General features: G+C 39.1%; 1 protein-coding gene and 2 pseudogenes across 1 annotated transcript; all 3 read right to left on the reverse strand.

Moving 5' to 3' along the window:
* Window positions 1–3,697: 3,697 nt before the first annotated feature.
* LOC111167573 (palmitoyltransferase ZDHHC4 pseudogene) lies at window positions 3,698–5,726 on the reverse strand (annotated as a pseudogene).
* Window positions 5,727–15,684: 9,958 nt separating this feature from the next.
* On the reverse strand, window positions 15,685–67,091 carry MMP20 (matrix metallopeptidase 20). The gene is made up of 10 exons (XM_022560547.3): window positions 66,421–67,091; window positions 59,897–60,144; window positions 56,127–56,275; window positions 53,830–53,955; window positions 52,872–53,033; window positions 50,438–50,579; window positions 31,849–31,985; window positions 30,710–30,866; window positions 17,530–17,633; window positions 15,685–16,521 (listed from the first exon to the last, which is right to left on the reverse strand). The coding sequence occupies exons 1-10, from the start codon at window positions 66,544–66,546 to the stop codon at window positions 16,421–16,423; spliced, it is 1,452 nt and encodes a 483-aa protein (XP_022416255.2). The 5' UTR covers window positions 66,547–67,091; the 3' UTR covers window positions 15,685–16,420.
* Window positions 33,424–36,085, reverse strand: LOC111167572 (heterogeneous nuclear ribonucleoprotein K pseudogene; annotated as a pseudogene).
* Window positions 67,092–134,540: the final 67,449 nt, after the last annotated feature.

A 134,540-nucleotide genomic window follows, 5' to 3' on the forward strand; every position in this document is an offset into this window, starting at 1 on the left:
ATCCACCTGCTCAGTGGTGTTGTAAAATTGAAGATTACCGTAAAGGCAAATGAAGTGAGATAAGCTTGAGTACTTCCTTGGCTGAAAGACTTGCTGATTGGGTGACTTTTTCTCTAGATGGATTTTTATTGCACTTTAGTATAGTTTTTCTTATAATCTTTCCCAGTGACTCAGGTGCATTTGTACCCTATGTGGACCACAGAAAAATTATGGGAAAGATGGAAGATATGGGAATTTTTGAAGAGTAGTAGTTGATTTGGTTTCATTTTAGGTTCTGTCAGCATCAGAAGTAGGTAACTGGTGCTCTAGTCAGTACAATATAATGTCAGCTCAGAGTCACTCCCCATCTCCCACAACCCTTTGCATTACTGCACGGACCAGGACTTATAGTTTAACATGAAAAATGAGTGGTGATAGCAGGTGTCCTTGACTTGAATGTTTTTAATGTTTCACCTTAATTTTGATATTTGTATCAGGTTACGTTAATTCACTTCCTTTCCAAGTTTACTAAGACTTTTTGTCATGGATTTATGTTGAATTTTATCAGCACTTTTTTTCTTTTTTTTGGATATCTATTGAGATGAGCGTATAATTTTTCTTTTTCACAATGATAATTATATTAAATGATATTCTAATATTAGACTAATGTTACATTTTTGAAATTCGTAATATTAGTCAGTAGTAGAGTTTTCAACTCATATATCTATATATATTCAGTTTATATTCATAGCATGTTTGGCCTGTATTTCTGCAATTTGGGGTATAATTTCTAGACTAGACTTGCCTTATAAAATGAGCTGAGTTTTTAATCTCTGAAATAGGTTGTGTTATACTTAAACAATCTTTTACTTTCATCTTTCAAACTCAAAGGAAAACCAGTTGGTTTTGATACTTTGTTTTGTGGGAGATTTTAAAGTACTGATTCAATTTTTTTTATTGTTACAGGACTATTTATATTTTAAAAACTGCATCCTTATGTCAGTTTTAATAAATTTTTTAAAATGCATTTTTCCATTTCATCTAAGTTTTCAATTATTGGCATAGTTCTTCCTAGTATTTTCTTATTATCTTCTTGAATCTGTGCGACATCTATAGATATGACTTTTTTTCAACTCTTAATATTATTTATTTGTGCTTACCTTATATATTTTTCTTATTGACATTGACAGAGATATGTCAATTTTACCTGTATTTTCAAAGAATAAACCTTCAGCTTTGGCAATCATTTCTTGTATATATGTTTTATGTTTCATTAATTCTTTTCTTACTTAACATAATATCCTCTTTTACCTTCCTGGTGTCTATTTTGCTGTTCTTTGTAACATTTTCAGTTGAATACTTAATTTATTGATGTTCAAGCTTTCTTCTTTTCTAATATGAGTATTTGAAACCATAAATTTCCTTCTAAGAGCCACTTCAACTAGATCTCACGAGTTTGGAGAAGTGTTTTAGTTATCATTAATATCTTAATATTTTGTAAGTTCTATGTTTTCATCTTTGAGCCTTGGAGCTATTTAGGGGTATTTTTAAAATTCCAAATTTAAAAGTTATTCCACTATCGGTTTGATCTGATTTTCTAACTTAACTACATTGTGAGCAGATAATGTGGATTGTATGACACTAGTCATTTGGCAGTTGTTGAGGCTTCCTTTATAGCCTATTATGTGGTCAATTTTTATAAATGTTCTGTGTTTATTTGAAAAAATTGTATTCAGTTGTTGAGTTTAATGATCTTATATTTGTTCATTAGTTCAAGTTTGTTAATTGTTTGGCTAAAATCGCCTTTATCCTTGATGTAGTCTTATTTTGTCTGCAATCTTTATTAATTACTGGGAAAGGAATGTTAGATTATCTCACTATAGTGGTGGATTATTTTTATTTCCCTTTGGAATTCTGTCAGTTTCTTCTTCCTGTAGCTTGGAGCTCTCTTTTAGAGGTAGTGGTTTGGAACCTAAAAAAAAATTGATTCCTATTTAACAATGTCAGTGATACACTTAAAAGATTATATTATATTTGGTTCAAAGTGAATTTAACATTAATTTGCTCCCAAGTAATTATCTTAGCATTTTTATAAGTGACTAAGAATATTGTACGCTGTTATTTTTATTTGGGAATTAAAGTTTTCCTTCTAAATCAAAAGGTAGTGCTTATACATCTTTTAAGGGCCTCTAAGTTTATTCATCTCAAGAAATCCTCATAGCCTCTAGCACAGTGCTGGCTCTTTGATCTGTATCTTTAAAATACCAAAGGCTTCATAACCATCTACTGACAGAAAGAGATAGTACACATTTCCTTGTTTGGTTATAGTAATGAAACTTTACCTGATTTGCCTCTGATTATTATATTTTGTTTCTCTAGATTTTCAACACATCATTATTTGAACCACCTTCTCCAGGATATGAAAATGTTTCAGATGTTCCACCTTTTAGTGCCTTTTCTCCACAAGGTATGCCAGAGGTAAAAATGCATGCAATAAAATAAAACTAACAAAGAGAACTTCCTTATACATACAAGCAATAATTAAAGAGGTATTAAGAAGGTTTTTGATGTAATCCAAATTCATCTTTTTTTACATTTAAGAAATAGAATTTCTTAGTAATAAAAAGGAATACATACTATTTTGTGTTCATAGTGTTTTTTAAGATAATAAAATTTACTACACTGAGATGGAGAAATCCAAAATGTACATTTATGGACTTTTGACAAATGGCATACACCTGTGTAATTCAAACCCCATCAGCATATAGAATACTACTATCACTTCAGAAAGTACTTTTAAGCCCCTTGTCAATCAACTCCACTCACTATCAAGGCAATCATTCTTCTGATTTTTTTTTGCCACCTTTGATTAGTTTTGCCTATACTAGAAATTCATATAGATAGAATTGATAGCATGTAATCGTTTGTGTCTATTTTCTTTCACTAAGCATAGGGTCTGTGAAATTCACCTGTTTTGCATTTATCAGTAGATTGTTCCTTTTTATTGCCAAGTAATTTCCATGTTTAGAAAATACTACATATTTTAGTAACCACTGTATAACTTGGATTAATTTTCAGAGAACTTGAATGAGAATTTGAAATTGTTGCCATTTTCAAGTGAAGAGTACGAATGTCCTTTTTAGAAAATGTTATGTGGTTTACTCAATAAAGCAGTGTGGGGGCTTCCCTGGTGGCGCAGTGGTTGAGAGTCCGCCTGCCGATGCAGGGGACACGGGTTCGTGCCCCGGTCCGGGAAGATCCCACGTGCCGCGGAGCGGCTAGGCCCGTGAGCCATGGCCCCTGAGCCTGCGCGTCCGGAGCCTGTGCTCTGCAACAGGAGAGGCCACAACAGTGAGAGGCCCACGTACCGCAAAAAAAAAAAAAAAAAAATGATGAAAGAGTCTCATAGAAACAGTGAATAAACTGGTGGTTGCCAGAGAGGAGGGGGAGGGGCTTTGGACCAAATAGGTGCAGGGGATTAAGAGGTACAAAACTTCCAGATAGAAAATAAATGTCAAGGGGATACAATGTACAGCATATGAATTATAGCCAATAATATTTTAATAACTTTGTATGGTGAGAGATGGTTACTAGACTTATCATGGTGATCAATTCATAGTGTATATAAATGTCAAATCATTATGTTATACACCTGAAACTAATATAATATTATATGTCAACCATACTTCAATTTAAAAAAAAGGAATGCAATGGCATATTGTCTCATAGAGATAAAACTTTTAAATGTAAAATTTATATTTAATTGACCTATAAAATTTTAACCAGTTTTGCGTTTATTAGCAAAATCACTTCAATATTCCTATTTGCACATATATATTCTCCAAAATCTCTTACTAGTACACTCATTAATTAATTGAATAAACAAATTCTTTGACATATGTTTATTTTATGTTTGTTTGAGAGTCATAATTTTACCTTTTAGAAAATTATAGTTTGGCAGTTTGGGAGGTTACACTGAGAAGCCCAAGTGGGCTGTCTTGGCAAAGTATCAAGTAATCCGCATTTCTGGAGAAGCTCACTAATGTTTATATAACCTGGACACATACTTCCTTGGCCTCCACAGTGAATTCCAAGTAACGATAGAATTTTAGCTTTGCTTACTCTGTTTCTCTAGTTTTTCTTCTCTGTCTACTGATTTTTTTTTCTGACTTTCCCATAGTCAACAATATATTCCCAAGTGGTTGCAACAGTGACTGGAAATTTGGTTTTATAGCATAACCATTTGATGATGTTTCTAGATGATGCAGATGAATTCTCTGTTGTGTGAGAAACAACAGAGAAACTGATTGGTTAGTCTTTTTTGTTTGTTTTTCTGTTCATCTATATTTTCGTGAGCTCACATCAATTCAGAATTTTGTGCCCCCTGGGAAAGAGGATAACTCTTTAAGATCGAGACCGGTTTGTCTTTGTATTTCTGTGTTTATCCTCGACTGGGCTGAGGTGTGAGACCGAAGCCATAAGTTCACACTCTTCCCATCCTTATTTCTTCTTTCCTTCATAATGTGCAGCAGCAGGTAGAGAGATCTCTTGAAGGTTACTCCAAAGCCCATGGAAGTGAATGTTGTGGTAAACCTCGGGCTCTGCTGATGGGGGCCGGGCCATCTAGGAGCAATGTCGGCACCAGGCTCAGTCACCTCTCTACCACTTGTGGCGGCTAAGTACAGACAGAACACAGGTAGCTCCCCAGGGGGAAGCTCAGCACCACAACAAACCCCAACAAGAAGACAATCCTTGGGAAGGTCAGGAACAGGTGCTGAATAAGAAAGACAGTGTCAACAACCTGCAAGTGTCCAAGGTCATCAACTTAAGTCACCAGGTACAAGTCAGACACCACCAACTGGACCAGAAACAGTGCTCTCCACAGCCGTGGTGGCAGCTTAGGCTGTCACCATCAAGAGAAAGAAGAGGAAGTACCTGGTGTTCCAGGCCCCAATGCAGTTGTTCACCCACACACAGTGATGGTCAAACTGATGTACACACCAGTTATACATGCTGCAGTGCTTGGATCATGCTGGCTTCCTTAAATCACATGTGGAGCGCTTCACGTTCTTTGGGAACATCACTTCATCGAATTCATAAACTTGAAGAAACAGTAATTCGTTTGCTTTTGTTATGGTACCAGGGTTGGTTACACAACTTAGGGCAAAAACAAACAAACAAAACAGGTTTACAACCAGCAGCAGATAAGGCAGAAAAAGGTAATACAAGGAGAACTCCAGCTCTTGACAAAGGCAAAATATTTCCCAGGTGTATTTGGCATAAACTATCCCTTGCAAGATGAGATGCAGGATAACGAAGGTGTGGTTCCATGTATGAAAGTGGTAATGAAGCAATCTTACTATGGCTGTCCAAAGGCATTCTGGAATCATACAGGAAAAAGAATCTGTGCTCCTCCTCTGACCAGGCCTTTCAAGCAATGGGTTTTTGAGCAGATGCAGATTGTAACAACACCAATCAGCACCAAAGCCAGGTAGAACAAGAAGAGAACCAGAAAGTCCATCCTGGGGGAGGTGATTCAGGGTCCCCAGCCTACATATATCTTTTGTTTGGATAGTTTTCAGCTGGTAGCTCTGGCATTCCTCCTCCAAACATTCACAGAGAATTCAAATGGTGTCTCCTCTTGTGCAGTGGCATCCGCCTGGCACAACAGGTGGCACCCAAAGCTGCAGGACATGGTTCCTCTAAGACAGCGGTCCCTAACGTTTTGGCACCAGGGGCCAGTTTCGTGGAAGACAATTTTTCCACCGACAGTGGGGGAGTGGTTCAGGAGGTAATGCGAGTGATGGTTCAGGTGGTGATGTGAGCAATGGGGAGCGGCAGATGAAGCTCCACTCACTCGCCCACTGCTCACCTCCTGCTGTCCGGCCTGGTTCCTAACAGGCCACGGCCTGGTACTGGTCTGCGGCCAAGGGTTGGGGACCTCTGCTCTCGGATGCTGGATCTGGCACCGGGATCCTTACATAATCTTAATATGTCCCAAATTCACAGAAAATGAGAAAAGTAGTTTTAATATAGTAAATGTATTATTTTTTTAAATTCTTTTTTACAGATACTATTAACTCAGAAACATCTTAAGAATTTAAGTTCACATAATAACGGTAAGTCTCTGGCAAATCAGAATGGTTTAATAATCTTGGTTTTATGAAAAAAGCTAAGTCTTCTCTGATTTATTAGTGTTAAGTATAATACAAGTATACACTTTATTTTATTTTAAAATAAGAAGTGAGTTTGTTTTCTCATGAACATACTAGTTAATTTGTACTTCCTCAGTGAGCCCGTCCCTGACTTAGAACACTTCAAGTTAAGAACTACACCTTAACCCCTGATTCCCAATTGCCTGACACTGCCTTACAAGTATTTTTCCTATAGAACTTATCATCTTCTAACATACTATATAATTTAATCACTTATTATGTCTACTGTTTATTGCCTGTCTTTCTCAGGCACATGGGAAGCTCCATGAGGGCAAGGGCTTTTGTTTCATTTGCTGGCATAATCCAAGAGCCAAGTAGATGCTCAATAAATATTTTTGAATAAATTAATATGGAATTGAGGCTGAATGCCAGCAAAGATGGGAAGTCAGTAACAGGATATATAGTCAGCCTGACCAGTTCCTGAAAAATAACTTCTCTCACTCCTCCCCAGACTAGACACTAGAAAATTACAGAAATAGCATCAGCCCTCAGAAATTCTCAGAACCTGATGTTGAATTTCTGAGGTGTCCCTGAGGGGAGGATCCACTGATCAGGTTGAGATACGAGAGTGGCTGAGTCCAGACTTCCAACACCAAGCTTCCTGTCCTGAGGTGCTTCAATTTCTTCCTGGTCCCTAAACTAGGCAAGAAGGCACAAACTAAGATGAAGGCCCTCATCCCTCCCCCAGCTAGGGACACTGATAATCCATGAAAATATGAACTCACAGAGCAAATAAGTGAGGCATCTGAGGAGAGAAAAGATGTCCAAAAGAAAGTTCACATGCTGAAAACCTATGTCTGTGAGATAGGCTGGGACCTGGGAACTGGGACCTTTACTGGAGTGCTTGCACCTGGGAAAATGTCTCCTCCAGCAACAGAATACAAAGAAACCTATAAGGGACTAAAAATAATTGCTTGCATGTGCAGTTGGGGCAAATTATGAACAATAAGATACAAAAAGGCCAAAACCCAACTGCCACTTCTGAGGTGTCGGGAGCAAAAGCAGGGTACTGTGCATGATCCCTGCACACAGCACCACCAAGACCACATAGAGAAATATTGAAAGACCCCAGAATCAGATTGCTAGAGTTTTTCATGTGATATACTTTCCAGAACAGCCTTTACTTTCTGTAGTAGTTTGAAGCCTGCTTCAAATACAGTGAAATTTCCGTTCATATGCATGTAACCTATTTAGGTTTCAGGCTTTCAAACTAAATTTGATCTGGCTGAAACTTATTCACATATTTTTGTGACTAGCCTGTAATTAGCAAAGAGCGAGAGTAGGGGGAGAGAGGGAAGGAGAGAGAGATACAGAGAAGGAGATTGATTATGTAGTTGTGTTTATGGGACATGAAAGTCCTGGCAGTTAAACCTAACCACTTTAGAGTATTAATATTATGAAAATAACAGAATTGAACTTCAGGTTCACTTGTAGGAAGGAAAATCTGAGACTCCTTTCCTCCTTTTTTTTTTTTTTTCGGTACGCTGGTCTCTCACCACTGTGGCGCCTCCCGTTGCGGAGCACAGGCTCCGGACGCGCAGGCTCAGCGGCCGTGGCCCACGGGCCCAGCCGCTCCACAGCACGTGGGATCCTCCCGGACTGGGGCACGAACCCCGTGTCCCCTGCATCGGCAGGCGGACTCTCAACCACTGCGCCACCTGGGAAGCCCCTCCTCTTTCCTTCTTTCTTGCCACCTTTTCCTTATTTGGGTTTCTGTAGCATGTGTGGTTCGTGCTACTTGCTTGGCAATTAGTTAGCATTGATCTTACTCTCTGTACACATTCATGTACATTTCTAGTCTTACCCTTGTGACCGTGGAAGTAATAATACCTCTCAGGGTTACTGTAAGTCTCAAAGCAGATTAGATATGTAACGATGCTTGAAAAACTATGGTACTAAATATAATTCTAGGACACCAGCCAAGGGATCTGGGGGTTCAGCCAAAGTAGGGTTATGAATCTGTGTACTGGGAACAAACACTGAGACAAGGGTCCGTTTGCACACACTGGGTTAGGCAGAAGAAGGTGTACATCTCTGGGATTCATCCTAACCCTTGGTATACTGGCCCACTGGAGAGCAAGACTGGCCCTTCTGATATGAGCGCCACTGATGGCTGGACTGAGGTTCCAGGCATAATGGTTGTTTTGAAGATTGACTTGGGTACTGGGGAAGGCCTTGACTGAGGTAAAGACAAAGTGACTCTGGCTTTCAGGCAAAGACAGAAGAATGTGGTAGAGAACTTGCTAGTCACTTTCTCTGTAAGGCTTGGTAAGATTAAAAATAGAAGTGTTTTCACTATAAGAACAAAATGGAGTTTTTAGAAAAAATCTTGAAACTTCTTTTTTAACCTTTTAAAGAAAGTCCTAGGCTACCAACAACTTTCTTACAGAAGAGCAATCCTTAAGATTTTGTATTTTCTTTTGTGATTTATTCTTTGATTTTTGTACCAAGAAATGTAAATATCAAGGGAGAAAACCCCTCAAAACCTCGAAAATTCTTGTTGAAAATTAAACCACGTTCTTGGAGAGGAGAAGAAGAATGGATTAGTAGACTGAGCACTGGATGGTGATTAAAAAACTTGAGATCTTTTATCAGCTTCCATATTCTTTTATAATCCTTTTTCCCCGAGTTTCTTGGGGGAAGGGGGCTCAAAACATTGTAGATAACAATATAAGGGCTATCTATGACTCCCAAATTTCTAGCTCCAAATTCTTCCTTGAACTCCAGCTTTTATATCTACTACCTAATTGGACATCTTCTCTTGGATGTGTAATAGGCAACTCAAACCCAGCAAAGTCAAAATTTCCCTCTTGATTTCCAGCCCTCATAAACCCATTCTTCCTCTAATCTTCCTCATTTCACCACCTTTCTCCCACTTGCTTAGGCCGAAAACTTTGGAGTTATTCTTGACTCCCCCCACCACCTTTTTCCCCTAAAATCCCACAGGCACTTCAGGAACAAATCCTGTTGGCTTTACCTGGAAGAATTTCCTCGATCTGACCATTCTTAGCATCTTCATTGCTCCTTCCTTGGTCAGCACTGTCATCATCTCTCCCTTGGCAAATGCCACAGTCTGGTGTCCCTGCACCCGCTCATAAGCTTTTACAATCTCTTTGCCACCCGGCAGCCAGACTGACCCTTTGAAACCTAGCTGAGATCATGTTATGTACCTGCTCAAACCCTTCTCATGTCATCAGCATGAGGTCGATCTCCACAGGTGGCCTGCAGGCTCTGGGTAGTTTGGCTGGCTTTCTCTCGGACCTCACCTCCTTCTACTTTTCTTCTCCCTCGCTGCCTCCAGCCATACTGGCCTTTCTGCTGTGCCTCAAATGTGCCTGACCCCTTCCTAGCTCAAGGCCTTGCACTTACTGCTTCCTCTACCTGAAACCCAGAGACACCATGTCTCCTTCCTTCCCTCACTCACATCTTTGCATAAATTTCCCTGACTCAGCATATCCTTTCCCTACACATGCTTTTATAAAATAGCACTCCAACACCCTTTATCCCCTTCCCTGCTTTATTTATTTTTCACGTCATTTTTAATGTCTTTCATTGCATCTAGATTTATTCATTCATTTGAATATTGAATGTCTCTCCCATTAGAATGTAAGCTCCTTGAGGGCAGTTTACATTTGAAAGCAGCTGAGCCTAGACTGGTGTCCACATAAAGTAAACACTTAATAAATATTTTTTCATGCATTAAGAATGAGTACTGAGGGTGATGGTGGGATAGCTAGGGCCTTCAAAAAAGGCTGAATTATTTGTGGAGATAAAACTGTTTTAGGGAAGGGGTGAAGTCTTTCAAAATAAATGGTCAAAAATTTATTAACTTCCAGAAATTGTCAGTTCATACATGCAAATATGCCTAAAGTTTAGTAAAGTGACACACTACAATTGTTGGACAGCCGGCGATTCATGTGGAATGTGCTCGAATAGGACTTTTGACATCCCATCCTCTACCGAGGCAGCTGTGAACAACCAACCTCAAAAGCTCATATTATTTACATTGCATTACAGGCCTGGGCTTTTCCAAGAATAAACAAGTTGTTAACTATTTACACAGACTTGCTTTTTTTCCCCCACTGCAGATGAGCTAAAATGGATTTGAATGTTACATTTCTCAACTGGTCTTTTGCAACAGTTTTTTTTATCCTTCTCTCCTTATTTTTTCTGATCTCTCCCTCTACTCTTGTAGGAACAACATGCTGCATTGTGCAACAAAGGTTTAATATTATCCCCAACCATTTAAAATGATATATTGAATGAAAGGAAAGTGTGTTGGATTAAGATTAATGGAGAAGAGAGTAACATGAGGATATGTGCATTAGAAGCATCCTCTTTTGGACTCCAAAGTCACCCACTAATTTCCTACTGTAACTTATTTACCAGCAGGCTTCCCAATTCTGCTCTATTTCAATTCCAAGAGTCTAAGTGGTGAAACCAAGGCAGAGATTATGGCATTTTGAGTATAATAGGATGCCTTTTAGTCTTGCCATGTTGACAAGCCACTTGGGGATGGGCATGAGACCAGAGACAGGGTCAGCAGATGGAAGATAATCAGAAGATGCTGCTTAGGCCTACTCAGGCCTGTAGGAGAGAGACACAGTGAATCTTTTGACCTAGACGTTTCTATGATCCCTTATGGGAGTCTAAAACTCCAACCTGTTGACAAACATTATGCATTTCCTCTCAAATGGTACTTTGCTGGGTAATTTGGCTATCAACATTCACAAAAAACCTTCAATATCATTGTACATATAAATGAAAGCACGTGAAGACCCTGTGATATGTTTTAAACATATCACACAGAATTCCAAATAAAAAACGGTAGTTCATTTGTGATCTACCATGTGAAATGGAAGTCCAAGGTGTTTCCAAAGAAACATTTGAAAAAGAACAGAGGACCTAGAAAGGTGGGTCTGCCATTTCACACCAGGCTAACTGGAAGAGAGCTTGGTCCAGCCACAGAAAATTTAAGGCTGAGCTGTTAGGGAAGCTCCTCACCTAGGTGAATCCATTTGTCCTTCAGTAGCCTTTCTGGTACTTTCCAAATAGTTATCACTGAGGTTAGTAGGACAATACACAGAGGTCATCAGAAAGCAAACTCTGTTCTGCTTCCTCTTGATCTCAAAAGAAGCAGTCAAACCACACTTTGTTCAAAACTGTTATTTAACTGAATATTTTTGCACTGTTATTCTGAAAACAAGTGAGGAGCATATGTTATAAATTATTTCTGCACAAAATTCCTCTTTCAGATGAGCATATAAATGCTCTGACTGAGTTCTGACACAAACAAAATCACTATTTCTTGTGCTTTAGAGAGACTATATCTTTCCAAAATACATACAACTATATCTGGAAGCCAGTTCTCTTACTCAACAAAGGAATAAGGATTTGTAAGAATTACTTTCGGGGAATGGAGGTTAACCACAGTCAGTATATTATTTGATTGTTGATATAATTTGGAATTTGGAAAAGAAAAATTTCAGGTCACTGCTTATCAATCCTTGTGGTACTATAGCTCAGCTATCTCAAGGGATATACACAAATTCTCCAAAGCATCTCAAAACAAAATTAATTCTAATTGCTTCAAAAACAACAATTATAGAAACCTTATAAGGTACCAGGGACTATCTAGAGTTCTACATATTTTGACTCATTATATTTAAGCCTCTAAATATCCCTAGGAGGTAAGAACTATTCTTACTGTAATTTTACAAAGGAGGAAACTAAGACAGAAATTAGGGAACTTGACCAATCTCACAAGGCTAAAAATAGCAGATCTGGGGTTTGAATTCAGTCAGGTCTCAGAGCACATGCTTTTTGCATCCAGTAACATTCATTTATTTAGTGAAGTCTTTACAGTGGACATGCCCCTTGGCTAGCCCTGGACATAAGGAGGACATCTGGCTGGTTGTGCTCGGTACCAGATGCCTTCAGGCTGATGTTTCATTGCTATGGGGTCCCTGTCACAGCTGACCAGATTGCACGGCCTGCAGAGATAATTGCACCACCTTGATCTCCTTGCTTATTATTTAAAACAAATAATAGGTTTATTGAAATATAATTCACATAACATACAATTCCTCCATTTAAGGTGTACAATTTAATGGCTTTCAGTTATTCACAGATCACCTTTAGCATGTCATCCATCACCTTTAGCCACCATCACCTTTAGCGTGTCATGCCCATTAGTAGTCACAGCTGCCCCCTCCCTCCAGCTGCTGACAAGCAGTAATCAGCTTTCTGCGTCTATGGCTTTTCCTATTCTGAACATCTCATATAAATACAATCATACAATATGTGGCCTTTTGTGTTTGACTTCTTTCACTTAGTGTAATGTTTTCACATTTCATTCATGTTGTAGCATGTATTAGTCCTTTTCTAAATTGCCAAATAATGTTCCAATATGTGAATTTACCAGGTTTAAAAAAATCCATTCCTCGTTTAATGGCCATGTTTCTACTTGTTGGCTATTATGAATAATGCTGCTGTGAACCTTTGTGTGCACTTTTTTGTGTGGACATATGTTTTGATTTATCACAGGTATATACCTAGGAGTGCAATTGCTGGGTTATGTGGTAACTCTATGTTTAGTGTTTTGAGGAGATGCCAGACTGTTTTCCCTCCTTGCTTATTGATACTAAGAAGTTTTCCTCAGCTGACTGTTTTTGCAAAAGTGACTTTTCTTACTCTGTAGAATCAGTTGACATTGGAAAGCAGGGGTGCCAGATTTTGTCTTCAACAGTCAAAGATTCAACGTCTGGTTGGCTGTAAATAGCCGCTTTCAGTAACAGAAACCAAATGGAAAGTTTAGAGTAACCTTGAGTAACTGCTCCATCCTTTTTTTTTTCAACATTTTATTTAAAAAAAATAATTTTCTACTTCTTATACTTTATTTATTTTATTATTATTATTATTATTGGCTACGTTGGGTCTTCATTGCAGTGCGCGGGTTTTCTCTAGTTGCTGTGAGCTGGGGCTGCTCTTTGTTGTGGTGTGTGGCTTCTCATGGTGGTGGCTTCTCTTGTTGTGGAGCACAGGCTCTAGGCACGTGGGCTTCAGTAGCTGTGGCACGTGAGCTCAGTAGTTGTGGCTTGCTGGCTCTGGAGCGCAGGCTCAGTAGCTGTGGGGCACGGGCTTAGTTGCTCTGCGGCATGTGGGATCTTCCCTGACCAGGGCTCGAACCCGTGTCCCCTGTATTGGCAGGCGGACTCTTAACCACTGCGCCACTGGGGAAGTCCCCAGTCCCTTCCTAATATTGTCTTTTTAGTGAGTGTATGAAATAAATTTAATAAATGATGGTAATAATTATAGCTAATATCTGTTGAACACTGTAGATGTTCCAGTCTATGAAATATGTTAAATGTATTTTATCATCTAATTGTAGAAGTACTGAAAATTTATTTTAATTGAAATATAGTTGATTCCCAATGTTGTGTTAGTTTCTGGTGAACAGCAAAGTGGTTCAGTTATATGTATACATATATATATGTTCTTTTTCATATTCTTTTCTGTCATGGTTTATTATAGGATATTGAATTTAGTTCCCTGTGCTATACAGTAGGTTCTTGTTGTTTTCTATTTTATATATAGTTGTTTGTATATGCTAATCCCAAACTCCTAACTTATCCCTCCCCTCCCTTTCCCCTTTGGTAACTATAAGTTTGTTTTCTATGTCTGTGAGTCTGTTTCTGTTTTGTAAATAAGTTCATTAGTATCATTATTTTAGATTCCACATGTGACATCATATGGTATTTGTCTTTCTCTTTCTGACTTGCTTCACTTGGTATGATAATCTCTAGGTCATTCTATATTGCTGCAAATGATATGATTTCATTCTTTTTTATGGTTGAGTAGTATTCCATTGTATATATATACCACATCTTCTTTATCCATTTTTATGTTGATGGATATTTACGTTGCTTCCATGTCTTGGCTATTGCGAATAGTGCTGCTATGAACATTGGGGTGCATGTATCTTTTCAAATTAGAGTTTTCTCCGGATATATACCCAGGAGTGGGATTGCTGGATCATATGGCAACTCTATTTAGTTTTTTGAGGAACCTCCATACTGTTTTCCATAGTGGATGCACCAATTTACATTCCCACCAACAATGTAGGAGGGCTCCCTTTTCTCCACACCCGCTCCAGCATTTATTATTTGTAGACATTTTAATGATGGCCATTCTGACCGGTGTGAGTGATACCTCATTGTGATTTTGATTTGCATTTCTCTAATAATTAATGAAGTTGAGCATTTTTCATGTTCCTTTTGGCCATCTGTATGTCTTCTTTGGAGAAATGTCTATTTATGTCTTCTGCCCATTTTTTGGTTGGGTTGTTTGTTTTTTGTTATTGAGATGTATGAGCTGTTTGTATATTTTGGAAATTAAGCCCTTGTCAGTCTCATCGTTTGCAAATATTTTCTCCCAGTCTGTATGTTGTCTTTTTGTTTTGTTTATGGTTTCCTTTGGTGTGTAAAAGGTTATAAGTTTGATTAAATCCGATTTGTTTATTTTTGCTTTTACTTCTATTGCTTTGGGAGACTGACTTAAGAAAATGTTGCTATGATTTATGTCAGAGAATATTTTGCCTATGTTCTCTTCCACGAGTTTTATGGTGTCATGTCTTATATTTAAATCTTGAAGCCATTTTGAGTTTATTTTTGTGTACGGTGTGAGGGAGTGTTCTAACTTCATTGATTTACATGTGGCTGTCCAGCTTCCCCAACACCACTTGCTGAAGAGACTGTCTTTTTTCCATTGTATATTTTTGCCTCCTTTGTCAAAGATTAATTGACTGTAGGCATGTGGGTTTATTTCTGGGCTCTCTTTTCTGTTGCATTGAACCATACATCTATTTTATGCCAATACCATGATTCCTGTAGCTTTGTAGTATTTTCTGAAGTTTGGGAGGGTTATGTCTCCAGCTTTGTTCTTTTTCCTCAGGATTGCTTTGGCAATTCTGTGTCTTATGGTTTCATATAAATTTTAGGATTATTTGTTCTAGTTCTGTGAAAAATGTCATGGGCAATTTGATAGGGATAGTGTTATATCTGTAGATTGCTTTGGGTAGTATGGCCATTTTAACAATATTAATTTTTCCAATCTAAGAACATGAGATATCTTTCTATTTCTTTGAATCATCTTCAATTTCCTTTATCAATGTTTTATAGTAGAACTACTAAAATGTAAGAATAAAAAAAATAAGAATGACAGACAGCTGTATTTTATCTGTACTAATGAGTAGGTAGGAAAAAAATGGTTTAGCTTGAAGTGAGAAAAACTAAAACAAAAGATAAACTTCCCTAAATAGAAAGCTGTTCAGAAGAGACTCACTTAGATGGGTTAAAGATAGTTTCATTGAGGGCATTTTATTTTCGGGAAGAAGGAAAAAGAGTGAATTATGAGTATTTTTTCTGGGTCTGCATACTCATGATACTATACCAAGGTTTGAGTTTTCTATAGGTACACAGAATTTGTTGCCAAAGTGTGATAGAAGCTAGTAAACATTAACGAAAGAGAAATGAGGAACTATTCTTATACAACATTTTTATTGGCTTTTGTTAAAAGCCTTCCTGTTGCAAAGCGCCCACCTCTTACCTAGTATGAAAATCCATTTGAGTAGGTTTGCCCACTGTAACCTACTTCAAAGACCAGTGAGCACACATAGAGTCAAACAAACAAACAAACACAAAAACAATGAGAAACAAAACTTATACAGTATGTTGTCTGTGATATGTTTAAAGTAAAGGTGGATACATTTATATTCATCATAACAAATCTTAAGGCCAAAAAAGCCACTGCTTGTAAAGAATTATTATAATTTGTATAGTAATGCTATTTCCTATTAAAAGAATTATAATACATGTCAGGGAGTCCACAAGTAGGCTTCTTCCTGGAAATAAAAACCAAACTTATCAATTTGCCTCAGTGTATTAGGTAAGAAAAAAATGACCGGTGTCTAACTGAAGCGTGCATTGTGTTGATCCTGATTTTGTGTAAAACTGACCATATAGGAATTTTCCATTTGGATTAAAATTCTGAATCCAAAACTAAGAAACAGTTTAGAAGCATAATTATTTTCAACAAATTCTAAATTTCCCTTAGAATTGAAGGCCATGGGAAGAATATGTAACCTGAGTTCTGATTTAGTCCTTAAGATCCGGTTACCAGCTGCTCTCGGTCATCTTCATTCCTTAGGAAAGACTAGACTTTTCTATTTAGCAACCAATCCAGGAACTAGATTTCAGCACACTAACCACATCTTCCTTCTCTGTATCATACTTGTACGCTTTGGGTCCTGAAAAGAAGTAAATGTAGCCTAAAAGAGACAAAGTTGAAATTATGATTACTGAAAATGACTTGCAAATTTATAAATGGGATTGTCTTGTAGTTGTAACTTTCTTGAGGTAGCACCAAAGGGGGACTGAGAATGTGTCAGGTGGCAGTTAGCTAATCCTCTTCACAGCTCTCTCTGAGCCCTAGAACTTGACACCCCTAACATGTTGATCATCTCTCATCTCTCTTCTCATGCCAGAGGTGGTTTTTGCTTCTACTCAGGCTGTTCCCCTCCAGGAAATCCAGCCCCCGCTGCTTTCTTTCCCTAATCAAACCTCTAGCCATTCTTTAAAACCCAGCTGAAGTCCCACCATGAAATCTACAGCACCTGATGCCTGTTTTGATCTTTTCTTCCTCAGATCACCTCTTGCAATTATTGTGAAGACTACCACACAATTCAGTACTAAATTATAGATTGTCTTGTTTTCTAGTAATTTCATCTGTGTTGGATAGAGGGTCATTTCCCAAAGAGAATAACCATTCCACAAGTGCAGAGACCATATCAAACTGTATTTGCATTTCTGAACAGTGTCCAGCTCTGTGCTACGTACTCAAGAAGAATGTTTTGACCGATTCAAAAGATCCAATTAAACTTATTCAACCCAGTTCAATTCAATTCAACTTTCCCAGCTATGTGTTAAATTTCAGGAGTTGGGTGATGGTGTGGGGAAAGCCCCTGGGAAGGTTGAGAGTATGTGCATTTTAAAGATGAAAAAGGTAATTTTGACTGGATGGCCTTTATGATGTAGCTGACTAATGCACTGAAGCTATACTTTTAAAACTTTCCATTTTTAAAGCGAGAACCATAATGACAGACATTTTATACTCTTTCTGGTGGTTAATCTTTTTAGCTAAATTTATAAGGGACTCAGGGACAAAAAAATAAGAACCAAGGACTCCCATTTGGAAATCCATCTTCTTCTATGTTACAGCAGAGACCAGATTTCTTGTTACAATTTCTACAAAGAAACTTTACAGTGGAAACACTCACCATTTAACTCCATAGCATCATCTATGTGGCCATTAAGTCCCGAAAATTCTTCTTCAGTATTCTTTGGATAGTCTTTTTCCATTTTCCTTTTTTGTTCATCATAGCTGGAAGAAATATTATTTCATAAATAATATAAACAAGAAGTATTTATCGATTGTAGAAGACACTGCGCTAGTCAGGCATATTTAGTCAGGGCTGATTTATGATTTACTTTAGATCTCTCTCTGTCTCTCTGTCTCTCTGTCTTTCACACACACACACACACACACACACACACACATTCTGCCATTTCTCTCCCAGTTTCCAGAGATTCTGGGAACACTAGTTTGGGAGTCATTTGCTGTAAACATGCTGTTGTTAAAAAATTTGCCAGATATATTGTTTAGAAATAGTTATATTGTTTAGAATTATAGGATCATATTTCTATAATTAAAAAAATACTACCTTTCAATGGGAACTCTGCATATATTTTTAGTGCTTTATTTACTGTTGCAATTTCTGTCTCTCTTTTGTTCTCTATGTATGAATTTCTTGGCTTACCAAACAGTTAAAAGCCCTTCACAGAGGCTTTCATTAATGAGCTTCTTACTGTGTACCCATAGAGGAGGGATTGAACAAATAATGCACAGTGAATGAATAAATACATGTGTGAATGCTCAATAGATAAAGACAAGAAATGAGAAAATCTGGAATAATGGAGACTTTGCCTTTTAAATTGTTTTAATTGAATTAAATTTTTTTGTTTCCTAGAAAGATTATACAACTGACCAAAGAGTAGATTAGGTTTTTTTTTCTGAATCCACAACTACCGTGCAATGATAACTCTGAAGATTAGTTAATACCTCTCTTTGTGATCTAAATTACCCCTTGTAGAAAAGACTGTGACTTGTATGAATCAGTATGACTTGTATGAGTTCAGCATGTAGGCAGGGCAGACTCTTTTCCCTTCAAGAAGTTTTCATTTAAAGTGTGAGAAAGTCCCTTCTTCATTAGCATAGAGCTCCCAACGCGGACATTCCCAAGGTGGACACGCCACTGCTTTCCCACCCAAAGGTCAATTTCTCCTGTGTCTGGGCCACTGAGAGTTTCCTGCAGCAGCAGATCACATCCACCTTCTCCTGAAATGTGCCTTTCTTGTAACAATGACTGCACAGGCCAGGGGACAGATCTCTCATGATACTGAGCAGATCAAACGTTGGGAAAGAAGTATTCAGGCTGAAACTGACTAGTGGACTGAGGTGCTTTATGGGGTGTTGCGGATAGAAGTGGAAGCTAAATCCTAGAAGTATCAATAGGAGTCCAAACTCCCTTTCCAGGAGAGCTATTAGAATCTTCCAAGTAGGCCAAGGGGAAAACCAAGCTATATGAGTTACTGTAAGCACAGATAAACATGGAAGCCATTTACCATATTTTGTTGTCATCAGAAGTGCCAATAAAGAGTGGGGACAGGACACCTGTATGGTATTAGAAGCAGTGGTTGCAAGGTATCAGGACTGTAATGAGGGAAAGACTGGAGAGAAAGAACAGCCAGGCATATTGCCTCTCCCATGGCTTAGACTTCTTTTGTTCTGAAATCTAGAGTCAGACACTGAAAGTACAGGTTGTTTACATATTAATCTTTGTTCACTAGGTTTTCTTCTCTCAATTCCCTGAGGCAGCTGTACTGGGAAAATGGATGCTTTGAGTGAAGGGAGTGAGGAAGATAATTCCAAAGCTTAAAATATTTGGGGAGAGGGATGCAAAAGGAAGAACCAAGAAGTGACCAAGAGACATTTGGTGTCTGTAGATATAGAGGGAAATGTGGTGGGGGGATGCCAGAGAACATGACATTTTGAATTCTTTGCTTAATGTTGACCCCTAAGCTCAGGGAAAACAGTGAAAAGCCTTTCATGTCTTTATCCTCTTTTGTCTGCTCTGAATAGGGGATTAGAAGCTGAGCTATTATAATTAGAGCTATGCCTTACCTTTGTGTTCTTTAAACATTTATGAGTGATTTTGAGAACTTAATCACCATTTATATTGTTTTATGGTAAACGGTGTTCTCAGTTCCAAACAAGTGACTGACTAAAGAATATCTATAGGGAAACCTATTACAAGTTGGGATCTGCTTGTATTATATTTAAATTGGATTGAGAAATCGAGAAAGTATGAAAGGAGAGAGTAAAGATCTTTTCTGAGACTAGAAATACTGTTTAAATAATATAGGAATAAGTTTTAAAGAGAAAATGATGACTATTAATCCAATAGAAAAATCTGAAAAAGAAATCTTTCTCTTTTTATCTGTCTGTTTAGTTTGCTAAGGTGGGTGATGGTGACATCTAAAATCTTATATTATATATATATATATATATATATATATATATATGTTCAGAGGATAATGGAGGTAATAATATTATATGTAAATAAAATTTCAGAAGAAATTTTAGAGACACAATGTCTGGCTGAGAATTTTAATTTTCAATTGCATTTATAAAAACGTAGGCAAAAATTTTGGCAAAACTATGAAATCATTTTTTTTTCCTCCATCCCTTCTACCACTTATGTATTTAATAGTCCCTCTCCCTTTCTGCCAACCCCCTCTCTGCCCTCTTGCCTCTTATCCTATAACTGCTTTCCAAAGAGTATTACTCTCAATAAAATCTATCTCAAAGTATCAGTCTGACACATAAGTCACCATTTTAAGATTAGCTGATAACATGTATATTTCATTTGGACCTTTTACGTAGTCACTGTGTAGATGGGCCTACATAATTAACATAGGGTTACCTACTTTTCATTTTACCAAGTAAGAACATTACCATCAACCCTCAGAATAAAAATTACCACCTATTTTCATTATCATTTCACAAAGAAAAGAAACTTTAATACTAAAAAAGGCAGAAAGGACATAATCTCAGAATAAAAGATGGTTCTTGCCAATAATACTGACCCCGATCACACCCCCCTTTATTGTTATATGTTTATTATAGTGTGTTATATAGTATATATATATACAGTATATATTATATATAGTATTATATATATTGTATATATAGTGTATATATGTGTATATATAGTATATATATAATAGTATAGTGTATATATGTGTATATATATGTGTATATATGTGTATATATAGTATATATATAATAGTATAGTATATAGTATATATTATATATAGTATAATAAACTATGTTTATTATAGTGTGCTATTTTTATTTTTCTGTGGACTGCTGAAAACTTTGTGATGATCTAGCCCTTGGTTTTTGGACAGATATTTGAGGATTTCTGTTATAGAGCAAAGAGTGTATAGTCAGATGGTTCTGGGTTTGAGTTCTGACTCTGTTACCTGCTGGCTCTGTGATCAGGGGAAAGTGTTCTGAGCTCTGAGCCCTGGTTTCCTTATCTGCAATACAGTAGTCATGAGGATGAGAGAAATCACACACACACACACACACACCCACACACACACACACACACACACGTGCCTGGTACATGTCAACATCAAGGTCTGACCCAAGCTATAAGACTTTGTAGTTTATTTTGGCCCCAAGAACCAATAACTGACTGGCTAGTATGACATTTAGTGAATGTTGCGATTTGGTCTGGGATCCTAAGTCACCAAAGAGTTTAGTCTTTACCTAATTTTTTAAACACACTTCATTAGTATAACATGCAATAGTAGGCAAGGTTGAGAAGAGGAGAAAGGAAGGCTAGAGAATGTTGGAGGTAGTCCAGAGACCTCAGCAGAAAGGGGTTAGGAGGTCTACTAGTATGTTGAGGATTTGGCTGAGGGTAAAAGAAAATTAAATTATATGACAGGATGAGAATTATGGGCATGGGTATTTTAATTGACAGTAAATAAATAAATCAATGGTGAAGAGAATAAAAGGTGACTACGTATGGTAGATGGGACGGATCTCTGTATTTGGATTCAGAGGGCATAAAATATATCCTCAGATGGACTATTTTTAGCTGTGTGACCTTGATCTAATCACTTAATCTCTTAGATGCAATATTTTCACTATGAAATCGAGATAGCAATACCTACTTCTCAAGATTGTTGAGAAGGCAGATGGGAAAATGAGAGAATATGAGAAAATACTCAGTGTGATTCCTAACACATAATAAACCATCAATATTTGAATACTGAGAAAATATTTATTGTAAATATACTAGAAACCTGCTAAAATCGTTGCATACGTTTTCTCATTACTGAGGTCTTTTTTGTGAAATCTAAATATCAGCTAAAAATGATTGACCGGTAACTATGTTTATGTCCTTTAAGGGTATTTGTTTAATCATTTAATATTGATCAGTGGGTATAGATATTAACTAAATCATTACTGACAGTGACACTTTACTAGTGATATTGCCATAGATACCTGATGTGGTTTTTCATATATAGTATCTTACTCTCTACCTTTGTAATCTAAGAATTTGGGGACTATATTGGTAAAGTACTTGCATATTGTTTAACTGTATGCTCAGACCTTAGATTTGTTAGGAATTTCTGGTGTTTTCATTGTGATGATTTCTAACTTATGTCAGTGGCAAAACTTAACTCCATTCTGCCTTCTTTGAAGTACTGAATAGGGAGTTCAGTCTGCTAAAAGATGCTTAAAGAAAATGTGAGAAAGGATGGCAAAAAGAGGAATTTATTGATAAGTATTTATGGTATATGTTTCAGGAAGTTTCTTCAAGGAGACCTTTCTAGTGAAATCTAGTGGAATTTCTAGTGGAATCCCCTTTGAAGTTAATAATCCACTCCTAGCCAGGAATCACATGGCTTTCACGGAGGAAGGGACCTTTGTGATCTCACTAGAGAGGGCAGCCGGGAGAGTGGTCAGGAATGAAGAGAAGGGAGAAGAGTAAGAAGCTCAGGTCCCCATGAGGAAAGTGACTGTGAGAAAATTCTGAAACAAAGAATTAATAACAATGTTGAAATGTATTGATGGTCTCAATTACTATCTTACTGTATGATGAAATGCAAATTTATATCTCCAGCCTGAATTCTCTGAATTCAAGACCTGTATTTCCAACTGCCTTCCAGACATATCCATTCATCGGTCTCACTAGCATTTCAAACTACATATGTACAAACTGGAATTCCTGTTTACTCCTTTAATTTTGCTTCACTTCTTAATTTTATTCTTTCCCTATTGAATGGCCTTAGCTTCCTTGTAAAAAATCAACCGAGCATAGATACATGGGTTTATTTCTGGACTGTCAATTTTATTCCATTTACCTATATGTCTATTCTCATGTTAGTATCACATTGTCATGATTACTTTTGCTTTCTAGTAAATTTTGAGATTGAGAAGTCTGAGCTCTCCAACTTTGTTCTTCTTTTTCAAAATATTTTAGCTATTCTGGGTCTTATGAGTTTCCATATAGATTTTAAGATCAGCTTGTCAGTTTCCCTGAAGAAACCAGTGATATTCTGATAGGGATTGTGTTGAGTCTGCAGATCAATTTTGAGAGAAACTCCCATCTTAAAAACATGAAGCCTGACCCATGAACATAAGATATCTTTCCACTTAGACCTCGTTTAATTTCTCCCAACAATGTTTTGTAGTTTTCATATTACAAGTTTTCTACTTGTTCTGTTAAAATTTGTTTCTTAGTATGTTTTTCTTCTTGATGTTATTGTAAGTGGAATTGTTTTCTTAATTTTATTTTTGCATTGTTCATTGCAGTGTACAGAAATACAATAGATTTTTTTCACTTTGAACACGTACTCTGCAAACTTGATGAACTCATTTATTAATTATAACAGTTTTTTTTCTTTTGAGGATTCTTTAGGCTTTTCTATGTAAAAGATTATACGACATACAAATAAAGATAATTTTACTTTCTTTCCAATCTTTTCTATCATTAATTTTTTATATCATTCATTCTTGCTTAATTGCCCCACTAGAACCTCCAGTAAAATGTTGAATAGAAGTGGTGAGAATGGAAATTTTTTTCTTGTTCCTGATATTAGGGGGAAAGCATCCAATCATTCACCACTGAGTATGATATCAGCTGTGGGTTTTCATAGATGTCTTATATTAGACTGAACATTTTCCTTCTATTCCTAGTTTGTTGAATGTTTTTATCATGCAGTGGTGTTTGATTTTGTGAAATGCTTTTTCTACATCTATTGAGATGATCATATGGTTTTTAATTTTTTTATTCTATTGGTATGGTGTATTATATTAATTGATTTTCAGATGTTAAACCAACCTTGCATTCCTGGGAAAAAAAATTTCCCCTTGGTAATTCTTTTTATATGTTTCTGGATTTGGTTTGCTAGTACTTTTGGAGGGTTTTTGCATCCACATTCACAATATATTGGTCTGAAGTTTTATTTTCTTGTGGTGCCTTTGTTTGGTTTCCATAGAAGGGCAATGATGGCCTCATACAATAAGTTGGGAAGTATTCCTTCCTCTTCTATTTTTTGGAGGAGTTTGTGAAAAATTGGCAATAATTCTTTAAATGTTTTGGTAGAATTCACCAGTGAAACATGTAGGCCTAGGTTTTTCTTTGTGGATAATTTTTTAAATTATGAATTAAATCTCTTCACTGGTTATAGATGTATTCAAGCTGTCTATTTCTTCTTGACTCAGTTTCATCACTTTGTAGATTTCTAGGAATTTGTCTGTTTCATCCAAATTTTCTAATTGATTGGCACATAATTGTTCATTCCTTTATAACCCATTTTATTTCTGTAAGGTTTGTAGTAATGTTCCCTCTTTCATTTCTGATTTTAGTAATTTTGGTGTTTTTTTTACTAGGTCAATTTAGTGAGCAGTTTGTCAATTTTCTTGACCTTTTCAAAGAACCAAATTTAGTTTTGCTGATTTTCTCAAATTGTTTATATATTCTCTACTTCATTCATTTTCACTGTAATCTTTATTATTTCCTTTTTTCCTGCTTATTTTAGGATTAATTTGCTCTTTTTTCCAGTGTCTTAAGTGGAAAGTTAGGTCATTGATTTGAGTTTTTTCTTCTTTTTAAACATGGGTATTTACAGCTAGAAATTTCCCTTTGAGCACGGCTTTAACTTCATCAATAAGTTCTCATATGCTGTATTTTAATTTTCATTCACTTTTACGTATTTTCTAATTTCTCTTGTGATTTCTTCTTGTCCCATTTTTTGTTGAAGAGCATGAAGTATAATTTCCACTTATTTGTAAATTTTTCAGTTTTCCTTCCGGTATTGATTTCTAGCTTTATTCCAATGTGATCAGAGAAGATATTTTGTATGATTTTAATGGTTTTAAATTTACTGAGGCTTGTGTTTTGGTCTAACGTATCATCTGTACCGGACAATGTTCTACATGCACCTGAGAAGTATGTGTAGTCTTCTTTTGTTGAGTGAAGTGTTCCATAGATATCTGTTAGGTCTAGTTGGCTTATAATGCTGTTCATGTCTTCCTTTCCTAATTGCTCTTGTTGTCCAGTCGTTCTGTCCATTACTGAAAGTGAAGTATTGAAGTCTCCAACTATGATTATTTCAGTTGTGGTTTTCTCCCTGCATTTTTGTCAGTATTTTTGCTTCATCCATTTTGGGGCCCTGCTGTTAGGTTGTCTTATATTCCTGGTAGAGTAACCCTTCTATCACTATAAATTATCTCTCTCTATTCCTAGTAATATACTTTTTATTTTAAAAGTATTATTTTACTGTGTTTTGTTGCCTGGTATTAGCATAGCCACCCTGGCTATCTTATGGTCATTGTTTGCATGATGTATATTTTTTCCATCCTTTTACTTTCAGTCTATTTGTATCTTTGAGTACACAGTGACATCTTGTTTTTTTATCTTTGCAATTTGATTAGATTGTTTAATCTATTCACATTTAATATTATTGATATAATTAGATTTATATCTGCCATTTTGCTTTTATTTTCTACAGGTCTCATATCTTTTTTAGTTCCTTTTTTCCTCCTTAATGCTTTCTTTTGCTTTAGTGAAGAATTTCCAGTGTACCATTTAAATTTCTTTTATGAGGTTTTTACTTCATTTAATAAAGTTATTTCCTTAGTGGTTGCTACAGAGCATACCATATATATTTTTAACTTAACATAATCTGCTTCAAAGTTTATATATAAATGTATATTATATTTCTATATGTTATAAGCCCAGCCATACAATTATGTATATACATATATATATATATATACACACACACAGCTTTATACAGTTAATTTTAATTAATTTAAAAATCAGTTAAGAGAACAAATACACATTTATACTATCTTTTATAATTACATAATTACATTTACTGGTACTCTTTTTTTATGTGGATTCAAAATTTCAAATAACTGTCTGGGGTTACTTGCTGAAGCCTGAAGAATTTTCTTTAGTACTTCTTGTAAGGAAGATGCTAACGACAAATTCTCTGTTTTTGTTTATCTGGGAATGTTTTTATTTTGCCTTCATTTTTGAAAGATAGCTTTGTGCAATATAGGATTCTTGGTTGAGAGTTTTTTCTTTAAGCACTCTGAAGATGTTTCCCACTACTTTCTGGCCTAACTGGTTTGGCTGACTTCCAGTCTTGTCCCCCTCTAATCCAGCCACACTGCTGCCAGAGTGATATTTTAATAACACAAATCTTAATGGGTTGCTTCCTTGTTTAAGACATTTAGAGATATCCCTCTTTTCTATAAATTAACACTGATCTCCCTAGAAAGGCATAGGTCCTCCATGATCTCCATCCTTGGACCAAATCTCTCATTCTAGCCCACGTTCTAATCATACTGAACTGCTTGAGGTTTTCCTCCTATACACAGGCTTTTTTATGCATCAGTGCTTTTGCTTCAACTGCTCTCTCTGCCTGGAAGCGCCCTTCCCCTCCTGTTTGGGAAACTCCTACTCAACTCTCAAGATGAAGCTCAGTCACTGTTTCTTCTAAGAACTCTTTCTTGACAATTTTGCTAGAATTGGCCATTTCCTCTTTGTTTTGCCCCATTGATCCCTGTGCAGTCTTTTACGAGGCCACCTGGATTGCTCTTAATTACTTATCTATACATTTACCCTCAACTGTAAGACTTGTTGAGGGCATTAATAACACCCAATATGAACTGAGTACTTACTATAGGACAGGCGTTTCACATTTTCCTCATTCATTTCCACAACTCGATGAAGTAGTTACTATTTCTGCCTCCATTTTGAAAATTATTAAACTAAAACAGAAAGGTGATCCAGGTTGCCAGATGACTGCTGTTAGAGTTGACATTAACACTCTCTTACTCTTGTCTACACTCTTATAAACAGCAAACTTTGTGCCTTCTCATGTGTCAAGGTCCTAGTACAGATCCTGACATGTAATCATGCCCAATATATGTATGTTGAATGTGATAGTTTGGCAATACATTAAAAAAAAAAAAGATTAAAAAGCCAAGATTTTGAACTCCACCCATCTTTTAAATTTTTATTACTTATTATTTATTTCTCTATGGTGACTAACTATAAAATCCTTAAATAAACAGATTCAGCTCCAGTATTCTTGGGGTATCTAGGAAGGAAAGAATTTAGAAGACTGTATCCTATTTTGCATCAATCGTGCCTCCATATATATAGAAAGAGTGATTTAGGAGTGGAAAAGGGCTGGAACCTGTAGATTTGTAAGTCACTTTACACAAAATTTAGAAAACACTGACCATGTCAAAGAATGATGGAGTTGATAGCGCCTCCCTGTCCCCCCGCCCCCCCACCCCCACCCCACCCAGTTCTCAGGAACTACTTGGTGTAATCACTGCTCTGGTATTAGTAGGCAAGGGAGAACATCTATTGGGAGAAATTAACCATAGGTAGTAGAAGTAATGTAAAGAAAAAAACTGGCTGGATCATTTAGGCCTTCTAGGAAAAGAAAAGGAAGGAATGAAAGCAAACAAACGTATGGGGAAGTAGCCCTTGTTAGTAAAGTTTAACCAGTATGTCATTTGGTAATGTAGCATATGATGGCCTCAGCATGGCAGAACCCCCTTTTGGATTTCACTTTGTAGTTCTGTGAGCTGCTCCTCTGTAAGTTACTATCAATATTACACTGACATGTGGGTTCTTACTCTTACAACCTGAATCAACCTAGCCCCAAGCCAACACTCAAGCCTCAGTGGAGGAATTCTTCAGTAGTTTTCTCATGCCATTTCATTCACTAAAACGGGTCCCCAGCCCTAGGGGTTCATGGAGAATTTCCCTGACAACCTGCACATCCAGAGACTTTTCTTCCCTTGGCACATTATTTGTGTCACAGACTGAACTAGCATGAGGACCAAAGAAGAACCTGAGGAATGACTAAGGAAAATAAATCCTAACACAATGTCAATGGGTGTCAATAGTAAAAATATTCGTCTGTAACTTGAGGCTTCTGTATTTCTTGAGTGTGTCCATGTGCTTTACCTATAGAACTTCATTGCTTCCTTTGCTTTTTCCTTCCAGCCCTCTTTCTTCCTATTTAGAATAGGATGTAATGGCTGAGGCGCCATTGATCACCTTGAATCCTGTGGCAACTATGAGAGTGGAAGCTACCTGTTAATACTAGAGCAAAATGCCAGAAGGAACTTGGGTCCCTAATGGCCATGGACCCACCTTACCAGCTCTAAATCTGATAAACTTCAGACATTTTACATATATGAGAAAGAAAGACCCTTATGTGTTTAAGTCACAGTTATTACTAGGTCTCTCTTACTAGCAGCTGAACATAATTTCTAACCAATATAGGCTTTACAAGACAATAAGATGTCATACTCATGCGTGAAATGTGTGGAATTCAGGGGGATTTATTAATAAAGATGATATGTTAGCTTTTCCTGAACTTTTTTTTTTTTTTTTTGCGGTATGCGGGCCTCTCACTGTTGTGGCCTCTCCCGTTGTGGAGCACAGGCTCTGGATGCACAGGCTCAGCGGCTATGGCTCACGGGCCCAGCCGCTCCGCAGCATGTGGGATCTTCCCGGACCGGGGCACGAACTTGTGTCCCCTGCATCGGCAGGCGGGCTGTCAACCACTGCGCCACCAGGGAAGCCCTTTCCTGAACTTTTGAGGTTATTTGAAAATAACCTTTTCAAGGTTATTTGTCTTATTCCTTAGTATGTAAACCGGTGTCTGTGTTGGAGAGTATGAAGTAGAAGACTCCGATTGCTGAAATGACTGTCTCTGCCTTGCCAAAAGCGGAGATTTCAGTGCAATTTCAGGGCCCTTCAGTATTGAAAAAGGAAATCCCCTTTGACCAGCTCTTTGACTGGATTGCTATTTATAGGAATACTGAAGTTTAAGCAATCATTTGTTAATTATCACAACTTTTAAAGCAATTATTTGCTAATTACCATATAAGTTCCTACTGTTACTGAACAGTCACTCTTTTTGAGCACCTATTATATGCCAGGCACTGTGCTAGGTATGTACGTGTATTATATCACTTAATACTCTCAATAACCTGGGGAGGTTAATATCAAAAGTGCCTACTGCAGTTTCTTTTCCTTTCCAGCAAAAGGAGCTCTTCAATATTTGTATTAGTGTCCTAGGCCAACTTTTTAATGAATTTGTTTTATCTAGATTACTAAAGACTTTTCCTTAATAGACACTCACAGAGGTTCAGTTGGAAAGGTTCAAAATTATTTCCTCAGGGGGATAAGGCATCGTTAAAATCAGGGACCCTCCCCTCCCCATCCCTAAATTTATGGAGTATTATAAACCTCTCACCAGGCCCCTTGTGTTAGCCGTTAAGCCTCAGTCCTGCCTGGTTGGAGGTCCGTGCTTTACTGCGGGTGCTGGTGGGTGGTAGATTAGTCCAAAGACCAGGCGATGAATGGAGAATAGAAATAATAAGAGAGAGGATAATCCCTCCAAGGAGAATCGGGCCATGAACAGGCTTTGACAAATAACCAAATAATCATAACTCATACTCTCACACACCTGCTCATACACGCATCTCTGGATGCCATTCTCTGAAAACCTAAAATGGGAGTCGGATTTCTCAATATCTATCTTCCTGTATGTCAACACGGTGATTACAGCCACCTTACCTTAAAGAAAGACTTTGGAGAATATGCCCAGCAGATATTAGGGACTTAATAAAGGAATAACTATTGCTATTTCATAAAGGAAGTTCTGAAAGAAAATTAGCTGGCTTAGTGGTTTAAACATTGGACTGGAAGTGACAACTCATGACAGCAAGTAATACTTTGAGCAATGCTACCAGGGCTTTCAGTGGCCCAGAAAAGTCAGCAGGGTCCACATTTTGACATTCATTTTTATGAAATAAATTTTTCTTTTCATGAAGTATATCTGTGCTTCAGTTATATTACTTTCTCAGCTCTAAATTGAAGAAGATGACAGATATTTATTTATAAATTTATTTTATGCCACAGAAATGGTTATTAAAATAGATAATAGAAAATAGAATGAAAATCCTTGGACCAAAGCTGGGTCCTCTGCCAACCAGACCCTAACAGGGACCTAAAGTGTTTAGCACAGTCACCTGTTTAGAGTCTGTTTTGGTTTCTTTCTTATAGTTCAGAAAAACAAGCAATGCTAAAGTGAGAACTGTGAATAAAGAAGGAGCAGAGGCAGCGCTTGACAAAGAGCTGCACTCAGTTCTCTAACATGAGTCAATTAAAGTGGTAAGATGAGGCAGGAGAGATGAGGTGTGACCCTGTGTGCAGTGATTGGATCTGCTTACAATAACCTCCTGCAAGACGGGCATGGAAATGATATGTAATCCTCCTTGGATAAGAAGAATCTTTATGTTCTGGGTTAAAGGACTTAGCAATAAGGCCTTTGCCTTTCAGTAAAAATTTCCTTCAAGGAGCCCCATAGTCATGACCACATTCATTTTGCACAAAATCACAGACTATGCTGGAATGCATAGATACTCAAGAGGAAATCAGTTCTTCTTTCAGGCATTCCCAGTGGGTAATTATATACTGGGAGTGCTACATCCACTCTCTTAGGCCACTGGGGGTCCAGTTAATGAGTGATTTGAAAGCTTGGGATGATTCATGTGCTAAAGACCAAGCAATGGGATTATTGAATGAATGTTTCACTTATTTGGACGGTTCAGTACCTTGAAGACAGTATCAACCATCAGTAAATGACACCCCAGTGGCTGAGAAGAGTCAATGGGCCTATAGCAAACTTGCCTTGCATTCTTTTCTGCAAAAGGATTTTTCCTTCTCACTGAATACATCTGGACAATCAAAAGGAGAAAAGCCATACCTGTAGTATTCATCTCCCACAAAGAAAAGGGTCTTCTGTGCATCCTTGAGATAGACGGCAGCATCTATTCGCTGCACGTATCTTGGGAACCCAAAGTCATAAATAGTCCGAGGAGTACCTTGCATTTGGAATCCTCTTGTTATCCAGTAGTGGGGTCCTGGAAACAGAAATTAAAATTTACAAAAACTCTGTACCATTTAGTGATGCTCTTTACTCATGAGGATTTCTATGCAGGATCACAAATAGGGCTAGTTTATCAGATATTTACCATGGCTAAAACCTAGTAGGAGATAAAAGCCTCTATTCAATTCAGTAAAAGACTTAAAACTTGCTCTGGAGGCAAAATCCCTAGTGATGCCTTAAGAAAGCAAGAATATTGATACAATTATGCTTTAAATTTAACACATTCAATTTTTTCAAGATACCTTTCATCTGTATAATCTCATTTCAGTCTCATGTATGTATGAGAGACAAGGGGCAAGCAACTCACAAAAGCTGATTCTTGCTTAAATTGGCACTAACCCTCTACCCTTAGCCCTCAGCATCAAGAAAATACAAGCTAAAACTGATAGTTATCACTTATTGGACAACTTCCATTGGCTAGCCATTGTCATATCTTCAAGGTTGTTATTATTATAATTATTTTGCACAGAAAGAAATGGAGACTGAGAGCAGTTAGATAACTTACCGAAGTCACTCAAATAGTAAAGGTCTGGAGCCAGAGACATATTGTGTGCGTCCACCTCCTGAAGTTGCAGGCGTCTCTCCTCTCCCAGCTGCTTGTATTGTTCTCCTGAGGGTTCCATGCTGATTTTTGTGAATTAGAGGCTCTCAGAAGAGTATACCATGTCACTCAGAGCAGAGGTCCAGGGGACAGGGACTAGGTTTCTACCTCCCTGGACACTGTCACTTATCACAGTGCCTCACTAGATGACATCTTTGGCTCTGAGAAGAGTTTGATAGTCACTGTCACTCCTGTCATGGTCACAGTACAGAAGAGGGGTTTTTCATCCCCAATCTGAGGAGGAGTGACTGGAACATGCTCTGTGATAGCTAACAAATGCTGACAGTACTAGGTGTTCCAAACACACCAGGCACTGTACCCTGCCACTTCTTTCTTTGAGGGTTCTTTAGGGTACCTTTAAAGAAGTAAGCTGTGCCCCTCTCAGCCACTTCATAAGCTGCATCCACATTGGACATAAGCTGCGGAAAGGAGCTGGTGATGGTGTTGGGCCGGATCCCTGACATCAAGTGAACCTGCCGACGCCAGAAAATCCTATTGGGCGATGGAAAAGAAATCAAGATCAAGGGTTGACTTAGATCTTCAATTGAACCTGGGCTGAAATATACTGCAAACCACACTTCAGAGGCCATTTCTAAATGCCTCTTGCTCTTGCCTTGTTTTTAAGGAGAACATAATTTTTTTTTAACATATCTGGGACAGTCATAGTCTAACCAAGTTTGTTTTATTTATTTATTTTTGATTTTTTTTAACATCTTTATTGGAGCATAATTGCTTTACAATGATGTGTTAGTTTCTGCTTTATAACAAAGTGAATCAGTTATACATATACATATGTTCCCATATCTCTTCCCTCTTGCGTCTCCCTCCCTCCCACCCTCCCTATCCCACCCCTCTAGGTGGTCTCAAAGCACCGAGCTGATCTCCCTGTGCTATGCGGCTGCTTCCCACTAGCTATCTATTTTACGTTTGGTAGTGTATATATGTCCATGCCAGTCTCTCGCTTTGTCACAGCTTACCCTTCCCCCTCCCCATATCCTTTTTTGACTTTAGTAAACAATTTCTTCTCCCTTTTCATTCTTTTAGTATCTCTGTAATCCTCTTTCCTTCATTTATTTGAGGATGTTCAAAACATGAAAGGATAGCAAGTGTTGACATCAATGATTTATACACTTAAGCTGTGCACCTTCCTATTCCAAGTATCATTTGCTACAAATTTCCCTTTCCACTTCTGACCTTTTAAAAATTAAAATCTCATAAAGATAAATACCATCCAGGTGCACTTTATGGATATTATATAAATGAGCCAAACTTTTGTGGTTGGAAGAGGCTAATTATTTCCTGTAAAAACAGCAAAAACATTAACAATTATAAATGATGTTGCCTATGTATTTATCTACTGAAAACGTTTATATCTTTGGACCTAATGGCTACTTCAGAGAAACTCTGGTACACACACATTAACTTAAGATTTATCAACTCAACCACCTGCCTATCCAGTATTATTTACATAAAATTGTGGGAGTATACAAGAGGGTACTGGGCTGAAACCTTCAATGCAAATGAAGTCCACTTTGAATTTTGGAGATGAAAATCATTCTTATAAAATACAAATAGTTTACTTGACTCCACAGAAGCTAGAATCAACACATAAAATTATTTGCAGACAGGGAAATTGTAATAAAGTTCTGACATTTAATTTTCCATATAGCAAGTTTAGGCACTCCTCAAATCTTATGTTGAGTTTTAGTTAATTTAACAAATATTTATGGAGCACCTATCAGCAGGCACTGAGGTAGACGTCAAGGATGAAACACTGAACAAGACTCAGGCTCTGCCCTCAAGAAGCTATAATCTAGTAGTAGAGGCAGATAAGTGATTAGACAATTATAATTCAGAGCAATTCATGCAATGAAGAGTCAAGCTCATGATGCTCTGAGAACATAGAGTGTATTCCACAGGAGGGATGTGTCATTCCATCTAGGGGGCTGGCGAAGCCATCCAGGTGAGGCACTTTAAGCTGATGACAAAATCTAAAGGAGAGCTGTACTGAGAGAGAGAAATACTTCATGTTCCTAAGCAACATCAAGAGGCAAAAGGAAAAGCACATCATGTTTTAGAAGGCTGTAAGCTGGAGCTGCAATTCCGATGCTGACCAGTATCTCCAAGTCTGTTTCATAATCTCTCTCTTTTTTTTTTAGGTTCACTAAATTTATTTTAAAAATCATAAAACATTTCTTACAAAAGAGTATTACATTCTGCACACTGCTCTGAATAGATGCCAGGGACATATGGACTATTGTTACTTTTCCTCCCTGTCCCGCCCCCCCCCCCCAATGTTACAGTGACCACAAAGCAAAGTGTTCACAATAATTACATGGGGGGATTTTTTTTTTTTTTTTTTCGGTACACGGGCCTCTCACTGTTGTGGCCTCTCCCGTTGCGGAGCACAGGCTCCGGACGCGCAGGCTCAGCGGCCATGGTTCACGGGCCCAGCCGCTCCGCGGCATGTGGGATCTTCCAGGGCCGGGGCACGAACTCGCGTCCCCTGCATCGGCAGGCAGACTCTCAACCACTGCGCCACCAGGGAAGCCCAATGGGGGGATTTTTTTTTAAACCACCAACAATGAACAAAAATTAAAATTCACTCACTCTGCTGCTATTTCAAAATTTCAATGTTAGTTTCTGCACACCCTCCCCCACCCCCACCCCTGTTTGTAAGGAACTAAAACATTACATCTGGTGAACAGCAAAGATTTCACTGCATCTCAAATGCAGAACACCTATGAAGCAGAGGAATGTTGGCTTTTTAAACAGAAGCAGATAAAGAAAAATGATGCAGGACTCCTTCAGTTCTTCACTAGTCTTAGATAAACTTTCCAGAATACTGCTTCACACTATAAAAAAGAAAAAAATATCTTGCATTAGAATCCTTCATCATCTGCATACTGCTTCACACTGTCCTGCAGCAAATATTGTGCATTCTGTATCTGGTCCTGTGTTCCTATAATGGTAATGATCTGATCTTTGGACCCTTCTAAAGGCTCATCAATTTTGATCGAAGCTCCTGACTCATGACAGATTTGTTTAATCCACTTACCAATTTTGCCAATAATAGATCTAGCCATAGATCCAACTATATCTTTGGGAATAATTACTTGTGTAGTAATAATAGGTCCACCAAGAGCACCATATGAGTCATGACCCCCTGCATAGGAATAATCATATCCAGAGCCACCCTGTAGTTCATAAGTCATCTGCCACTCTGACGGGCTCCATGTATCTATTGCAGAGCCCCAGGTTTCATCAGCACTGAAACCAACCATGCCATCATAACAGTCTCCAGGTCTTCCTCTTCTGTCATAGACCATTAGATCTCTTCCTCTAGGTGGTGGGGGAGGAAGAGGAAGATTCCGAGCTCTGCCACCACCCCGGCCCCCTCGTCCAGGAGGAGGTCCTCGACGAGGGCTCCTATCATCATAATCTCTTCTGGATGGAAGCATGGGCCGCCCACCCCGACCAGGAGGCATTCTGTCAAAACCACCTCTTCCCCACATGGGAAATCCCATGGGACATCCGGTGGTCATTGAACATCATTGTAAAACCATCATAATCATAGGTTTCATCATAAAAATTGGGATCATAAGGCTGAGCATGTCCTTTGATGGGAGACTCTGATATAAGATCAAGGATGATCTTTATGCACTCTACAACCCTATCAGGTTTTCCTCCAATAAGAACAACTCTGTCAGTGGATTGAGGACAACATTCCTGGAAAAGCTTGATTGTTGTCTGAACGTTCTCTCGAAGTTCTTTGATTTTAGCACCTTTGACCCCAATAATTTCTCCAGCCAGACTCTGATGAATCAACAGTCTCAACTCACAGTCAAAATCGCTTCCTTTATAGTGTTGGTAATTTAAGCATTCCACAGCGTCAGATTCGAGCAAGAACTGGCTGGTTGCAGTGGGTGATGGCAACTGCAGGCCCTCTTCCAAGGTACGGATGATTTTCTTCAGAATTTCTCCAATTGTTTCAATATCAGCACTGATACTAATACTTGCTCGGGGCCACTGCTGTGTGGGACTCAAACACTGGCATTGTAGTCTGTACAGAGAGCCTTAATATTCTTGCCTCCTTTTCCAATCACTGCCCCAGCATTCTTGCTCTGAAGCAGAATGCGTAATTCAACCATCTCATCAGTGCTTCTAGATCTTTTAAAAGCTTGTTCCTCTTCCATATCTTCAGGAGGGCGTTTACCAAATTTGCCATTGGTTTCGGTGTTGGGAAAGGTTTCCTCTGGCTGTTCAGTTTCCATTTTCTTGTATTAAATAGACACACCAATCTATTATTAAATATATCCTTGCAGGGCAGAACTGAAGTGTTCTGCTGCAGTTGCCAGGCAAGGCTACCATCCCTATGCCACCGTGCTGCCTCAGCCCTGTTTCATAATCTCGTAAATGCAAATAATAATAACTGGCCTATCTCCTGAGATCCTTATGAGGATCAATTGAGATAAAGCATATGAAAGTGCATTATAAACTGTAAAGTGCCACTTGGCTGGATATTGTCCATTTTTAAAATTATTATTTGGGCATCTACCATAGACAATACTCAGTGTGGCAGGAGGCCATTGAGGGTACACTTCCTCTCCCCAAGCTTTACACATCACAGCCTTATCTAGACCATATGTATTAACAGATGGAAAACTGAGACCCAGAAAAGCTGATGGGCCCAAATGTCATCAGTGGTTAGGGGCAAACAGAGCCAATTAGACTCCAGCTATGTTGATTTTCATCACATGCCCTAACTAATCTACTTGCTCCTTCCCAGACTGTGACCTCCGGTTTTTCTCTGTTTATAAGTTGACCCCTTACCCAATGAGACCTAGCCTTTGCTGAAGGCCAGAGGGACTGCTTTCCCCCTCTCCCTTCTCTTCACCATCACAGAAAGAGCACAGGTTTGGGTATCCAGAAGAATCAGGTAATGAAAATAGAAAAAGAGATCACGTCAACAGTCCATAATCTCATCTTTGATAAGGAGGACAAAACAATGGATTAACTGGGAACCTGATGAAGAATCCAAAAAGCAAGTGTTTTACAATTAATTCAATTTAATACATACTTCTGAAATGCTGACTCTGCTCAAGTCACTGTGCTAGATTCCCATTAAGGCACAAAGCGTGGCTTTCAGGCAATTATAATAGTGGGGATGAAGAAATGAGAAAAGTGGGCAGGGGGAGCAATGCTACTGGAGTCTAGTGAAGACAAGGGGTGACATTTTAGTTTACATCCTACAATGCACAGGACAGCCCAACATGACAAAGACCAGTCTGGCTCGAAATATCAGTAAGTGCCAAAGTTAAGAAACCTTAGTTAAAACACTTAGACATATTATAATGTATACACTGTATGTATAAGGTAGTAATAAACTCTACCTATATGTGATATATGTGTGTAAAGTATCACAAATTCCAAAAGAATCTGTACTCATGAAAAATTTCAGTACATTAATGAAGAAAAATTATGTCTGCTGGGTAATAAAGCAATAGAACACATATTCAGAGGATTTACAAACTTAGAGCTATAGATTACAATAGTTAATAAATTAAAATTGACAAAAAATGTATAGCAAGTAACCTCCTAATACAGCTGTAAATGGATTTAAAATATAAGCAAAATGAAAATCTATAAAACTGTTGTAAAGGAACAGCTGAAGGGGGATGTAAAAAGGTATTCTATGCAAATGGAAATCAAAAGAAAGCTGGAGTAGCAATACTCATAAGAGAAAAAATAGACTTTAAAATAAAGACTGTTACAAGAGACAAAGAAGACACTATGTAATGATCAAGGGATCAACCCAAGAAGAAGATATAACAATTGTAAATATATATGAACCCTACATGGGAGCACCTCAATATATAAGGCAAATGTTAACAGACATGAAAGGAGAAATTGACAATAACACAATAATAGTGGGGGACTTTATTGCCCCATTTATGTCAATGGACAGATCATCCAGACAGAAACCCATAATGAAACACAGGCCTTAAATGACACATTAATGACAGATTAACTTAATTGATATTTATAGAGCATTCTATCCAAAAGCATCAGAATACACATTCTTTTCCAGTGCACATGGAACATTCTCCAGAACACATCACATGCTGGGCCACAAAGCAAGCCTCAGTAAATTTAAGAAAATTGAAATCATATCAAGCATCTTTTCCTACCACAATGCTATGAGATTAGAAATCAACTAGAAAAACACAAACACGTGGAGGATAAACAATATGCTACTAAACAACAATGGATCACTGAAGAAATCAAAGAGGAAACCAAAAAATACCTAGAGACAAATGAAAATGAAAACATGATGATCCAAACCCTGTGAGACTCAGCAAAAGCAATTCTAAGAGGGAGGTTTATAGTGATACAAGCTTACCTCAGGAAATGAGAAAAATCTCAAATAAACAACCTAACCTTATACCTAAAGCAACTATAGAAAGAAGAACAAACAAAGCCCAAAGTTAGTAGAAGGAAAGGAATTATTAAGATCAGAGCAGAAATAAATGAAATAGAAAGGAAGAAAACAATAGCAAAGATCAATGAAACTAAAAGCTTCTTTGAAAAGATAAACAAAATTGATAACCCTTTAGCCAGACTCATCAAGACAAAAAAGGGAGAGGGCCCGAATCAATAAAATTAGAAATGAAAAAGGAGACGTTACAACTGACACCACAGAAATACAAAGGATCATGAGAGACAAGCAACTATATGCTGATAAAATGGACAACCTAGGGGCTTCCCTGGTGGCGCAGTGGTTGAGAGTCCGCCTGCCGATGCAGGGGATGCGGGTTCGTGCCCCGGTCCGGGAGGATCCCACATGCCGCGGAGCGGCTGGGCCAGTGAGCCATGGCAGCTGAGCCTGCAAGCCCGGAGCCTGTGCTCCGCAACGGGAGAGGCCACAGCAGTGAGAGGCCCGAGTACCGAAAAAAAAAAAGGACAACCTAGAAGAAATGGACAAATTCTTAGAAAGGTACAATCTCCCAAGGCTGAACCAGGAAGAAATAGAGAATATGAACAGATCAATCACAAGTACTGAAATTGAATCTGTGATTTAAAAACTCTCAACAAATAGAAGTTCAGGATCACAGGTGAATGACGTCACAGGTGAATTCTACCAAACATTTAGAGAAGAGTTAACACCTATCCTCAAACTTCTCCAAATAATTGCAGAGGAAGGAACACTTCTTTTTTAAATTTTTCTATAAATATATAACTATATTTATTTTGAATATTAAATAGTTTTTAAATTACAAGCAGTTTATTGAATCACACTATGCATCAATATACAGTAAAAATCTTACAATTTAAAAATGTACATGATTTAAACTGAAAGTTCATTAACTATTATATTGCCGTGAACCTCTTACAACTGTGTTAAAGCACAACAGGGAAACCTCGGAGGTGGGATGGCCCCACGCGTCCTCATTTGCGGCTGGAATGAAGCAGTGGGTACTCACAGCGGGCTGCTGTTACCGTCTATCTACGCCCGTGCCAACTTGAACTTAACCATGTTCCAGCCATTCAAATAACAGGTTGTTGGCGATTCAATACTGTCCACACATCTTTTAAGAATTAATTTACATACTAAAGAGTGTTTTACTTTTTGATAGCCAAAGCTTGGGCCAACCCCGTTACTAAGGAACGTTGTTTTTGAGACTTATACCTGAAGTAACTGTGTACATCCATTCTTATTTTAAGGCTACTTCTCCTAAGGCTAATATTTTGAAGACCCTCGTAACTGAAGCCCGGCATCTCCAGCCTCACACTTGGTTCGCTTCTGGAATTTTCAGATGATGGGCTGAGTAGAGTAAAACCAGGACCTGCCTCCCTTGCACCTGGGCCCTCAGGACAAACGTACAGAAAGTCATTAACCCCACGAACACCCTGTGGAAAGTGTTAATAAAAGAAGGAGGCTTTGAAAGGGGATTCAGGGCAGCAAGACATACCAAGACCTTTCTTAGATAAACCCATTTTCATAGAAACAATCGCCTGTACACTCAAAAATAGAACAGATACTCTGTTCGCCATTCAGCTGAACTCATTCTATGAGGCCACAATCACCCTGATACCAAAATGAGTAAAAGATACCACACAGAAAAGAAAATTATAGACCAATATCATTGATTAACATAGATGCAAAAATCCTCAACAAAATACTAGCAAACCGAATCCAACAATACATTCAAAGGATCATACACCATGATAAAGTGGGATTTATCCCAGGGGTGCAAGGAATTTTTGATATCTGCAAATCAGTGTGATACACCACATTAACAAATTGAAGAAAAAAATCATACGATCAACAGACGCAGAAAAAGCTTTCGATAAAATTCCACATCCATTTATGATAAAAATGCTCCAGAAAGTGGGCATAGAGGGAACCTCAACATAATAAAGGCCTTATATGACAAACCCACAGCTAATAACATCATACTCAACAGTGAAAAACTGAAAGCATTTCCTCTAAGATCAGGAACAACACAGGGATGCCCACTCTTGCCACTTTTATTTAACATAGCTTTGGAAGTCCTAGCCATGGCAATCAGAGAAGAAAAAGAAATAAAAGGAATCCAAATTGGAAAGGAAGTAAAACAGTCACTGTTTGCAGATGACATGATACTATACATAGAAAATCCTAAAGACACTACCAAAAAACTATTAGAGCTCCTCAATGAATTTGGTGAAGTTGCAGGATACAAAATTAATACACAGAAATCTCTTGCATTCCTATACACTAACAACAAAACCTCAGGAAGAGCAATTAAGGAAACACTCCCATTTACCATCACATCAAAAAGAATAAAATACCTAGGAATAAACCTAACTAAGGAGGCAAAGACTTGTACTCCAAAAACTGTAAGACACTGATGAAAAAAATCAAAGATGATACAAACAGATAGAAAGATATACCATGTTCTTGGATTGGAAGAATCAATATTGTCAAAATGACTATAATACCCAAGGCAATCTACAGATTCAATGAAATCCCTATCAAATTACAATGGCATTTTTTGTAGAACTAGAACAAAATAATTTTTTTAAAATAAATTTATCTATTTATTTTTGGCTGTGTTGTGTCTTTGTTGCGGTGTGCGGGCTTCTCACTGCGGTGGCCTCTCCTGCCGCACAGCATGGGCCCTAGGCGTGCGGACCTCAGCAGTTGTGGCGCACAGGCTTAGCTGCTCTGTGGCATGTGGGATCCCCCGGACCAGGGCTCGAACCCACATCCCCTGCACTGGCAGGCGGACCCTCAACCACTGCGCCACCAGGGAAGCCCAGAACAAAAGGATTTTAAAATTTGTATGGAAACACAAAAGACCCAAATAGATAAAGCAATCTTGAGAAAGAAAAACAGAACTGGAGGAATCAGACTCCCTGACTTCAGACTACTACAAAGCTACAGTAATGGTACTGTTACCAAAACAGAAATATAGATCAATGGAACAGGATATAAACCCATGCACCTATGATCACCTTATCTTTGATAAAGGGGGCAAGAATATACAATGGAGAAAAGACAGTCTCTTCAATAAGTGATGCTGGGAAAACTGGACAGCTACATGTAAAAGAATGAAATTAGAACATTCTCTAACGTCACACACAAAAATTAAGTCAAAGTGGATTAAAGACCTAAATGTAAGACTATAAAACTCTTAGAGAAAAACATAGGCATAAATTACAGCAATATCTTTTTGGATACATCTCCTAGAGTAACAGAAATAAAGACAAAAATAAATATATGGGACCTAATTAAACTTAAAAGTTTTTGCACAGCAAAGAAAACCATAAACAAAATGAAAAGATAACCTACAGAATGGGAGAAAATATTTGCAATTGATGTGACCAACAAGAGATTAACCTCCAAAATATACAAGTATTTCAATATTAAAAAAACAACCCAATCAAAAAATAGGCAGAAGATCTAAATAGACATTTCTCCAAAGAAGACATATAGATGGCCAAAAGACACATGAAAAGATGCTCAACTTTGTTAATAATTACAGAAATGTAAATCAAAACTACAATGTGGTATCACCTCACACTGGTCAGAATGGCCATCATCAACAAGTCTACAAATAATAAATGCTGGAGAAGGTTTTGAGAAAAGGAACCCTCCTACTCTGCTGGTAGGAATATAAACTGGTACAGCCACTATGGAGAATAGTATGGAGGTTCCTTAAAATACTAAAAATAGAGCTACGTGTAATCCTGCAATCCCAGTCCTGGGTATATATCTGGAGAAATCCATGATTTGAAATGATACATGCACCCAGCGTTCATTGCAGCACTATTTTCAATAGGCAAGACACTGAAGCAGTGTAAATGTCCATGGACAGATGAAAGGATAAAGAAGATGTTGTATATATATACAATGGAATATTACCCAGCCATAAAAAAGAATGAAATAATGCCTTTTGCAGCTACATGGATGGACCCAGAGATTATCACACTAAGTGAAGTAAGCCAGATGGATAAAGACAAATATCATATGATATCATTTATATGTGGAATCTAAAAAATGATACAAATGAACTTATATACAAAATAGAAATAGACCCACAGACACAGAAAACAAACTTATGGTTATCAAAGGGGAAAGTGAGGAGGGATAAATTAAGAGTTTTAGATTAACATATACACACTACTATATATAAAACAGATAACCAACATGGACCTACTGTATAGCACAGGGAGCTATACTCAAATTTTTGTAATAACCTATAAGAGAAAAGAATCTGAAAAAGAATAGATATACATGTGTGTATAACTGAATCACTTTGCTGTACACCTGAAACTAACACACATTGTAAATCAACTATACATCAATTAAAAAAAAAACAGCTGCAGGATGTATTGGAACTGGTAATGAAAATAAACAGATCATATCAACAGGCTGTAACCTGCTCTTTGATAAGGAGGGCAAAGCAATGGAGTTTATTGATATTATAGACCTGCTGATAAATATTTAACTGCACTGTTTATCTTTGTGTAGCCAGGAGCCACTGCTGTGCCTGGCAGATAGGGCTCAACATATCTGTTGGCTAGATAAATGGGTGTCAGAGGGTTGTGTGGAACTCATCTAATGATCAGTTTTCATATTCTCTGAAATTTTCATTCTCTTTTACTAAAGAACAGCAATTAAATCATCAAGTTTGAGATGAAGTCACTGGTAACATTCTTGAACCTCTTTGCCAGTCCTGTGAGCTCCTTGGAGCAAGGTCATGTATGATTCATCTATGTATTCTCAGGCTTAGCAAGTGCCTGGCACATCTGGGACTTGATTCATATTTGTTGAACTTTTCTTTTTTTGTTTTACCCCACTGTTTTCACTCCCCATCTGCCTAAACCGATCCCCTCAGTCTTTCATTTTCAGGAGACACATTCACCTCTTCTTTGCTGACTGTCAAGGTAATCCAGCAGGAGCTGATGGGTGCTTTCATTTTCTACTGTCTTCACCCCTTACTCTCCTTGACTCTCTTCTTCTCTGTCACTCTGTTCCCTAGTTTCAGGGGAATAGGTGTCTTTCTTCTTTTTATCATTTTGATGCTCTCAGTTGAACTGATGCTTCTCTCCCCTGAGACTGGACACTGTAGTGCAGTGAAAGAAGAAAGGGGTGCTGGAGACCTTGTTTTATTATTGGATGTGTGACCTTGTATGGGTTACTTAAGTTTTCTGGGAGTCAGTTTCTTTCTGTCAAATAAGAATGATAATAATAATAAACCTGTGCTAATATTTCAAAGGATCAATTGAGACAATGCATATTAAAGCATTTTATAAACTCTGGACTACTTTTTCAATTATTTGTAAATACTTTAAAGAGACATGTTTTTACTCTACAAATTTTTTAATTATGTAAAACTTAGAGTTTATCAGTAGAGATAAGTTTCCTTCTAAATTTGTCTCGCTGATATAAAATTTTGTCGCTGGAAAATCTGAAGTACAGACAGTCACATCATTGGCCAAGAAGCCATTCATTTGAGGGGAGCTCACTAACCAGGGCTGTTTATATGAGGATGTTTCAGAGGCCAAAAATCAGAATGAATCATCCATCTCACTGAACCCAAGAGAAACAGAGCTTATAAAATTAAAAACCCACATGTAGACAGTGGTTAAAATAGCCAAAGCTGTGCACAGTGTCCTTAAATTAAGTGTTTATACCCATCTGAGGAGCCTACAGAGATCCATATTTATAAGCCGTAACCTGTGAAGATGTAAAGAACCTCGTCCTTAGTCAGAAGGAGGGTGTTCAGAAGAAATGGCAGTGAATCAGCAATCTTAGTACACCTTCTGCCTCTTTGTCTGAATTTGTAGTACGTAACAGAGAATCACTCTAAGTAAATACAATGCCTGTGTTGACTTTCAGTGATGCAACCTTAGAGCCAGATAAGAAAGATCCCCAGGGAGACTGAAGGAGGAAGACTTCCTCTTTAGCTGTGCAAGCTTTCCTCAAGCCCACGGAACCCTGGGAAATGCTAGGTTCCAATGGTGCCATCTAATAGCAGAGGTTACTGATTTTATTGTCCCTCCTCCCCAAAGTGCTTTGCATTTCTTTTTCTTCATTGGCTCCTTTTCATGTCTTCAAATGCGCCCAGGTATTTCTCATCTTGAAAAAAGTCCTCATTTAACCCTGCTGCCTCTTCCAGCTATTATCTTAACTCTTTGTTATTAACAAGATTCTCAAATGAATGACCTACATCTACCATTACCCTTTGCTCCACACCATTTGCCTTTTCACTCCTCGGGATCTGGGTTCATTCCTTACTACGCCACTAAAACTACATCCCTTCATCATCCTGGCCAGTCAGTCCTGTTCTTCAGTCCTCAGTCTGGTGACCTCAGCAGCATTGTCCACTATTGATCACTTATAGAAAAGATAATTCTCTTTTCCCTGGTTTATCTGGGGCTCCATTATAGGGATTCTGCCTCTGAAGTCAAGTAGACCTAGGTTAAAAATTCTAGCTGGGAAAGAGAACGGTGTGGATTAAAGGAGCAGATGTCTATAAAATGCTTAGCAGGACACACAGTAACACATTGTAAATGATCATAACATGTCAGCTATTGTTATTATAATTATTAGAGTTTATTTTCACATCTTTCAGTGCCTCCTCCATGTGGGAGATTCTATAACCTATGAAGCCTCCGACTGTGATCCCTCCCCTGAGCACTGGCTTATTTCTATAAAACCCCACTAGAATTGTCATCACCTTAAATTCGACACATCTAAAATTGAGTCTTTCTTCATTTGTCCCATAAGTCTTTTGGATTTTCCTATCTATGTGGGCCATGCTGCTTCCTTTTCCATTGTTCTCACCAAATCAGTGTCCAAGTCCTGCTGGTGACTCCTTCAGGATGCCTCTTACATTCGCCCTTCTCTTCAATCCCTACTTGCATGTCTCTTAACCATATGTTTCTTTCCATTCGAATCTAGTATACATAACGTCTTTCAAATGTGACAATTAGTGATTGACAGATGTTTTTAAATAAAGAATCCTATTTTGAGAATAAAACAGAATGTGGAGAAGCCTAGCAAACATTTTTGGGAAACCTGGATAGTCTAGAACCTCCTCCTTCTTTACCCTGAAGGTTGGGTAAAGATTGTGGCTCTTTACCCAACCCGCAGGCCAAGGGCCCAGGAGCACAGGAGCCGCCCCAAAGTGCTTTTCCTACTCACTCCAAATGCATTCCAGTCAGAGAGCATTCATTCATTCAAGTCAAAATTCAGCGTTCTCTTCGTAGTTCCATTGCACAGTCAGAGGTTATCTATGTGAGTGATAAGATGGACTGAGCATCACGAGTCAGCAGACCCGGGTTGCAGTGGAGGGTCTGCTGGGCTGAGAGACCTGGGCCTAGCTTTCTTATCTCCAAAATGAAGGATTAGGACATGATCAACCTTTATGCTTATTCCATATGTAAAATGCTATTATTCTTCCAAGGTCTACAGCTGATTGTGATATTCTTGATTTTATCGTTAAATTATATCATGTAAAACCCAGAATAATCAGAGAGATGCAAATATCATTTGGGTATGACTGGAGTTCCAGTCACCTCGAGGAAATCTGGGATAACTTTAATATTTTGTCACCTATTATAAAGAGAAATCTATATGAATTAAACATATACATATATTTATATATATATGAAAGTCATATATACTTATGACTTTCAACTTATTATAGCTGAAGTTTATTTCTCTTCAAACAGAACATTTGAACGTACCAATGTACATTTATACACTGCAACAATCTCACGGTGACTTTAAAAGACACTGCATTCCATCTTGCTTTGGAAACAAACTGTGTGGTTATTACATCCACAGCCTGAAATGTCTCATCAACAGGTTATTGTTGGTGATGGGGAATTCCAGGCTGGCAGGTGGGAGAGAACAGACTGGGAACTCTTTCATCATGGCCCCCAGGTTGCCATGATGGCTGTGGCTTGAAAGAATTCTTTGTTCTTTGTCCAGGCTTAGCAAGCACTTGGGGACTTTTGGTGACAGCTGGTAGGAGATCAGAGCCATGGGATTCTAGCTCTGGACAGCACCTTAGGAGGTGGTTAGGCAGGGAGGTTAGGAGCATGGGCTCTAGCAGAGGACAGTGTGGGTGTGGGTGTGAGCTTGAACCAGTTATCTTTTCTATGTCTAATAAAAAAGGAATAATAATCCATACCTTACAGGGGTGTTGTAAGGAGTTGATAACAAAGAGCTTAGCATAGTAAGTACTGGACACACTGAAGTCGCTATGAATATCAGACAACACCTCATTTTAAAGAGGAGAAATAGAGGTTCAAAGTCCCAAGTTGGGTCAGTGGCAATTCCAGTGTTGAAAGGGTACCACTGCTGGCTCCTTCTAGCTCCTCCTAGACCTTTGGTATTACCTGCCCTACCACAATAGCTCATCAGATCAGAAATGGGAGAAGATGACAAGGTGATGGCTGAGCAGATACAAGTTCGCTTTCTTTAATCCCTTCCCTAACCACTCCTTTCTAAATGTCCCTTATATCTATGCCTCCCTTTCTATTCTGTTACCACCCTCGGTATTTACAGTCAAGATTTTGTCAAAGGATGTATTATCTTCACTTAGTCATGGCAATTTTTGAATGCTCACAGTTTGATAAACAGAAGGTTAAAAAAATTTTCTTTTGCTTTTTTAAGAAAACAATTATAATTGCATGAAAGGGCATAATACCTTTGACTGCACTGTCTCCTTGCCTCTATCACAAACATTGATACTACCAAAAGAGTAAGCTGTGTGCTGCACTGGGGCACAAGTGCTACATGCATTGTATGGGCAGCAGAGTCTGACAAGGTTATCCCTCAGATGAAGCTGATGTCACCTTGCACGGTGTCCAGGCTTCCTGCTCTGCGCCTTGCCTATCACTCCTGGGTCAACGTTTACCGATTCCCCTTTGGTTTACTTTTTGGTTATAAACAATAAAAATAAAGTAAATAATCAATAAGGCTTAATATAAAAGATAATAATTAAAAATACCTCAGGTTGTTTCTAATCCTTAATCTGTTGTACATGTTTTTTGATTTCCACTCCTAAATATAGTAACTGCCTTTTATTGAGTGCTTACTGCGTGTCTGGCACATTACTTGCCCAGTGTCACCTGATCAGTAAGAAGCATGGCCAGATTTAAACCAACTTAGCCTAAGTCTGAAGCCTGAGTTCCTGGGCTTTCCTTTCATTTGCCTTTGAAGATCAGATGCCCATTCATTATTGAAGCTGTTCCTAATTTATAAAAATCAGAAACAATCCAGATGTTCATTAATTTGGGATTGGTTAAATAAGTTAGGACAGATCTATATATTAGGATAATATATACATACATAAAATAAAGATGAAAATTAAAATCCATTGACATGGCAACATGAGAGATTATTGAGTGAAAAAATGTACAAATCAGCACATCCAGCACATTACAAAATCCCACTTTTGTGGACATCCCTGTCTCCCTCCCATATTTACAATAAATCTCTACCCAGAGAAAAAGTCTGGATGGACATCCAATAACATGTTTAACAATGTGATTACTCTGTCTTATGAGCTGAATGTTTGTGTCTCCCCGTAATTCATCCCAAACCCCAATGTGATGGTGTGATGGTATTTGGATGGGACCAGTGGGAGGTAATTAGGGTTTGATGAGGTCATGAGGGTAGGGCTGATGGGATTAGTGCTCTTATAAAAAGAGACACCAGGGCGTTTTCTCTCTGTCTAAATGCGCACATGAGCACACAGCGAGATGGCAGCGCTGTTTGAATGTCCCTCTCCCTCATCTAACCCTGAAGTATACAAAAGCAAGGGGACTATTGATCCATCTTTATAGCTCCAGTCACTACAACAGTTTTTAACACTCTGTATGAGCTCAACGACCACTTTTCCAATGAAGAAAAAAGAATAAAAAATAATGTCACACATGCATATGCCTGAGCCACCTCTGCCTATTCTGATGTGGTTGAATTCAGTCCCCAGTAAGGGGAGGAGTGGAGGTGAGAGTTGGGATGTTTCTCTTGCTGTCCAAGGAGAGAAGTAATTATGCTCTCTGAGAAGCCACAGAACGAGGAAACAAGGAACAATTTAATTTAAACTCATAAGATTTCCAACACATCTTCATGCTTAACCTTGGTCATTATCTGCTTCTACTAAGGGGGCTTCCAGCTTGGCCTTGCCCACGACTTCCCTCAGCCTCAGGAAGCCCAGCAACAGCCTCAGCATCATTCAAACACAAGAGTTGAAACAGGTGTCTTTTTACTAATTTGTTTTACCATGGATAGAAAATAATAAAACTATTCAAAACACTGACACTCTGTCTAGGTGCTATCGCCACACGAACTAGTCACAGCAAAATGACATCAAGCAGACTGTTGTCTTCTCTACTTCAAGCCAGTTAGGCCTAAGAGTTACCATTGGTATTACCCAACCATACTTAGCATCCTTCACATCTGCACACGTGTATTTTTATATTCCATGTCATTTATATGCTCTGGGTCTATTATTCATAACCTAATGAACGAGACACCTGAAAAATAGGCAGCTTATTTAGAGCTTTCCCCTTTACTTCAACCTCACTTATTATCAGAAGCCTAGAGCTCACAGGTAGGCCTTCCCTTACAGGCTTTTACTCCAAAGCCTTAATTAACAAACTGCTAACACACTGTATACCAATTTCTGAGCCCTATTATTTACTCTTGCTGCTACTTCCCTAGCAGCTGCCTATAGTGTTCAAATTATTTTCTTCACCTGTCTAGCACAACCTCATTTTTCAACACTAATTCTAATGAATGAAAATCATCCTCTCCTAATCGATTCTATTAAACACCTTTCAATCAGAAGCATTTTCACTAGATGTTTTACTTCCAACAAGATTACCCCAACAACTATGCCCTACGACCTAAAATGAGCAGCTCTCCCTGTAGCTGTTTCAGGTTTTATTCTAGCACTTGAACTTAACTTTGTAACACAAAACCTAAAATTTAATTCCCCTTTGCACCTGTATAAATTTTCCAACCTCTTCAGGGTTTTTCCTATTATTACTCACTGTCTGTCACCATTCATCAACATTTCAGCAAGCCAAAAAGCTAGCATCATTAATATTACATTTAATTTTGCTAGAAAACTTTATTCCAGAAACTACTTATCTTCAGATAAAAACTTCCACATTGGGACTTCCCTGGTGGTGCAGTGGTTAAGACTCCGTGCTCCCAATGCAGGGGTCTGGATTCGATTCCTGGTCAGGGAATTAGATCCTGTATGCAGGCCGCAGATAAGAGCTTGCATGCCACAACTAAGGAGCTGGCAAGCTTCAACTAAGGAGCCCACCTGCCGTAACTGAGACCCGGCACAACCAAATAAATAAATATTAAAAAAAAATTTCCACATCAATTTCAAACCAAAAACGTTTAATTTTCCTCTTTTTCCTTATTACACTAATGTTAAACTTACTTATTTTACTTTTGATGAATAACCTCCATAACAATAAAAATACTAAAAAATAAAGATCAACCACCTACCACCACTAATCATAGCTGTATCTGATACTATAGCTATTCCTATAGCTCCTATAGTATCTTCACTAAAAACCCAGGATCTCTAGTATCATAAATTACTCAATCTCCTATGCTATTAAAGTTAAATACCAATGCTATCTCATCATTCTTTACAACTCACAGAACTACTGAAACTTCTATTAGCAAGCCCAAAAGAAACACTCCTAAAACAACAGTAATAGAAACTCAAACCTCAGGGTATTCTTGAGTAGCTAAAGCTGTAGTATAACAAAAACCCACCAGTATCCCCTCCTTCTCTGTGCTTTCTGACAGCTGATAGTTGAAAAGTCAGGAGGCCTTGAGAAAGAAGGGTTTAGGAAAAATACTAACTTTAGAACCATCCACCCACCTATCTATCCACCTGACTATCCATCCATCCATCCATTCTTGCAACAACCTCTCTGCCCATCTTTCCATCTATCCAACCCCCATTAACAAATATTTATTGAGAATATACTATGTGCTCTCGCTAGGGATACAGTGGTGAACAAAACAGACATCAGATAAATCTGGGCTGGTGTCATAACTCAGCCACTTAATACAACTGTGTTACTTTGTGAAGTTACATGTTCTCCTGAGCTTCTGTCTTCATCTGTAAATTTGGGATTCTAACTCTGCTTCACAGTGAAAAAGGTTAGAAGAAACACTACTCATACTGAAAACAGTACAGTGGCAAGAGCATAGTCGGTGCTCTTTGGGTTTTGGCAGTTCCATATCTCCCCAAAGACTCCTGCCTCCCATCCAGATGCCACACAGGACAGCACTTCTGCATGATTGCCACCCATGGCAGCAACAAGGTCCTCTAGAGTGACATGTGTCTGGATATGGAGCTGAGGCCTGATAAGAGTTGGTGGCATGTCTTAATGCTTACCGGTCCCTGAAGAACAGGAGCTCCTTTCCCAGCATTGTCACAGCATCAAAGGCTGAGCTGGAGTCACAGAGGTCGGGGATAGAAGGATTATGAGGGGGGCTGTGGGGCACAGCGGGCTTCCCTGGGAACGTCTTCCGAGGTCCTAGGATTCAAAGCAACTTGGTCAAAATGGTACCAGGAGTGTAGAGTCTGTGCACTTCTGCTCCAGGGACCTGCTTTCACTGTATATGACAAGGTAATAAAGAGCATGGCTGTCGATGACAGGCAGACCTGGGTTTGAATCCCGGCTTCATTAGTTGCTGACTTGTGTGATACAGGTGAACCTCTCTAAGCCTCCGTTTCCTCATAGTAAAATGGGGCAATAATGGTACCTACCTCAGAAGGTTTTTGTGAGAATTAAATAATGCCTGAAAAGCACTTAGTGGAGTGCTGGGCATATAATAAAAGTTCCCAAAATGGTAACTATTATTTCATTACTATGCATAATTTCTTTGATAGCTATGGGTGTTTCAAATTAGGAATCTATTTTGAAAATTGCCTCTGATTTTTTTCTTTTTGATGATTAAGTACTCTTGTTCTCAATAAGATTATAACTTTCTTGTGTGTTTTCTTATTATTTTCAAACAACTTCTGGGTGTCCTTCCCTGTGCACAAGCCTTTTCTTAGGCACCCAGAAGAGACTGAGCAAATTCCTGGGGCACTGAAGTACCTTGGAAGTGTTTGCCATTTAAAGTGATCTTCTGGTGGACACTCTTGGAATGTAGGACCCGCCCTTTGGGAGAGGTACTGGTGAGTTTTCATCCCCCATTCTGTTCCTGAGGACTGTCTGCCAGCTACAGAAGAGTGAGCTGGGGCTGCCTGAGCCACTGCCCCTCGCAGGTCTCTGTGCTTGATGGAGTCTTGTTGTGACCAGAGCTGAGGATCAGGGAAGGAGTGAGGCACAGGGAAGGGTCCACTAAGAGTGAGAGATGGGTGAGATCAGGGTGGAGGAGGGTCAGCAATGGGGCGAAGATCTGAGGTGGGGTGCAGCTTTGGGAAAAGATCAGAAACTGGAAATTGGTCAGATCAGAAGTGTGCTGCCAGGCACTCTACCAAAGATCAGGGTGCTCAGGTGGTCAGGGGTGGCTGATGTGTGTGCTTCTTGGCAATATAAAACCATGTTTCTGCATTTTGTTCACCTGTGTAAAAATGGCCACGTCAAAATATATGCTGCAGCTCCTGGCCGAGTAAGAGTGGCCATCAGATGGCGGTGACTCTAGTGCACAAGGACCCATAAAGGGCAGGCATGGATTTGGAGTGGGTTCTTCTTGGTGGCCACAGGAAGTGTTTCACATTGGAGTCCTAGGGCCAAATGTGTTATATGGAGAGATTCACAGTATTTTTTCTTCCTGTCAATCAAGGCCGGAGCAGGACTGCCATATACCCCTCTCTGAAGGGATACAGCTGGCCGAACACTTTTGGGGATGCAATTTGTCTTTTATGCCTCAGGTAAAATCTGACTGCCCATTTCTGTGTGCCCATTTCTGACTGCCCAAATCTGTGTGCCCATTTCTAAGCAGCGGATGGGCTGGCTGGCATGCAGGAAACATGGGCGAGCTGGGCTCTACAGACCCTTTTCTAGGCTGAGAGGAAGAAGAGGGACTCCTATAACTAAAGCCTGAATAACCAGGCTCTGAGGCTTAAGGAAAAGTCAGTTTCCTAGATTCTTCAGCTTTTATCCATCAAACACAAAAAAATGTCAAGGTCTAATGATGTTTCAAGATTTCATCTCATGGATTAACAGATTTTTCTTTCTGTTAAGCAAAATTGGATATAGAGTTCCTAATAATCCTTTATTACCTTTGAAAGAATGTTAACGCTTGAGATCATTTTGAATATTTTGGGATAGTTACTGTCTTTGAGCCTCAGCTTTCTCAACTATCGAATAAGGAAAACATTTCACACCCCACAGGCTGATCCTGAGGATGGTATGGAGGTGACTCATATGAACGTGATTTACAAACTGAAGATTGCCTATATGACCGAATGGTACAGTTATTACCATCATCATTGCTATTTTTAGGAAGATAAGGTCACTTATCTGCAAATGGATAAGCATGATATACATGAACTATAAAAAATATCCATCCTCTCCCAATGTCTGACTCCTGATCGACACTCAAAATACACACAAATGATTGTATTTTCTATGGCCATCAAGGGACCAATATGCTCTGGAGGAAAGATGTAAAATTTAATTGTACATCTTACAAAAGAAAGCAATACTCATATCTGATAAATAAGCTCTTCATAAGAGGGCATAGCTGGGGCTGTGGTTTCTAGCTTAATCTTCACTTATGTAGGTAACTTCTGACAAAGTATACTTTCTTTAAGTTGGAGACCAAATGCCTGTCACTTTCAGGGTTTGTGGTCAAAAAAAGTGTAGTGATTGTACCGTACAGTGCCTGGATCCCCTTCACATCATCCTTGGGAAGGTGGAGTCCATAGGGATGCTGATACTTATAAGTTGGGTACATCAGTGCTGATGGGTCTGTGGAATGGGCCAGGCCCAGTGCGTGGCCAAATTCATGAGCAGCAACGGTGAATAAATTGAAACCTAGACAATATGAGAGAGGAAAAGACCGCATCAGCACAAGGTTTTATGTTCAACGTTTCCTGTCTTCACAGGAGAATTTATGCCCAAATCACAGTTTATTCATTTTCTTTTCATAACTGGGTTATTCAAAGGTTGTTAGGTTGTCCTGGCACTTAACTTTGCTGACTTTAGTCCAGTTCTCCCCACCTTGGCTAGGAAGGGCTTGGGGGTGGGAGAAGATGGAAATGTAAATCAGTTCATTTTGTTCATTGTCAATGGTGCTCAGTAGATTGATAAAGAAGGGCCTTAGAGCTAACAGTGGCAATAATACCTAGATTTAGGCCACAGATGCCTTACTAGTTCCCTGCCTACTCCCTTTTATCCACACAAGTTTCACACTGAAGATTTCCACATGACATGCATGATGTTCTAGAACTTTTATACCCATCCCCATCGTACTTCTCAGGAAAGTACTGACTCCCCTCAGGTCATTTCTGAATATAGCCTATTTCCAAGTACAAGTAAGAATCAAAAAATATTATGTAGTTGAAGAAAAATTGAGCTGTGTGTTGAGTAGGGGATTGCTGCTTCTTGAGATTATACACTATGAACCAGAGATCAGAAAAGTCTACAGCACATTGGAGGGTGGATCTTTTTCCCTTACGGTGTTCCCTTTTGGATTTTTGGCTTACTTGTTTTTCCTAGCCAGCCCCCCTAGTTAAAGGGTGGCTTGGGACGTTGAACCTCAAGGTTTCATGATGGAGGCCCAGAAGAAGGTACAATATTTTCCAGGTTATGGTGAATTGTGCATATATACCATTCGTTCCCATAGTCCACTTCTCAGCATTGTCGAAATGTGTATCTCCTCCCAGGCCTTCTCCAGGTGCAAATGCATGGGCTAGAGTCCCCCGAGGCCCATCGAATGGATAGGAATCCCCGTGATCTAAACAAGTGGGGAGAAACACCAACAGGATTTAGTCTTTCTAGCAATTTTTGAAGGGTACCTAATATCACAGTGAACAGAAAACTTTTTCAATAGCATTGACACTTCTCATATAAATAGGTTTACTTTTCAATATTCATTCTTTATAAGAAGAAGCTCACATGCCAATGAGTAACCTATCCATTAAAAAAATAAAAGGGATATTTTGTATTTTAAAGATAGTAAGCATTAAAAATAAAAAATGTTCATTTGATATTGTATTTGTTGCAATGTCTATTAATTGGCACAAGGCATACTGTAGACTATGACCATGCCACAGATTACAAAAGGAGAAAGAGCGGATGGTCATTCAATCACAACCTCGTCCACTGACTGGAATGTGAACATGTTGGCAGAGTGCTTTCAATGTATGATTCAGGGTTAGGTGGGGAGGAATAAATTAGGAGTTTGGGATTAAATATACACACTACTATATATAAAATATAACCAACAAGGACCTACCGTATAGCACAGGGAACTATACTCAATATTTTGTAATAACCTATAAGGGAAAAGAATCTGAAAAAGAATGTATATATCCATATATATATATATATATATATATATATATATATACACACACACACACACACACACACATATATATAACTGAATCACTTTGTTGTACACCTAAAACTAACACAACATTGTAAATCAACTATACTTCAATAAAAAATAAGATTAATAAGAAAAACAAAAAACCAAACAAAAATCTGATTTGACTAAGACAATTATAGTAAATTGGACAAGTGTGTGCTTTCTGTTTCTAGAGCACAATATAATTTAAGGAAGCATCAAAAAAAGAAAAAGAAAATTTCTCTGTAATTTTGATATACTTTCATGCATAAAATTCATGAAAGCAATAAAGGTGTTTATAAAATTACAACTTTCAAAGCTTAATATTCTTTTGTATTATTATCTACATTTAATTAAAAGTTCATTACAAATATAACAGAAAAGGAGGAAGAATAAAACGAGAGATATTATAGAAACTACATTTCACAGTTTTTCAGGATTTTCGTGAGCATACCTTGTTTTATTAAAAACCAACAAAACAAATTCTGGTGTGCCATTCCCCGGGTCTCAGTGCAGTGTTGTTTAATCAGATTACATGCCCTGAAGTCCTGGTTAAATGGCAGCACAGTCCCTAGTTAACTCTGTTTTAGGGAACAGAGCACAAGCTTGGAAGATCAAGAGACAGTCAGATGTTAACTCCATCACCTCCAGAGCTGCCCTGAGCCCACTGCCCTGCTAGTTCACTGTGGGGTGGCCTTGGTCCTCTGGGAGAACAGGATCTGCCATGGACCAGGCCACACCCAGGGCCACCTCTCAAGGGGTCACACTCAGGACTTACTTGATCTTCTCTCTCCTAGCTTCTAAGCATGTATTTCCCCAGTGACATCAGATTAAAATTAAGATAAGGACTGAAATAGGACACTTAGAAATGTTATCTGTGAAGGGGAAGAGGCAGTGATACTCACCTTGACTCTGAGGAAACTGAGAGGGGAAAGGAATTACATAGCCCTTCCATCATCTACTACTAGACATGCTTCTCTGAAAAGGGCTCCACTCCTCGCTGCGGGGAGTTGGGGGATGGAGAAGTGGGCAGGTTGGAGGCAGGCCTGGCGTCTCCAAAAGATGGTATGCAAGTGTGGACAAGACGGCAATGCCAGTCACTCTCCTAAACACTGCTGCACGGGAAAGCTGTCAGGGCTCCTGTGAAATTAATCCTCAGTGAGGATTCAAGGTGGGACATCCTTGGCTAATATGGGAGGGGGTATATGGCGATGGGCACCATCATGGGAATAGAATGAGGTCAGATGACCTTCTAGCCAATGGGAAAGTTAAATCTGACAGCATTTGTCCCTGATGGGGCAATACCACTATGAAAGCTGATTATGCTGAGTCCATTCTACAGCTCAGTCTACTGATGACAAGAAATGCTGAGAACTCCCCTGGTTTTATATTCTGGCCAGACAAAGATTGTGACTTTGCCATGACCTTGTCCTCTGCCCTTCACAACTGTGTGAAGGAGGATTGTGCTGATCACATGGATTAAATACTGTAGAAGGAAAAGTGTTGAAACATTTCTCCTCTGATTAGTAGACAAAATCTAAGAAGCACCACAGTACCTCCAGTTTCAAAAGATATCATAATATCTGCTTCTCCTGAGTTTATTCTGACAAAGCTCAGAGGGACGGCGCTACTCCAGGCCTGCAGGGCCATCTCCACTGCTTTGTCCACTTCTGCAGAAGTCATGGAAGGTGTGTATTTGGATATTCTGTGAAAACAGAAAGAACATGTTTTGCTTTCAGTAAGTGCTCCTACGTGAAGAAAGCAAGAATTACATCAAGGTTGTATTAAAAATAAAAATATTGAACATAAATCTACAACTTAGATTTTTTTCTCCAAAATAATAATTCTTATTTTGCTTTCATATTTGTTAAATTACTGAAACATGTTAAACAGTAAGAAAAATGAAGGAGAGAAATGAAAGAGTTGAGATAATCTGGTGCTGAAACAGTTTGGCTTTCATTGTTATTATATATCACTAACTTTAAAGAATAATACCTTGTGTAACTTTAAGAGTAGCCGGAAGTCCATTTTCCCTAAAGTGGTTTTAACTGAGAAGGGACCTCTTTCCCCAAAAGGTACTGAAAATTTTCAATTGTAAAAAATAAAAACACAGAGTTTTGAGGGTTTTCAAATTCTTGTTCACAGACCATCAGGATTTCCCCAGGGCCATGGGGGAATGTTTTTTCTTAAAATAATATGTATCTTAAAGGGGAAGTGCTAGCTCCTCACAAGGATGCTCACTTGAACTGAAAAAGGCTTGAGTCTTTCATCAAGTCCTGGCCTGGCAATGACATCAGAAGGCAGAAAAGTACAGACCATTTTGGACAAACAGTGGGTGGAGACAGTTGGTGTTTTTCTAGGACATGCCATGCTGGAGGCCAGGGGCTGGGGGTTCTTGGCAGCATGTAAAGGAAGGGCGGGAGAAAGGAACCGCCACCCAGAACCTTGGACTCAGGTGGAATCATGGGTGCAGAGTTAGAAGTGAATTCTGTGAGAGCCAATCTTGAAAGCAGACACCTAGCCAACTTTCTTTTTCTGCAGCTCCTAGTCCAGGCCCTTGCACATAGTAGGCACTTAGCAAACACTTGCTAAGTGGATGAACTAATGAATAAAAGCTAGTGTTTTTTAGGGCCTACTCAGTAGTTCTCAAAGTTTAGGACTTGTGATAACTACTTAGGAAACTTGTTAAACACACATGTTTGATCCAGAAATCTACATTTCACAAGTATTCTAGGTTATTCTGATGCAGGTGGTGCATTCTCAGCTAGAAACCAACAGTGGTTATCCTGGGGGCCCAAAAGGAAGGGACCATGTCCCACAGAGAGGATGGGAAATAGCTAAATCTCAGTAATGGAGAGGGAAGGATCAAGGAGATCTCTAACTCCAGGGACTGGGGCCAAGAGGAGGGAGGCAGGTGTCCGGGGGGAAACCAGAAGGACCCTTGAAGGGACCATTTAGTGTTTTCAGAATATGCCACGCCCACTGCATAATATGAAACTGTGATTTATCATGGCTCTGTGTAGTTGGTATCTCGAAGTTCGCTCACATTATAGACAAGCTATCCATTCCCACAGAGCTGCCTGTGTGTTGGGCTGGAGAAGACAGAGATGGAGAAGGGACGACACCAGAAAGGAAGAGCACATGGACAGAGGTCCTGACCCAGGGTCTGGAGACCGACACAGCAGCAGTGATGACAGCTAATGTTCTGTGAATACACACTACGTGCTGGACCTTGTTCTAGGCACTTTTAAATGTGGTACGCACTCTAACCCTCACAGCAACCTTCACAGATAATAGTAACACTCTACGTTTTATGACTAGTCAGGACTTGAGCCCAGTTCTTTACGACTCCAAAGCCTATGCACACAAGCACTATGCTATATTTTGTCTTTTGCCGTCCTTTGGGCTATGTTAAAAGGAGTTATTCTGAGATCCAGTAGCTATATAGACAGAGTACTAAGATAGTCTCTAGTTCCTTTTTGGGTGGGGTGGGGGAGAAGGAGAGTTGTTTGGGAGCAACTGGATGGGCAGTGTGGAGGGTGCTTTTGGGACTGCCCAAAATATTATCACAAGAATATTATACTTCTTTAAGTCCCAAATTAGCTTGATCTCTCCCCTTGTCTTTGCTGTGCATAATCACTGACTAAAATTCTATGATACAGTTTATTTTAAGAAATGACAGAAAAAACTTCATGAGTTTATATAAAATATTTCTGTCTTGCCCTTAATCATCTCATAATCTTTTGGGTGTTTAATTCCTTATAGGGCGTTTCTTCCCCAAATGCTTTGATTTTTGTGGAATTCTTACGCTGGAGCAGAGGCTAATAATTGTGTTCAGCACCACCTTAATGGACTCTTAGGCTCATAGCAACAGACAAGTGGCCTAGAGGAATCATCTGATCTCTCTTTGGGTTTGAGCCCCCATTTGATCACAGGGAATCACTGGTGTGCTGCTACAGTTTAACAACCAGTTCTATGACCAAAACTCCTCGTCTGTAGGGTTTGCTGATTTCCATACTGTAAGTACCCTCACTATGGCTAATTTCAACAACCAACTTGCCATGAGTGAACGTAAAGTTGGGAGGAGATGAGTAGTTGCACATCATTTCCATCATACAGATAAGAGATGTAAATGACCTCGTGAATATAGATAATAGTAAAATGTAGTATAATAATTAGGAAGCACCATGGACGGTCCAATGGAGGAGGGTGGGCCAACCTGGGAAGGAGGCCTGTACTGGCCCCACAAATGGATGCAGGCTGAGGGGCTGGAATTCTGGCCTGAAAACCCAGAGTACAGTGAGGGTGTAGATTCTGGTTGGGTGAATGAGCCCTCTTGGATCATGCGGAATCCTTGTTCCACCTGGAACAGGAGGAATCCAGAGGATGGCCAGGTGGGGGCCAGGCTCAACTGTGGAGGTGGAGGGGGGGATAAGGTGGGAGATGGGAGAGCCTGGGGCTAGGGGCTGACTGGCTCCCGCTTTGCCTACAAGTCAGGCTCAGATGTCACTGGCCAGTCCCTGGGTGACTTGGTAGCTCCCTCCATGTGCTGCCACAGTTCTCTGCTTAGACCTGTAGTTTCACACTTCTCACCCGGAGCTGCGACTGTTTGTATGCGTGTCTCCCCCAAAGAAGAGGAAAGGTGATCTACTCACCTTTACATCTCCAAAACTGAGTGCCTATGGTAGACATTTAATAAATTGTCAATAAATTATTATTGGAATTAATAAAAAGTTAATTTATTAGTAGGTGAGTTTATTTACTTCTGATTTAGAAGATTGTTTTAAGAAAACTGGTTGGTACCATCAGGTTATTAACCCTAGACTAGTTTATTTTTCTTTAGAGAAAAATGTGTTGTCTCTGATAAAATTGTAATGCCTAAAACGGCCAGCCATTATGATACTCTTGAGATCATATTTTCTAGTGAATTCTCCACTGTCATTTTCTAAAGATTAGACCTAAAAAGTTCTTATGCTCTCTTATGATTGTGATGAGTCATGATTTTTTTTTTTTTTTTTTTTTTTTTTGCGGTACGCGGACCTCTCACCGTTGTGGCCTCTCCCGCCGCGGAGCAACAGGCTCCGGACGCGCAGGCTCAGCGGCCACGGCCCACGGGCGCAGCCGCTCCGCGGCATGCGGGATCCTCCCGGACCGGGGCACGAACCCGCGTCCCCTGCATCGGCAGGCGGACTCTCAACCGCTGCGCCACCAGGGAAGCCCGAGTCATGATTTTTATACAGATCAGAAGGAAGATATTTTTAAATGAAAAGAAAGAAGGAGAGAAAGGCTCTTTCTCTCTGAATTTGGAAAGACTCGATCTCATTACCTGTATGTCAAAGTATTTTTTTTCCATTTGGGTTCACCTGGGAAGAGGCGATAGTTTGCCACATCAGGAACTCCACAGCGAGGCCTCTTGATCACATCCATGGTGGCCCGGTCTAACTTCCCGGCGACTCGGAGGCCGAAGAAAGCCTGCAGCTCCTTAACGTTTTTAACCATGGAATTGCCTCCTCTTGCAATCATCTCACCAATCTGGTGCCCTCCTTTCTTTGTGTAATATTTGTCAAGGTATGCCTGAAATGGAGAGGCAGGCTGACATCCACAGCACAATCTCTGGACAACACTTATGCTCGGGTAAGACAGGGACGGTATTCTTGATATGCTAAAGATAGTGTGCAGAGCATATTCCCACTTTTGAAAAAATTAGATATATTTGCGTAGATGAAGCTTAGACAGATATATGCCAAGTTATTAACAACAATTGTCTTTGGGCGGTGGGATTTTAGATTTTTTTATGTGCGTGCCTTTTATACTTTTTCTACAATGAATAGTTGTTTGAAGAGAAAAAAATAATGGAAGGAGAATAATGTGAACATTTTCCCCACGGACCATTTATTTGTCATTGAGGTCTTTACCAATCTGTAAAACAAAGACTCTCCTATTTTTCTAGTAAGCAGTTACTTGTGTCGTATTTTCATTATACATTATGCAAGATCAGAATGTTCTTAACTCTCTGCGGCTTTATATTGCAGCCTCTCATCTTATACAAAGGCAGCAGGTCAACCTGTTTCCCAGCTGAGACTTTTAATTAATTCAGGTGTGTTCAATACATGGGGTGCAAATTGTTTCCAAGGAGCATGTTTCCTAGGACTGGCTCTCTGCCCCTTGAAGCAAATGAAATTAGCCATAAATTATAAGGCTTTTACTTGCGCTTAAAGGCTTAAAACCCTAATGTACCACTCAAAACACTCTGTATGACTTCTTGGGTGAAGTGAGTGAGACAGGGTCGCGAAAATGCAGGGTCAGAGCCTGCTGTTGGCCCAGGAATTTCACCCACCCAACTTATTTCAGGAAAACAAAAAGCAGCTAAATCTTTATATCTATATTTTATTAAATATAAAATTTTATATTTGTATATTATTATAAAGTACTTATTGTATATAAATAATATTATTTATATATTTTTGAAAAATATTTAATGGCATGGAGTAATGAAGTCAATATAATGGCAATATACTGAGAAAGGTAGAAGTAAAATATTTATACATAATTTCATAAATAAAATCGTATAATGTAAATAGATTATATTCATGTTTATTATATCTGTATATTAATATAATAATGTTAACATCTATATTAACACGTAAAACTAAGACATTAATGAAGACATTGATAATTAACATATATATAATTTATAATGAACATAAGTAACATAAATAATGGAAGGAAATAAGTCTGAATATTAATCTTGTTTATCTCTGGGTTTTAAAATTATGGGTGACAATTTATTCTTTATCCTTTCCTATATCCCAAAGTTTTCTGCTATGAACATGAACTGTAATTGTTAAGGAAAAAAAGAAAAGGAGTAAGACTCACTCACTTGTTTGGACAAGGTGTTCTGTGTCCTTACTGTGGGGTCAACCAATCCTTACTCCTTGCCCTGCTTATGAGAGGAGCTCACTTCCCTGGTGGTCGTTCTTTGTAAAAATCTTACTGAGATGAGAACCCAAGAGGAGGAAAAGGGCGATGGAGCCCTGAAACAAAGGTGTAACTATTTGCTTTCATTTCCATGTCTGGTTAGGCCATTTTAAATCAACATTTTATGTTCCTGATCTTTTTGGCAGGATGACGTCGATTCTCTGAGCCATTCTGTTTGCTCAAGCTGATGCTGTGATAACACGATGCTCATGGTAAGTCTGAATTACTCTCTTCAGAGGTGAGCTCTGTGTGGAAAGCCAGATGCTCCATATTTTCTGAGGCCGTTTTGATTTCAAATATTTTATTCCCTTGTTAGGTTATGTGTTACACTTACACTCTAAATTCTAATTTTGGTTTTATGAAATATGGTCATATAAGAAGATGCTTCTGATATATTAAGTGAAAAGAGGTTTACAACTGTTATTATAGTACAAGCCACCTTTGTAAACAGAAGTCTGTGCATATTAATACACACAGATATATAGTCCTAAACTAGGACTAGGATGAGGAAGTGGGTGGGGGGTTGCCAAATACTCAATGATCAAGAAAAGTAATGTTTAATGAAATATTTTTGGAAAAAATAAAAGTTAATGCATAAAATCTATGATGGACAAAATATCAACATTTTAAATAAAGACAGGGTCCAAGCTTGTGTCACTCCTTCATGTTAGTCCCAGCGCTGAGTCATAGAAAGGGTTTTGAAAAATGTAGACTAAGGGATTAACAGTGGTTATATTTTAGTGATGGAATTGAGAATAATTCATTTTTAGTTATATATGTTTTATATATATATTTTTCAAAATATGCTTAAGATGCTAGACCTGCAACTCAAAAGGTTTAAGGCAAGTCATAGTAAATAGGATTAAAACTATCTTTAATGAAGTAAAGATAAAATCAAAAACTATTTCTACTTAAAGAGACCACAAGGATTGGTTACTGCAGTGACGCAGGTGAGTTGCTCCCTACTGGGTGCTCCCACGGAATGTGGTTCTCAGACTAGTGAACACCTGCCACCTTGTACCACAGTCTACCAGCTTCTCATCACTCTCACCTCTGGTTTCTCAGGTTGGGGATCGTGATGCCTTCACAGATATGGCCCTGGCCTGACCCAGTTCTAGGTGCAGAGTAGATGTTCAGTTACCATTTGAGCTATTTTTCTTTAGATAAAATATAGAAAATATGCTTCTTTGAAGAATTATCAAGCTCTCTGAAGTACAGAGAGCCCAAATTATTCTGTACACTTTCTTGCCAAAGTTATTGATGAGGTTTTAGCATACTTTTCAGAGTCAAAATGTTCAGTTAGGCACAAAGATGCCCACTTAGAGCTGTGTTTGTGTTCTATTCTAACACTTGTGTGCTGTTGGCTCAACACCTAACTGTGGGCCTGGGTCAAAGATTTCAGGACTCACCAGAATTGTCCTACGTGCCTCCCCACCCTCCGTACTCCCCCATTGTTGCAACCACAGGAGTCTAGGGTTGGCAATATGGTGGTCCCCTCTCTGTGTCTCCAACAATATTTGACAGATAAGAATAGCAGAGGCCTTGAGGGCAGTCCCAGAAGCTAGTGGCCCAGGTCCCCCTCCCAACTCTTCTTTCAGTGCACTTTCCTAGTGTCCTTCCTGAGAGTGAAGAGCTTAAAGTTCAGATTTAAGTGTGCTTCAGGACAAGGTGAAGTTCAAGATGCGGTTCTTCAATATTTCTTTCTGTTTTGGCTAAGTCACAGGAATGGAACTGTAGGAACTTTTTGTTTTGTGACAAATCCTAGGTTCTAAAAATCTTGGGCAATTCCTTTTGGTGTCAGGTTTCTCGTCTATAACATGGGGTTGGTGTCTATCCTACTCACACCAGTATGAGGATCCAATGGGATCCTTAGTGTGAAAATACTTTGATATGTATCAAAAGACTTTAAAATGTATATACCTTTTTACTCATTAATTACACTTCTGGAAATCTATCCTGAAAAAAATAATCCTCTAGATTAGGCTGATGTACAAAAATGTTCATAGAAACATTATTCATATGGAAATATTCCATGTATCCAACAAAGGAAATGGCTAAATAAATTATAACTCACTTATATTCTGAAATATTTGTAACTTTATAACATGACCTTTATGAACATAGTATAAAATCAAAATTTTATTGTGTTATAATAATAAGAAAGGTAGGAACCAAATTTTGAGTGTAATGACAATTAAAAAAATTCTTTATGCACAGAAAGTAAAATGGTAGTAAAAGTACCTGAATTTAACAGTTTGTATTTGGAAGGTTTTTTGTTTATTTTCTTTAATTATAAGCTCATAATAATGTGATAATAAAATCTTATATTATTTTAAGGACAATTTAACAGCCTGTATTAAATGTTGTATTGATATTATTATTTAAAAAAAAACAAACAAAAAGTAGAATAAAACTCTGGATTATGAGACTAAGTATTTCATCATTTTCCAAGCCTTTATGATAATTAGCCAATCAGAATTTAAAAGATACAAGTGGGCATTAAATCAACTAAAAACCTGTTTATCTTTTCAAGCATAGATTATCGTGTTCATGGGTTTAGGAAGAAGCGAATAGTATTTGGAAACGTTTCCTGCCTCGAGTTTCCAGGCACAGGAAACCATTTGTTGTCTCTTAGTGAGCGATCTAGAAAGAAGAGAGTAGTGTAGAAGGGGCTTAACCTGACCTGGACCCCCAGGCCCCAGGTGTATGCTGGCCTGGCCTGACTCTGGGACTCAGCCAGTATCTTCTTGCCACGGTAGCCCGATGCTCCAATCCAAGCTCTTTCAGTCCCCGGCTGCTGCACTCGCTCTTTTCTCTGCCTGGACTGCTCTGTCTCCAGATCTTCGACACGACTGTGAAGTTCAGGTTCACATAGCTCTTTATCTCAAATATCACTTCCTCAGAGAATCCTTCCTGGACTACTCAAGTGAAAATGCCCCCCAGGGTCCCAGTAACTCGCTATCATCCTAATTTATTTTTTAATATCACTTGGGGACTTATTGATTGACTTGTTTGTCTCCTCCCAGCATCTTCCCACTCCTCCATCATCCCCATGCCAGCGCCATAAGAACAGGGACTTGACTTGTTTTGTTCACTGATGTTTGTCCAGTGCTTAGAACAGGTCCTGGCACATAGCATACAGTAAACTTTCAATAAATAATTGCTGAATGAATGATCTTAAGCTATTTTTATGAAGTAAGTCTATTTTCATGTCATTTCATTTGTTGTATTGTAAGGCTGCCTAAGTTGTTAAATATTTCTATAAACTATAAGATGGGACAGTAATTCTTTCTAGGCACTGGGATCCGCTTGAGAGGTTTGCCCTGATCATTCCAGCTTGCTGCCATGGCCTCAGTATGACCCTCCTTCTGGAGGTCCCAAAGCCTCTAGTTTCTGAATCAGGGTGGCATGAGGCTGGGTGATGGAAGATTACATTTGGGGAGAAGAGATTCAAAGCTTGGTGGCACCAGCAAAATACAATTTGAAATAGACCCCCAGTATTGTGAGGTATGTTATTTGGAATTTAGTTCGTCTGAAAGTGGGCTCAAGTCAAAGGAAGTTCAATTCAACAGGTCTGTGCTCGGCATCCACTGTGCTGTTTACATGCAGGGCTGATGTTCAAAATGTTTAACGACTGGTGTGGCAGGGGGATGGACCAATTAGAATGGAAGAGTGGTGTAAACAGTCAGTAGGGACACGCCGGTGTGTACAGGTGACAATCAGCTCTGCAACGTGTACCCAGGTGTAGCCTGGCAGGTAGGAAAGCAACCCTGAGGCAGGGTTGGCAATCACAGATGTGCTATCATTTTGACAGACACTTGAAACAAAGGCCCTGGTGCAAAAACATCTCACTTACACACCTTTCATGAATGTTGGAAATTCCTTCGTTGAAGACTTGTTTCTTAAGGTTAAGGTTCGCCACTTCCCTTTAAATGTTAAAAACAAAACACTTGGAAGCAAATATACATTGAATCACTTTGAGTCACACTTAGCCTTTGAAGAAATTCTGATATGTATTATTTTATCAGATCCTCTCCGACAGTCAGGAGAGATTTTAAAGGAGGGGAAGGTACAGAAATTGTAAGTAAATAAGGTACTTGGTGAATATGCTTTAGAGAGGAGAGACCCTCACATGAGAAGCAGGTAGCTACCCAGCAAAAACTTGGTTCACTTCCATTTTTTTTTTTTTTTTGTGGTACACGGGCCTCTCAGTGTTGTGGCCTCTCCTGTTGTGGAGCACAGGCTCCGGACGCGCAGGCTCAGTGGCCGTGGCTCACAGGCCTAGCCGCTCCGCGGCATGTGGGATCTTCCTGGACTGGGGCACGAACCCATGTCCCCTGCATCAGCAGGCGGACTCTCAACCACTGCGCCACCAGGGAAGCCCGGTTCACTTCAAATTTTGATCAAATTTGCCCTGAGTACAAGAGCCATTTTTCTAAAAAGTGAACACAGGAAATCTTTCTGTTGCGACTGTTAGGAATCTTAGCACTAAGTTTCCGACCCACCTCTACTGTGCAAATCTTACACTTTGATTTTTATTTTTCTGCCCTTATTTTTCCTCCTACGTTGCTCCTCAAATACTTCTTTTGTCTTTTTTTGTAATGCATGTATTTTTGCTAGCCGCCTCAAATTCTGTGTGCAGCAAGATACCTGGATAGACATTCATTCATTTATTTATGCAATCATGCAACACAGGCACTCAGTGTGTACTAGACACCAGCCTTAGCTGTACAGGGGATCATATCCATTAGACTTTAGTGGACTTAGAAGATGATTTCAAAGCCATAACAGATTTTCCTTATTTTCTCATTATCCCCTTTAGGTTTTCTGGGGCAGGAGGGGGAAGAGGGAATTGTGCAAAGATTCACAAACCTGTGCGAGGTGGTAGCTGTTCCTTGAGGTCCTGGGGGTGGCTGCAAATAGGGAGGGGGCTGCAGTGGAAAACTTCAGAGCCGTGACGAGGAGGACAGCAAGGCCAGATGCAGGGAGCACCTTCATCTCCTCCTGGTGGCTTGGTAATTATAGCAGCCCGGGGGATGGCAGACAGTGCACGTTTGCACTTCGACCTTGAGCTGCTTTTATAGAGTCAAACAGGTCTGGGCCCTCAGAGCAAGGATGATTCATGTCTCAAAAGGTAATTATACAGCTCCTTTCTCCACTGATGACGGGGTAACACAGTAGTGCACAGGAGTCAGGGAACCTTCACTCTTTGCAATGTACCAAGTGGCAAAACGAGAAAAACAGTCACTTTTAATGCAGTTTTCAGCTACTTACATGAATTGGAGTAAACGTGATTAATTTGAACCCACATCAACTGAAACATTTGATGAGTCTCAGTTTGGGGCTTTTCCATTCTGCTGGCAGAGAAGGTAAATGAGTCGAATATACTTTAACTTGTCCTCTACCTCTGGGCTCCCCACACATCTACCCCATTCACCTTCTTCTGTATCCACTTGGACATTTCTCAGAAACAAATGCTCTTTATAATGATGGTTCTGGGACACGTAAGATCCTGAATCATCAAGGAAGCATTACATTATACCATGCTGACTTAGGGTGGAAGGTGCACTGGTACTTGTTAGAAAGCTTTTGAATAAGTTAACATAAGAGAGATGTTCTTCATTAACCGAAACCATCAATTCCCCATTCTCTGTGCACTCTGGTTAACTGGAGTCATACTCTTGTTCCTGGCTCTGATTTGGATGGATCCTGATTTAGAGATAGCATGGAGAAATGGTGTTGTATGGTGGAAAAAGTACTTTGGCATCAGACAAACTGAGATTAAATTTTGTTTAAGATACTTCCTAGCTGGGTGACTTTGGGCAAGTTATGTAACCTCTCTGAACATCATTTTTTTTTTTAATCTGCAAAAGACTGACAGTAATACTGTGTGTAAGCCCCTCATGTTACAGAGGTAGCATAGCATGTGACATGGTGTCTGTGGGTGTCACTTGCATCCAGTAGACCTGGGTTCAAGTCTTAGTTCTGACACTTGTCCATACGACTGAGCAGGTTACTTAATCTCTTTCAGCTGTGGTAATTTTGCCTGAAAAATAGGGGAAAAGGTACCTACTTTGAAGAATTGTCATAAAGGGGTAAATCAGATCATAACAAAGCCCTCAGCAGAGTGCTCAGTAGATGTCAGCTCTTACAGAATAATGTTCAATTTATCTTTTTACTTTATTACCAGGCACCAGGTAGGCTTTTTTTAAAAATGAATTAATTGTTCTTAAATTATTTCACTCTGAAGTTTTTTTTTTTAATTTTTGAAATTTATTTAATTAATTAATTTATTTATGGCTGTGTTGGGTCTTCGTTGCTATGCGTGGGCTTTCTCTAGTTGCGGCGATCAGGGGCTACTCTTCGTCGTGGTGTGCAGGCTTCTCATTGCAGCGGCTTCTCGTTGCAGAGTACGGGCTCTAGGTGTGCGGGCTTCAGTAGTTGTGGCATGCGGGCTCAGTAGTTATGGCTCGCAGGCTCTAGGGCGCAGGCTCAGTAGTTGTGGCGCACGGGCTTAAGTGCTCTGCAGCATGTGGGATCCTCCGTGGCATGTGGGATCTTCCCGGACCGGGGCTTGAACCCATGTCCCCTGCATTGGCAAGCAGATTCTTAACCACTGCACCACCAGGGAAGTCCCACCGGGTAGGCTTTTAATTAATGTTTTTTGAATGGATGAGTGGATGACTCAATGATTCTCAAAGTGTAGTTCCTGGACTAGCAACATTACTATTACCAGGAAACCTGTTGGAAATACAAATTCTCAGGCCCCACCCAGACTTACTGGATCAGAAACTGTGGGAATGGGGCCCAGCAGATGCATTTAAACAAGCCTTCCAGGTCATTCTGATGCATGCTAAAGTTGGAAAACCACTGGAGTAGATGAGTAAACAGGATTATGAAGTATGGGATGAAACGAAAATATATACAAAGTGCCAAGAACATCCTGGTCACAGAAAGTATTCAGTATTGCCCTTGCCATCTACAGCAGTGTGTCTTAGTGGTGACATACCTGGTATTTAAAGTCATTTGTGAAGTCTGTTGCAAATAATTTAATACTATTATTTGTTAAATGATAAAAATACGTAAATGTCTTACTTTCGCACTTAGGCTAGGTTCAAAGTTATTACTATAGTGATCTCTCTCTCTCTTGCTCTGTTTGCATGCTGACACATTTTCCTGCATGAAGAGAAAACAGTGGGGTTATGGCCATGTATGGTGTCTAGTGAATAACCCCAGGTACTCAACGAGAGTTTGTCACACATGTGAACATCATCTCTGTTATATGCTGTGAGGCACACAAAACATGATCCTCAGAAGAAAAAAGAAAGAAAACCACAGATCTAGTAGACTAATTCAACTAACTGAATTATAAGTTCCTTGGAGAATGAATGATATAAAAGTCACGTAAGTTTGTTTTATAAATGAATGAATGAATGTACAAACATATACTCATTGTCTCTTTTTGGTCTAAGTAAAGGAAAATACTATGACAACAATCTTTCAAAATTTGCATTTATATGTTCTCCTGTCCTCTGCAGTGCTACTACTACACTTTCACAGCAGCTGCCACAATTGAAAAACAGAGAATGAGTCCTTGAAATTTCCCTCTATTTGATCATCTCATTCCCCCAATTTCTCCCCAAACCACTGTTGCAATTCATCATGATGGCCCCAATGCAGGCAGGGAGTGAAGAAACGATAGCAAGAAATTCTCGGACCTATAGAGAGAAAATACTCTCACCTCCAGAACTCCAAAGAATTTGCTAAGTCCCATTTTTGGAAGTAGACTGAAGTAAATAACTGCTTATAAGGTATGATCTAGATATTTCTAGAAGATTCCAGTATCCACTCTTCAATTGCATGAAATCAATCCCAATATTCCCAAGTATGACACTTTGATTGTTAAGCGCAAAAACTGAAGAGGAGTAGCAATTTATGTTCTTATAAGTCATTTACACATTAATGTGAGTAGGTACTACCTCAAGGCCAGTGCTAGGCAATACCTTTGACCCTTCCAAAGTGACAAACTCAAGCTGGTAATTTCTCACTAGGTGTTTTTTTGTCCTGACTTTCTCTCTTCGCAGGGGAGCAAAAGTTTCCTTTCTTTCTATCATTCTTGTGTCAAATCTAAACTAAATCCAAATCATTCTAACCTAAAAAGATCATATCAAAGCAAGTCAATGACTAAAAGGGAATGGAATGAGAGCCCGTATCACAGAGAAATGTGGAAAGCATAGCATCTGTAGAAAAATCAGATTATAAAAATAATACACATGAAACAGGAGGTTGGTAGCCTCTGGGCAGGGTTGATGTTTTGGGGTCCTGCAGACTTTGTAGAACTTTACACAGAACTAAAGTTTCCATGTACCACTAATGTAAGAGGATAAGCATTTTAAATTACAGAATCAAGTTTACTGCAAAGAACTGCTTTTCTCTAGGCCCTAGCTGAATTTGATTCCATAGGGGTTTTAGTAAATCCTCAACATTGAAGTTGCTGAGATGGTGCCTGCTGTGCATGTTATGCATTGATGAATAATTGTTGAATAAATTACTGATTGCCCAGTTGACTTATTAAAGGGCTCTGTATTTAGACAGACCTAGAATTAAATATTGACTTGGTCACTTTCTAGATATATTACTAGTCAGTGTTATTATGTTTTAAGCTATGAAAACAAGTTTTGGATAATTTAAGAGAAAACATTTTTTTTTAAAAGGATATCAGGTAGCTTAGAGAACTGCCAGGAAGCCTGGAGCATCAGGCTGGAAGAACCAGCAGGACTAAGGGCAGAAGAAACCAGAGCCAAGGAATGATCAGTTGTGGGACCCTTGTCTCTTACTACTGGACAATGTTCCAGATGGACAGTCAAGGCTACTGCTGCTCTTGTTTCTATGTCTTTTTCTCACTCCCTCAGCATTCAGAGTCTTTAATGAGAAATTCTATTGGTTGGGCCTGGGTCATGTGCCCTCACCCTGATGTCCAGAGGCAAGAAGCAGGCCTCCATACTAAGAGGCAGTACAGCTTCCATAGAGACCACCAATTATATATAGATAAATAAATAAATAAATAAATAAATATGAGATGGGAATATCCCCCAGAGAGAAAATTGGTGCTGGGCAACCGAAGAACAAATCAAAACCAAACCCAGAAAATGTCTACCACAATCTGTGAAACCTCCTAAACTACTCCTGCATTGTCAAATGGTGTGGGGGCGAGGTGGGGATAATACCTATGTCAAGGGATGTTGAGAGGATTAAATGGATGCTTAGTGTTCAGTCCAGTTCATAAATAGGAGACTACAGAATTGCTTTTTGCCATGATTTTCAAAAATTCCACAGAAATATTGTGAAGGATTAATAAAAAATGAATATATGACATTTTCTTACTTCTAAGATACCATCGGCTATTGAATTGACAATTGATTAAAATAGCAGTTGTGTGGAAAAAATAAAGCATTACATCATTAAATGTATACACTGACATGCTATATATTGTTCAAGTGTGTTTTGTCTGTCTTTCACTTCTAGAATGTAAGCTCCATAAGGATAAGGACTCTATCTTTTGTCTGCAGCAATATCCCTAGTGCATAAAACAGTGCCTGGTACAAAATAGGTTTTCAATAAACAGCTGTTGAATAAATGAATGTATGAATGAGTAACTGATTGAATGATTAAAGTTAGGAATAAGAAAAATAAGATTGCCCTTAGGGAGAGAAATTTTTCCTTAATCCATGTAATGAATCAAACAAAGGTGTGTAGCATTACCCTAAGGTATTGAAATTTTTATTAAACCCTTATTATATGCCAGACATTGAGCCAAGCACCTTATGTACATTTTCCACACAACTATAGAACACCTCATTTTACAAATGAAGAAACTTGGGCTTAGGTAAGGTGAATAATTAGTTGAACGGCATGTAGATATTAAGTGGTAGCTCCATGATTTTAACCCAAATCTGTCAGAGCTCAAAAATCTGTGTTCTTGACAGTTACAGGAATACATACATTGATGGATGTGCCACGCAGTGTCCTAGGGAACACTGGGCTCAGAGTTGGCTGGAGGTGGACCACTTGGCTGACCCCGTGGCCAGGCAGCTTCCTAGCACTCCCACGAGTCTTGCCTACACTGAAGGGGGGCCAGCCAACCTGCCCAAGCTCCCTGACTGATGCTATTTCTCATTGCAAATGATTCAACTCTTTCTCTGGTTTCTACATCTCAATCTCTAGTGAGTTTAGCTCTCATAAATGATTACATTTCTTGACTTGCAAGGAGTTCAGCCCCAGGCTGGATGAATGCCTTCCAGTGAGGCAGGCTACAAGCAATCAGCGACCAGCTGGCCTTCCAGCCCACAGCCAGCCATATCACAGTCTTTCTTGCAGACTTCCCCAGTAAATATACTCCACTTTGAATGCCTTATTTGTAAAAATGTTTTCTTTAACCCATAAATCATATCATACTCCATTTTGTAATGATACATATATTTTTAGTTTAGAAGGTCTTTCTTCAGACTATAATACAAAGCTATACTAATCAAGACAGTAATGTACTGGCACAAAAACAGAAATATAGATCAATGGAACAGGATAGAAAGCCCAGAGATAAACCCATGCACATATGGTCACCTTATCTTTGATAAAGGAGGCAAGAATATACAGTGGAGAAACGACAGCCTCTTCAATAAGTGGTGCTGAGAAAACTACATGGGAAAAGCTACATGTAAAAGAATGAAATTAGAACACTCCCTAACACCATATACAAAAATAAACTCCAAATGGATTAAAGACCTAAATGTAAGGCCAGACACTATCAAACCCTTAGAGGAAAACATAGGCAGAACACTCTATGACATACATCACAACAAGATCCTTTTTGACCCACCTCCTAGAGAAATGGAAATAAAAATGAAAATAAACAAATGGGACCTAATGAAACTTAAAAGCTTTTGCACAGCAAAGGAAACCATAAACAAGACCAAAAGACAGCCCTCAGAATGGGAGAAAATATTTACAAATGAAGCAACTGGCAAAAGATTAATCTTCAAAATATACAAGCAGCTCATACAGCTCAATATCACAAAAACAAACAACCCAGTACAAAAATGGGCAGAAGACCTAAACAGACATTTCTCCATAAGATATACAGATTGCCAATAGACACATGAAAGGATGCTCAACATCACTAATCATTAGAGAAATGCAAATCAAAACTGCAATGAGGTATCATCTCACACGGGTCAGAATGGCCATCATCAAAAAATCTACAAACATAGGGACTTCCCAGGTGGCGCAGCGGTTAAGAATCCGCCTGCCAGTGCAGGGAACACGGGTTCAGTCCCTGGTCCGGGAGGATCCCACATGCCACGGAGCAGCTGAGCCCATGCGCCACAACTGCTGAGCCTGTGCTCTGGAGCCCGCGAGCCACAACTGCTGAAGCCCACACGCCTAGAGCCTGTGCTCCGCAACGAGAAGCCACCGCAATGAGAAGCCTGCATACCACAACGAAGAGTAGCCCCCACTCTCTGCAACTAGAGAAAGCCCACACAGCAATGAAGATCCAATGCAGCCAAAAATAAATAAAAAGTATCTACAAACAATAAATGTTGGAGAGGGTGTGGAGAAAAGGGAACCCTCTTGCACTGTTGGTGGGAATGTAAATTGAAAGAGCCACTATGGAGAACAGCATGGAGGCTCCTTAAAAAACTCAAAATAGAACTACCACATGACCTAGCAATCTCACTACTGGGCATATACCCTGAGAAAACCGTAATTCAAAAAGAGTCATGTACCACAATGTTCATTGCAGCACTATTTACAATAGCCAGGACATGGAAGCAACCTAAGTGTCCATTGACAGATGAATGCATAAAGAAGATGTGGCACATATATACAATGGGATATTAGCCATAAAAAGAAATGAAATTGAGTTATTTGTAGTGAGGTGGATGGACCTAGAGACTGTCATACAGAGTGAAGTAAGTCAGAAAAACATTTACCATATGCTAACACACACATATGGAATCTAAAAAAAAAAAGAAAAAATGTTCTGCAGAACCTAGGGGCAGGACAGGAATAAAGACACAGATGTAGAGAATGGACTTGAGACATGGGGAAGGGGAAGGGTAAGCTGGGATGAAGTGAGAGAGTGGTATGGTCATATATACACTACCAAATGTAAAATAGATAGCTAGTGGGCAGCAGCCACATAGCACAGGGAGATCAGCTCGGTGCTTTGTGACCACCTAGAGAGGTGGGATAGGGAGAGTGCGAAGGAGATGCAAGAGGGAGGGGATATGGGGATATATGTATACGTATAGCTGATTCACTTTGTTATACAGCAGAAACTAACACACCAATGTAAAGCAATTATACTCCAATAAAGATGTTAATAAAAGAATCTATTATGGAAGAATGGTTATCTAAATAATAGGTTTTTAATTTGATGAACATGTATTTATTTTGGTCCTCTGGCATTTATCTTAGCAATGTTCTGTAAGTTTTAGTGCAGAGTTATTTTATAAGTTTTGTTGAACTTATCCCTAAACACTTTTGCTTTACTTTCTGGTACTTTTAAATTTACTTGTATAGTTCTTACTTGATTTTTAAATGTTGACTATATTCTCCAAATTTGCTAAATGCAGTTATTAGCTTTAACATTTTTGTAGATTAGTTAGGATAATCTATGTGAATTATTAGGCTATCTGATACCAGAGATCTAACTTTTGTTTCTAATTTTTGTGCCTTCTAATACCTTTCTTATTACCCCGACTTTTACATTAAATCAGACAGTTACATTGAAAAAAAAAGAATAGAGGATAATATTAACTGATATTCTGAATTTCTAGGTAAAAAAATATTTTAGAATCAGGTGGAATAAAAATAGAAGAAAGAAAAAGTGTATTTGAAACCAAAGACTACCTTCAGAACACCATACAGAAAATGATCAAATGATCTGGCATCACTTGTGAGAATGAGAAGCTCAAAGAGGGCCTGCCAGCCCCTTGCAGAAGCAGAATCCAACATGTTTATCTTCACCAAGAACAGGAAAAGAAAGAAGGAGAGGAGAGGAGAGGAGAGAAAGAAAAAGGGAAGATTTTATATATATATGAATACCTGCATTCATTCACATATTCAATAAATATTTATTGAGCATCAATCATTTTTTAGGCACTGGAAGTACAGAGATATGAGACATTGTTTTTACACTTTAGGAGCTTAAAGTTTTCTCCTGTAATAAGATTGAGAACTTGGAGTAAGATATTAGAAATGGCCTGAATCTTTGTGACAAAAAAATGTGCCTTTACATTGCAAATTGGTAGAATCCTTCTAAAAGGCACTATATACCAAGAACCATAAAAGGGTTCATATTTTTTGGACATATTGCATATTCCTAAGAATTTTCAGTGAGAAATCAATTTAAAAGAATAAAAGCAAAAGCGTTTATTTTATTCTTAGTTATAAGAGCAAAAATTTGGAAACAATCTAAATGTCTGAAAATAAGGAAGTGGTTACGTAAGTGATGACAATTCAATGTTATATAATTTAGTCATTAGAAAGGAAATAGCAGTGCATAAAATATTAAAAGAACAATTTTAACCAAAAAAGGAAAACACAAAATTGGGCACATTTGTTTCTGTCTGCTAAAGAAAAGTATAAAGGCAAAAAAGAAAACCTGGGGAAACGACAACAATAGTGTTAAGGTGGTAAGGCCTTATACCTAACCATATCTGTAAATCTTCCTCTAATGCTACCATACATTTTTTTAAAAACAGTGAAAATTTCAGATATAGAGAACAAACTAGTGGTTATCAGAGGGGAGAGAGAAAGGGGGAGGGGAAGGATAGGGGTAGGGGACTAAGAGGTACAAACTATTAGGTATAAAATAAGCTACAAGGATATATTGTATAACACAGGGAATATAGCCAATATTTTATAATAACTATAAATTTACAAATTATGAATCACTATATTGTACACCTATACTTATATGATAATGTACATCAACTATGCTTAAAAAAAGTATGACATTTGTGCCACAAAAAAACCAGTGAAACTTTGAGAGACTATATCCATGTACCCTTTAAGTTTGTATTTGAGAAAATCTGTATGATGAACTCAATGGCATATTTTACTTATTCATTTGCCCACTCTTCATTTATTTACTCAGTCGAAAACTCTTGCATTTAGTCTATATGCTGGTACTAGGCTTAGTGCTGAGGTACAAAAGGTAAATAAAAACCTGTTCCTATCTACCATGGTCTCAGAGTCTCCAGGGAGAGACTCAGATGTAAACTCAAAGTGTCTTCGCAGTGTAATTAGTGGAGTAACAGAGGTATTTCGGAGTCTAGATGAGGGCAGAAGAGGGCCAGCCTGTTTCTTCCTGGGCTGTTGAGAGTGGGAGTGGGATGGAGGAAAGGAGGGGTCAGGGTAGGCTTTCCGTAGAGAGGAGCTTTAGCTGAGTTCACCAGCAAGGTGGGTGAGGTCAGAAGGAGGACTGGGCAAGGGAAGTGGGGAGGGGAGAATTCCAAGCTGAGGGATTATGGGGTGAGGAGATATCGAAAGGCATCTATTCCTAGGAAATTGAAGGTATTTCTATGCACAAGTCTATTTGGGGGCAGAACCAGGAGATGGGGCAGAAAAGGGAGGCAGAGACCTGTCTGTTGGAGGACACCTCTCGCTCACAGTTCCGATGACTGAATCGGCAAGGCAGAGGCCAGGAATCATTTGCTGGGTGAGCCATGGGCAATGGTGAAAGCCAGGAGAACAAGTCCTACCCCAAGCTGAGGTCCAAGAGCAGGAATGAAATGAGGTTCCAGGGCACAGAGCTGGAACATGTTGGCAAAACAAAGAAGGCAGAAGGTGAGCCGAATGCTCAGAGCAAGTCTGGAGCAGCCACAGTAGCAGCAAGGGCTTTTGAGGGCTTGCTGGGTTTATTTAAAGGGCACGGAGAGGAGTGGACTGGGCAATGTCATGGAGCCTTGTGTGCCAGGCTAAGGCATCTACACATTAAGGGTTTGTGATGGGAAACCACTAGAGCGTTTCTTTCCCAGGAATGACATGACTGGGTTTGCATTTACAGAAAGACTGCTCTGAAAGGAGCAAGCACACAGTGTAGACTGGAGGGGGTCACCGAGGGGTGAGTTGTAGGAGGCTGGGGTCAGAGGGCTAACAGTTATGTTTTTCTTAGATCACGTACCATGAGAGACAAACATGTCAATATAGTTAGCATTTTGTCTATTCTTGTAAAATCCCAGGCCTGTGACGCAATGATCACTAACGTGAGCTTTTGAGGTTGGATAGTAAATGTGTTTACAGCAGTCTCTGTAAGGGGTGGGATGTCAAAAGTCCCATTAGAACACATTCCACTTGCCCAATCATTTTAATGAGTCAATTCTCTAAATTATAAACCTATTTCAGTATAGGAATCAGCAATTTCTGGAAATTGATAGCTTGCCCAGTAGTTTCTTTTGAAATTTCCATTTGTTTCCTCTAGAGTTTTGTCTTCACGTAAAATAAATTCAGTCACTTTGAAGGATCTACCACAGCCCCACCACTTCCTCCTCTTCTATTTTCTTTTATATATGTTCGAAAATGTTTTTTGAGTGTCCTCTGTGTGTTCCAGGCACTGTTCTGGGTTCAGGGAATGCAGAAGTGAGAAGGCGGCATTTGAGCAGAGATTTAAATGTAAGGAGAAAGTGGGTCTCATCAGTATTTAGGGGGAAGAATATTCCAGGCAGAGGGAACAGTAGCTACCAAAGCCTTTAGGTGGTACAGAGTCTGGTGTGTCTGGGGAAGAGCCAGGAGCGAGTAGGAGGCCAGAGCAGAGTGAGCGAGGGGAGCGTGGTGGAGGGGTCAGAGCGGCAGCAGGGTGAATCTTGGCTGGTCTTGGATTCCTGCACCAGACTCCCCATGTGATGGGAGGCGCTGGGAGTGAGGGGATTGAGCATACGCACCACAGTGCATCCAACGTGTCTAAAAGGAAAACTGGCTGCTGTGGACATGTGTGAGTGTGAGCAGGGAGACCAGCTGGGCTGCTTGGTGTCCAGGCAAGAGGTGATGGTGGTTAGACTGGGGTTCTCAAAGTGTGGCCCCTGGACCAGCAGCATCAGCATCATTTGGGGATTTGTAAATTCCTGGGCCCCATCAAGACCTACTGAATCAGAAACTCTGGGGATGGAGGCCCAGCAACCTATGTTTTAACAAGACTTCCAGGAGATTCTGATATATGCTTATGTTCCAGGGCTGCTGGTGGGAAGAACTTATCAGATCTAGGATACAGAGAGAGAGAGAGAGCTTCTGAGGCTTGCTGATGGCCTGTATGTATCATGGACGAATCAAGAATGAATCTCATTATGTCTGAGCAAATAGTGAGGGAATGCAGTAAAGCATGGTGATTTTGAACATAAGTTTGAGGCAGTATGTCTGGATTTAAGTCCTAACTCCATCACTAAGTATGTGTGACTTTGGGCAATTAATGTCTCCTGCAAAAGCAGACTCTGAAACGATTTAGGTGCAGTGATCCCCAGAAGTGCTAGGAGGGGCTTCTTGTGTCATTTCCCTGGGGAGGGAAGAAAGCTAATAAAGCGTACATGAATGAGAAGCTTACCACTGTGGGCATTTGGGGTTCTGCCCCACTGGGGACCTTATGTGGAGCATACTTCAGAACTGTCCCAGGAAGGGGGGCGGGCAGCTGGGCTATTTATCTAGTAATTACTGTCTTCATTGGTTGAGGTTGCTCTTGGGACATTCCTTTTCAGAAGCCTCTAGACTATCCCACGTGGGCCAGGTATGTGCCTGTGACTAGCAAATGCCCTCAGAAAGAGGTAGGAATTGACTGTAGGTAACCTCTGATGTAGGCTAAAGGACTCTGAGAGGGTCACTGACACAGCCTGCAGCACAAATTTCTCTGTGCCTCACTTTTCTCATCTGGAAAATAGGAAAGACGGTAATAATACATCCCTTCCAGAAATGTTGTGAGGATTAAATGTTGGGGCATTTAAAGCTATTGGAACTGTGTCAGACACATACTAAGCACTCAGTGACTATCAATTATTATTTTTTACGAGATAAGAAAGACGACGGGAGGTGTGAATTTGTGAGCAAGGGAAGTCAAGAGTTCTGTGTCGGATCGGTTACATATGATTTCAGGAAGGCAGTGGGTTGTAAAGCTGGAGTTAGGAGAAAGGTTGAGACTGGAGATAAAAATTTGGGAGGTGTTAAGTATAGGTGATGGTGAAGCTACAAGACTAGATGAGATTACCTACGGAGAGAGTAGATGGAGAAGAGAAATAGGGCAGCCTTGAGGACCCTTTAACCTTGAACATGGCATCCACTTGCCTCTTTCTCTAGCTGTTGAACTGGCTTTTGCTCTTCTCTCCCCAACCCCCCCCACCATTAAAAAATAACCTATTGTATTCCTTCTTTTCTTTCTTCTTCCGTCCTCCTCTTCCCTGTTTCCCTCTCTCTTTCTCCCCTCTTCCCTTCCTTCCTTCCTTCCTTCCTTCCTTCCTTCCTTCCTTCCTTCCTCACTCCCTCCCTCCTTCCCTCTCTCCCTCCCTCCCTTTCTTATCAAAAAGCCATTAAATTAGGCCAAATGGGGTTGGTAACTTGAAGAAGGCAAGCTTGAGCAGGGGTCAGGGTGTGTGTATGTGAGGCAGGATCAAGAGATTGACTACACCTCGAGGACTAAGATAACAGGAGCAAAGTTTCTCACCATTAGAAAAGAGAAGAACACCTACAGACAGGAGGGAAGCTACAATGAATGAAGCCTGAGCAAATGGGAATGATGGTATTGGTGTAAACTCATAAGACACAGAAATAAATATGGAGCCAAATGTGCAAGCATGTGTGTACTTGTATACATATATGTATTTCCTATCAGTGTCCACTGAGAGAGCCTAGGAACAGGGATACACCAGCTATAACATGCATACCTTGCAGCCAGATTTTGTTTTCCAAATGCTACCTCGACTAAAAAGCACCAGGACTTCTCAGAAATGGCAGATTCTAGAGCTGGGGGAGGAAAATGAAAATATGAACCCAGAACATCGTGTGGTGTCAGGTAGCAAGGAAGTTCTCAAATAATGATGGAGGCCTGTCAAAAGAACACAGCTAGCTTGTTGCGCCCCTCTGGCCTAATCTGGGATGCTGCTTAGCATCAAAATACATAATGATAGTAATAGGTTACAGTCCATTAAATAAAATAGGAACCTATGATAGACTATGAACTAAACAAACTAATAATGAAGAGAAGAGAAATCTCTTCCTTCCAGTAGAAAACCAACTAACAAATAATCGTGGAAAAAAACAATGACTTTAGGAAAATAGCCATTTAGAAACCATCTTAGTGATAATTGATTCAGGCAAGAAACATCAAGGGTTGCTAAAACTAGTGGGTGAAATGGAGGGAAGGAGGGGATTTTTACATGGTTACAAAGTATCATCTCACAAAATGTGTATTACTCAGGAAAAAAATTACCATCACCTGTAATGGGATTAAACGGACACTATATCTCACCCAATAGTTTCTGTGATAGTCTGGCCAAAAACACAAATCCAAATTGAAGAACATTCTATAAAATAACTGCCTATAATTTCAAAAATGTCAAGGTCATGAAAGTATGAATAGAACATATTGTCTGCCATATCAGTAAACAAAGGATGCTGCAGCCATCAACCCACCACATTACAGCCACTCCAAAAGTGAGAGTTTTTGTAGTTTTTGTAGTTTTTGAAGGAACTTCCATACAGTTCTCCATAGTGGCTGTATCAATTTACATTCCCACCAGCAGTGCAAGAGTGTTCCCTTTTCTCCACACTCTCTCCAGCATTTATTGTTTCTAGATTTTTTGATGATGGCCATTCTGACCGGTGTGAGATGATATCTCATTGTAGTTTTGATTTGCATTTCTCTAATGATTAATGATGTTGAGCATTCTTTCATGTTTGTTGGCAATCTGTATATCTTCTTTGGAGAAATGTCTATTTAGGTCTTCTGCCCATTTTTGGATTGAGTTGTTTGTTTTCTTGTTATTGAGCTGCATAAGCTGCTTGTAAATTTTGGAGATTAATCCTTTGTCAGTTGCTTCATTTGCAAATATTTCCTCCCATTCTGAGGGTTGTCTTTTGACCTTGTTTATGGTTTCCTTTGCTGTACAAAAGCTTTTTAAGTTTCATTAGGCCCCATTTGTTTATTTTTGTTTTTATTTCCATGTCTCTAGGAAATAGGTCAAAAGGGATCTTGCTGTGATTTATGTCATAGAATGTTCGGTCTATGTTTTCCTCTAAGAATTTGACAGTTTCTGGCCTTATATTTAGGTCTTTAATCCATTTTGAGCTTATTTTTGTGTATGGTGTTAGGGAGTGATCTAATCTCATACTTTTACATGTACCTGTCCAGTTTTCCCATCACCACTTATTGAAGAGGCTGTCCTTTCTCGACTGTACATTCCTGCCTCCTTTATCAAAGATAAGGTGACCATATGTGCATGGGTTTATCTCTGGGCTTTCTATCCTGTTCCATTGATCTATATTTCTGTTTTTGTGCCAGTACATTACTGTCTTGATTACTGTAGTTTTGTAGTATAGTCTGAAGTCAGGGAGCCTGATTCCTCCAGCTCCGTTTTTCGCTCTCAAGATTGCTTTGGCTATTCGGGGTCTTTTGTGTTTCCGTACAAATTGTGAAATTTTTTGTTCTAGTTCTGTGAAAATTGCCAGTGGTAGTTTGATAGGGATTGCATTGAATCTGTAGATTGCTTTGGGTAGTAGAGTCATTTTCACAATGCTGATTCTTCCAATCCAAGAACATGGTATATCTCTCTATCTATGTGTATCATTTTAATTTCCTTCATCAGTGTCTTATAATTTTCTGCATACAGGTCTTTTGTCTCCTTAGGTAGGTTTATTCCTAGATATTTTATTCTTTTTGTTGCAATGGTAAATGGGAGTGTTTTCTTGATTTCACTTTCAGATTTTTCATCATTAGTGTATAGGAATGCCAGAGATTTCTGTGCATTAATTTAGTATCCTGCTGCTTTACCAGATTCATTGATTAGCTCTAGTAGTTTTCTGCTAGCAGCTTTAGGATTCTCTATGTAGAGTATCATGTCATCTGCAAACAGTGACAGTTTCACTTCTTCTTTTCCATTTTGGATTCCTTTTATTTCCTTTTCTTCTCTGATTGCTGTGGCTAAAACTGCCAAAACTATGTTGAATAAGAATGGTGAGAGTGGGCAACCTTGTCTTGTTCCTGATCTTAGTGGAAATGCTTTCAGTTTTTCACCATTGAGGACAATGTTGGTTGTGGGTTTGTCATATATGGACTTTAGTATGTTGAGGAAAGTTCCCTCTATGCCTACTTTCTGCAGGGTTTTTATCATAAATGGGTGTTGAATATTGTCAAAAGCTTTCTCTGCATCTATTCAGATGATCATATGGTTATTCTCCTTCAATTCGTTAATATGGTGTATCACGTTGATTGATTTGTGTACATTGAGGAACCCTTGCATTCCTGGAATAAACCCCACTTGATCATGGTGTATGGTCCTTTTAATGTGCTGTTGGATTCTGTTTGCTAGTGTTTTGTTGAGGATTTTTGCATCTATGTTCATCAGTGATATTGGCCTGTAGTTGTCTTTCTTTGTGACATCCTTGTCTGGTTTTGGTATCAAGGTGATGGTGGCCTCGTAGAATGAGTTTGGGAGTGTTCCTCCCTCTGCTATATTTTGGAAGAGTTTGAGAAGGATAGGTGTTAGCTCTTCTCCAAATGTTTGATAGAATTTGCCTGTGAAGCCATCTGGTCCTGGGCTTTTGTTTGTTGGAAGATTTTTAATCACAGTTTCAATTTCAGTGCTTGTGATTGGTCTGTTCATATTTTCTATTTCTTCCTGATTCAGTCTTGGCAGGTTGTGCATTTCTAAGAATTTGTCCATTTCTTCCAGGTTGTCCATTTTATTGGCATAGAGTTGCTTGTAGTAATCTCTCATGAACTTTTGTATTTCTGCAGTGTCAGTTGTTACTTCTCCTTTTTCATTTCTAATTCTATTGGTTTGAGTCTTCTCCCTTTGTTTCTTGATGAGTCTGGCTAATGGTTTATCAATTTTGTGTATCTTCTCAAAGAACCAGCTTTTAGTTTTATTGATCTTTGCTATCGTTTCCTTCATTTCTTTTTTATTTATTTCTTATCTGACTTTTATGATTTCTTTCCTTCTGCTAACTTTGTGTTTTTTTCTTCTTCTTTCTCTAATTGCTTTAGATGCAAGGTTAGGTTGTTTATTTGAGATGTTTCCTGTTTCTTAAGGTAGGATTGTATTGCTATAAACTTCCCTCTTAGAACTGCTTTTGCTGCATGCCATAGGTTTTGGGTCATCGTGTCTCCATTGTCATTTTTTTCTAGGTATTTTTTAATTTCCTCTTTGATTTCTTCAGTGATCACTTCGTTATTAAGTAGTGTATTGTTTATCCTCCATGTGTTTGTATTTTATACAGGTCTTTTCCTGTAATTGATATCTAGTCTCATAGCGTTGTGGTCGGAAAAGATACTTGATACGATTTCAATTTTCTTCAATTTACCAAGGCTTGATTTGTGACCCAAGATATGGTCTATCCTGGAGAATGTTCCATGAACACTTGAGAAAAATGTGTATTCTGAGGTTTTTGGATGGAATGTCTTATAAATATCAATTAAGTCAATCTTGTTTAATGTATCATTTAAAGCTTGTGTTTCCTTATTTATTTTCATTTTGGATGATCTGTCCATTGGTGATAGTGGGTGTTAAAGTCCCCTACTATGAATGTGTTACTGTCGATTTCCCCTTTTATGGCTGTTAGTATTTGCCTTATGTATTGAGGTGCTCCTATATTGGGTGCATAAATAATTACAATTGTTATATCTTCTTCTTGGATCGATCCCTTGATCATTATGTAGTGTCCTTCTTTGTCTCTTGTAATAGTCTTTATTTTAAAGTCTATTTTGTCTGATATGAGAATTGCTACTCCAGCTTTCTTTTGGTTTCCGTTTGCATGGAATATCTTTTTCCCTCCCCTTACTTTCAGTCTGTATGTCTCTCTAGGTTTGAAGTGGGTCTCTTGTAGACAGCATATATATGGGTCTTTTTTTTTGTATCCATTCAGCCAATCTGTGTCTTTTGGTGGGAACATTTAGTCCATTTACCTTTAAGGTAATTATTGATATGTATGTTCCTATTCCCATTTTCTTAATTGTTTTGGGTTCGTTATTGTAGGTCTTTTCCTTCTCTTGTGTTTCTTGCCTAGAGAAGTTCCTTTAGCATTTGTTGTAAAGCTGGTTTGGTGGTGCTGAACTCTCTCAGCTTTTGCTTGTCTGTATGGGTTTTAATCTCTCCATCAAATTTGAATGAGATCCTTGCTGGGTAGAGTAATCTTGGTTGCAGGTTTTTCTCCTTCATCACTTTAAATATGTCCTGCCATTCCCTTCTGGCTTGCAGAGTTTGTGCTGAGAAATCAGCTGTTAACCTTATGGGGATTCCTTTGTGTGTTATTTGTTGTTTTTCCCTTGATGATTTTAATATGTTTTCTTTGTATTTAATTTTTGACAGTTTGATTAATATGTGTCTTGTCATGTTTCTCCTTGGATTTATCCTGTATGGGACTCTCTGTTCTTCCTGGACTTGGTTAACTATTTCCTTTCCCATATTAGGGAAGTTTTCAGCTATAATCACTTCAAATATTTTCTCAGTCCCTCTCTTCTTCTCTTCTTCTTCTGGAACCCCTATAATTCGAATGTTGGTGCGTTTAATGTTGTCCCAGAGGTCTCTGAGACTCTCCTCAGTTCTTTTCATTCTTTTTTCTTTATTCTGCTCTGCAGCAGTTATTTCCACTATTTTATCTTCCAGGTCACTTATCCATTCTTCTGCGTCAGTTATTCTGCTATTCATCCCATCTAGAGTATTTTTAATTTCATTTATTGTGTTGTTCATCATTGCCTGTTTCATCTTTAGTTCTTCTAGGTCCTTGTTAAATGTTTCTTGCATTTTGTCTGTTCTATATCCAAGATTTTGGATCATCTTTACAACCATTATTCTGAATTCTTTTTCAGGTAGACTGCCTATTTCCTCTTCATTTGTTAGGTCTGGTGGGTTTTTATCTTGCTCCTTCATCTGCTGTGTGTTTTTCTGTCTTCTCATTTTACTTATCTTACTGTGTTTGGGGTCTCCTTTTTGCAGGCTGCAGGTTCGTAGTTCCCGTTGTTTTTGGTGACTGTCCCCAGTGGCTAAGGTTGGTTCAGTGGGTTGTGTAGGCTTCCTGGTTGAGGGGACTAGTGCCTGTGTTCTGGTGGATGAGGCTGGATCTTGTCTTTCTGGTGGGCAGGTCCACGTCTGGTGGTGTGTTTTGGGGTGTCTCTGGACTTAGTATAATTTTAGGCAGCCTCTCTGCTAATGGGTGGCATTGTGTTCCTGTCTTTCTAGTTGTTTGGCATAGGGTGTCCAGCACTGTAGCTTGCCGGTCGTTGAGTGAAGCTGGGTGTTGGTGTTGAGATGGAGATCTCTGGGAGATTTTCGCCATTTGATATTATGTGGAGCTGGGAGGTCTCTTGTGGTCCAGTGTCCTGAAGTTGGCTCTCCCACCTCAGAGGCACAGCACTGACTCCTGGCTGGAGCACCAAGAGCCTTTCATACACACGGCTCAGAGTAAAAGGGAGAAAAAGTAGAAGGAAAGAATTAGTAGAAGTAGAAAGAAAGAAAGAAAGGAGGGAGGGAGGGAGGAAGGAAGGAAGGATGGAGGGAAGGAAGGAAAAAAAGAAGTAAAGAAAGAAGATAAAGTAAAATAAAATAAAGTTAGATAAAATAAAATAAAGTTATTAAAATAAAAAATAATTATTAAGAAAAAAAAAATGGACGGATAGAACCCTAGGACAAATGGTGGAAGCAAAGCTATACAGACAAAATCTCACACAGAAGCATACACATACACACTCACAAAGAGGAAAAGGGGAAAAAATCATAAATCTTGCTCTCAAAGTCCACCTCCTCAATTTGGGATGATTCGTTGTCTAAAGGAGGGAAGGAAAGAAAGAAAGAAGGAAGGAAAGAAAGAAAGAAAGAAAGAAAGAAAGAAAGAAAGAAAGAAAGAAGATAAAGTAAAATAAAATAAAGCACGATAAAATAAAATAAAGTTATTAAAATAAAAAACAATTATTAAGAAAAAAAAAGGTCGAATAGAATCCTAGGACAAATGGTGGAAGCAAAGCTATATAGACAAAATCTCACACAGAAGCATACACATACACACTCACAAAAAGAGGAAAAGGGGAAATAATCATAAATCTTGCTCTCAAAGTCCACCTCCTCAATTTGGGATCATTCCTTGTCTATTCAGGTATTCCACAGATGCAGGGTACATCAAGTTGATTGTGGAGCTTTAATCCACTGCTTCTGAGGCTGCTGGGAGAGATTTCCCTTTCTCTTCCTTGTTCTCACAGCTCCCGGGGCTCAGCTTTGATTTGGCCCCGCCTCTGCGTGTAGGTCGTCGGACGGCGTCTGTTCTTCGCTCAGACAGGACAGGGTTAAAGGAGCAGCTGCTTCGGGGACTCTGGCTCACTCAGGCCGGGGGGAGGGAGGGGTATGGAGTGCGGAGCGAGGCTGCGGTGGCAGAGGCTGGCGTGACATTGCATCAGCCTGAGGCGTGCCGTGCGCTCTCCCGGGGAAGTTGTCCTTGGATCCCGGGACCCTGGCAGTGGCGGGCTGCACAGGCTCCCCGGAAGGGGGGTGTGGATAGTGACCTGTGCTCGCACGCAGGCTTCTTGGTGGCGGCAGCAGCAGCCTTAGTGTCTCATGCCCCTCTCTGGGGTCCGCGCTTTTAGCCGCGGCTCGCGCCCATCTCTGGAGCTCCTTTAAACAGCGCTCTTAATCCCCTCTCCTCGCGCACCAGGAAACAAAGAGGGAAGAAAAAGTCTCTTGCCTCTTCGGCAGGTCCAGGCTTTTCCCCGGACTGCCTTCCGGCTAACCGTGGTGCATTAACCCCGTGCAGGCTGTTTTCACGCCGCCAACCCCAGTCCTCTCCCTGCGCTCTGACCGAAGCCGGGGCCTCAGCTTCCAGCCCCGCCCGCCCTGGTGGGTGAGCAGACAAGCCTCTCGGGCTGGTGAGTGCCAGTCGGCACCGATCGTCTGTGCGGGAATCTCTCCGCTTTGCCCTCCGCACCCCTGTACTATGCTCTCCTCCGCGGCTTTCCCCCTCCACCACCCGCAGTCTCTGCCCGCGAAGGGGCTTCCTAGTGTGTGGAAACCTTTCCTCCTTCACAGCTCCCTCCCACTGGTGCAGGTCCCGCCCTTATACTTTTGTCTCTGTTTATTCTTTTTTCTTTTGCCCTACCCAGGTACGTGGGGAGTTTCTTGCCTTTTGGGAAGTCTGAGGTCTTCTGCCAGCGTTCAGTAGGTGTTCTGTAGGAGTTATTCCACGTGTAGATGTATTTCTGCTGTATCTGTGGGGAGGAAGGTGATCTCCGCGTCTTACTCTTCCGCCATCTCTATTTTGTATCTTCTAATCCTATCTGACCTCTTGAACACTGAGGCGATCCTCTGGCTTACATTGCAAAATAATCTGAACACCTGGCTGGTAGCCCTTAAGGAGTTATACTCCAACTTTTTGCTCAGAGACTATTTGGCATCATTTGGCATTATTATCAATCACGTAGTTTTTTTGTTTGTCTCCATAGAGGTTTGATATAGTTGCCATTGCCATGTTTCCATCAGGATAACAGGATATGATAGTACTACAAAGAACAATGCTGAATATTTTCAGTGGCTCTATTTTTTCATGTCTTAAATAAGAATTTTTATTAGGTAGCATTTTCATATAACTCCATTTCAGTACTTAGTCCCTTTCATTTAGGTTATTTATTGTATTTCTGTTTCCCACATTATATTATGAGATCTCTAAAAGCAGAAATCATATTTCACTCATCTTTGATTTCCTAGTCCCATAAGATCTAATACAAACTGCAGAGAACCGTTTAGAAAATATACACTGTGTCAAATAAATTATAGCAGCAACAAAAATATTAACTTGGAACCAGAATTGTGCTCTGAATTCAGAAGCATTTACTTTTTTCCCCTTGGGAACCCAGGATCTTTTAAAAAATGCTAATTTGCAGTTTGAAACAGTTGAAAATACAAGAAGCAGCAGCAAAAGAGACCAAGCAGGCACTTTTGGATATTATAATTACACCTAAAGTTTGTTTTTTATTATAGCTCTTCAGGTTTAATCATGCTCTTGATTCGATGAAATGTCATAGAATCAGGACTGAGAAGGTCTCAAAAGGTCTTTAGTCTCTGTCTCTAAAGAGACAGGAGTTTGAACTTCTGCAAACATTTGCTTACCTTATAATTTTCTTTCAAAATACCCAGGAAAAGAAGGACACACAGAAGTCCAAAGATTTTTTTGAATAAATAATATTTCACTTAAGCCTATTTTGGTTATGGTTTAACAGATATATCTATTCTCAGTTCCTCCTTTTCTTGCCACTTCTGACATTTCCCTTTCTCTGATCTCTTTCTCCTCTTTTCAAAGACAACTTTAAATCCCTCACTTCCTGGCCATACAGAACAACTTAGCAATGATTCTGGTTTCTCCAGCATGCACCTGCAGCCTGCGGTTGATTCTTACCTTTGACTAGTAGTGGTTAATTCAGACAGTTACTCTATGACAAATACAGTGCTTTCTCTAACAGAGATTTTGGTGACTGAGATATTTCTTCATCTCATTACATTTTCATGTACTCTTCTTCTAAATAAGTGACTCCATTCCTTCATTCTTTCAACATAGTGCTTCCTTTCCAGAAAGAAAATACACCTTTGTTTCCTCTCTTTTTGGTCCTCTGCTCAGGTCAACACCCATCATCTAGGTTTAGACCCAGAGCTGATTACAGGTTTCTATAAAAGGCCAGACCACTCCAGATTGTAGCATTCATAGGTGGTTGAAAGTGCTGATGACTCAGTTCCTGGGATTTGCCAGATACCACCATTTGCAACTCAAACTATATTTTATCATTATTATTTTTAAATCTTCATTTGTTTTCTATCAGATTTCTGGGTTTTCTACCCTACTCATTTTGTTCTATTCTCAGACTCAGTAGAGTAAGGCTGTTCCTTTTTTTCTACTCTTCAAGGCCAAAGGATTCTAAGGGTTAAAATTGGGTATATGCTGGTTGTCTGACTACTTTTCTTTGGTCAATTCAAGGCATATAGATTGTACCCACTCTGATCACTTATTTGTGGACTTCCTGGCCTGCTGTCTTGAGAAAGACTTTGGATAAATGTGATGATAGACATACCATGCAGTGTGCTAAGGGAAGAGGACAGGAGGGAAAACGCTAGGTGTGGGGAGCCAGGGAATGATTCCCAGGAGAGGGGAACTCTATCTGGTGTCCTAAAGACTGAGAAGGAGAAGGCCACGTGAAGAGGACAGGATAGTAGAGGGAGAGAGTTCCAGGAAATAAAACAGCAGGTTCAAAGACGTGAAAATGAAAGAGAACATGGTCACATTTAGGCAAACTTGTGAAAGATTGGCATGGCTTAAGCATCAGGCACAAGGCTGGGTGGGTAAAGAAAGATAAAGCCGGATAGAGACTTTTGTCATGTTGAGGCTTGTAAGTCATGTTCAGAAGGCTAAGAGTGATGGCAAACTACTTAAGGTTCTTAAGAAAGGGGATGACATTATTAATTTCAGAGGGCTTACTCTGGCCTTGGTGTATAAACCTAGAGGCAGTGGGATCCCAATAGCCTGATGTAGCAATAACTCAACAGTGGGATAATGGAGGCCAGAACTGAGGTGGGAAAAAATTAGATGAATTTGAAAAATAAGATAAAATGGACAAAAGAGATGAAATACACTGCCACTCCTATCATATTTGCCATTAAAATTATATGAGACTTAACCCTAATCAGTGGAATTGGGAGCTGTAGTAAGCTCTTGAGGGGCCACACTGAAGAGCAGGAGTTCCTTGGCTTCTTTGCTTGACAATTTGCTTCTGAATAGAAACTGTCTAGAAGCAGAGTGACCAGCCTTACATGGCATGAGATTGCTGTCTTGCATGTATTCTGGGACTGGATGCAGGAGATGATGTGCCAGCGCAAATGCTTCATTGATCTCAGCACTGATCGAAACACACCTGCACCGTTGTGACCAGCTCTAAAGTCTGCATTTGAAAGTGGTCATTAGGCTTCCCTGGTGGCGTAGTGGTTAAGAATCCGCCTGCCAGTGCAGGGGACATGGGTTTGAGCCCTGGTCCGGGAAGATCCCACATGCCGGGGAGCAACTAAGCCTACGTGCCACAACTACTGAGCCTGCGCTCTAGAGCCCGTGAGCCACAACTACTGAAGCCCGCGTGCCTAGAGCCTGTGCTCTGCAACAAGAGAAGCCACCGCAATGAGAAGCCCGCCCACCACAACAAAGAGTAGCCCCCGCGAACCACAGCTAGAGAAAAGCCCACGCACAGCAAAAAAGACCCAGTGCAGCCAAAAATAAAATAAATTAAAAAAATAAATTAATTAAAAATATAGTGTTCATAACTGGAACCTCTACAGAGAGGAATCAGAAGGTAAGAGGTGCTCAAAACACATCATATAAGGAATCGGTTAAGAAAGCAAGCATATTAAAGACTCAGGTGGAGGCACATAATAGCTGTCTTTGAATACCTACAGGGTTCTTAAACTTGTTCTGCGTGACTGCAGAGGAGTGATCTGGGATCAGTGGAGAGACAGAATTTCCGAGGGGGTACATGACAGCTCACCCTGAGATCCAAGTCTTGGAGTTAGCTGAAAAGTGGAGGCAGTGTGCTTCCTCCTAATAGAAATATTCAGCAGACCAGGTTAGGACCTCAAAAGCACCTTCTAACAACAAGTTACTTCAGTTTTTAAAATACTTCTATTTTCCCTTCATTCATTTTTCCTGCTGTTGGATCTTGCACAGAGCAAAACAAGAGCTATCTTGTGACTTGCATTAAGCGTAGTAAACAAGTAATAAATATATTTTGAATACTGCAAACCCTTTCTGTATTATTATCTCAGAGTTGTCACCATATTCTCTTTTTGTCTGGATCTTTATAAACCTATCTTAGAATAAGGAGGAAAAACAGTAATAATCTTTGTCTATACTGATTTCCTAAGTTTCCTCTTTGTACCAGTCTTTGCCAGAAGCGTTGAAGGTGAAGTGGGCATGGGATGCCAGTGGGAGCGAGGGTAATCATAACGGAGAAAGCAGGGGGATGGTTGGGAGTGAGGACATACACAGACATATTTATGTTACAGTCCACATATATAGGCCATCTCATTGGCAGCTGAGAGATGTAATATCTAAACATCTTGCCCACCTTTTAGCAAAAATTTTGAGATATTTAGTATCTACTTGCTCACATTTCTTATCAAAACACTATCTCAAAGATTAAATTCCTCATTCTTCCTCTTTTTTCCTTTTTCCCTTTCTTTTCCTTTTTCAAACAATTTAACTCAGAAACCATTTCATTGGGTGAAATCAAGGAAAGGTAGGCATCTGTGCTAGTGAGGGGAAATCTGTGGTGGTCCAGAGCAGGATATAAAGCCCAAATGGGATGAGGAAGTATCTATCAGTGGGGGAGCCCAGCACAGTGTACTTGAGCATAAGGGAGGTGAAGAGGGTGTCCATGCAGGGATGTGAGTGATGGCAGCCCAGTGAGGGGCGTTGGAGGCTGAGAGGTGTGAAAAGGGCATCTGTATGAGGTCTAGAATAGCAAGGCATCCAGGAGGTTTGTTACATACAGGAGGATAAATTAATTCAGTAAATATTGTAAGGATGATGGGAGCTAGGTTTTCCAAAGTCATAGAATGGCATTATAAGTAAGGGAAGAGAAAAAAAAAACTAGGTGTTGGATTGGGATTGGAGGTACTAGTGTGAACTCATGGTTTTCAATTTATATAGACAGAGAAATATGCATAGCTGTGTATATACACATGTATGTATACACATATACAAGTGTATATATGCATGTGTATGTTTGTATGTACATCTACATCTAGCTTTATCCAATGAAGGAGTCCTGGAGCTGTGGCACCCCAATAGTAATAAACACAACTAACACCTAGATCTTGGCTTCTAAAAACCATTCTCTCCTCAAAGGGACCAGGGCTCCTTGGAGAGATGACTAATTCCTGGGATGGGGAAGGAAAGGTATAAGATAAGCCTGAAATATCTTGTTTGGCTACAGAGTAAGGAATTGTTTAAAGAATAACAGAGACTGGAAAAAGATGCAATAACTAGCTTGAAGGGGTCCTGCTGACCAAATCTGGAGCCCTTTGAGTATCAAAATAAATAATGATGGTAGCATAATTTAATTGAATAAAATAGGACTCCATTAGTCCATACACATGCAAATTAAAAATAGATGGCTTAATGACAATTGAGATATTTGCGTGGTCTCAAAGTACTTCCTTTATGAAATACTTATTAATTACAAAGAGAAAAGGAGGAATTCAAGAGTTGAGAAAACTGGAAAGAAAAGAAAATCTCACAAGAATTTTGAGAGAGGGGCTGAGGTCTTGAAATTCTATATACTGGGATCAAAAAATTTGGACAACGATATTACTGTGACTCTATTTATACTCACAAGCTGGTGAGGAATGTGGGTATTCAGATTAAAAGTTCACGATCTCACTAAAGTTCATCCTCACAACAACTGTAAAACAGAGGCATTACTGTCCCCCATTTTACACATCTGGGCAAACAGATGAGGAATTGAGCAACTTGTCACAGCCAGTAAGTGCAGCTCCAGGATGTGGACTCAGGCCTGACTCCAAATCTGCTGCACTTTGAGCACCAATGGAGAATCCCTGTTTTATGCTTACCATAGCCAAGATCTGCTGCAGTTTCTTTATTTCACTAAATTAGTAGGTCTGAAATTTGCCTGATCAATGTATGCCGTAATTTATAATGAACACATTTCATGTAAAACTCCATAGGCTCCAAAAATAAAAACATCAGCCTATGGATAAAAGGTCTGTACTGTGTTACAGAAATAGTTCTACTGAGAAATTAAGGGCTCTGTTCTTATGTTATACATTGCTGGGGCCTTTGAGGGGGATCCAAATAGTAGTTCTCAGAGAAAAGCATTTGAGACATCACTGATTTCCTATAAAGTTTAGAAATCTGTAAAACGGGAAGGTCTGTAACCAGTTTTTGTTTTAAGTGCCTTCCTTTTCCATCTAGTATATTCGAATGTCTTAATCGACTTCCCCTCTTCCTTTCCTGTGTTCTGAAGCAATTGAAAAATAAAGCAAAGAAATAAGGCAGGTGGGATCAAGGTATCTCTTTTGTTAAGCTGATATTGGGAAATCTCACATGTCCGCTAGCTCCCAAGCATTAGGCAGCTTGCCCCACCACCATGGCTTCCAGCACAGGCTGGGGAGAGGGGTAATATGTGCTCCCTGCAGGCAGACAGCTCCCAAAAGGGAAGGGGGAGCACAGGGAAGGGCTAGGCATGACCACGTACCCCTTCCAACTCATCAATCAGGGGAGTAGGTGAGCTGGTGGGCACTGCATTGTAGCTGTAGGCTTCCACCCAGGAAGGAAACATCAGGAGTGACGACACAGTGACCTCACTCACTTCCTTCCCCCCCATCCCCATCCCAAGTCCAATCCAGTGACTGGAACAGTAAGCCCATGGTTAACCAAGGGTGGCCTATCCTTGTCACGGGAGGAGATCAGCCGTCTTTAGGACAGACCTGTTCATACTTCCATGAGGCCACTGCCTCAGTAACAACCTCTGCTCTTCTGGGTTCTATCCTGGAACTACTGAAAATCAATGTGGATTTTTACCTCTCAAATATTATAAGTGAGAAATGTACATTAATCAAACCAATGTGTAGCTGAATGTTGAACTGCTTTGCCAATACCCTGAAGCTACCTGTATCTACTAAAGACCTATAACTTTGCTGAGGACAGAGAAGTCAGAGTTTGTTTGCCAGCCCCTGTGTGAACTGCCTCCATCTGAGGTCCTCTCACCTACACCAGATGTCCTGCCATTGAGAAGATCCATGGGCTCCAGTGTCTTTGTTGAGGCCCAAGTGGCCTCTAGTTGCCATTTCTCTGAAACCACCCATGGATCAAGTTCTGCCTGTGGAATTAGCCTTCTTAACCTATAATCACCCACAAAAGTAAAAACACTGGACTTAGAAGCCTCTTGTGCAGGTTGCAGCATTTAAAAGCAAACTCCCCAACTGTAAAAACCTCCATACAGGCAGTTAGCTCCCAAAAGAGCAGAAGAAGAAAGGGATTGAACTATGCATGTCCAGCTTCTCCCTCTAAATTCATCAGTAAGTGAGAAAGTAGACAAGTCAGAAGTGTTAAAATGACGAGGATATCCTCCTTGTAGAAGAAAATATCAGGAGTGGTGAAGAAATGACCCCTTCAACCGATGCTGCTGTTACCAGAGAAGTAGTTTAAAAATCTGGCTAATATCCAGAATCTCCTGAGGAATATTTCTCTCCTGAGAATTACGGACTCCTAGGCCTGATAGTGGAGATGGAAAATCCTAAATACTACTGCAGCTTTGGATTAGTTTCCTGTGGCTGATGTAATAAGTTTTCACATACAACTGAAATTTATTATCTTAAAGATTTGGAGCACAGAAGCCGAAGCCAGCTTCACTGGGCTGAAATCAAGGTGTTAGCAGGGCCATGCTCCCTCTGGAGACTCTAAGGACAAATCTGTTCCTTGTCTCTTGCAGCTTCGGGTGGCTGCTGATACTCCGTGTCTTGGGGCAGCATCACTCCAATCTGCCTTCATGGTCACACTGACTTTTCCTCTTCTGTCTGTGTCAAGTTTTCCTCAGCTTCTCTCTTATACGGACAATTGTGACTGGATTTGGTGCTCACATTGATAACCTAGGATAATGTCCTCATCTCAAAATCCTTAATTTAATTGCATCTACAAAGACCCTCTTTCTAAATAAGGTAACGTTTATAGGTTTCAGGGATTAGTGTGTGGACATATCTCTGGGGAGCGTTTTTTCAGCCTACCACAAAGTTTCACGATCATTTGCAGACATAAGATGGTAGCATCTACCAATATTTTATTTTATTATGTATCCTCAACCATTGAACTAATTGTCTTCTTTCCAATTCTTCCCTTTTCCACTATTTTATATTTGTTTGTTATGGTTATCTTTACAAATTAATCCATAGGTTATAGGATGTTGAATAGAAGATGGAATTATGACATGACCAGAAGAGAAGGGACATCAACAGAGATCCTGGCCTTGGAATGGAAGCAACAAATAATAACAAGACTTTGACTGACTATTTTTTTTAATACTAGGACAAAAGATGAGCATGTTTTCAGTGGAACAGGGAATGGTTGGTTACATTATGGTATGTAGGAGCATTTGTTTTAGAAGTGTAAGTATAGAAGAATGGTGAATATTAGTGTAGGACAGATAAAGGAGTGGACTTCACTGAACATTTTCATCCTTTGTGATTACCTAGTAGTATCTGAGCTCTCATCCTATATTTAGAAGATTCCCTATTTATGAGGCCAAAGCAGCCTCCAATTTTGAAACTGAATATACCAAGCATTTGCTTTCAACTAGGGCATGGTCAGCTTCTCCATACTTTGAATTAGCATCTAGTGGCAGGAAGACTCAAGTGCCACACAGATCTGTTCTGGTGAGTCTGGCAGTTGTGGTTGCAGCTACTTTTAGCTTCCAGGGGTAAATTGGAAAAGATTCTAGTGATAACATGCAGAACTGAGTGTTGGTGACATTGGCAGTGCGAGCTGTGATGACTATGCCCAGTGATGGTGAAGCAGCATCTTTATAGAAAAAGTTCTGTAAGGTATTTGGGTTTCTCGGCTGTTGTATCCTCCAAGCTTGTTCCTTAGTCTCAAAATATTCTATAAACTACTCCCAATGTTTTAAGTACATTCCCTTTTTGTTTAATTAGCCATAATTTGCTTCTCATGCTTTCAACTAAGTACCCTGACTGATACTTAGTAAATTGGTTAATCTTATTAAAAATAAACGTATAGATAAAGTGAAGAATCTTGTCCAGAAAATAGAATGAAAATATGAAGAGGCAAAAAATTGGAGAAAAAGATAAAACTGGAGATCGAACCAGGAGAATTGACATTCAAAGGAGAAAAGTTCCAGAAAGACAGAACTGAGGAAACAGAGAGGAAGAAATTATCAAAGAAATAACATAGGAAAGTTTCCCTCCTTTGAAGGCTGAGAATTTCTAGACTGAAAGGGTCTACCAATTACCCAGATCAACAAATACAAAAAGGCTTATATCAAGGCATATTACCTTGAAATTCAAAAAACAAAACAAAACAAAATAGATCAAGTAAAAAAACCAGATCACAAAGTTTAGGAATTGAAATGGCCAGAATACTACAAGATGGTGGAGAAATGTCTTCAGATTCTAAGGGAAAATGACTTTAACTCAGGTTTTTATACCTAACCAATCCATCAAGCAAGATAAAAATCAATAAGTAAAAAAAAAAAAAAAACAATTTTCCATGTATCTTTTCTCAGAAAGTCACTGGAGAATATGGTTCAGAAACTTGATAGGGTAAAAAATAAAGAAAAAGACATGATACTCAGGGGTTGAGGAAGGCAGTATGGAAGAGAAATGAAGGGAATTTTCAGGATAAACAACTCAGCATCAAGGTTAGAGACCTACCTGTTCAGGATGGACAGCTTAAATCTCAGGAAAAATAGAACTAAGTTAAATGGTCGGGTAGTATTTGAGTTGGGTAATAGACACACATCAACTCAGCTGGAACATTTGAAAAAAACTTGGAATGGACACACAGAAAATTAAGCAATGAAAACAATAAAGCAATAACTAACTTTTAGGAAAAAACCTCTTTAGGAAGAACAGAAAGTTTATGTAAATGGAAATTTAATCATAGTAAACTATCACAACTTAGAAGTAAACAATATTTACATAATCAAAAATGTAAACTATTGATTTAATTTAAATGTGATACAAGTAAAGAAGGAGTGTAAGCAAAGAAAAGGGACAGAGGGTTGGGAGTGTGATAGAGCTAAATCCTGTCTTAACAGAAGTCAGTTGATTATGTATAAAACAGATAATAAAGAAATAAATGCATAAGCATATTATTTAGAGAAATAAAGTTGAACACTGGAAGACACAATTCAGTATGCAGCCGTGGTTGCCTCTGAGTTGTCAGACTGGGGCATAGCAGAGATAGCTTTATTTTAAGTCTTTTAATACTATTTGATTTAACTCTTAAGGTTAATTGTAAATGGATTTGCATCACATACACTGTTAACTTAAATGCACCCCAGCTTCAGCTCTCTTCTTCCTCTCACCCTTCCTCCCAATGAGGACCTCCCTTTGCCCTCCATAAACAGAGCTCTCACCTGAAAAACAAAGAGAGGTAAAAACTCATTTATTCTTTGCCTTTGGGCTTTCAGATCTTTAGGTTTTGGTAATTTAGGGATTACTCAAAAGTAATTTTGATTTAGCTTGAGTTTTGCATTAATTATTAATTTTATAACTTAATCTCAAATCATATCATAAATTATTGAAACAAAAGATAATAAATCTTTTTCATTGTAATAACTGTTAAATATTATTGAAAGTTTGTCATGTGCCAGGTCCTATTCTAGGCATTTAACATATTCATCTGATTTATTCCTCATAAAACCCTAAAAGTAGCACTATAACTACCCTCATGTTTAGTACAAACTGATGTCCAATTTTGTCCTTGGATTGTGGGTGGGAAGATTCCCTGCTCTTTTTTGCTGTTACTCAGTGATTTGAGATTATGCACTTGGATGAACTTGCGAAGATTCGGATATTGTGGATCTCATCCATGTGTACGCTGTACGAGTCTGATGTTTATGATTGCCATTTTCTGTTCATGAAATCTTTTCCTATAACCTTAAGTGGAGCAGCTACAGATCAGGAGCCAGGGTGCAGGCAGGAGCCTTTCCATAAGTGCTGGAGGTGGGCTTGAGGTCTAACAGAGTCCTTTCCATGACCTGAGTCTGCAATGCCAGGCATGAGTGCTGGAATTCGTTTCTCTTCTGTACTCATGGAAGACATAACTAATTTCTCACAAAACTCTTTCTGAGTCTGGACATGGCTTCAGGATTTTTTTTTTCTTTCACAATGCAGCACTTCTTTCAGCAGCCACTCATTGAATGGGGCTGTCCCTCCAGGTGAAATCTATTTGCCTTCCTTAGTCAATGAGGCCTTTAAAAATTGTAATCCTTAGTTCTAAATATTTGCATTCCACTAAGGCTTGGCTTCCTCCCACTCTCAGATAACTATATAGATTACAAAGTGCTTTCATGTAAATTGTTTTATTTTATCAGTGATAACAACCCTCTGAGCTCTCATGTATTAAGTATCTATTACATGCCAGACAGTCTAAAATATACCAACTTTAATCCTTCTAGGTGGGTATTGTGATTCCCATTTTATTGATGGGAAAACAGGCTCAGAGAAGTGAAATGGCTTGCAGAAGCCCACCAACTGGTAAATAGCAGAACCAGAAGTAGAACTTGGACCTCTTACAGGGCAAGTTCTCAGTTTCTTTCAAACACTGTAGCTACATCGAGTTTCCAAACACTGGAGTAAATCCAGCCTTTTTAGCCAGATGCCTGATGGAATGCTGCTGCTGTTCAGTGGGAGTGTTGCCCCTCCTCAGACTTCTACCCCCATCTTCCCTGTGTGCATGTGTGTGTGCATTCACGTGTGTGCACAAGTGCACACGTATGCAATATCCACTTATTCTAGGCCCTTGAAACCTTACTAGGTCTCCTATCTGGCCAAACACAGAGATTAATAGTCTTGCAAACACAATCATTTTTCTTACGAGACTCAGTTCTCTACCTCCTAGAAAGACCTGTATACATAACCGGAAAGTAAATTCCCAACACTGCTCTTAACCTGTGCAATGATTCTGCTGACAGCAGCTGAGTGAGTATAACTAAAGGGTACATAGATGCCTAGCCTTATATTAACAAAGAATCAAGGCAAATAAACGTGCAGACAGTCTTTCTTCAATTTTCTGGACTCTGTCTTTGCCATATTATATCGAAAGCATTTGGATCCTTGCTGGAAAGGTATGTTTAAAATGGAAACATTGTTATTATATCTAATTGTCTGTCTCTCACCACTAGATCTTCTAGTCAAAGTTAATTTGCAGTCACTTCCTTCTATTGAAATTGTAGTACCCAATTTCTTTTTTTCTTTCTTTCTTATTATTTTATGCAAGTAGAATCTATCACAATATATTATATCTGTTCTTTTTTTCCTTGAAAAAATTTTTCTAAGACATGCACTTAAAGATTAGAAGCAGTTATCTTGGGGGCAGAGGTAGTTTATGTATGACTGTTGTCCCTTTTCCTTTGTGCTTTTACGTATTTTGTAATTAGGAAAAAATTACATAAAATATATTTTATTTCAGATTGTGCTTTTTAGAATGGTCATCAAATCTCCATAGAAACACACATGTGCCAGGTTATGCCTCAATCTATAATATTTTTATGTTAAGCAAACACACATACAATGAAATAGAATGCAAAATTCAGATGACTTTTTAAGTGAAAATGGGTATGTTTAGAGATATTTATATTTGCAAATCTAATTTGTACTACATCTATAACTACTTCTTTGCCAAAAAGTGTTATGTCCTTAGGGCACTTTGGAGGAAAAATTTGAGAAGCCCTAAGTGTAAGGGAAGTGCTCAAGCAATAACTGATAGGAATGTTCTAAAGAGGATTTCTATACTGATAGGAGAAGGGATGATGACCTCTTAGGTCCCTACATTTAAAGTCCTCCAAATGCCTTTAAAAAAGAAGACAGGGCCTAAAACAAGTCAAGAGGAATCTTAGATTTCTAGTTTTGAGATCTACTGCAAAGAAGATCATTTGTGTTAACTAGCATTTACTTATACAGCAACTTTCTTTTCTTCCATACAAGATCAGGTCATAAACTAAATGATGCTTTTCAAGGGCAAAATACCCCTTCTGCAATTGCCACAGAAAATTCTTCATGTTTCCCCACATGTCCAAGACACAGAGTGATTCTCTAGTTGATGATTATGGAGTTCACACCTTATATTTAAGTTTCAGATTCTTAGCTCAAGTTTATTTGGTTTTCTGGCCATGACCCATCTTATATCCCTAGGGTATGGTAAAGCAAAAGTGGTTGTGTCGGTGGATTCCCCATGTTCACCCCTAGGTTCCACGATTGCTAGGAGAATGGACAGGACTCAGCATATAGTCATACTCATGGCTATGATTTATTATAGTGAAGTGATACAGAGAAAAATCAGCAAAGGCAAAAGCAGAAGGACCAAGTCTAGGGGAAGCCAGGTGCAAGTTTGCAAGGGTTCTTTCCCAGTGGAGTCACATAGGGCGTGCTTAAGTCTCCTAGCAACAAGTTGTGACAACATGTCTGAAGAGTTGTCAACCAGGGAAGCTCACTAGAGACTCAATGCCCAGGGTTTTTACTGGGTGCAGTTGACATGACCCCTCTTCCTGCCTTTGCCAGGCATGAATCCGAATTGCCAACTCCCAGAAAGAAAGCAGGTGTTCTGCATAGACCATACTGTTTGCATAAGCAGTTGAGGCACAGTGAACCACTCAATCTGTTAATGGTGGGAACCCTTCTAAAATCCATGTTACTTGAAGCCAGCCAAAGGCCAACTTTGTAAGCAGAGCTTTCTAAGGATAGCAGCTCAGGCCTGCTATGTTCTTTTGCACACAGTGGTCCTTTAACACTTTCTGAAAAAGAGTTCTAGCCTTGCTAACAAAGAAAGGACCTCTGGCTTTTCTTTTGTAGTTTTTGGAGTGAGCATAACCACTCTACAAACTTTCCTTCTTTTCTAAGAACCAGAAAGAACAGGAAGAACTACAGTAGGAGAATCAGAAGGAGGACTTTTTTTTAATCCTTCAAATGGGACCAAATAAGTAGAGACTTGTCCAAATGAACATCACAGCTTGGCTCAGGTAAATAATCATGAACGAGATCCCTCACCACAGCCCAGTGTCTGCCTTAAGTATGTGTTGGAGCAGGAAAATATACACGTGCAAGAGCCACAGTAAACACTTAGAGGCATCCTGCTGACTTACTGACAGGGGCTAAATGCTGATTTCAGGTTTAATACACAGTCATCACATTAAACAATGTTTACCTGCCAGGATCCTATTGTGTCTGGCTGGTGCAACTTCTTGAGGTCCTTTGCTCTCCTCACTGGAATGCCCCATCTAGCACATCATCTCATAGCCCTTTCAATTCCTTCCTGATGGCTCTGGGTCCCCAGTGTATCTCCTAAGGTACCCTCACTCCAGGATCAAGAGAGTTGCCAGCATTTCCTTCCTCCCTTACTTAATACTGTCCCTTGGGAAAACCTGGCTCTACTGGTTATCCAGTAAGGGAACGGTGGTGGGAGAAAGAGAAGTCGGCGGGGGAATAACCTCTGGAAAGTTGAATGGATTGGACCAGATGAAGAATGGCAAATAGGTGACCAGTCCCCTCACCCCTGCCACCTGGGCCCTTGGCAGTCAGAGAGCACTATGGCAGTCATTGCCACTTCCTCAAAATTGGCATATAAATTGAAGCTTACTTCTACCAGGAATAAATAGCCATTATGGTCTTTTTTATTTATAAGATAAGTAATTCTTTCTTTAATAAAAAAAATTTTAATGTGCTTGATTTTCACTGATGCTGACAGAAATTATAAAACCAACAGTACTTATGTTTTAACTGTATTAGGAACATCCCCAGATTATGTTTGTTAAGCAAAGTGAAAAGCAGGGCTTCCCTGGTGGCGTAGTGGTTGAGAGTCCGCCTGACGATGCAGGGGACACGGGTTCGTGCCCCGGCCCGGTAAGATCCCACATGCCGTGGAGTGGCTGGGCCCGTGAGCCATGGCCACTGACCCTGCGCGTCCGGAGCCTGTGCTCCACAAAGGGAGAGGCCACAACAGTGAGAGGCCCACGTAGCACAAAAAAAAAAAAAAAAAAAAAAAAAGAAAAGTGAAAAGAAAATGCAGTAAAATAAAAATGGTACCAGACAGTTCTCTAGCAAAGGGACACTATGGACATGAATAAGTACTTGAATTTATGGGAAAATAATTATCACCTGCAGTATTGGGTTGTTTGTGTTTGTGTATAGAAGGTGCATTCATCATGCGTGAAATCCAGGTTAAGCTGTGTCTCAAAAGTGACGCCCTTTGTGCAGGACCGGGATGAGACTTGGGAACACGCTCAAAATTCTCAGAATACGGGATTTTGTAATTTGCAGTGAAGGTTCCACTTCTCACTTTCTCTGGTCTGAACAGAAGTAAATTTTCAATCTTTTGTTGCCAGAATAAAAATTTTTGAACTGCATCTTCACTGTATTATATGCCCATAATAAAGAGAAAACTTTACCCACCTGGAGAATAACTTAGTCAGGAAAATTCCATTTTTATGAGGAAGCACAGTTTCTTTCCCTTGAGAGGGCTGATTGGATTGTAATCTAATAACAATTCCTACTGGATTACTGACAAGAGCTTATCATTATGGTCCTGTATTATTATAATTTGATTCTGGTATGAGTACAAGTTATTACTATTTTGCACAAGGAATAATTAAAATATTGATTTATGGGGTACTTTATATTTCTCACAATATTATCCCATCAGTTTCTAATTTTATTTTTCCTATAGCACCTCAAAGAGCTGTAGCCTGCAGTGTTATCCATATGAAATAGATAAGAGAAAGTAACTGTTGAGAGAATTGCCAACTGTACCAAAGCTATTTAAGCAGTAGACTGAAGTCTAGAATTGAAGTCCTGTATTACTTTAACTACACATTTCTGGCTCTCTCTCTTTCACTATTATTCTTTTGTAAATTTTTTTTTTTTTTTGCTTTCCCTCTCTCTTTTGTGGTAAAAAACTCATAACATGAAATCTGCCTTCTTAAATTTTTAAGTGTACAGTACAGTATTGTTAACTATATGCACATTGTTGTGCAGAAGATCAACTCATGTAAATCAAAACAGGCTCAGCATCATGGTCCAGTGCTGCATTGACCAAGTACTGTGGAATATTTGATATTTTTAGGTGAAAGGTGGACAAACATTTAAGAATTTTGTATTCATTTTAATGTGAATTAGGGTAAGTGGCCAACACATCAATCTCATTTGTGAAAGTGAAATGAAGTTTACACTATATTTATTTAAAGGAAAAAGAGCCAAATTAAAGAATACTTAGTAAACAACAGTACACATATGGCAAAAGTCTCATAAGTGGTATGCAGTTGACTGAAGTTTGGAAAGAGCAGAGAGGAGAGAGACAACTTTGGGTTCAAATCCTTGTCCCAGCTCTTCCTGACCATGTGAATTTGAGAAAGATACTCAACTTCTATGGGCCTTAGCCCGCTTACCAGTTGAGGGAGGAAAATTTGCCCCCTTCTGGTGTTGCCATAAGGATTAGATGTAATATATGTCAAGTTTCTGGCATCACAGTTGATATATAGCAGATGCTTAATAACAATTAGAATTAATTGAATGCTTACTATTTGTCAAGGTTGTTCCAGAGCTTTACATATATTAACCCAATCCTCCAAAAAAAAAAAAAAAAAAGAAAAAAGAAAGAAAACAATTTATGGGAAAGGTACTATTATTACCACCTTTCTGCCAATGAGGAAAACGAGGCCCATAGAGGTTAAAGTAATACTTTTCCAAGTCACACAACCAGTAGATTGTGGAAGGGAGATTGGAACCCAGGTAACCAGGCTCTAGACTCAACTAGATGACAGTATGATCTACCATCATGTACTAAAGTTTATTATTCAGAGGGCTTTCTCCACGGGCACTAGGTTGTCCCTGATATGTGCTACAGGGACTCCCAGGGTGGTCAGCAATGCCTGGGAGTGGATGTGGGGAAGCAATTAAGCGACATACTGGTGCCCTTGAACGATAGGACAAGAGGTTGGGATTTATTGGGCAGGTAGTGGGAACCAATTATGGGCATCAGTATGTTGCAGATCCATTTTTAGGTGCTGGGCGTAAAAAAACAATAACAAACAAATGAATAAAATATGGCCCAGCCCTCACGTTACTCTAGTGAGAAACAGCTGGTAAAGATTTTTTGCAATAAAGAGGGATAGATACCATGAGACAAATCTACATGAAACAAGTGGAGACACATGGAACAGAGGGTCAATTCTACTCAGAGAGGCAGGGAGAGAGAAGGCTTCGCAAAGGAGATGAAATAAGCTTATCTTAAAGGGTCCATAGAAAGTTTTGAGCAGGTCATAGTCAGAGCTGTGCATTTTGTCAAATAGCCTTTTGTGACAGCCCAGGGAAATGAGGGCCCTGGGTGATGGCAGTAAGAATGGGAAAGAGGAGTGTAGAGGCTTGAGGTAGGATTATTAGGGGGTGACAGTTACATGTGGTGTCCAAGGAGAGCAATGAGCTGAAGTCCTATGACTGGGGTGCCGTTATCGGGGACAGTTTGTGGAAGAAGAGAATGAATTTATTTGAGTTTGAGGCACCTATAAAATAGAGGTGTGGATAAAAGACAAAACAAAGGAGTATTGGGTTTTGGCAATAGCTTTTTCTCCAGAATGACTATTAAAAGCCATGTTACTGATAAGGAAAGAAAAGGATCGTTCCTGGCTTTCCCCCATTACCTCAGGTCAGTTTATTAGCCTTGCCATTGTCACCGGAGGCTCAAGCAATGTAGGAGATGAGATGTGATTTCCACAGGTGAGGGGTGGGGACCATGGCCACATTCAGTCCTGGGCTGGTTAGACAGAGTCTCTCTCCTTCTCTGGCACCTGGATTTGCTTTCTTAAGGAAAAGAGAAAGAGTGTTATTTTAGCTAGTGGATGAGCAACTTTTGAGAACTGAGGTATTCATTTAACTTTCGTTTGACAGATATTTATTGGGCAAATGTTTATTATTATGTAGTAGGCACGGTTATTGAGGTTGGGGATGCTGTAAGGAACGAAACACAGCCCCAGCAGTCCTGGGACTTACGCTATGGGTGCTGTGAGCTAGTAAGTAAATACATAAAGGAGTACGCTATACAAATGACAGGGGAAGAGGATCCAGGAAGGTGGGACAGCCAAGTGCAAAGGCCCTGTGGCAGGAGCAAATCCAGGTTAGCTGAGCGAGTGAGTAATACATTGCTCTTCTGGACCATCACCCCTTCCCCCGCTGAATTTCAGGAATGGGCTCTGAATTTCTTGGTTACTGAGTGAAACAAATTCTCCTTGAGAGGATAGACACCCTGTTACTTGGTGTGGCTCTAGGCCTGATTTGTAACATGAATGAGGGCCTTGGATAAGCTTTGGAGATTTTACTTCCTTGGAGCTCAAATGCTCTGGGAAGCAACTGCCATCTAGTGGCAAAATGAGGAAACATGCCTGGTAGGTTGGGAAGAGAGGAAGCTCAATCTTGGATCCCTGGCTATGAAATTACTCTGAAAATCTGCATATTTTCCACTCTTACAAAATCCACGTAGGTTGAACAGTAAGCCCCAAAGTAACCTCTATCACAATTGTTTTCTGACAGGAGTCATTTTCTTTGACATCTACTTGGCATTTTAACGTTTCCATATTTAATCTTCACAGCAACTCTGCAAATTGGCCATTTTTATTATCCTCATTTTGAAAAGAGGAAGGTAAGTAAAGATTGAATCACTTTTTCAATGTATTAGATCTGTTAAATGACAGAGTTTGCATTTACCCTGGTTTGTGTGAGGACAAACTTGAGCTACATTGTCTACCTGTAGGCAGCTCTGAGCACTTAGTAAAAGAACTGGTTCTTAATTGGATGCCAACAAGTCCAATTAACTTACTATGAAACCAGGTCTACAATTCTCATTATGAAGGAAATGCTCAGAACTAGGATTAATAGGGGAAAATCACCACAGGTAAATGTCACTTCAGCATAAAGAACTTTCTAGTAATTAGACTTGTCTGCAGTGGAACAGGATGCCTTAGCAAGCAGACATGGATAGGGTCACTACTGGGCACTGGCAGGACATTGCTGTGTTTTTTTGGCCCAGGCTGAGTCTTATAAACATTTGCATTTGAGTGCTTTGTCTTGGAGTTCTTTCCAGTTTGTCACAGTCTCAGCCATTTCCTAAATACTACACGTGGCCCAATTCACCCATCTACCTTACCTGACTGGCCTACTAGGCATTTGGATTGTTGACCACTGAGTAAATTAGAGGTGTTTTAAGTGATGTCCTATCATATATTGGATGGGCTTAACAACCTTTTAAAACTAACTTTTTTTCACTAGAAGGGTTAATACAAATAACTTAGTCCTCTGTTACCATATTTTCTTGTACAAAATAGATTAAAATATACGGAAGAGAAAAGAAAATAACAATTATTGACATTTGTTGAGTGCATACTATCAGTGACCATAAACTCTGATTTTCCCATTTTTGTCCTGTCAGTGCCTGTTGTCACTGTACAATTATTAACACGGCCCCTTTTCACTTTTCAAAGTGTCTCTTACCCCAATCTCTCTCCTGCCCAGGGGCAGCCTCTACTATTATTTTCCTGACTATCACTTAGGACATTTCTATGACTATATAAGCATATATACATGCATATATGGCCCTTCCAAAAGAAAAAATAAATAGGAGCACACCGTTTTAATACATCATTCTTAGCCTTGCTTTTATCTCATTTAGTGTGTCTTAAAGACTTTTTTTGCAATACATAAATAAAATGTTAAATTTAACATGAATATGTGTTTTTTAAACCTTTTATTTAAAAATGGTTATAGATTCATAAAATAAATATAGACTATAGATTCACTCTGTACTATAGAGAGAAAGAGGACCATGAACGTTTCCCCCAGTTTCCCCCAGTGGTTACATCTTACACAATTATAGTACAATATCAAAGCCAGGAAATTGACATTGGTGCAATGATTGTATATTGTTCTATGTCATTTTGTCACATGACTCATGTAGCAACCACTGCCGTCAAGATACGGAGCTGGTCCATCATCAAGAAGATCTCCCTTGTGCTACTGTCTTATAGCTGCCCCCTTCGCCCAACCTTCCACCATCCCATAACCCTGGCAACCACTAGTATGAGTTCCATCTCTATAATTTTGTCATTTGGAGAATATTATGTACATCAAGGGTCCCCAAGCCCCAGCCCGCAGACTGATACTGGTCTGCAGCCTGTTAGGAACTGGGCCACACAGCTGGAGGTAAGCGGCAGGAAAGTGAAGCTTTATGTGCCGCTCCCCATCGCTCCCCATTGCTCCGCATCGCTCCCCATCGCTCGCATTACTGCCTGAACCATCCCACCACACCCTCAACCCCGGCTGTGGAAAAATTGTCTTCCACAAAACTGGTCCCTGGTGCCAAAAATGTTGGGGACTGCTCATGAACATGGCATCTTATAGTGTGTGACATTGAGATTCGCTTTTTTTTAGTTAGCATAATGTATTTTTGAGATCCATCCAAATTGTTGTGTATTAATAGTTCATTCCTTTTAACTGCTGAGTTAATTACTTCCTTTTAATTTCATAGTATGGGTATACTACAGTTTGTTTAGCCATTCACCTATTGATGAACATTTTGTTTGTTTCAGTTTCTGGCTGTTACAAATAAAGCTGCTGTAGCACTCATATGTAGAATCTAAAACAAAACAAAACAAAACAAAAAAAACTGAGCTCATAGATACAGAGAACAGATGGGTTGTTGCCAGAGGCAAGGGAGTGGGGAGTGGATGAAATGAGTGAAGGGGGTCAAAAGGTACAAATTTTCAGTTATAAAATAAGTCCTAGGGATGTAACGTATAGCATGGTGACTATAGTTAATAAAACTGTATTGTATATTTGAAAGTTGGTAGGAGAGTAGGTATTAAAAGTTATCACAAGAAAAAAAAATGCATCCATGTATGGTGACAGATGTTAACTAGACATATTGTGGAGATCATCTTGCAACATATGCAAATATCAAACAATTACGTTGTACATCTGAAACTAATATGATGTTGTATGTCAATTATACTTCAATTTAAAATTTTTTAAAGCTGCTATAACAATCATTTACTGGTTTTGTGTAAACATAGGTTTTTGTTTCTTTGGTATAAATACCAAGGAGTGAAATTGTTGGGTTGTATAAGTGTATGTTTCATTATTTAAAAACACTGCCAAACTGATCTCCCAAGTTTACCATTTTACATTCTCACTAGCAATATATGAGAGATCAGATTCTCCATTATGTCAGCATTTGTTATTGTCACTATTTTTCATTTTATCTGTCCTAATAGATGTAGTGATATCTCATTATGGTCTTTTAAAAAAATTTTTAAACCTCTTTGTTGGAGTATAATTGTTTACAATGTTGTGTTAGTTTCTGCTGTATAACAAAGTGAATCAGCTATATGTATACATGTATCCCCATATCCCGTCCCACTTGTGTCTCCCTCCATCTCTCCCTATCCCACCCCTCTAGGTGGTCACAAAGCATTGAGTTGATCTCCCTGTACTATGCAGCTGCTTCCCACTAACTATTATACATTTGGTAGTGTATATATTTCGATGCTACTCTCTCACTTCATCCTAGCTTACCCTTCCCCCTCCCTGTGTCCTCAATTCCATTCTCTACTTCTGCTTCTTTATTCCTGTCCTTAACCTATGTTCATCAGAACCTTTTTTTTTTTTAGATGCCATATATATGTGTTAGCATACAGTATTTGTTTTTCTCTTTCTGACTTACTTCACTCTGTATGACAGACTATAGGTCTACCCACCTCATTACAAATAGCTCAGTTTCGATTCTTTTTCTGGCTGAGTAATGTTCCATTGTATATATATGCCACATCTTCTTTATCCATTCATCTGTCGATCAGCACTTAGATTGTTTCCATGTCCTGGCTATTGTAAATAATGCTGCAATGAATATTGTGGTACGTGACTCTTTTTGAATTATGGTTTTCTCAGGGTATATGTCCAGTAGTGGGATTGATGGGTCATATCGTAGTTCTATTTTTAGTTTCTTAAGGAACCTCCATACTGTTCTCCATAGTGGCTGTATCAGTTTACATTCCCACCAACAAAGCAAGAGGGTTCCCTTTTCCCCACACTCTCTTCAGCATTAATTGTTTGTAGATTTTTTGATGATGGCCATTCTGACCGGTGTGAGGTATTACCTAATTGTAGTTTTGATTTGCATTTCTCTAATTATTAGTGATGTTGAGCATTCTTTCATGTGTTTGTTGGCAGTCTGTATATCTTTGGAGAAATGTCTATTTAGGCCTTCTGCCCATTTTTGCATTGGGTTGTTTGTTTTTCTGATTTTGGAGATTAATCCTTTGTCAGTTGCTACATTGGCAAATATTTTCTCCCATTCTGAGGGTTGTCTTTTCATCTTGTTTATGGTTTCCTTTGCTATGCAAAAGCTTTGAAGTTTCATTAGGTCCCATTTGTTCATTTTTGTTTTTATTTCCATGTCTCTAGGAGGTGGGTCAAAAAGGATCTTGCTGTGATTTATGTCATAGAGTGTTCTGTCTATGCTTTCCTCTAAGAGTTTGATAGTGTCTGACCTTACATTTAGGTCTTTAATACATTTTGAGCTTATTTTTGTGTATGGTGTTAGAGAGTGTTCTAATTTCATTCTTTTAGATGTAGCTGTCCAGTTTTCCTAGAACCACTTATTGAAGAGGCTCTCTTTTCTCCATCGTATATTCTTGCTTTCTTTATCAAAGATAAGGTGACCAGATGTGCCTGGGTTTATCTCTGGGCTTTCTATCCTGTTCCATTGATCTATCTTTCTGTTTTTTGTGCCAGTACCATACTGTCTTGATTACTGTAGCTTTGTAGTATAGCCTGAAGTCCAGGAGCCTGATTCCTCCAGCTCCATTTTTCATTCTCAAGACTGCTTTGGCTATTCCTGGTCTTTTGTGTTTCCATACAAATTGTGAAATTTTTTGTTCTAGTTCTGTGAAAAATGCCAGTGGTAGTATGATAAGGATTACATTGAATCTGTAGATTGCTTTGGGTAGTAGAGTCATTTTCACAATGTTGATTCTTCCAATTCATGAACATGGTATATCTCTCCATCTGTTTGTTTCATCTTTAATTTCTTTCATCAGTGTCTTATAGTTTTCTGCATACAGGTCTTTTGTCTCCTTAGGTAGGTTTATTCTTAGGTATTTTAGTGTTTTTGTTGCAATGGTAAATGGGATTGTTCTCCTAATTTCTCTTTCTGATCTTCTGTTGTTAGTGTATAGGAATGCAAGGGATTTCTGTGTATTAATTTTGTATCCTGCTACTTTACCAGATTCATTGATTAGCTCTAGTAGTTTTCTGGTAGCTTCTTTAGGATTCTCTAGGTATAGTGTCATGTCATCTGCAAACACTGACAGTTTTACTTCTTCTTTTCTGATTTGTATTCCTTTTATTTCTTTTTTGTCTCTGATTGCTGTGGCTAAAACTTCCAAAACTATGTTGAATAATAGTGGTGAGAGTGGGCAACCTTGTCGTGTTCCTGATCTTAGTGGAAATAGTTTCAGTTTTTCAACATTGAGAACGATGTTGGCTGTGGGTTTGTCATATATGGCCTCTGTTATGTTGAGTTCCCTCTATGCCTACCTTCTGGAGAGTTTTCTCATAAATGGGTGTTGAATTTTATCAAAAGCTTTTTCTGCATCTACTGAGATGATCATATGGTTCTTCTCCTTCAGTTAGTTAATATGGTGTATCACATTGATTGATTTGCTTATATTGAAGAATCCTTGCATTCCTGGGATAAACCCCACTTGATCATGGTGTATGATCCTTTTAATGTGCTCCTGGATTCTGTTTGCTAGCATTTTGTTGAGGATTTCTGCATCTATGTTCATCAGTGATACTGGCCTGTAGTTTTCTTTTTTGTGGCATCTTTGTCTGGTTTTGGTATCAGGGTGATAGTGGCCTTGTAGAATGAGTTTGGGAGTGTTCTTCCCTCTGCTATATTTTGGAAGAGTTTGAGATGGATAGTTGTTAGCTCTTTTCTAAATGTTTGATAGAATTCACCTGTGAAGCCATCGGTCCTGGACTTTTGTTTGTTGGAAGATTTTAAATCACAGTTTCAATTTCAATGCTTGTGATAGGTCTGTTTATATTTTCTATTTCTCCCTGGTTCAGCCTCAGACAGTTGTGCTTTTCTAAGAATTTGTCCATTTCTTCCAGGTTTTCCATTGTATTGGCATATAGTAGTATTGGCTTGTAGTAGTATTGGCTTGTAGTATTGGCTTGTATTGGCTTGTAGTAATCTCTCATGATCCTGTGTATTTCTGCAGTGTCAGTTGTTCTTCTTTTTCATTTCTAATTCTATTGATTTGAGTCTTCTCCCTTTTTTTCTTGATGAGTCTGGGTAGTGGTTTATCAAATTTTTTTTTATCTTTTAAAAGAACCAGCTTTTAATTTTGTTGATCTTTGCTATCGTTTCCTTCATTTCTTTCTCATTTATTCCTGATCTGATCTTTATGATTTCTTCTGCTAACTTTGGGTTTTTTAGTTCTACTTTCTCTAATTGCTTTAAGTGTAAGGTTTGGTTGTTTATTTGAAATGTTTCTTGTTTCTTGAAGGAGGATTGTATTGCTATAACTTCCCCTCTTAGAACTGCTTTTGCTGCATCCCATAGGTTTTGGTTTGTCGTGTTTTCATTGTCATTTGTTTCTAGGTATTTTTTGATTTCCTCTTTGATTTCTTCAGTGATATCTTGGTTATTAAGTAGTGTATTGTTTAGCCTCAGTGTGTTTGTATTTTTGACAGATTTTTTTCCTGTAATGGATATCTAGTTTCATAGTGTTGTGGTCAGAAAAGACACTTGATGCAATTTCAATTTTCTTAAATTTACCAAGGCTTGATTTGTCACCCAAGATATGATCTATCCTGGAGAAAGTTCCATGAGCACTTGAGAAGAAAGTGTATACTGCTGTTTTTGGATGGAATGTCCTATAAATATCAATTAAGTCCATCTTGTTTAATGTGTCATTTCTTTTTTCACACACACACACACACACACTTTATTTTATTTTTTCCAGAGATAAACAAACTGACACCAAGCATTGTAAATGGATGAATACAACAAAAACAACAATGATTGCAATTACCAAACATGAAACACACTCATACTATGTCATAATATTGACATTCAGTCCAGTAATCCTCCACTGTAACAGCTCCTTTACTTTGCAGTGAAAATTGATTTGTATATTTTTTGCCTCTGAGTCTTTGTGGGATTTTTTAAAAAATTCAAACAGAAGGTCACAAAAATTATAATCATCCTCATCAGTTCACACAGTCCCATGTAATTAATTTTTTTCATCTTGATTTTTGTTAGCACTTTTATGAATTCATCAGCTTTCCATTAGAGTTCTGAAAATGCTTTTCATTCAGTTCAGCAGTATAGTCAGTTACCAAAACCTGTACTTGTTAGAGTCTTTTCCATGAATTCCTTGAAGAGGAATGTGTCATTTAAAGCTTGTGTTTCCTTATTTATTTTCATTTTGGATGATCTGTCCATTGGTGAAAGTGAGGGGTTAAAGTCCCCTATTATGATTTTGTTACTGTCGATTTCCCCTTTTATGGCTGTTAGCATTTGCCTTATGTATTGAAGTGCTTCTGTACTGGATGCATAAATACTTACAATTGTTATATCTTCTTCCTGGATTGATCCCTTGATCATTATGTAGTGTCCTTCTTTGTCTCCTGTAATAGTCTTTGTTTTAAAGTCTATTTTGTCTGATATGAGAATTGCTACTCCAGCTTTCTTTTCATTTCCATTTGCATGGAATATCTTTTTCTATCCTCTCACTTTCAGTCTATATGTGTCCCTAGGTTTAAAGTGGGTCTCTTGTAAATAGTACACATACAGGTCTTGTGTTTGTATTCTTTCAACCAGTCTATGTCTTTTGGTTGGAACGTTTAATCCATTTAAATTTAAGGTAATTATTGATATGTATGTTCCTATTACCATTTTCTTCATTGTTTTGGGATTGTTATTGTAGGCCTTTCCCTTGTCTTGTGTTTCCTGCTTAGAGAAGTTCTTTTAGCATTTGTTGTAATGCTGGTTTGGTGGGGCTGAATTCTCTTAGCCTTTGCTTGTCTGTAAAGGTTTTTTTTTTTTTACATCTTTATTGGAGTATAATTGCTTTACAATGGTGTGTTAGTTTCTGCTTTATAACAAAGTGAATCAGTTATACATATACATATGTTTCCATATCTCTTCCCTCTTGTGTCTCCCTCCCTCCCACCCTCCCTATCCCACCCCTCTAGGTGGTCACAAAGCACTGAGCTGATCTCCCTGTGCTATGTGGCTGCTTCCCACTAGCTATCTATTTTATGTTTGGTAGTGTGTATAGGTCCATGCCTCTCTCTCACTTTGTCACAGCTTACCCTTCCCCCTCCCCATTTCCTCAAGTTCATTCTCTAGTAGGTCTGTGTCTTTATTCCTGTCTTACCCCTAGGTTCTTCATGACATTTTTTTTTTCTTAAATTCCATATATATGTGTTAGCATACGGTATTTGTCTTTCTCTTTCTGACTTACTTCACTCTGTATGACAGACTCTAGGTCCACCCACCTCATTACAAATAGCTCAATTTCGTTTCTTTTTATGGCTGAGTAATATTCCATTGTATATTTGTGCCACAGGTTTTAATTTCTTTGTCGAATCTGAAGGAGATCCTTGCTGGGTAGAGTAGTCTTGGTTGTAGGTTTTTCCCATTCATCACTCTAAATATGTCCTGACACTCCCTTCTCACTTGCAGAACTTCTGCTGAAAGATAAGCTGTTAACCTTATGGGGATTCCCTTGTATGTTACTTGTTGTTTTTCCCTTGCTGCTTTTAACATTTTTTCTTTGTATTTAATTTTTGATAGTTTGATTAATATGTGTCTTGCTGTGTTTCTCCTTGGATTTATCCTGTATGGGACTCTCTGCCCTTCCTGGACTTGATTAATCATTTCCTTTCCATAGTAGGGAAGTTTTCCACTATAACTCTTCAGATATTTTCTCAGTCCCTTTCTTTTTCTCTTCTTCTTCTGTTATTCCTATAATTTGAATTTGGTGTGTTTAATGTTGTTCCAGACGTCTGTGAGTCTGTACTCAATTCTTTTCATTCTTTTTTCTTTATTCTGCTCTGCAGTAGTTATTTCCACTAGCTAATCTTCTAGGTCACTTATCTGTTCTTCTGCTTCCATTATTCTGCTATTGATACCTTCCAGAGAATTTTTAATGTCATTTATTGTGTTGTTCATCATTGTTTACTTGCTCTTTAGTTCTTCTAGGTCCTTGTTAAATGTTTCTTGTATTTTCTCCATTCTATTTCCAAGATTTTGGATCATCTTTACTATAATTACTCTGATTTCTTTTTCAGGTAGATTGCCTATTTCTTCTTCATCTGTTTGGTCTGGTGGGTTTTTGCCTTGCTCCTTCATCTGCTGTGTGTTTCTCTGTCTTCTCATTTTGCTTAACTTACTGTGTTTGGGGTCTCCTTTTTGCAGGCTGCAGGTTCGTAGTTCCCATTGTTTTTGGTGACTGTCCCCAGTGGCTAAGGTTGGTTCAGTGAGTTGTGTAGGCTTCCTGGTTGAGGGGAATAGTTCCTGTGTTCTGGTGGATGAGGCTAGGTCTTGTCTTTCTGGTGGGCAGGTTTGTGTCCAGTGGTGTGTTCTGAGGTGTCTCTGACTTTATTTTGATTTTAGGCAACCTTTCTGTTAGTGGGTGGGATTGCGTTCCTGTCTTGCTCGTTGTTTGGCATAGGGTGACCAACACTGTAGCTTGCTGGTTGTTGAGTGGAGTTGGGTCTTAGCATTGAGATGGAGATCTATGGGAGAGCTCCTTCAGTTTGATATTATGTGTGGCCAGGAGTTCTCTGGTGGTCCCATGTCCTGAACTCCACTCTCCCACCTCAGATTCTCAGGCCTGACACCTGTCAGAACACCAAGACCCTGTCAGCCACATGGCTCAGAAGAAAATTTAGAAAAAGAAAGAAAGAAAGAATGATAAATAACATAAAATAAAGTTATTAAAATAAAAAAATTATTAATATTAAAAAATATATAAAATAATAAAAAAAGAAAGAAAGAATGAAGGGAGCAACCAAACCAAAAACAAATCCACCTATGAAAACAGGGGCTAAAAGCTATACTAAAACAGACAAACAAACAAAAAAACCAAAAAAACAATAAAATAAAATAAATGCACAGACAGAACCCTAGGACAAATGGTAAAAGCAAAGTTATACAGAAAAAAATCACACAAAGCGGTGCACACAGACACACTCCCAAAAAGAGAAAAAGTAAACAAACAAATATATATATATATATATATATATATATAAAGGAAGAGAGCGTCCAAATGCATAACCAAATGTACCAATGACAATAATCTCTAAATAGTAAACTAAGATAAACATAAAAGCAGAAAGAAATTAGATGCAGAAAGAAAATCCCAAGTCTACAGTTGCTCCCAAAGTCCACCACCTCAATTTTTGGGTGATTTTTTTTCTTTTCAGGTATTCCAGAGATACAGGGTACATATAGTTGATTGTGGAGATTTAATCCACTGCTTTTGAGGCTGCTGGGAGAGGTTTCCCTTTCTCTTCTTTGTTCGCCCAGCTCCTGTGCTTCAGCTTTGGATTTGGCCCCACTTCTGCATGCTCGCCTGGGGTGTCTGTTCCCTGCCCAGACAGGACGGAGTTAAAATAGCAGCTGCTTAGGGGGTTCTGGCTCACTCTGGCTCGGGAGAGGGAGGGTAGGGAATGCGGGGTGAGCCTGTGGTGGCAGAGGCCACTGTGACGCTGCAACAGCCTGAGGTGCCCCGTGTGTTCTCCTGGAGATGTTGTCCCTGGATCATGGGACCCTGGCAGTGGCGGGCTGCACAGGATCCCAGGGTGTGGTGTGGTTAGTGACCTGTGCTTGCACATAGGCTTCTTGGTGGTGGCGACAGCAGCGTTAGCGTTTCATGCCCGTCTCTGGGGTCTGAGCTGACAGCCGCGGCTCGCACCCGTCTCTGGAGCTCCCTTTAGTGGTGCTCTGCCTTCTGTGGACACATAGGGTGGGAATCCTCTTTCCTCGTGCACCCCGAAACAATGGTCTCTTGCCTCTTAGGCATCCAGACTTTTCCCCAGACTCCCTCCTGGCTAGCTGTGGTGCACTAGCCCTCTCAGGCTGTCTTCATGCAGCCAACCCCAGTTCTCTCCCTAGGATCTGACCTCTGAAGCCCTAGCCTCAGCTCCCAGCCCCCACCCACCCTGGCAGATGAGCAGACAAGCCCCTCAGGCTGGTGAGTGCTGGTTGGCACTTTTCCCCCGTGTGGGAATCTCTCCACTTTGCCCTCTGCACACCTGTTGCTGTGCTCTCCTCCATGCTTCAAACTTCCCCCCCACCCGACCACCCGCCGTCTCCACCAGTGAAGGGGCTTCCTAGTGTGTGGAAACTTTTCCTGCTTCACAGCTCCCTCCCAGAGGTGCAGGTCCCATCCCTATTCTTTCGTCTCTGTTTCTTCATTTTTCCTTCACTCTACCCAGGTATGTGGGGAGTTTCTTGCCTTTTGGGAAGTCTGAGGTCTTCTGCCAGTGTGCAGTAGGTGTTCTGTAGGAGTTGTTCCACATTCAATGTATTTTTGATGTATCTGTGAGGAGGAAGTTGATCTCTGCCATCTTGAAGGTCCCCCAATTTTACTGCTTTTGTCTTTTAACGTTCATACTAGCTTTTGTTCATGGTTGATTTACTATCTTTACTGTATATTTGCCTATATCAATGAGCTTTTTCCTTTTGCCATTTTCATATTTATAGTTGTGACCTTTTCTTTTTCACTTAGAGAAGTTTGTTTAACATTTCCTTCAAAGCCCCTCTCGTGGTGCTGAACTCTTTTAGCTATTGCTTATCTGGAAAACTTTTGATCTCTCCATCAAACCTGAATGAAAGACTTGCTGGAGACAATAATCTTGGTTGTAGGTTTTTCCCTTTCATCACTTTAAATATATTGTGCCACTTTTTTTTGCCCTGTGGTATTTCTGCTGGAAAGTCAGCACTTATCATTGTGAGAGTTCCCTTGTTGATAAATTGTTGCTTTTCCCTTACTGCTTTAATGTTCTCTCTTTATCTGTAATTTTTGCTATTTTATATTTTTAAATATTTGTTTATTTATTTATTATTTTTATTTGGTTACGCTGGGTCTTAGTTGCGGCAGGAGGGCTCCTTTGTTGTGGCTTGCTGGGTCCTTAGTTGCGGCTTGCCAGCTCCTTAGTTGCAGCTCACCCACTCTTTAGTTGTGGCGTGTGAACTCTTAGTTGTGGCCTGCATGTGGGATCTAGTTCCCTGACCAGGGGTTGAACCCAGGCCCCCTGTATTGGAAGCATGGAGTCTTAACAACTGCACCACCAGGGAAGTCCAAACTTTTGCTATTTTAATTATAGTGTGTCTTGGTGCTCCTCTTTGGGTTGATCCTCTTTGAGACTCTGTTCTTCCTGAACCTTGATGTCTGTTTCCTTTTCCAGGTCAGGCAAGTTTTCAGCCATTATGTCTTCAAATATGTTTTATGCCTCTTTCTCACTCTTTCTCTTCTGGGACACCTATAATGCAAATGTTAGTGCACTCTTTGTTGTCTCACAGGTCTTTTAAATTATCCTCATTTATTTTTATCTTTTTTTTTTTCTGTTCAGCATCAGTGATTTCCACTATTCTGTCTTCCAGCTTACTAATTCGCTCCTCTGTATAATTTAATCTACTGTTCATTCTGTTAGTGTAATTTTTATTTCAGTTATTGTATTTTGCATCTCTCTTTGGTTCTTCTTATAACTTCTCACTCTGTTCTGTTCATCCACGCTTCCCCCAAGTTCTTTGATCATCTTTATGATCATTACCTTGAGCTCTTTATTGGGTAGATTGCTTATCTTCACTTCACTTAGTTCTTCTGGGGTTTTATCTTGTTCCTTCATTTGGAACATGTTCCTCTGTCGCCTCATTTTGTCTAATTTGCTATTTTTATTTCTATGTCTTTGGTAGGTTGGTTACATTTCCTGCCCTTGGAGAAGTGGCCTTTTGTATGAGACATCCTGTGCATCCCAACAGTGTACTACTCTCTGGTCACCAGAGCTGTATGCTCTAGTGGTGCCCCCTATGAAAGCTGTGTGAGTCCTTCTGTTGTAGTGGGCTGACTACTATGGGAAGTCTGGTAGGCATGGCTGGCCACTGGTCTGTGGAAGCTGTTGGCTGGTGGTGAGTGGGGTCAGGTCATGAGGCACTGGCTGTGGAACCCTGGGGTTTCCAGTGCTAGTGATGGCCCACTGGTGGGCAGGGCTGGGTCTCTGGCTTCAGGGCCCTGGGAATCCTGGAATTGATGTCATACCTGATGGTGGGTGGGGGCTGGTTCTTTTTATGGCTGGCTGTGCGGTCGGGGGCATCCTGAACATGGCTTGTTTCTTTATCATCTTCATAGGGCATTTCATGGAGCAAAAGTTTTTAATTTTGATGAAGTTCTTAGATTTTTTTAATATCAGTAATATGTTATATTTTTCTTTTAGTGGTTGCATTGTATTCAGTTGTAATGATATATAATAATTTACTTGATTGGTCCTTTATCTATGCATATTTAGTTATTTTCAATAATTTACAATTAAAAACAGTGCCACAGTGATTTTCTGGGGATACTCAACTTTGTGTATGTGTGCAAATATATCCTTAGGATAAATTCCTGGATGTGGTATTGACTGGATCATAAGGTGTGTGTATTTTAATTTCCCATCAACTACAATGCAACAGTTTACATCTTTACTAGCAGGGTGTGAGAATGCTTTTTATCCTATACTCTCATTAACATTATATGCTTCACATTAAAAATCAGACAAAAAACTTTGATGATCTGAGAGGTAAAAAAAAGTATATATATATATATATATATATATATATATATATATAAATATGTATATATATATATAAATGACTTTTTATCTTATTTCTTCAATTACGAGTGTTATTGAGCATAGATTCATATGTAAGCCTTCCTTCTATTGGCCATGAACTGTTCCCATCATTTGACAGTTTTTCTGTTGAGTTGGTAGTTATTTCTTAGTGAAGAGCTTTCAACATTAAAAAAGGAAACAGTCCCTTTCCATATGCAAATATATTTCCTGTTTTACCCTGTTTGTAGTATTTTTGCCATGGAAAAATTTTACATCTTTTTGGTCAAATTCTTCAGTTTTTCTACTGTTATTTCTGGATTTGTAACTTATGTAGAAAGGAAAAAATGTTTTAAAACATATGATGTAATCTATAACACCAGTTTAGGTGGAATAAACCTTTTATAGTCCAAGTGTTTTTTGAAGAATCTCAGGCCCTACTCAAGGCCACCTTGCATCTACACCTTACCAAGACCCCTTGATGGTTCATATGCACTTTAACATTAGAGAAGCACTGGTGTAGGTTGTATATGTTTGCATTTTTCCCTTTATTAAACAGTGCTCAGACCCTGCAAAATAGATGAAAGAGCACATTTTCAGCTCAAAAAGTTTTCACTAGGTGGCACATGGAGAATTTTAAATAATAGTTAAGATTAAAAGATTGTGAATTCAGCGAATTGTGAAAAGCAGACTTGACCTATTGGGACCATTCAGAGTGTTGAAAGAGGTTAAGACAGAAGTTAAGAGAGAGCTAATCCAGGTCTGTGCCTTGTTCTGTGATCTGGTTTTATTCTCTTCTGGTCATTGGTTTGAAAGTTCTCTCACTGGCTGAACCTGATGGTTTCTTCCTAATAACTCTACAGAGGTTTGTGGAACCTGACTGGTTGCTATCAACTTCCAGAAATGGGGATTTTGACTTTCTGTGATGGAATCACCCTCCTTAGTAATGACCAATCCAAAACCCACCTAGCGCTGGCGGTTGGCTCATGCTGCCTGGACTACCCTGGACTGTCACAAACACTACCGTTGTATTTACTTTGCCCCCTCCTTTTCTCACTCAGAGCCTAAGGGGCAAAAATAGGGGAAGTGATTAGTGGCAGCCCTCCTCCAGCAAGAAGAACAAATCAGGGATTATCTCCCAGTCAGGCACTTCCCTTTCCCCTCATCAGCTAGTCACATAACACTATAGAGGGAAAATGCTGTCTTTGTCCTCAGACTATTTTTGTGAGCAAGTACCCTTTCAAAATAATGTACAATTGATTTAATGAGGTCTTGATGAGTCAACAGATTCCTGAACCTTCAGAGGTCAGGATGCTGGTCTTTTTTGGGGACAGATATTTCACAACTGCCTTTAATCCCTCACTATAGTGTTCCAAACACTTAGGGCCAGCCAGGGGAGTTGCCTATTTTCTTTGGGAATTGAGTGCCTGCTTATCAAGAAGCCCAAGTGAATGTGAGGCTGGCTTCTGTTTAGTAAAAGTGTGGCACACAAATGGGGACTGTGGACAGAAGTGACTGCCAGCTTCCTTGATCCAAGTTCTGTAGTTGACTCTATAGAGACAGACCAAAGCACAGTCAAGGGATGTGGGCTCTCTACCTATCTTCCTTGGTTTTACTTTCTCTGCTCTCAGGCCTTCACCATTGTAGCCACAATGCTGTTAGGAGGACAAAAAAGGCAGGAGGTGTGGTGGTGGGGGCAGTGCAGACTGTAGTGATTTTCAGAGTGTGGTCTCCAGACCAGCCATAAGATCACCTACGGAATCCCAAAGTCTAAAGTGGGGCCCAACAATTGGTATTTTAACAAGCCCTCTAGGTAATTTTGATGCACACTATCATTTGAGAACCACTGTTTTAGAAAGTCCGTGCTACTAAAAGGAAGCCTATGGACCAGTGTCTTTGGGAGCTTCTTAGAAATGCAGACTCTCAGGCCCCACTCTCCTGAGATTCTAATGTAATTGGTCTGGGATAAAGGAGCCAAATTATCGGTAATTTTAAAAGCTTCTCAAATGATTCTAATTGTGAATTGTTATGGATTGAATGTTTGTGTCCCCTCCAAATTCATGTTGAAATCCTAATACCCAATGTTTGGAGGTGGGGCCTTTGGGAGGTAATCAGGGTTAGATTAAGTCATGAGGGTGGGAGCCTGATGATGAAATCAGTGTCCTTATAAAAAGAAGAGTAGACAGGAGATCTCTCTCTCCTTGCATACACATACCAAGAACAGGCCATGTGAGGACATAACCAGGAAGAGAGCCCTCACCAAGAACTCCACCGTGCTGGCACCCTGATCTTCCAGCCTCCAGAACTGTGAGAAATAAATGTTTGTTGTTTAGGCCACCCAATCTATGGTATTTTGTTATAGCAGCCAAACTGACTAAGGCATGCATCTAGGATTAAGAATTACTTCTCTAAGGAAGAAATTGTTAAGTGCATTTTATGTTTTCTGGGAGAAAATGTGGTCCCTTCCACACATATTAAAAGATGTAAATGATTTTCCTTTGCAGATTTACTGGAGCTCAGAAGAGCTCAGTTATTACACCTTTATCCAAAGAGAGGTAAGTTTCACAGTTTCAGCAGTAGAAGATGGCCCAGAGGATATAGGCCAGGTGTTAAAATTGGTGTAACATCAGTCAATGAAACTTTCAGGTTCCCACAAGGGAATGAAGCAAAGAACTAAGATCTAGTTACTACCGGTGAGGTGAAGGCCATGAAAAAACAAAATGAGGAATAAGAAAAAGAGGGCCTGGCAGCCTAGATCCAACTCCAAGCCAGCCCAGGATCATCAGCCCAGAGGCTGCAACCAAGGAGAAAGGTGGGCAGGTCTCACCATGAGAGGTGATGGGAGTCCACCTGGACTCTGCCCGAGGCCCGGCCAAGGTTAGCTGGTAGAGATGCCCAGCTCGGGGAGAGGAGAAGGCAGTATTTGGGAATGCTTCTCTTCTTTGGATGATGCAAGGCAGTGAGTTGGATTTTAATATTCCCCAAACCACCACTGGGATCCCAGGCTTGTGTCTTATGGAATAAATGCAGGGAAAATGAAGATCTAAACAAGATCATAAAAGTATGACTGCAAGATCATTTCTTTCAATCCAGTGCATATTCCTTGAGGCCTCCTAGGTATTAGACACTATAGTAAATATTAAGATTCCTAAGGCATGGTCCTTACATTTAAGAAGGGAGTCATTTAAGACTAAAACAACATCAACAACAACAAAAAAGAAGTTGGAGAGGTGAAAAATGTTATACAGGAAAGTGCTGTAGTAAAAAGAACACAGAACCACTAGCCAGGGTAGCTGAATATGAATTCCATCTTTGTTAGCAACTCATGTGTATCTTAATTTTTTTCTGCATAAAATGGACTTATTACCACCAACATTTTCTTTCTTACCTCCCAGGGTCATCTTGAGAACCAAATAAGATCATGGATGTGAAAATAGTTAGTGAAATACAAAATTTAATCATCATTATTGTCATACTTTTCTTATGCAGTTCTGTACAAATAACTTGCAAACCAACATTTTTAGTTATTTTTGAATTACTGTAAAATAAGGGAGCCCCTTGTCAAGAGTCTGAAGAGTTGAGATGTTTGGGTTCCCCAGAGCCTCTTTCACAATTGCATTCAACAGGAGTGTTTTCATGGAAGGATGCAGGCACCATCAGGTCCAGCATAGCCTGGGTTACAGTGTTTGGTCACTTGGTGTGTTGTAGCATTGCTTAACAGGGAAGATACTGTGTTCTTTCCTTTTCCTTTACACACATTGAGAAAATAAACCACAGCAATCATGAAATCAGAACTTTGGTGAAACATATTGCAGAAGAACCAGGAAACATGTTGCAATGGAGCCTGCTGGGTGCTGCTGCTGGTTGTGAGGTGAACAGGAGAATCAGGTTCTTATAGGTAAATAGAAAATGTGTACAAGGGAGTAATGTTTTGCTTTGTTTTGAGTGGTGGTCAGTACAGGACATAAGAGTGTTAGAACATTCATTTCCATGAGAACATTGAAAATGTGACTATATGAGACAGGATCTGGGTTCTGACATTTATCATGTGACCTTGGGCAAGAAAAACAATCTCTCTAAATCCCATTTCTTCATTTATAAAATGCAACAATACCCACCCTTATAGGATTGTTATGAGGATAAAAGAGATACCATAAAGTAACTATCATTATTGTGTTTAATAAATGGTCAATATCACTATGATTATTTAGAGTCCTTATAGAAATAGCTGCAGATAAGCTATCTTTCACAGTGAAGACAAGGGCTTAAAAATGGAGCACTCTTTTTCCGCTTGAAAAACTCTTTATCTGCTTCAAACAGGGTAGGTACTCCATTCTGATATCATGCTGTTCTTGCCACCAGGAGTCAGGTCTGAGAGCAGGATGTTTTCCTAATTTGAATGCAATAACTGAGGTGGAAAATGATCAAGTGAGGTTTTCTTAGAACTGTTGCCACTAATTTTAAATTCTTGCATTGATTCTTTTTGTTGTTTCTTAAGACAGGTTCCATTCTTATAGAAAAAGAAAAAATGTCAATGTTTATAATGCTTATTAAAATAAAGTCACAATAGCCCACAAGGCCAGAAACTCAGCTTGCAGACCATTTGGCAACAAGGTGAGGCAGAGTCCTCCTACAAACACAGACAGTAGGTCTCTCCTCAAATGGCATGACGGAAGCTTTCTCATTTCGTAAATTTTTCCTCATTGATAAAAATGTGTGAGATATCTATAAAATATACATATAAAACTATGACATACATTGTTGATGTGAACATGAATGCATACCCAACAGGAAGAACGTGCCCACGTACATAAATAGAACTGCTGTGGGGATCAAAATGCCCAACACAATTTATCTTCAATCTGTCAGTGACTAGGGATCAGGTCTCAGTTTCTTCTTGTCTTTATCTGGGCCACTACCTAGGTGACCTAATCTGATCCTGTGTCTACACAGTAACCCCCAGATGGATCCCGCCATGCTCAGCCTTTCCTCCCAACTTCAGACCTGTGTATCCTACTGCTGACTAGACATCTTGATTTTCTCCTCAGAGTTGTTGCTTCCACAGACTTGGTCACCTCAGTGAATGGACACTCCATTCTTCCAGTTGTTCAGAAACAAAGTTGGGTTATACTTGACTCCTCTCTTCACATCACACCATTCATCCAATCAATTAGCAAATTCTGTGGTTCCCACCTTCAGAGTGCCTCCTCAGGTTTCTCACTGCTACCACCATCATCTGCCGTTGCAGATATGCACCTCCTGTTTCTGCTCTTTTGCCCCTACGGTTTATCGTCCTCAGAGCAGCCAGTGATTCTTTTAAAATACAAATCGAATAATTGTGTTGTTTCTCTTCTCAAATCTCTCTAGAATCTAAGGTCTTTATAAAGACCTGTATCGCTCTACACGATCTGTGTCCCTGCCATTTCTCCAATTTCATCTCCTCCCTCCAACCCTGCCTCAATTCTCCCTAGGTCACCAGTGCCTCTTCACAGTCCTGCAGCTAAGCCTCAGAGCCTTTGCCTCGAACTGTTCCTCTTGGGGTGCTGTGTTCCCCAAGTTGGTTTGCTTGCTCACTTACTTCAGATATAGGTCTCAGGTCTTCACCAAGAGCTCTGTGTAATTCTCTAAACACCTCACGTCTGCCACGCTCTCTATCCCCTGTCTCAAAGTATTAAGTCACGTGTCAACCGGAAAACAGAAATCACTCTGAGTGTTTTAAACAGGAGGGATTTAATGCAGGAAATTAGTTCTGTGAGTGAGGGCTGAGAAGCCAGAGGAGATAAAGAAACAATCCAGGAGTTAGAAACAGTAGGAAATCGCTAGTCCCCGTCCTCTCATGGAGGTGGGAGAAAGCCACCCATGTCACCTGGCGGAGGCAGGCAACACAGTGGTTGTGGCAGAGCTGGAGCAATGGGGAGACAGCCACCACTACCGATGCTGGCTTCTCCCTTCTCCTGCCCTCTGGGCTCTCAGTACCTCTCATTGGATGAACTCACTGAGGCCTGTGCTGAGCCTGCAGGGGGCAGCACCCACCATCTTGCTCTGAGCAGAGGAACCAACTACAAGGCAAACAGGCCCAGCACCGGCACAATCTGCTCTCTGCTTTTCCTCAGAACATTTATCATCCTTGAAATATGTACACTTTTTTGTTTATTTGTAGTTTCTCTACTTTGACTGGAATATGGTGTCCCTGAAGGCAGGGGCTTTGCTGTTTTGTTCACTGTTATACCCCCAGCTCCTAAAACAGTGCCTGGCACATAGTAGGCAGTGAATAAATATTTGATGAATGAGAGAATATGTCTCAACAGACAGTGCACCTGACTTATAGCAGGCATTAAACACATATTGAATAATTGAGACTGATTAACAATTATAATATCAAGGTAACTGTTATGTGAAAAATAACAATGTGCCAAGCTACATGAAATCCATCTTAACAGATTTTATAAGGCAAGACTCCTGAGAAGAACACATTCATATGAAGAACCTTATAATTTATGATGCATTTTCATATGTGATTCCTTCGAATCCCTAGTATCATATTTCCTGAAGCTTTTAGACTCATTTAGTTTCCATTTCATCTTCATGAATTTGTCATTTGAAATACTTCCTATTTGATTCTTTTTGCTTCTAAGTTTTAAAAATAGTTCAGGAAACCTGAAATTCTAAATTCAGTGTATCAAAACAATAAAGCAAACTTTGAAGATAAATGCTTCTATTTGTTGCCGGTAAAATTGAGCACTGTAATTTATTTAAAAATGGAAAAAAATCATTAATTTGTCAAATCTCAGGATTAAAACCAAATTTGACCTTATTGTCAATTAAGCAATAAATACTGCATGAAACTATAAATAGTAGTCAGACAGAAACACTTCTCTGTTCTGGAAACTTATCACTGTAAAGAGGTCTTAAATTCATTGTTGACTGTCTTGTTTGTATTTGTTTGATGTTCCTAGAGATCAAATTCTAAATCTAAGTGATTCAAAGTGGATTTTTATTTTCATGTGGAAACTTCGGATAGATTAGTATTGGGTAGTGAGTGAATAAAGACCCCAAATTTATGATATTATGACAATTTAAGTATGTTGAAGATATTTCTTAGGTGCTGATCTTCATTTTTAAGATTCTCTATATGTGAAGACAAACAAGGGGCTGAATTTCAAGCCCAAAGATATGTCATGTGTTCACGGGACTTCCCTGGTGGTCCAGTGGCTAAGAATCTGCCTTCCAATGCAGGGGACATGGGTTTGATCCCTGGTTGGGGAACTAAGATGCCACATGCTGCGGGGCAATTAAGCCTGCATGCCACACCTAGAGAGCCCGTGAGCTGCAACTACTGAGCCCACATGCTCTGAAGCCCATGTGAAGACCCAGAACAGCCTAAATAAATAAATAAATAAATAAATATATATATATGTCATGTGTTCAAAATAACTGCAAGACCAAAACCCAAAACAACAATAAATCATGCTGTTTTCCTCTGGGACAAATGGTTAATTCAGGTGAGAGTCTTGGGAGAGTCCATCCATGGTAAATAATAGAAAGGTTATGATGAGTTTCTCTCTTTGTCCCGAGGCCAGAAGAATTCAATACGTTCTCTGTGTGTGAATTTATTTGTTCCATCTCAGCTGCTCATATCTCCAAAATGAATAATATTTGTTGACATAGTCTTGTTCATGCTTGTTTTTAAAGCTGTTTCTTTCTTTCAGGACCTGATCACAGGTCCTTGAGAAAACAAAGTTTGCTGTTCCAGTTAATTTGTTCCCAGTATGTGTGTGGTACAGCAGGCTTCTAGTTTTTCCAACTGTTTGTACTTTTGGATAAACTGTTTAACTTACCTAATTACAGTAATGATGGCTCACATTTATCTGACACTATGCCTTAAGTGCTGATTCTACGAGCCGTATGTGACCAGTTGTTCAGTGTCTGGGTTTCTTACCATCCTCCTTTCACAAATGGAGAACCCAAGGCACAGAGAGGTCAGTAATTTGCCCAAGGTCCCACAGCTGTTAAATGGAGGAAGTGGCCGCAAGCCTAAGCAGTCTGGCTCCCAAGCCCATACTCATCCCAGCCTCCAGGCTAGCAAAGGGAAAATAAAACGTCTTCTTTATGAAGCAAGGTCAAAGTGTATTTTGGTACTCTTCTCTGGGAGAAAAAATAAGCTGCTTTTCCAAGAAAAGGGAGGCCCTGATGGCATGTTCAAGAGACAGTAAACAAAGTTACAACTTAACTGCTTTATGTTTAAAAAGAAAAATAAATAAGGAGGAACTTGGGTTCCTCATAGAGGGCAAAGCAGGGAGGAGGTCAGACAGGGGAGACCGAGGGTGGAGTCCAGGGCAGAAGTGACTGGAGAGATGACTGAGCGTTGGGTTGGCTAAAGGACATTAAGAATAAGAACGCTTTCCCCCAACTGCTTGGTGGAGGGCCTTAGAAAACTCCATAGGGTTTTTGAAGTCAAGTTCATTTAAATATCAAAGGATGAGTGATATCACCTGACCTATGGGTTATACTTATAAATCTTTAACATTGCTCTAATAGGCAACACAGGTTCCTTGGAAAACTGTTTTTAGATATTCCACTGGGTTGAAAATAGGATTATTCTTATAGTTGTATCAAATTTTTTCTTGAAAATCAAGGAGACAGTAACTGCCCATAAGCAAATCTGAGTGAAATTTCAGATGCTCTCCAAATATCACAGGTATTTATGCCACAGACTGAGAATAGATGTCAGGAAACAAAACAAGACTGATCAACATTTGAAAATCTACTTCATGTTAAGTACTAACTTGCACTACTTTTTCTAATAAGCAATGTTGAAGTAGAATTAATGTACAATAAAATTCACTAATTTTAGGTGTACAGTCTTAAAAAATATATATTCAGTAGTGCCACCACCACCATCATCATGATATTGAACATTTCCATCACACATGTTCCTTTGTAGTCAGTCCCTTCCTCCACTTCAGGCCCCTGGCAACCAGCCATCTGTTTTCTATCATTATAGTTTTGCCTTTATAATTTTTCATATAAATGAAATCATATGATATGTGGTCTTTTGTGTCTGTCTTCTTTCATTTAACATAATGCTTTTGAGATGCATGCATATTGTTGCATGTATCATTCATTTGTTACTTTTTATTGCTGAGTAGTTGTCCGTGGGATGTACCACAGTTTATCCATTCACTAATTCATAGACATTTGGGTTGTTTCCAGGTCTTATATATCATAAATAAAGCTATCATGAACATTTATGTGCAACCAGTTATGTGACTATGTTTTCATCTTTCTTGGATTAGGAGTGAGGTCATTGCGTCACATGACATGTATATGTTTAATTTTATAAGAAACAGCCAGACTATTTTCCAAAATGCCTGCATCATTTTTCATTCTCACCAATGCTCTAAGAGAGTTCCAGTTACTCTACTACATCTTGTCAACATTTGGTATTTTCAGTCTTTTAAATTTTAAACATTCTGGTGGGTATGTAGTCGTATCCCATTGTGGTTTTAATTAGAATTTTCCTAATGGTTAAGATGTTGAATATCGTTTCATGTGTTTGTTTGCCACTCATATAGCAAATATTTTAGCCATTTAAAAAACTGAGCTGTTTGTCTTCTTATTTTCAAGTTAGAAGCATTCTTTATATATTCAGGATAGAAGTACTTTATCACATTTATATTTTTTGAAAATATTTACTCCCAAAGTGTGGCTTTTCCTTCTTTTTTGAAAAGCAAGGTTTTTTTGTGTGTGTGTGTGGTACGCGGGCCTCTCACTGTTGTGGCCTCTCCCGTTGCGGAGCACAGGCTCCAGTCGCGCAGGCTCAGCGGCCATGGCTCACGGGTGGAGCCGCTCCACGGCATGTGGGATATTCCCGGACTGGGACACGAACCCGTGTCCCCTGCATCGGCAGGCGGACTCTCAACCACTGCACCACCAGGAAAGTCCTGAAAAGCAAGGCTTTTAAATGTTGATGAAGTTTAATTCATCAATTTTTTCTTTTATGGTTCACACTTTTTATGTCCTATCTAAAAATCTTTGCTTGATCCAAGATCACAACATTTAAAAAAATATTTTCTTCTAGAAGTTTTATAGTTTTAATTCTTCTATTTAGAGGTCTATGACCCATTTTTAGTTAGTTTTTGTGAACAGTGTGAGTTAAGAATTGAAGTTTCCTTTTTTTTAACATGTTTGTATATTTGATTATTCCAGCAGTATTTTTTTTGAAAGATGCACCTACTATCTCCTACATGCTATGTATTAAGCTGCACTTCTTAAATTTACTTTCTGCTGCAAAGATGAAATCACTCTTTTCTATATCCCTTTCTTTTTCTGTTTTTCATGTGACTCATTTTATTGTGGTATTCACTTTTTTTTTTTTAACATCTTTATTGGAGTATAACTGCTTTACAATGGTGTGTTAGTTTCTGCTTTATAACAAATTGAATCAGCTATACATATACATATACATATATCCCCATATCTCTTCCCTCTTGTGTCTCCCTCCCTCCCACCCTCCCCATCCCACCCCTCTAGGTGGTCACAAAGCACCGAGCTGATCTCCCTGTGCTATGAGGCTGCTTCCCACTAGCTATCAGTTTTACATTTGGTAGTGTATATGTGTCCATGCCATGCTCTCACGTCATCCCAGCTTACGCTTCCCCTTTCCTACATCCTCAAGTCCATTCTCTAAATCTGTGTCTTTATTGCTGTCTTGCGCCTAAGTTCTTCAGAACCATTTTTTTTCTTTAGATTCCATATATATGTGTTAGCATATGGTATTTGTTTTTCTCTTTCTGACTTACTTCACTCTGTATGACAGACTCTAGGTCCATGCACCTCACAACAACTAGTTCAATTTCATTTCTTTTTATGGCCGAGTAATATTCCATTGTATACATGTGCCACATCTTCTTTATCATTCATCTGTCGATGGACACTTAGGTTGCTTCCATGTCCTAGCTATTGTAAATAGTGCTGCAATGAACATTGTGCTACATGTCTTTTTTGAATTATGGTCTTCTCAGGGTATATGCCCAGTAGTGGGATTGCTGGGTCATATGGTAGTTCTATTTGTAGTTTTTTAAGGAACCTCCATACTGTTCTCCATAGTGGCTGTATCAATTTAAATTCCCAAAAACAGTGTAAGAGGGTTCCTTTTTCTTCACACCCTCTCCAGCATTTATTGTTTGAAGATTTTTTGATGATGGCCATTCTGACCAGTATGAGGTGATATCACATTGTAGTTTTGATTTGCATTTCTCTAATGATTAATGATGTTGAGCATCCTTTCATATGTTTGTTGGCAATCTGTATATCTTCTTTGGAGAAATGTCTGTTTAGGTCTTCTGCCCATTTTTGGATTGGGTTGTTTGTTTTTTTGTTATTGAGCTGTATGAGCTGCTTGTATATTTTGGAGTTTAATCCTTTGTCAGTTGCTTCACTTGAAAATATTTTCTCCCATTCTGAGGGTTGTCTTTTCGTCTTGTTTATGGTTTCCTTTGCTGTGCAAAACCTTTTAAGTTTCATTAGGTCCCATTTGTCTGTTTTTGTTCTTATTTCCATTTGTCTAGGTGGTGGGTCAAAAAGGATCTTGCTGTGATTTATGTCATAGAGCTTTCTGCCTATGTTTTCCTCTAAGAGTTAGACAGTGTCTGGCCTTACATTTAGGTCTTTAATCCATTTTGAGTTTATTTTTGTGTATGGTGTTAGGGAGTGTTCTAATTTCATTCTTTTACATGTAGCTGTCCAGGTTTCCCAACACCACTTATTGAAGAGGCTGTCTTTTCTCTGTTGTATTTTCTGGCCTCCTTTATCAAAAATAAGGTGACCATATGTACGTGGGTTTATCTCTGGGCTGTCTATCCTGTTCCATTGATCTATATTTCTGTTTTTTTGCCAGTACCATACTGTCTTGATTACTGTAGCTTTGTAGTATAGTCTAAAGTCAGGGAGCCTGATTCCTCCAGCTCTGTTTATCTTTCTCAAGATTGCTTTTGCTATTCGGGTTCTTTTGTGTTTCCATGCAAATTGTGAGGTTTTTTGTTCTAGTTCTGTGAAAAATGCCATTGGTAGTTTGATAGGGATTGCATTGAATCTGTAGATTGCTTTTGGTAGTATAATCATTTTCACAATATTGATTCTTCCAATCAACGAACATGGTATATCTCTCCATCTGTTTTCTTTCATCAGTGTCTTATAGTTTTCTGCATACAGGTCTTTTTTCTCCTTAGGTAGGTTTACTCCTAGGTATTTTATTCTTTTTGTTGCAATGGTAAATGGGAGTGTTTCCTTCATTTCACTTTCTGTTTTTTCACCCTTAGTGTATAGGAATGCAAGAGATTACTGTGCATTAATTTTGTATCCAGCTACTTTACCAAATTCATTGATTAGCTCTAGTAGTTTACTGGTAGCATCTGTAGGATTCTCTATGTATAGTATCATGTCATCTGCAAACAGTGACTGTTTTATGTCTTCATTTCCAATTTGTGTTCCTTTTATTTCTTTTTCTTCTCTGATTGCTGTGGCTAAAGCTTCCAAAACAATGTTGAATAATAGTGGTGAGAGTGGGCAACCTTGTCTTGTTACTGATCTTAGTGGAAATGGTTTCAGATTTTCACAATTGAGGACGATGTTGGCTGTGGGTTTGTCATATACGGCCTTTATTATTTTGAGGTCAGTTACCTCTATGCCTACTTACTGGAGGGTTTTATCATAATTGGGTGTTGAATTTTGTTAAAAAGTTTTTTCTACATCTATTGAGATGATCATATGGTTTTTATTCTTCAATTGTTAATATGGTGTATCACATTGATTGATTTGCATATATTGAAGAATCCTTGCATTCCTGGGCTAAACCCCACTTGATCATGGTGTATGATCCTTTTAATGTGCTCTTGGATTCTGTTTGCAAGCATTTTGTTGAGAATTTTTGCATCTATGTTCATCAGTGATATTGGCCTGTAGTTTTCTTTCCTTGTGACATCTTTGTCTAATTTTGGTATCAGGGTGATGGTGGCCTCATAGAATGAGCTTGGGAGTGCCGCTCCTCTGCTACTTAGAAGAGTTAGAGAAGGATAGGTGTCAGCTCTTCTCTAAATGTTTGATAGGATTCACCTATGAAGCCATCTGGTCCTGGGCTTTTGTTTGTTAGGAGATTTTTAGTCACAGTCTCAATTTCAGTGTCTGTGATTGGTCTGTTCATATGTCCTATTTCTTCCTGGTTCAGTCTCAGATGGTTGTGCTTTTCTAAGAATTTGTCCATTTCTTCCAGGTTGTCCGTTTTATTGGCATAGAGTTGCTTGTAGTAATCTCTCATGATCCTTTGTATCTCTGCAGTGTCAGTTGTTACTCTTCCTTTCTCATTTCTAATTCTATTGATTTGAGTCTTCTCCCTTTTTTTCTAGATGAGTCTGGTTTATCAATTTTTTTTATCTTCTCAAAGAAACAACTTTTAGTTTTATTGATCTTTGTTATCGTTTCCTTCATTTCTTTTTCATTTATTTCTGACTGATCTTTATGATTTCTTTCCTTCTGCTAACTTTGGGGTATTTTTGTTCTTCTTTCTCTAATTGCTTTAGTTGTAAAGTTAGGTTGTTCATTTGAGATGTTTCTTGTATCTTAAGGTAGGATTGTATTGCTATAAACTTCCCTCTTAGAACTGCTTTTGCTGCATCCCATAGGTTTTTGGGTTGTGTTTTCACTGTCATTTGTTTCTAGGTATTTTTTGATTTCCTCAATGATCTCTTGGCTATTAAGTAGTGTACTGTTTAACCTCCATGTGTTTGTATTTTTTACAGATATTTTCCTGTAATGGATATCTAGCCTCATAGTGTTGTGGTCGGAAAAGATACTTGATATGATTTCAATTTTCTTAAATTTACCAAGGCTTGATTTGTGACCCAAGATATGATTTATCCTAGAGGATGTTCCATGAGCACTTGAGAAGAAAGTGTATTCTTTTATTTTTGGATGGAATATTCTATAAATATCAATTAAGTCTATCTTGTTTAATGTATCATTTAAATCTTGTGTTTCCTTGTTTATTTCATTTTGGTTGATGTGTCCATTGGTGAAAATTGAGTGTTGAAATCCTCTACTATTTATTACTGTCGATTTCCCCTTTGAAGGCTGTTAGCATTTGCCTTATGTATTGAGTTGCTCCTATACTGGATGCATAAATATTTATAATTGTTATATCTTCTTCTTGGATTGATCCCTTGATCATTATGTGGTGTCCTTCTTTTTCTCTTGTAATAGACTTTGTTTTAAAGTCTATTTTGTCTGATATGAGAGTTGCTGTTCCAGCTTTATTTTGATTTCCATTTGCATGCAATATCTTTTTCCATCCCCTCAATTTCAGTCTGTATGTGTCCCTGGGTCTGAAGTGGGTGTTTTGTAGACAGCATATATACAGGTCTTGTTTTTGTATCCATTCAGCCAATCTCTGTCTTTTGGTTGTAGCATCTAATCCATTTACATTTAAGGTAAGTTTCTATATGTATGTTCCTATTACCATCTTTGTAATTGTTTTGGGTTTGTTATTGTAGGTCTTTTCCTTCTCTGTGTTTCCTGCCTAGAGAAATTCCTTTAGCATTTTTTGTAAAGCTGGTTTGATGGTGCTGAATTCTTTTGCTTGTTTGTAAAGGTTTTAGTTTCTCCGTCAAATCTGAATGAGATCCTTGCTGGGTAGCGTAATCTTGGTTGTAGGTTTTTCTCTTTCATCACTTTAAATATGTCCTGCCATTCCCTTCTGGCTTGCAGAATTTCTGCTGAAAGATCAGCTGTTAACCTTATGGGGATTCCCTTGTATGTTATTTTCTGTTTTTCCCTTGCTGCTTTTAATATTTTTTCTTTGTATTTTAGTTTTGATTGTTTGATTAATATGTGTCCTGGTGTGTTTCTCCTTGGATTTATCCTGTGTGGGACTCTCTGCACTTCTTGGACTTGATTGACTATTTCCTTTCCCATATTAGGGAAATTTTTAACTATAATCTCTTCAAATATTTTCTCAGTCCCTTCTTTCTCTCTTCTTCTTCTGGGACCCCTATAATTCGAATGTTGGTGCATTTAGTGTTGTCCCAGAGGTCTCTGAGACTGTCCTCAATTCTTTTCATTCTTTTTCTTTATTCTTCTCTGCAGTAGTGATTTCCACTATTTTATCTTCCAGGTCACTTATCCATTCTTCTGTCTCAGTTATTCTGCTACTGATTTCTTCTAGAGAATTTTTAATTTCATTTATTGTGTTGTTCCTCATTTTTTTTTTTTTTTTGCTCTTTAATTCTTCTAGGTCCTTGTTAAACGTTTCTTGTATTTTCTCCATTCTATTTCCTAGATTTTGTATAATCTGTACCATTATTGCTCTGAATTCTTTTTCAGGTAGACAGCCTATTTCATCTTCATTTGTTTGGTCTGGTGGGTTTTTACCTTGCTCCTTCATCTGCTGTGTGTTTCTCTGTCTTCTCATTTTGCTTAACTTACTGTGTTTGGTGTCTCCTTTTTTCAGGCTGCAGGTTTGTAGTTCCCATTGTTTTTGGTGTCTGCCCCCAGTGGCTAAGGTTGTTTCAGTGGGTTGTGTAGGCTTCCTGGTTGAGGGGAATAGTGCTGGTGTTCTGGTGGATGAGGCTGGATCTTGTCTTTCTGGTGGGCAGGTCTGCATCTGGTGGTGTGTTTTGGGTTGCCTGTGACCTTATTTCTGGCAGCCTTTCTGCTTGTGGATGGGGTTGTGTTCCTGTCTTGCTCATTTGGCATAGGGTGTCCAGCAATGTAGCTTGCTGGTCTTTGAGTGGAGCTGGGTCTTTACGTTGAGATGGAGATCTCTGGGAGATTTTCGCCATTTGATATTACTTGGAGCTGGGACGTCTCTGGTGAACCAATGTCCTGAACTCAGCTCTCCACCTCAGAGGCACAGGCCTGACACCTGGCTGGAGCACCATGACCCTGTCATCCACATGGCTCAGAATGAAAGGGAGAAAGAAAGAAAAAGAAAGAGAGAAAAAATAAAATAAAATGAAGTTATTAAAATAAAATATAATTATTAAAAGTTAAAAAAATTTAAAAGTAATAAAAAAAGAAAGAAAGAAGAGAGCAACCAAACCA

Source organism: Delphinapterus leucas, chromosome 7 (assembly GCF_059928025.1).
Source record: "Delphinapterus leucas isolate spDelLeu-1000000601 "Yukka" chromosome 7, BTC_Dleu_Yukka2, whole genome shotgun sequence".
In the NCBI taxonomy this organism is placed as follows: Eukaryota; Metazoa; Chordata; class Mammalia; order Artiodactyla; family Monodontidae; genus Delphinapterus; species Delphinapterus leucas.

Bases quoted from the DNA above. Each gene is read 5' to 3' on its own strand.
- MMP20 (XM_022560547.3), bottom strand. From the start codon at position 66,546: ATGAAGGTGCTCCCTGCATCTGGCCTTGCTGTCCTCCTCGTCACGGCT. The intron at 53,956-56,126 runs GTACTGTGGTGC...CCACTTGTTTAG, and splicing joins GATATCTTTTGAAACTGGAG to ATCACGGGGATTCCTATCCA. The intron at 30,867-31,848 runs GTACCCTAAAGA...TTCTGTTTCCAG, and splicing joins CACAGCTTACTTCTTTAAAG to GACCCCACTACTGGATAACA.